This window comes from Helicoverpa armigera, chromosome 20 (genome assembly GCF_030705265.1).
Source record: "Helicoverpa armigera isolate CAAS_96S chromosome 20, ASM3070526v1, whole genome shotgun sequence".
In the NCBI taxonomy this organism is placed as follows: Eukaryota; Metazoa; Arthropoda; class Insecta; order Lepidoptera; family Noctuidae; genus Helicoverpa; species Helicoverpa armigera.
In genome coordinates this window covers 281,292-403,187 of record NC_087139.1, presented here as the reverse complement: position 1 = coordinate 403,187, position 121,896 = coordinate 281,292, and the positions used below count along the sequence as shown (strand labels likewise).

General features: G+C 35.4%; 1 protein-coding gene across 1 annotated transcript; it reads right to left on the bottom strand.

Moving 5' to 3' along the window:
• Positions 1 to 585: 585 nt before the first annotated feature.
• On the bottom strand, positions 586 to 84,157 carry LOC110372525 (sialoadhesin). The gene is made up of 11 exons (XM_064039716.1): positions 84,055 to 84,157; positions 34,882 to 35,014; positions 32,158 to 32,366; positions 20,033 to 20,143; positions 14,794 to 15,003; positions 12,879 to 13,030; positions 6,237 to 6,378; positions 4,438 to 4,568; positions 2,771 to 2,930; positions 1,234 to 1,390; positions 586 to 628 (listed from the first exon to the last, which is right to left on the bottom strand). Exons 1-11 carry the CDS (start codon positions 84,155 to 84,157, stop codon positions 586 to 588), a joined length of 1,551 nt encoding a protein of 516 aa, XP_063895786.1.
• Between the last annotated feature and the right edge of the window lie 37,739 nt (positions 84,158 to 121,896).

The window sequence follows — 121,896 nt, the reverse complement described above, 5'->3', positions numbered from 1 at the left end:
ACGGATTTTGACGAAACTTGGCAGTAATCATTTACAATAAAGTGGTCTATATCTGTGTCAGAATAATAGGTACATAAGCTACTTTCTATACATGTGCGTGAAGAAGTTCTTCGAAATGCGGGTGCAGCCACGTGCGGTTCGTAGTTAGGTATAATACATAGATATAGCAAAGACTAATTTATAGTTTGTAACTCTGAAACGTGGCCTCAATTTTCGGAATAAACTAAGAGGATTCCATAGTTCTAAGAAATCAATATTTTCAGTACTTACTCGGTTTCAACTTTTGCAGAACTTTCATTACGTAGGATCTCTTTGAGACTTAATAGTAGTTAATAATTTCCAATGAAATTCCTTTAGTTCTGAATTTACAGTAACATAGCTCAAAATTACTGAAATGAATTCCACTCAGTGTTAATTTATTTTAACTAATAGTATGTTTTATAATTTTTATTTTTAGTCTACATAGTAGAATATGATCAACATGGAAATTTTGGCAGTTTTACGGATAGCCAGAAGCCTGAAAGTCTGATAACCAGTCTACCAAGGGGTATCGTGTTGCCCGGGTTGAGGAGGTCAGATAGGCAGTTACTCGATGTAAGTTACTGGACCCCAAATAGTTGAATCGAAGCTAGGTGGAAAAAACGGTAGTTTAACAATGTTTTAGAAATCGCCTTTATTTATTGCAAACGTGAAAATTGCAGCCATGCAATAAAATTGATATATCGGTAGAATATTCAAACAAAAAAAATTGAACCACTCGATCAAACTGTTGGTCGTCAAACTCAGTTATTTGTTTGAAAATTGAATTACACATACCGTAGTTAAGTAATGAAATCTGTCCGCGGCGGGGTCAGTTTTTATCTAAAACTGACATAAATATTATATTTTTATTAACAGGTTTTATATAAAGCACGTGCCATATATTTTTTTTATTTATTTGCATATCATCATACCTTGACTGTGTATTTTTATTTATTTTAATTTTATCTAGTTTGAAATAGCGTAGGGTAAATATGATCAAACAATTTTTATTTAGGTGTCTATTGCACGTGTTTATTTATCTTATTGGCCAATCAACACTAAATAAGAGTCAAGTATTACAGAACTACAGTCTATATATTATCTCTCTGCCTATGCCAATAAAATATATGGAAAACACACTTCGCAAGAGTATTATCAAAGTGAGTGAAATGAAATTCTACAAAACAGCAATTTTATATTTTTTTCTCTCACCTGGGCGATATCTCGGTCTGTTCCCCCGAACTGTTGAAGAACCAGCTGAAGTAAGTCGGAGGTGGTGAGGAGTCCACCACACACTGGAGCACCACCGTCTCCATCTTCAGCGCCCCGTAGACCTCGCCTTCATTTAGTGTCTTGCACATTGGTGCATCTGTTTGGAGGAAAGAGATCAGTCATGAGAAACTTACAGGTTTCCTTTTAAGGCTTTTTGAACAGTATAACAAATCGGTCCACCAGTTTTGGAAGATTAATTCATTCAGCTGTAACGATATTGAAAATTCGAAATTTCTGTTCATTCATTACGTGCTCATACTCCTTAGTTGGACCGTTTTTCTGAGAATTCATTAACCAGAATAGAGTTTATTCTGCATGATTTAAATTATAGTTACTGTCTTCACAATACCTACTTCACATTGTACTCAATAAAGGAACAGGAATCAAAACCATCAAATATGATCTCGCTAAGACAAACCTCGGGCCCTGTCTCAATTTAAATTAGGCGCTGCGTACACAGGCCGACAATTCTGGACTGATTCACTACTCAATCTGGTCGTAATCCCTGTGGATTTGCTCGCAAACTGCCGCAAACAAAGTCCACAAAGACCACATCCATTTCATTTCGAATCTGGATTTCTTCCAGTTTTCCAACAAGTCAAAGCAATAATATAACATCACGTATGTTCCCCTAAGGAGATGATATAGTCCTACTTTCATACACACGGGTTTGGCACTCGATTTTTGGGATTTTCAGTCATCTAAGTTTCTACTCCAATATCACACTTAATAGTACTATCACTCTTTTTATCGATGGCACAAAATGAGCAACGATTATGATTCCAATTTCAGATAAGGTATTAAATACAAACACTGCTCATTTTTAAACAATATCAGTTTTCCAAAAGCTATTTTCAAGAAAAATATAATTTGGCATAAAATACATCTTTCTTTCAATTTATTGAGGCTATTACTAACAATGAAAAGATTAAATAGAAGTATGTGATCCAATAAGTAAAATAATTTATTTCTGAACATAATTTTAAAGTTATATGGAACAGACTGTTATACCGAACGTGACAGTAATACCAGTTTCGTTGATCAAATAATAAAATTTACTGAATCGACTGACCGAGCGAAGAGCTTTGTCATACCGAATTTAAGTTAGTACAAAGTTTGTTCTATGATTTCATTGCTTATACTAGCTTGTTTAAGTGTCATCCTCAATAGTTATTAGAAACCTTTCCTTGATATCACTTTACGTGCTATAAATGGGTTAAAGTTGTTACAATACACAACAAATACTCGGAATAACAGAGTTTTTCGGCTATTATTATTTGCTGGAAAAAGAACAATTATTTTTTAGACTAACTAGGTCCCTAAATATCATCCCAAATAAGTGTATCTTTTTTGCACTGTCTTCTTTCAGTAATCACAGCGCATGGCAGCTAATAAAGCAAGGTCATCAAAAATATCTTCGACAAAAATAATTTATAGACCTTTACCTACGCCCCAAAAAAACTCCCAGTCTACTCACAGTTAATCTGCAAGGACACAGGATTGCTGGTGGCACTGCCTTCATTATTATAAGCGAGGCAGCTGTAGTCTCCGGCAGAAGCCCTGGTGACGCTCTGCAGCACCAGGCTCTGGTCACTCAGGATGATGCCAGAGCTGGCGTTGTGGTGGATCTCTTGTACCTGAGGAAATTGCAACTTTATTAATAGGGCGTTAAGGTCTTAAATTGAGAGGTATTCTCGAATGGAATGGGGAACGATTAAGAAGTGCATTTGAGGAAATAATAATGTCTATCTTTGGCATATGAAAGGCTGTTGGCACTGTTATATTTAAGTTGAAACTGAGAAAGACACTCTTTTTTGTCAGAATCAAAAACCATAGTGTACAGACTTTCTATTAGGTACTTAAACCGAATTATTAAACCGAAAAGGCTTATTATATTCCTGGTGACTAACAACTTAAACGTCGACAAATGTTGGCAACAAATAAAATAACTTGCCAGCGATTAAATATTTTCGCGACTATTATAATATGTAAGGTTCAAAATTAAGGGTGTTATAAAAACTAAAAACTAGCAGCTGCGTTTGGGTAGCAAATAAACTATACCAGTCAATTGAAATATTAGGTGAGGAGCTATTTATAATGACTTGGCGACTAATAATGTTAGTTGGGTGGCAAAGATAATAATGTTACCAACTATTTCGTGCCGACTAAAAACCCAGTTTCAGGCTTCGCTTTGTGGATAGCTCTAAATATTAAAAGGAGTACAATAAAAAGGAATAAGAGTTAATTATTAATATTGTGTATCATAATTTCATGAAAACGGCGGAAGGTGTGGTGGTATTATCTCACTTGGCGCACTATGAAGATGGTAGAATTTAATTTGGATTCATTTTATTTAGCATATTGCCATTTACAACCTTCAATTAAAAAAACATTGTATTAAAAATTGAAGTTAGTGACGAAAACGAATCGCTGCAAAACCGACTCCACGTAGTCTTGTCTGCCCTACCCCTAGAGTGCAATTCAAAACCGCGTAGGCGTGGCCAGCAAGCCGAAGCTGCGATGGTGAGCGTGAAAACCATCTGCGACTATAAGCTCGCATGGGACCGCCGGAGCCCCGCAGCGCCGGAGCCGTGACAGAAGTCATGCTTGCTGCATGTTGCATGCTTACTTCCATGCTATTCACCTATAATTTTGAAAATAACAGCCGCAAAATATTTTTTCTTCATGCCATTTTAGACTTTATTTAAAGCTATTAAAAAGTCGCACAATATATTTATAATATGAGCTAGTTTATATTTATTCTTCATCCAAACAATTTTAAATAGAACCTGATTTGTATTATTTATGAATGCCCATTTTCTATTTTATTGTCATCATTAAGTTTTCGCTTAGATATTAATTCAGTTGCCAAAAGAAAAACTTGATGCCAGTTTAAATTAAAACGGACCTCATAACTGATATATTAATATGCTACCTTTGACTTATTATGATACTCCTTTTTAGCTGCCAACCCATTATAAATGGTACCCACTCTATTATTTTTTAAAACCTATATTCGTTTTACTTAGTCGCCGCGTTAAATACATGCCAACCGAAAAATCTTTGTTGTCTTTCACTATATAGGACTAAGTTTAGTAACCTAATGCAAGTTGGTTTTAAGTGTTGTATCTTCTCATAACTTACCCCTTTATACCATGTAAGTTTCTTAGTCTTGGGGTTAGCTCTGACGCTGCACTCAAAGTACACGCCATCTCCTTCCTTGATGTAGCTGGGGTTCAGGTTGGACCCTAGTTTTAGGGTCACTATTGGCACATCTGATAACAAACAGCATCAATTAATTACCTAAGGAAATCAATGTTTAATTACTGTTATCGCTTAACCTATCACTTCCTTTTATGAAATAAAAATAATTACACTTTTGGGGAAGATAAAGATACGTTATAATTATAATTTAAAATGTACGAGATTTATTCGACACCAATTGTAATGTAACATTTATTCACTCACAATAAAGTTTGACCTAAAACTTTGTCAAACAAACCGACAGACCAACATTCGCAATTCTAAAACAAAATTAGTATCCAAAGCAAGGAACGGAGAGTACTATCTACATAAAATTAAGGATATATTGATATACGTCATGACTGTCAAGTAGCGATCTGCCACGACTTGGCATGCAAAAGAGAACACCCAGGGTTATGGCTACTGAATCATGATATAGGTTTATCATCAAACCACGAATACCAGTTCAGACGTAAATAGATACCAAATTAATATTTAATAATGATGTTAAATTTTGCAGTATTTTAGAATCATCCAAAAGTTTTTTACCTAGTTTTTTTCCTTTCTAAACATATAGGATACCTAACACTGAAAGAGGTTCTCAAAACGGCCTTATGGGATCTGGATTCGCGCATTAACCAAAAAAAAAACCACACTTCAGCTTCCGGGTAAAAGAATATATACTTTCCCTCCTTATATTATTCTTAGCCATAACGCATAAAGAATGGTAAACTTAATTCATGCCAAAATTATACATAGGGATTTGTAAATAATAACTTTTCATTGACATTTGAATAATTTCTGAATGTTTGTTTCAATCAAAAACATCGGTTCACCTCATGTAATTTTGAACTTTTTGTTCATTATTTCAATTATTTTCAGCTCATGGATTATAATCTGAAATACATTAAATGCAGAAATTGTTGATAATCTTTAGTACAAATCTGAAAAAGCGAGATACGGAAAATCTTTGGCTTTAAAAGCCTTTCTTTATATGCCTTTGCTGTTAATAAGGGATTTACATAATATTAAATTGCATTTACAAAAGCTATATTACATCTACCTTCCATTTTGATATGATGATAAAATTTCATTCCTGGAAATCTTAACGTAAAAGCTTTAAAAAATTAAAATAACCTCAAGTTAAAAATTCAAAATACGAGGCGCTTACCGGCGGTACCTTCACTTTGGGGTTTTTTACTCTCCTATAAAACTGTTTACGTATCTGTCTGCATTGCTTGTATAAAACAGATTTTTTTTTCACTTTTTGTTTAAAAATGTTACTGGATGCCAAACCCTATAATGGTTTAACTTTTCAGGAGGAAGAAAGGAACGACTACCGACTGCACTTGCAGCGACTGCATGAAATCAGTATCTAAGCGTAACTGCATGTATTGCTGCTGATCCTTAACGGTTTCATATAAATACAAGCAAGTAAGTCTGACAACAGTCTAACCAAGGGATATCGGGTTGCCCGGGTAACTGGGTTGAGGAGGTCAGATAGGCAGTCGCTTCTTGTAAAGCACTGGTACTCAGCTGAATCCGGTTAGATTGGAAGCCGACCCCAACATGATTGGGAAAAGGCTCGGAGGATGGAGTGCACCTGCGGCCGACATCATCCAGTCGCGGCATGTGCGGTCGGCAGTTAGCATTCAAGACGTACCTTAATACAATGTTATAGTCTTTAACTTCATACTCACACTGCACATTCAAGAACCATCGATCCTCAATCACAGCATTAGGCACCCTGGTGTTCTCGGCGCGGCAGACCAGGTACTTCTCATGGTCTTCAGCCATCGGCACCAGGTTCAGAGTGCTCACTGTCGCGTTGTTGTCAGAGAACTGTGCAAGGGAAATTGAGTTTTATTTTCATATATTTTGGGATGAGTTTTAGTGATCAGGAAAATAGTGGTGGGCCATGGTCTATCACTGACATGCAACTTTCGTCGTCAGGTGAGATAATGTCACAATATTTATGTTATAAAAATACATAGGCTTAACCATTACATGTGAATTACGGAATGTATACTAGCCTTATCATTTCCTTTGGCAGAGTACAGAACAACTGGATTGGGCCGTAAGTAATTTACACCTAATCACAATAAGATCGGCCTGTTGCGAAATTAGAACCCAGAAAGTCGTGTTTAACAATTAACTATTGTGCTTATCAGATCAATCAATTTTAACTAAAGTATTTTGAAAATGCACATATTGAAGCACGCATTTGTATCTAAAAATATTTTAATTCAAACAGTTCAATATCCCCACGCAGGTACAGCCGACAACAAAATAAAATAAAAGCCATATATTAAAAGTAAAATAAATAATTTGGACAATCCATCACAACAGTGTCAAAGCATTAGCCATTAGCCACAAGCCACACAGGCTGAACGCCCGGGTACGCTTGCAACATATGTATTGAAAACAAATGACTGTGTACATTGATCGAACGCAGTTTATACCTACATGTCACTATTGATATCTTAATTAAAACTGTGGGAATAATGATTTGTTTTAGTTTATTTTACTGTCAGTGCTAAGTGTGATTGATTGAGATATTTTTGTTTTTAAAATATGTGTTGGGTTATCGAATAAAACATATTTGAAGCTTAAAACCTGTGGCATGGTAAGCTTTCAGTTCTGAAATACCCCTAAGTTCTTCAATATTAGGGGTATGACTCAGTGACATAGCTTGACGCATGCAAACTCTTTTTTTTAATGGAAAACTTTTTGAATTAACCATGCTGATAAGTCGGATTAAATCATTTATTGAACCAATATATTTGTTTGATCAGATCATCATCATCATCATCATCATCATATTTGTTTGAATATAACTTAATCCTGATTTTTATTTTATGACAAATGCAAAGATTTGTAAGGATGTGGGTATGTTCATAATATGATTTGATTTGAATTTAAGCTGTAATTTATAAACCCCAATATTTATTAAATCCCGAAAATAAACATTAAAATAACATTCAGTGTTAAGATTTATTTGTGAATTCATTGTTTTTTTTTTAATAAAATGTTATCTACGTGTATTTGCGCAGAACTAAAATATTTTATATGATATGCACTAGACACATCGAGTAACAATAATATTTTAAAACTTTTTATTGGAAACAGATTTTCCTGGTACTACTGATAGTGTAGTTGATTAAAATTGTAAAGTGCGCAGTTGAGTAGTTGCTGAATAGTGCACTCAGTGTTTTGTAGCCGACTGTACTCAATTGATTGATGGCCACGTTTTTTTTTAACGTCGCTAGTGGCAAATATTTTAAACACGATTTCAAGAGTAGGTATATGAGGACCGTGATAAAAGACTTTTAAGCCGCTTACAAACTGGCGGATTTTTGTCGCACGTAGCAAAACCTATCGTGTACACTCGATACCGCCCGCACAAACCGAGCGATTTCACGGAAAATCCTCTAGTGAGAAAACGTTCAGGAAAACCGTGTAGGTTGTAGCAGTGTGTTTTTTAAATGTACGTAGGATTTGCCGATTTTTTCGCTGTATATGACAGAAGTAGTAAAAATTATGTTTGGCAAGACATTTTAGTTTCAATAAAACTAAAAACGTACAATTAACAAACACAAATCAGTGTGTTGGGGGTCAGTCGCCTCGAGGTAAGCCAAGATTCGTCAACCTGGTCTAATTTGACGGTCATTCAGATGTACCAACCTTCATTGGTGGTAACATGTCCGTACGGTAAAACTGAGTTTAAAAACAAATCATTTAACACCTTCCCACAAAAGAAATCTACCATAAGCACAGACACCAGCGAGGCGTGGTATAAGACAGCACAGCAACAGTTTGTTCCAGAAAGTTCCGCACGCTCTCCACTTGAGGACGCCTTTGTTGTTACCAGCGCTTGAAGACTCGCTTCCGATCCCTGATAGTTTCAAGCCCGTTGTTTTTTTGAGCATTTGTTTGTCAGGTAAACATTTTACACGTTTCCATAAAATAAGAATATAAGCACAGCCAGTGAAGCGAGGCGTGATTCACACAAACATCAGTATAAGACAGTGCAGCAACAGTTTGTTCCAGAAAGTTCTCGCACGCTCTCCACTTGAGGACGCCTTTGTGTTACCAGCGCTTCAAGTTTCGCTTCCGATCCCTGATAGTTTCGTAACCGTTGTTTTTTTTGAGGAGCATTTGAGTATATATTATTAGTATTTTAAACTGTATTTTAAAAGAGCCCCTTTCAAATAGAAAGGGAAGTTTTATTTAATCTGCCTTCATTTTTACTGTACTCTGCATTGCAAAAATCTTTTACTTAAGTTAAATTTTAATATTTATCATTACAGCTATCCTGAAAATTGTCGAACGAAGTACACTCAGGTGAAAAATATAATGAGTGCAAATATACGTTCAGTGAAACCAACTCCAGTCACATTTGACCCACTTACAGTCATGTTAACTTAACAAATAAATACGTATAAATCCTGCCAGTTAAAAGTTCAACAGTCACGCAATTTTAAAAAACCTTACAAACTAGAATTTATGTGAAAACTTCGGGTCTTCAAACTAAGCTCCGGTTGCAGAAATAAAGTGAGGTAATAACATGTTATGTTGCTATTTTAATTTGAACTTTTTGGTGGTTTGTTTAGCGTAGTTTTTAATTTGTTATGACGTTGGAATAAACTTCGCATGAGGCGATAAGCAGTGAGCGATGTAGGCTTTACTTAGTGCATTTTGAATTTCTACCGAATATTAAATAAGCTCAGTGCCATAAAAGCGTTTAAATACGAGGCATAAGTTTTAATGGAAATAAGCTAATTACAATTTCATAAGGAAGTTACCTCAGAACACAACTTCAATCGAATAAACGGTTACAACTAACCTGAGTTATAATCAACATCGCTTCTCACATTCATTTTTGTGAGTTTGTCACTATTTAGTAACTACGTTCAAATTCAAAGTGTTTGGCTGTTAACGAATGCGTGCTTTACGCTTCACTCAAAAACTGACACCCGTATAGAAAAAGCCACATAAATTCACCAACTTACATAACAGGGTAACAATCTCAAAACTATGTGCAGCGTGATGAAAAGAATTAATTACGGCAGTGATGGGCCATTGTCTACCAACATTTTGACCCACATACAGCCATCAGTTTACACAATGCCGCCACGCTCGGTAAACTTTCATAAAATCATGAGAGAAAATTAGCAATTAACACAGTTTTGTGTAACCAGAAAGTCGATTTTGGTAAAATGTGGCGGCACTTTTTTTAGGATGAAATCAACTGTTTTGTTATTTTTTATACCAATTTTAGTTACAAAAGGTAGGTCCTGTAAAAAATAACTGAAATAAATAACATGATGTTTCAAAATCACTAACTTGACTTACCAATGTGTTTTATTTCTCTATCTTATAATACTAAAACTAACGCTAATTAAAATAAATGTTGAATATTAGTTTAAACATTAATTTCAATATTTGGATCTAAAATCAAACACCAATTAGTAGCAAAACTAAACGTGTCGTAGAAAATTAATTAAAATCACAAACTAATATCGCCGGACATGATATTTGCTCGTTAAACTAATTTGGGGTTAGTAACATAGTGCTAATTCTCCAAATATCAATATTAGAGTAAATATTCTAAAACCAACGAATTCTAATACCTATCTAATTAATTTGTGTAAGACTTTGTAGATCTGCAAGCAAACTATGTACCTAAACAATTTTTTACTGATATCAATAAATGAGTTACTACATATAATATGACATTTAAACTTTCGATTTATAGCTATAAAAACTTATGTAATATTTATTTTAACTAAATTCAATAAATAGGTACATAATTATATTTATTTTGATCACGTAAAATAATAATGAGTATTTGGTAAATCATTATACAAGGATTTAAATCTGATAAACCTTTTTCACATAATTGAAGACCCAATATATACATATTGTTTTTACGTGTTTCAATACTTATTTACATAACAGACTAAAACATTTTGGTGTACGATCTAATGGAATGCATCAATTGTCAAAAAAATACACACAGGTACGCAAATCCCAGCGGCCATGTTTTATTCATTTTTGGGAATCACACCTATTCCCACGCTATGCAGTATTGCTCTGATTTAAATATGGCGCCGGCGTAATTTACAGGCGCAATAATAAAAATCTGAAAAGGGCTGAAAGGGATTCCACATTTCTGTCATCGATAAAAAAGTGGTATACCAACCCCGACCGTTTCTTGGTGCAGTGGACAGCAGCTGCCTGAAAACTTACAGCTGTTAACTGAACAGAACATTCGCTACCCCTCTATTCTTCAAATGACACTTAAAAATCTGTCAATATGGAACTCTTTTTCAAGCTGAATAATATACATTGCTTAATTGCATGTTTCAGCAAAATAAACGTCAAAGCATATGCAACAATGTACATTAACTTGTTTGCTTCAAAGAAAGAATAAAGCGACTGACAAAGTATAGCAATCATCACTTTGCAGTTTCAAATTAACATTTGTAGATATGGCTCAAGTGAGTTGATTAAAAAAAAGCGTGCGTATTTGTTTATTGATTGACTTCCCAGATACATTTCATATGGTTCCCTTAGTACCATTTTCGTAGTTGCTTTGATGAATAAATCAATTATTCTTAATAGAAAGAGTAAATAAATATTAAATAAACATAATTAGTCACGTATTAATTGCAATTTTCCAACGAGTGTCTCCTTAATTAGTGGTTTATTAATTACATATCGTGTCAGTTCATTTCATGTTTTGTGGTTATGTTCACGTTCAAATTGCATAGCGTTACAAATGAATGTGATATTTCAAATACTGATTGTATTTGACTATTTCATAAATAGAAAATTAAAACGCTAAATGGCATAGTATTGGGATGTAAATTTAGTTATAATGTTATTGGGTTTCAATATATTGGTTTAGTATGTGTTGATTTATGAGGTTTTAATCATTTATTCATAACGGTTAGCAGCGTATTCATCAATTTCTGGATAAAACTTCCTTGTGTAGGTATCGAATGATTTTGAATCCATCGTGAAAAAGTCGTGTGATTTAAAGAGGTTCAGAGTTTCGTACCAAAGTATGAGCGAATACCTCAAATCACCCGTGATTTGGACCAAAACCAAGAGCTATAAACGTGAAATTTAAAGGATTCGTACCTAACTTATGTGAGGTATAACTGCCGCGAGTTTCCCAGCGGTTCCCACAGGAGCATAAAGAAATAGTACTCAAGTTCTGACATAAGATCGAGGCGCACACCAATATTATATGATAACTTTGTCGGCGCCCCAAACGACTGTTACCTACATACATTAGTTACAATTCATATTATTCCTTCAAAATCATTAAAATGCTAACCATCACAATTTATACTGTAGTTAAAAGATCAACTGTTCATATAAACTCGAGTGAACACAAACCCAAAACTAGCATCGTGGCCCGATTTAATTAAAAACAGCCACTTGATATTCAAAGTCTGGGATAGGCGTGTATTTACAGTGGCACAGAGCAAATACTAGATTATTGTACGGAGTGGATTATTAATGCTGGGCATATTTGTCGTGTGGTAGTTCAATCAATGTGGGTTTAAACGCGGCTTAGGTTTGTAATCAGTACTTGTAGGGTAACCACGGAGCGAGACGTAATTGGCGCGAACACTGATTACTCACTACTGTAAAGAGGGCTCCGAGAAAATTCTATATTGAACGTTACATGTGTATGAGGCGCTAAGCAGCTTTCCTTCGCAATCTCTCTTTTATATCTATCCAAATGATTTCTATACATCTTGTCGTTATCTTATCTGTTGTTGCTGAATTTGTAGGCTGTTCAAGATAACTGGAACGCCTTTTGAAGACTATTGACAATACTGAATTGTTCGCTTATCATAACAATGGAAGCCATTGCCAGATTAAATAATATAAAACACATTATTATCGCTTGGTAGCAGATATAAAGTCGCGATTGTAACAGAATACCTAAGAATATGAAACCAAACGTAGTAGTGGGTCGGTATTTTCCTTTACGACATAGAAATAATAACAATGTCTAAATGAAGATTGTTATATATTATTCGGTCTGTCGACAAGGCACAAACTGATCCGTCGGGTAGCTAGATTTATTTTGACGTAAGAGATACATGGCGAAAAATATTTCGACACAAATATAAATACACTGGTATCCTTGGGTACCTACCAAATCTGTAAGACATATTATGAGTAGGTTTTCTTTTTTCCCTAACAACAATTTCCTTTCAATGTTTGTGAGGTGGTTTTGAAAATACTCCATCAGACATTAGGAATTCCGTGACCTGCCTTCACGATAAAAAAACCCCATTTGGGAGAATTCCACTCACGTTCTTAGCACTCCTCTTCAACTGCCTCCCGGCCTTCCACCAGGTGACCTGGGCCTCAGGCCTGGAGCCCACAGCCCTGCATTCCACCTCATAACTCCTGTCTGCTGACAGCTGTGCTCGCTTGTTCAGGATCTGCACGCTTAGTGGCCTTACTGCAACAAACTGGATTTATTGGTCCGAGTAGGTGGTGGAAATGAGGACAAGATATTAATAGTTGTTTGATATTGGCTGTGGTATAACAATTATGTGAGTAATGTAATTGAAAATTTGAATAAAAGCTCAAGGGTATACAGACTAAGAATATGTTTGCGCACATCGATGTTTAACGACTTAATTAAGGGGAGGTAAACACATATGTACTAGTTAAACATCTTGATTGAGTCCTCATTGTATTCAAAACTTAAAATACACATAACGTATTTAACTATCTACTCAATTACAGTCATGAAATCTCTTAGTAAGCAACTGACAAGTCTAGAAAATCAAACCTAATGACTCCCAAATTCTTCATCACTTCTCCCTTCAAGTCGATCCTCATAAATATAACATTTAGGTCATACAAAAAACTGACACTAATATAAATCAGGGGTTTTGTCGGAAGCAATCAGCCACGCTTGACTTAATCACTGACCATCCTAATAATACTCCAAGTTGCTGAATATCGAAACTACGTCAGGAATATTTTTCGTCCATTTGACCTCGATAGAGATGGGTAACATGACAAATAAACGTGCGAGGAAAAAATATTACTATATTTTACCCGACGGTACGGGAAAGTTGGTAATGTTTCTCATCGTTTACAATTTTCAAGTAAGATTTTTTCTTTAACTAAAATATCCCTCTCACCTTCTGTTTCTGTAATATAAGTATATGTAAGAATTAGTCTTATTCTGTTTCTGTAATATAAGTATATGTAAGAGTATTCTGTAATATGTAAGAAGTTATAGTTATCGGCACGGATATTGAGCTCTCGGCGGAAGAGTGGGGATCACTTTGCGCACTGTATACATAAGGCAATAAACCAATAAATCGCTTCTGCGCAGGTGAAAGTCAGGGCTCAATATCCGTGCCGATAACTATAACTTCTCATAAAGTCTGCCTTATTATTGTTAATCTGTCAGTGCATCTACAACTAGCCAGTTTACTTAGGTATCATTATACCTTACATCATTAATGTTACGGATGTCACAAAACCATACTTCGTTATCTGCACAAAATCTTCCCATACTCAACCTCAGCTTTCCTGTTTACCACAAGGTAACTTAATGCTCCACTTCTATCTATTATTACCCTATAAAAGATCAGATTAATTCCGCATTGGGAGGCGTATTTCAAGAAAATCAGAGATCTATTTCAATATCGTCGAACGCAATATTATTTGCTCGATTCTAAAGCTTTGCCGTCTGTATCCAGTAATTGAGACCAACTACCGGATTTGCTCAATCGGAACTTCCAATTGAGTGCCTGCTTATAATAGTGCCAAAAATGGTCATTTACCTTGAGTCATGCGGGATGAGAGTGAGTCAAAGGAAATGTACCGCAAAGTATGGCATTGTGCTGATCATAGTGATGACTTATTGTGGTTGAAGGAAATATTCCAGGAAATCGTATGAAGATCTGCGTGTTTACTTCTTCATCTCATGTTATAGGTACTTCCAAAATGTTGTTTAGTGAGGATGTTGTTTTGTTAGCTCTACTTTTTACAGATTAAAGAATGAATAGTCAAGACTACCTTCTTCTCTTCTATTACACTTATTGTAAACCCTATTTACCCTAGCCTTATTTCCTAATCCAGGAATATAAAAAAGTTTTATGTAGAAATTCTGACATTACAAGAGCGACTATAATATAAACACTTAAGAGCTTAGGAACATAATTTTTTTAAATTATCTTCCACAAAAACAAAAAAACTCACAATTGATATCCAGAATGAGCAGCTTAGCCTCCGGAGCCGCTAGGTTGGTATTGGAGGCCTGACAGACGAGCCTGGCGTTCAGATGCTGTCGCCCCACGTTGGGGAAGGTCAGCGTGTTCACCGTCACGCCATCAGGTCGCTGCTCGAAGGAATCATCTATGACTGTGTTCTCGAGGTACCATGTGAGGCGAGGACGAGGGTCACCTAGAAAAAAGATATTTTTTTAAATTCGAAGCAGCCCCAAAAGTCTTAAATACAACATACTGGCCAATGGCCATCATCACTTATGTATTTATTTTTCTTGTTTATGAGGTATTTAAGACACTCTTGACCTTAATATTGTACAGGAATAGTACAAGGATATATTATTTTTATATTTTGTTATACAAATCAAATTTTTATTTATTTAGCACATTCATTTTCCTTCCTTTTCCGAAACGATCTTAATCTCATTTAATACCTGTATTATTTACACGTGTAACTATTTTCGTTATAAATAGTGTTCTTGTAGGTCCTTATCGCTGACTCAAGATCTCCAAACAAGGATAATAAACGACCCTAAAGTTCAGGGGGTATTTGGAGGATATTTATCTAGACTTAAGACTCATATATTACTGAAGGCTCTTTTCTTGTGTTCGATTTTTGCTGATCTGGGTATCGAACAATAGGAGCACATGTCCTGCAGTCATAGTAATCGACTCGGCCAGACCTCAACAAACAGAGGTTGGTAAATGTAACTAAATTCGACTGAATATATTATTGAATATATTCGACGAAACCTGACCTCTACTAAACCAGAGACCACTCGAACATTAGACTAGTATTCTAAGTACCTACTAGATATCTAAGTACTGGTAACAGCTGACTATCGATTTTCGTGTGGAAACCAGGATCAACTGTTTAGTTCTCTCTGGGGCACGAAGCATCGGTGCGTAAAATTTGGCTAGCCAACTATGAACTAAGTGGCAAGGTTCTAGTTTGCAAGTCTATCGTTCGACGCTCTGTTACTTAGCCATGAGCCACTCTTGACTAGACACAAGTAATATTAACGCTAGATTATGCTAACAAATCAATCATCGAACTTTTCGTTCTTTATGTTAAGGTCCTAAGGGGCATAGTGTAGTGCCTATAAGTCGAAAATCAAAGTTATCCAAACTTGAGCTAGTATGTAAAAATAATTCTGGTGGTTATAGTCTGCTTTAAACTTCAGCTTTGTAAAATTATATTAGCATGGATAGTTTGCCATTTACATCATCATCATCATCATCATCATTAACGGCCATATGTATTGTTCAACTAGTCTTCTCACAGAGAGAGGCAAAGGTTTTGGCCAACATAACGCTAACCATTTCTTTTTATTAGATTGTCAGAATAAATAAAACTTACTCAACCCTAAATGAGGGATCTAAACATCTCACTGTAATAAGAAAGCTCCTTAAAACATTTTAAGTAGGCACCGAAAGATCTTAGGAGTGACAAAAATAAAGATAAAATGTTTTAGCATTGCGAATGTCAGACTGTTTGACACCGCTATCTGTGTCAAAGCTTCAGAGGGTTTGTCACTTAGACGATTCAAAAAATCTTTCGCAGAATGCTTTTATTATGAATGGAATTGGTTAGCAACCCTTTAGAAGAGCGTAGCGCTCAAGTGGCAGACATTTTCGAATAAAACGTAATGATAATGTAACTAAATTGGGGCAATTTTCTCTACAATATATTCTAAAATATCATGTGCGATTACGTACTTAGATGTTCTAAATATTAAATAAAATGTACCAACACAAAAAAGATGCCTATTGGCCAAGAATTTTCGTCGGCTTGAAAACCTTTCATATTATATGGACCAACTCAATGAATGCCGGAGAAGCACAACGAAACTACACAAATAAGTTATATCCAGCGGCAATATATCAAATATGCACAATACGAGTACATCGGCGCTGTGATTATTTGGCAAATATACAAAAATACAATACTAGAGAAAGAGGATTAGATTTTTTCCGCCCCCTACAGTAAAATGATTAGTTGACCCACTTCTGGGAATTGAGGAAAATGTCAGAAATAATGTTAGAAAAATAAACTGCGGAACTATCGGGAAATACCTTTGAAGCTCTGACCTTCGGCTTCATGATTAATGGTCAACGCCAAACAAAAAATAATTATTAAATTAAAGAGGACGTTCCGTACTGATTTTTAGCCTAGAATATCCTTTACAATCTATGTCAGGATCTGTTTCCAGCCTATCATTATGCAGTTCTTCACCAATCCATGGAAAGACAGCGTCAAACGTTATTTAACTGTATGATCGATCGAACTGCTTATTAGCAGAAATTGGTATATAAATACGTATTACCATCGTGTTACCATTTTCCTGGAACTTCTCACCGAAATTATAAACATAATTACCGATATTAGTGAAGATATGTTTTCCTGCCCGTGTAAAAGACAAAACAGAGATTAATGTAATAATAATAATAAATCCGGGTATAAATGGGCGCAGTTCGTTTTTGCGAAATGTGTCCATAACAGAGTATTTCTGTCATGGCGTACTATCGCACACAGCTGCAGAATACCGCTCAGTATTATTGCGCAACGAGAGTGACATCATTGCAGATGTTATCTGAATGGATGCTGGAATAACGTCACTGTTTAATTGTGAAGAGTACTAGATCATGCAGATAATGAGCCACTTATTAAGTAGATAGCAAAGAAAACTAATATTATGTCGGTAATTCTGCGTACCTAGTGTTTACTAGAATGAAGTAAAATACACACATACGGAAGTCACAGTCGAAAAAATACCTAGCCTTCACCTCTTAGTACGATTTTATCAACCTGTATGACACAAGTACGTAACATGAAAGACACAAATACGTAACTTGACACAAGTCACAGTATTTTTATGAAAGTACCTACATCAAATATCAATTAGAGAATTAATAAAAAAATACTGAAATTTTAAAATCCCATACTGAATTATTCAGTACCATTTCGACATACTCATAAAAATACATCAATAAAAAAAAACTGCAACATTAAATCGAAAAGCCGTCATCAATCGAGAAGATCAAATCGATGCAAAATACTCGATTGCATCCAAAAATGCTGAACAATAAAAAGGAACAGTATTCACAAATACTCCGAAATAACGAGCGAGGGTATATTGCAGCCTATCAGATGCATAGCTGTGGAAACCCCCGTTATATTGCTATCTTTCAATTGTAACCAATCAATCAGACTAGCTGGGTTATCATTGTTGAAGTTACTGTTTTTAGGGGCCTGTATCTAGAGCCCTGAAATACTAGTAGGTAGTCCAATTTACATCGCCTAATCAACCAATCTATCAGTATATCTAAAGCTTCACTTTAGTCTTCTCTCAGCGTGGTAGGTATCGAATCCTGGTATCATAGTATGTGACTTAACTTATCCATATTTATTTGAATCTAAGGAGCTACCAAAGACGGCATTTGCTGGCATCATTTGTCGAGGCCTACGTACAGCAGTGGACAGCAATGGGCTAATCACCATGAAGATTTTAGTTGAAGAATGAAAAAAAACAAATAATCTAGAGCCTACCTGACTGGCCACAACTTTATTGTTATTCTTCGAAAACGTGGCTCAGTCGGTGACATCGTCAAAAACGATCGATCAAAGTTAAGCCACGCTTGCTGCCGCAGGTCCGAGTATACGTGACCAACCATTTCATGAACCTCGGAAAGTATGTTAAGCTATTGGTCCCGTCTACCAATATTTGTTGATCTTAGATAATCCTTTTTGTATCTAGAGGGGCTAAAATATAATTCAACAGAATTTCTCTGGCTATTTCTTAAATAATAAAAAGTAATTACCTAAGTAGGTATATAATTCCACGCGGCTTCATTCTCTAATGTGATACCTAAAAAGTGGCTCACTTAATTACTTACATCAAACTATATTGGTATGTTTCTATAGCCACGAAGCTGCCAGAATCTCAAATTTTCGGCTGTTACCAAGACATTTTCCCTAATTTGTCTAAAATTATCGTAACATAATCGTCTGTTCAAACAATCCGCCTACGATGCTAGGCAGCCTAATGACGACACAGATTAGGCGAAGAGCGCGCTGTCTAAATTGTGACATTACCTGTCATACCCAGGACCTTTCAATACTGTTTAATTAATCAATCTTAATCAAATCAACAATGATTGTATTTAGATGTTATTAATAATAACTAAGATCACTAAATCCAAAGGTAAGCCTTTCATGTTCAAGAATTTTGATTAATTAGATTAGAAGATCAGGATCGGTATCGAATGAATAATTCAATATTCCGAACACAATTACATTTTGGACTTGGAATCAAGACGTTTATGAAAAGTTTTTTGGCCACAGATTGTGTGGTGCCATAGTTTAATATTATTTGAATCAATAATATCGTCTATGGATTAAATTATAAGACGTGATAATATATCTCTTCTGAGGCTCTGCCAAAAGAAAATCGTGAACTCGTGACGTGACCAGGCATGCAGCCATGTTCAGACAAAGGATAAGCTTCTCTGCCTAGTAAAGTTAAGTTTACATATGCTATTCTATATTATAATATTTTATGCAGTAAAACAGATATAGTAATTCTAATTAACCACGATGAAAAATAGTGAACAAGCATAAATTATTCGAAATAACAAAATAGCAAGAAGACTTAATGCACCGTATATTTCTTTTAGCAAAATTGTTCTCACACAATGAAAATAATACTGTCTTCACGCTGTATGCACTAAAAAACTATGTTTAGACTGCACAAATTGCAACACAAGTGGTGAGCACTAATTTCCGCGCTCTGCACAACACGAAAAAATAAATGCGGAATATCTACGGTAGAAAATGCGGGAATTCTAGCCACAAAACTAGACGTATACACTCGCTATTATATACTGCTTTATGTTTGTGAAAGTGAGATGTGAAAAGAGCTTCAAAAGATAGCTGTTGAGTTTGGAATTTATCCGACAAAGTAACCTTTTTGACGTTGCACATGAAATGGCCCGCTACGTTCTTAAATTACCATTGAACAGTTTTCGGTAAACACAAAATAATATACTCGTAGCTACTACAAGAGACATCGCATTATGCAGAATAAATGGACGGCCTGATCAAGAATTTAAGTTCAATTTATAATAGACCATCTTTAAATATCCTGGCGATGATGTTTACCATAGAAATCAAGTCTGATTTAAAGGCAAAAAATATTAATTGATGGTCTTACCTCCGAAGCACTCGCAAGCCAGTTCCAGGGTGTCTCCCTCGTTGTATGGCTCCAGAAGACGTGTATGGCTTCTAGTCTTCGCATCCATAATAGTCGGCCTGTTTGGTGGTGCTGTGGACAAAAATATATTTATTCACTGTCTTTTAGAACTCGAAGCACCGTCTTTAGATCTCAATTGGTTTTGGCAATTTTTCGTCTAATTATAACGAACAATTTCGCTTTAGCAGTTAAATTATTTTGAAGTATTTAATTAGCTCTTTAATTATTTCCTCGGCGCCATCTTCGTTATATGCAGGTACATAGGTGTTTACTGATAATGAGGCTGAATACACGGAAATTGAAATCTTGGCACAATAATTAAATGCTATTGTCGTGTTAATTTGTACACGAAAGGGTAATGACGATTGACAATCAAGTCTGTTACAAAGATATTCCTCATGAGTAGACCAATGTATTTTAGAAGCAATTTCATGCAAAAAAATCATACAATATTAAAGTTAATGATCTCGATAGACAGTCTAAATTATCTCTCTAACAAATTCAAACTCATTGTGATTCATAGAACCACAAATTTCTACACCTAGTTTATATAATATCGAATAACAAGATCGTTGATAATCCAGAGGTCACAGATAACCAAAACAAAATAACCATTACTTAAAAAACTCGATCGCTAGACTAATAGACATGAAAGTTGATAGACATCAAATTACTGATGGGGTGAATTCATAGGCTTTAGTATAGATTCTCTAGAGCAGATAATACGCTGTCGATCGATAGCTGAGCACATTGCTATTCGGTGTGGCACGCACTGTGAACGTAAATCAAACAGCTCTATATTAATATCGTTTTCAGAATATACTGTCTTGATTTTTTGGGGTGAAGGTATATTTTGGTAAGGGGAAATCCGATTATGCAGGTCGTTTATTTGCAGATTTTATGACTTGTTTTAATAAAATTACAAATTATAGACATATGTAAAGTTTGTGTTAACCATTCTTAATCGTTTTATATGAAATCAATTTCAGAAAAACGAAATAATTTGTTGGGTGTAAATAAGTAAGCTTAATTTTAGTCTCCAATTTTACAACCAAGACACAACATCTCGATTGTTTTGTCTAAAAAGGTCATAACGTGGGTATATACCCAAAATTATACAAAAGCGACTAATGTTATGACTAGACAGTTTCATATGGCGTGTTAGAACCTAAGTACATATGTATTGAAAAAACCTTTAAGATCTGACCATTTTTTTGTCAGTCAGTAAAAAAAATTGGTATGTTTCCTGGAAAATTGAAAACTGCACAAAACATTCGGTACTAGAATAGAATTACCTTTGTCACGATTACCTGACCACAAAACTAAAATAACAATCACAAAATAATATTTTAATGTAATTTAGATTTGTATAAATAATGTAAGCTGTTTGTTTGAGCAAATGAGAACTAGCAGGTACACAAATATTGACACAACGCCACAAAGCGCGATGCTCTAAATAAATAGCATTTTGCGTTATTGCATTACAAACCAATATGTAATGTATGGCTATCCCAAATACAATTGTTAGGCGCTGTGACCTAATCAAGATATAACTAGTCTGATAATTAATTATTAGGTATTGTTTCGTTTTCGGAAGAAACCTTTGAAGGTAATGTAATATAGTATGATGAGCCTTTTCAGATTATCCGATTTTTCAGTAGCAAAATTGAGCGAGTACGGGTGGGTTTGCGTACATACATGTGACGCCGTAATTGTCAAGTGTTTGCAGTCGTAAGTGCTTTAATTGTATGCACTACATTGCCTCGGAAAATCCGCCAATATGAGAATGCTTCAGTAGAAAACTATAGATCGTTACGACCCTTGATCCCACACAACAAACCATAACATTTTGTCATTCATTTATCTCTACAATAAAGCAAACTTAAATCAGATTATCCCTTCAAAGTTGCATAACGGTCGAACAGTTAAACCTCAAACCTCAGTTATAAGTTAAGCCGCCGCAACCGCGACGCAGTAAACTACGCAAAACGTTTAGCTGAAACTTTTATCTGATTCAATTTAACTGGTTCCGTGTGAAAACGTTATGGACGGACAGAAAACTTTGCACTTTGTTAATGTAGATTTATCAGCGGCAAGTCTTAATGGAGGAGTTTTGGTGTCAAAGATGTTGTTCAGTGGGGCTAGGATTTTTGGTCCTTGGTTACGGGAGTCAGAAAGAAACAGTAGTGGAAAATATGAAGAAAAAGATAGATTTTGTAAGAACGGTTTAAACTCAAAAGTTATTATACTTATAAATAGTAAAGATAAAAGGAAAATTTACATGAAAAGAAGTGTGTTGTGCTAAACACTCAACTTCTATTGTAAGTCTCAATTCCAATTCGCTCATATTGCTTTGCTGTAGGCAATTTTTTTTGACACGAATTGAAAATCAAAAGAGAATGACTTTATGGAGCAGATGATCTATGTAGGTTATGAAATTGAATTTAGAATTTCATTGTTTTGCTTTTCTCAATGGTTTTTGCACTGAATGGCCCATTGCTTAGTAACAAATGAAAAAACGTCCGATGACAGCAGAAGCGGCGTACAAGCATTATTTTATATTTATTACGCACGTATCAAATTAAAATTTCCCTTAATTGCACAGGTAATATGTACAGCGTGGCAACTGCGTGGCGTCGGCGTGGCGCGTGCGTGTGAAAATAATCACGTTACGAGATGTTAACGAGTTGTTAAACATTTTAATTTGAACGTCTCATGTGTACTGCCATTAATTGGGGATCCGTTAGACTGAATTATAATTACGCAGTGCGCCACTGTGTCAAGTTTATGTTCGCAATATATTGCTTACGTGATTTTATTTATACGAAGGTCAGCCCGTTTTTCGTCAGGTTTGGTTCCCTGAGGAGGAAACCCAGTATGTTTTGCAATATTTTTGTCCTTAAAATATTATATAAGAACTGACAGATTTTTTCTGTTGTTTTGTTGAAGCAACATCCTTATTGTGTAACACTGCGGTACTTGAGCGCTTGTATCCTCGCTTTATATACATGCATGCATATTATAAGACTCGTTTATGTACAGTAACATACTGCTAAACATCACAAAAAACTTATACTATCAAGACTACACCGAACTTAGCACCGCAGTATGTTTTTGGGAACTCTTCATTTTAGTTCTTATTCATCACTACTAGGTTTTCAACATCGTCAAAAAAAGCCTCAAAAACCCACAAAACTGTAAAGCTAACCAGTCCTAAACAAAAACAGATTAATTTCCCATCTTCACGTACCACGGTACAGGAGCGCCTAATCCCCCGGTTCTGCCTAAGACACGTTCGTTCTTTGTTCGCGCGCTACCGACTCTTTGTCTCACGTAATTACATCGCTCATTGTGAAACTGTATCTATTTAAACGGCGGGTAATAATTTACGCTATTCCCCTTATTGGGGATAATTATGTGAGTTCGGGTGTAGGGTATTGAGGTAATTGCGGTAGATTTTGTGGGTAGAAATCTATTTTTGTTGATGTTAAAAAACTTTTGTCGCGATAGAAGCTAACATCTAGAAACACTGTCTGACGAAATATTGATCATTTTCCCCTCCTCATAGGGAAGTTTTAAAAAAAATATAGAAAAAGTAAGAAGTATTTTTTGATGCAAAATAATTGTAAGTACCATCTTTCAAGACTCAACAAATTCCGGCTCTCAGCAATCGCGAGCAAATCAACCGAAATAAACTCCACATCCGGAAATGATCATTTATAATGCAAGCAAACATTTAATTTATTCAGTCGTCCAAGTCCCACATTGTTTCAGAATTCGGACCCCAATGTCTCACACGTCAGACCCCAAATAAATCCGGATCCCTTAAACCCCAAAGAACGGGACAACAGCTGTAATCGCTCGCATAAATGAATAACGGGTCGTGTCCGGATCGTATCCGGCCCGGAGTCTCGCACTTAGATTTGGACCCAAACAATCCCGAAGGAAGGGGTTCTTAATGATGTAAGGTGATGGACTGCCAGTCCTTTTCATGGCTGTTTTGTCTTTCAAGACGGATCGTCGGCATTCGGAATATTAGATAAATATATAAGGATAATAATTGCATTGTTTATGTACTAACTGTGTTATCGTTATTAGTATGTATTGCCAATTTATCAGTTCTAAATCGAATGGTAAAACTTCAGTTGCAAATAATGCATACAAATTAGTTTTGATATAAATATTCTGCTTTAAAAATGTGAATACGTGACAGAATTTCTTAGAACCTATTTTTTTATACAAAACTTTTAGACTTTGACTTTGAATGATCACTGAATCCTTTGACTATATAAGTGCCTATTAAAACAAAGAAATAGTTACACTTGCAAATAAATAATAACAACAAGCCGATCCAGGTAGGATCGCTAAGTGGCCAAACTTACACCAAGCAGGCCACGTAACTAAACAAGGCAATCGTGTCCCGAATTTTTCCCGTCAACGTGACGACCCAAGACGTCCAAAATAAGAAATTTGTTCACGTATGAGTCCAAAAAACGTCCGCAGAAGTTAAATTTAATCGCGCAACTAGTTAGGGAGAGAGGGCACGTAGACGCGCGTGCAACGGGACGAATGGGAAATTGTCCTTTTGCGAAATAACCTTCATAGTGCCGACCTAATGTGCCGTGAAAACTACTATTATGTACAGATGTATGCGAATTACGTTTATATGTTGCAATATTTTGGGGTTACACGGAACGGCTGGTAATTTGCTCAGGAAAAGGTAAAAGGCATTTCAGAAAAATTGGATGAATTCCGAGTTAATCCGGTGAAGTTGGTAAAAGATTAACCATTATGGCGGGATCATTAAGCTTTTTTGACGAGCCAGAAAATTCTTCTTACGTTTAGAAGAAGGTTTAAATCCATTTTCTTAACAGAGGTTCAATTTATTTCTATTATATTAATGTGCGTCTCAAAGGACCAAAACCTAGTTTGTACTAAAAACTTTTATGTTGAAAGGAAAGTATACAAAACGGCGTTTATTTTTAAAGCTTGATCCATTGTTCGCTTTATTTTTCTTTCCGTATAGCATGATATTGTCGCGTGCAGAGAGCGCCACCACTTTAAGCGTAGCCTTTGCTACCACAAGGCGCGCATTGCAGCCGACAAGCCGTCATTTATACCAGAGCTAAAAATTTAGAATTTCACCACAAAGCTAGCGAAAAAAGGAAAAAATCTTTAGAAAAAAACGGTTCTGAAGTGGCTACCGTTATTGGCATGTTCGACTTGTACAACAAGCTAGGCCTTTGAACGAAAAGGATCGCTTCATACGATGAATACGAGCACCAGTATATAAAATATTTCCAATAAATAGGTATAACACTAACAGTGACCCGCGTTTTCGCCTATTTGTACCACATGTTATACTTTGACTCTACTAAAATGTCACAGTCTTCATCATAAATTGAACCGTGAAATGCAAAAAGAATATCTCAAATCCGACTAGTACTTCAAAAAAGTTGATCCTTCACAAACAAACCAATTCATCAACTTTATATAGTATAATATAACTAACATAAAAGGAAAAATGACGGACGCGACCTCCAGTGCTCTTAGAAATGTGAGTTTCTTTAGTAACGCAACCAGTGTGACGAATCTAGTGAATCCCGCGGGACCGCCGAGAAATGGGATCGTCAACTTTAGACGAGAATCGAGGGCTGACCTCTGATGTGACGATAATTTATAACATAGGTGCCTTTTATGAATACAGATTTATTTGTAGGAAATATTTCCTTTATACAGTTTTGTAGAAATACAAAATTATAGGTATATGAAGTTGAAGCTATACGCAATTACATAAAGGCAAACACAAATAGGTGAAAGCCAACATATTGATGATGATGTCCTCCTAGCCGATTATCGGCTACGGCGGCTGTTCTCATGTAAGGAGATTAGCCAACTACGCAAGACATATTATAGTGCACGAGCATTTGCGCAGACACAGGTGCACTCACTATTCCTTCTCTCTTATAGCCCGATGGGACGGTAATCCGACACGACCGGAGAGAGATCAGGCGCAGGACCGACATTTTACGTGCTCTCCGATGCACGGGTGTATCAATCACCAGCTTCCAGGCTCCGGGCTGCTTTGTGAAAGTCTTCTAAAACCCACAAAGCGATTTCGGCCCGACTCGGGAATCGAACCCGAGACCTCGTGCTCAGCAGCCGCACTTGCGACAGCTAGACCAACGAGGCAGTTAACAAATTTATTAGACCTTTTACGAGCGGTAAGACGAAACAGTATTGAAGTACCTACTCTCCCTTTTTATTTAACATTCGCAGGAGCTCAGTAAAATAATAAGTACCTAAGTAATTGGCTTTCCGAAACCCCTCCAAGTCTGTTTAATAAGGCGTCATTACAAATGTCAGGGAAGTTTCTTTTGTTCCGCTGACAAGTCAAACTTCAATCGTCATAACACGCGTTTTATTGGAGCGAAACTTTTTAAACATACTTCCTCTAAGCGGACAGAGCAACCGTTCCTTATGAATATTTACAATTGTTCCCGAAATACTACTTCAAAAGTTTTCCGTTCCGACTCCAAAGCGCAAACTGAAGATAAATTAAAAATGCAAAAAAAGAAAACGGGCGTGAAGAAATTCCTTTTTTTAATATTCCATTATTCGTCGACAGAACGTCGAATAGAAATGCTCCGGAACTAATTTCGTTTTGGAATTATTGAAAATGTCTGTAATGGTATTTTCGGCGGACGTTTAGAAATTGAAAAGTTCTTTGATCGCACACGTTTAATGAAACACAAAAGGCCTTACGTGTCTCTTTTATGAGGAAAAATATTATATAAAATATTATTACGAGTGATTCAGTTCCATTTCGCACAAAGTTGCCGGATTTAAGCCTCCAAGTTTTCTAATGAATAACTGAATAAGAAAAATTAAGGGAATATTATGTACCGTTTTAAACTTAGGGGTGGGTTAATAACATTTTATTTAAAAGAGTTGAATTCGAGGTCAAACCTACGAAAATGAGACCTCTAGAGGGTTGGAACTAAATTATTTTATCCTGAAACTTGTCTCACTAATTCGATAGTTGGAGGTTAAATTAATCAGTAACCAGTTTATCACTTAAATGTCAAAGGTACTCCTAGCGAAATAAGGTTAATTATAAGTACATGAATCCCTTTCATAATTATTCTTAATGGAGCAAGTATCAGTATTATTTTTCTTTATACTTTCCTTCCTTATTTAAATTTATAAACGAGTTTGAAATGAATAATGAATCTGAAATGTTGATTCATATCAAAATACCGAAAACTATTAGTTCCATGGTTATTATTTCAATGAAAACACGAACTAACTTCGGAAATAATTACTGAAAACTATGTATTCAAATGTTTTCATTAGTTATTCTAGTTAGCTACACTGGTTTGTTGGAATTTAATCGACACATCGACTTGTATTTAAACACGAGATTACGTTTTTTTAACTACAGCAATTACTTCATCTATTTATTAAGTAGTGTAATGATATCTGAAATTGAACACAAAAAAAATGTTGGATGGATATTATAATATATTTTTTAAGAAAACGGACGTTTTCGATTCATTAAAAAATAAAAATCGCCTTAAAAAGAACTCAGACAGTGAATGCTTAAACGTAAAGCAATTTCCTTCGAAGGTCTCAAAGTCTAATCTTTAACTAACATTAATAGTTTTTAGGATACCGGACCTAAAAAGGAACCCTTAGATAAAAAAGGGTGATCCCCTTATTTTTTCTTGTATAAAACACTAGCCGTTTTCCCGCGGTATCACCCGCGTCCCGTGGGATCAACTGCAACTACATATTATGTTACTCGGGAAAAGTGTAGCTTTCCAACAATTAAAAAAACCATTTTACTGTATTAGTATAGATTTCTCAGTGAATATTGTATAGCAAGATCAGCAATTAAAAACATTAACCTGTCCCATTAAACTTTGATACAAAAAAAAATCCATTAACCGAGCTTCAACCAGTCTTCATTGAATAGTAATCGTAAAACAATTGAAATGGGCCAGCCCGGTTGTAAACGCTACCCCACTTAGACCTGTATTGGAATCTTTCCAATTTGTAATTGCCGTACGGCTGCAAACCACTTGGCTTGCTCCCACCTGCTCCATGAATTCCTTCCCATCGGGTCTAAAGCAAAAATCTGTCAAAACTCACCAAATAATACCGTATTTTAAACTAGATGGAGTTAAACACAGGTCGTCGCTTTGGATACTATAGTATCCATGGGCGAATGACGCTACTTTTTCTTGGATACCGTACTATCCACGGACGTTAGAGTGGATAATATACATTAGGTGGAAAATATACAATGATAGCCACAATTATGGACCCTGACAGCAAAATAATTAGAAGAAAGGAAGGCGTTTAACGTAGTAGTAAATAATAAAATCCTTCCCCCGAGATCCAAAAGATTTTAAGTACAGAGACGTTTTTTTGATATTTTAGAATTTTTTAGATCCATGCGGAATGAATTCATTTAATTTTCAAGAAATGTATGAAAACTTTGCTCACAGAAAACAATAGGTTTGTAGTAAAGGGGAACCGGCCAACCACTTCAGCTCTGTTACTGATTGCAGCTATTATCGCAGGTAGGAACGTGACCGATACATACTTGAACCTCTTTTTGGTCCTTCGCTTGCTACGTTTTTGCGGACCGCTCTTTCAGATTGAAAAGCTCTGAAGGTATTTTATTCAGACGGTCTGGATTATGGGTGCAATTAATCTGCTTTTGGGTGGTAGTTATTGTTATTTTTGTGGTAACAAAATATCGGTATTGCTAGGTTAAGAAAAATGCTCAAATCTGTGGAGACTTTGTAACACTATTTGTCATTATAAGCCCTGGTTTCAGATACAATTTTAATACTGATTATCAACTTTTTTTAGACGACAGTGTACAAAAACATACACTTTACATTGAAAACCTTTACGTAAAGTAACCGAGTATTCAGTTTCACTCTACCATTAATTCATTTCCGTGACAAAACCCATACGGAACATTCAAAATCCGTTTTGATTTCTCCATCGGTAAATTCTCAGTGTCATAAATTAGGTGCACCGCTCATGCGCTTGGCAACGTCTGGCATTAGGCCAATTGAACGAATAATGAAGTCGCGTTGTGTGTTTATTACCTAAAAGATGCCATGGATCACTGTCGTGTGTCGCTACGGTATGCAACAATCTGTTTTAGTAATGTTTGCTTGCTGTTTTAGTTCTAGTAAGTTATTGAATCTGTTCAGCTAGGAAAGCTAAATGGTCTGTTTGTTTAAATGTGCAAATCACAAGAAGAGAGAGCATTTAATGAGAAAGGCTATCATAGACTACTTTTATATGGATGCGCAAAGTATTTACCACGAGACGTGGGTAAATCTGCTGACCAGCGGAAGCTAGTAATCTTCATTATGTCGACTTAGGTAAATTCATGTTTTATTATGTAGAAGTATAAGTTATATAGGTCAATTAAAAACCGTTCAAACACAATCCTTCAAAGATTCTCGTTTCCTTGTAAAAAGCTTAGCGCAACAAAAGCGACGTCGAAACAAACCAACATTCTAATCCGATTAAAACAAAACAGAATTGCAATTATTATGAAATTGTTTGGCGAACGACATTACAAACAAATGTGTTTTATTAATTGTATTGAATCTGCCTCGTCAGTGCTCATTGTTTGATAGAATAGATCATGATTAGTCGTCGGGATGACGTCAGCAAACGGACAGACATTACAAATTATATTTATTGTGTTACAATGTGGACTGTTGGATTAGTTTCAAATATGGTCCGCCTATTTTTTGTAAGTTATAATTAATGTTTAGCAAATGAGAAATTGAAATGCTTTCACGGTTTTATTAATTATAGTGGTCTTATATAAGGCTGTTCTGTATTGTGTACAATTTATATCTGAGTGAAAATGAAATAATTATATTCGCGTCTCCAAAAATAGATTTATATAGCTTCAGATTAAAATAAATTTTACCTACAGGTGCTGTAGTAAAATTGATTTCCTTGTACCTTTTGTAATTGAGTTTTGCTGTTTTTTGGTTACTGTTTTAAGTTTGTATATTTATATAGTCAAAAATTATCTGCATTAATAAATCATAGCAGTGACAGTTTTTGAGGTTAAAATAAGTCATTGTTTTCATCGATTACATTTTTTTTTTAATGTTATTTATCACGTTTTTCTGTGACTTAACCTTAACCTAATAAAAATGTTTTCTAGTTTTTACTCCACAGAAGATTCCTTTAATCCTACGAGACAGTATTTTACTTACCCGACCACACATTCCTCTGCGGGTTCCAGCGAGGCTTAAACAACCACTATTTAATTAATCGTGACGTCACGCGCGGAACTCATTAAACAATCTTGCAATCTGCACTGAAATAATACAATGTAGGTGATTTTTTAATTTTAAAATTTATGTTAAAGGCTTTTTCTTAGGTTGAAATTGGTATCATCATGAAGGCAATGGTGTATGGTGTTATGTGTTTGTATGAAGATTTGATTAAATACTTTTGTCCTTAATGACTGGTCAGTGATGAAATGTAATGATTTCTTTTAGTAACTATTATAAACTGTTGATCACCAACTATGAGAACATCAAAGATAATGTTCAAGCGACTCCTGAATAGCCCTGAATTTCAATGCTTGTATAAGAAGCGAGGCACGCCTGGTGTCCGGCCCTCACTCATCGCATATTCAATTTCTTGTGAACCCCTCTCATTTATATACATGAAATTTTTTCTTGGTGTTCCAGTCAAATTCTTCATATTTAATTAAAATTCTGAAACGCGAAGACTTATATATTTCTTGTTATAAAACTAGATTTATCATTTTAAATTTGTGACAGACGCGACCGTGAATAAAACTTTGTACTTACACAAAATTGATATTTTGAAAGTTTAATCGAAAACAATCTGTTTCTTCAAGTATTTGAAGTTGTTATTCATTGTTCATGTAGCTGTATTACGGCGTGAGGACCAATACAATTATCAAATAAATCAAATTTAACTTTAATTGAATTGGAAATTAATCAATTACATTGAAGTCATTTGCAACAGGTTTTCGTAAAAGTGATAATAAATCAGCATTAAAAATAATATCTTCTAGTACTAGGGAAAATAAATGTCTGCCCTAAGGACCAAACATTCTAGACTTCAGGAGCAAAGATTGATGAGAGGTATATATTGCGTAGATACGCCTGTGAAATATATGTAGTAATAGTACTTTATATAAATAAATAGCGTGCGTGTAGTAAATGGGAATATTAGACGCTGATATTAGGTATATTCACTTGTTTTTTTTTATTCATATTTCTATACTTTAATAACATGATATTTTATTGAAATAATCATTTTAGTCAGTATTAAATCTATACTATAAAGTATCATTGATTAACAAAGAAAGGAGGGACCTACTGTTCTAACGTACTCAATTCCTTGCAATTCATGATAATTCAATCGATGATCAACCTTATTAATAAACTCAGACCTTTAAATTTCTTTAAAGAGCAAGATTATTTTTATAATAATGTTGGTGTTCTATTAATCAAACTATAACAGAAAATACCTAGGTTTATCTTTAGGAATAACCTATATCGGCTTATGTCATTATAACACAACATGCCTCATTCTTCGAAATGCGAAGATAATATCCAGACGACAAAATTCGAAGAAAAAAAAAACAGACTAGACATAATGAACATGATCATCCTAATCGAGCTACATCGGATAAGATAGCTTTTTATTCGACAACTAGCCGTTTTCCCGCGGTTTCACCCGCGTCCCGTGGTAACTACTGCCCGCACCGGGATAAAATATAGCCTATGTTACTCGTGGATAATATAGCTTTCGAATGGTGAAAGAATTTTTAAAATCGGTCCAGTAGTTTTTGAGCCTATTCATTACAACCAAACAAACAAACAAAGTTTTCCTCTTTATAATATTAGTATAGATACTGACAACACTGCTTGATGCAAAGTTCTCACCCAACGCAACATTCCTGTTGCTCAACTGTTGCCTAACAAATATTTCCCATGACCAAGAGGCTTGATCCATAATTATCAATAAAAATACCAAAAATCAATACTCACTGATAACAGTAAAGTTAACCCTCAAGTTCCTGGTAGGCGAGTTCTTGAAGTCGACCCTGCACCGGTAGACTCCAGCATCAGAAGACACCACGCTGTCCACGAACAGTACTGCAGGGTTAGCAGCCGCTCTGAAGTAGGCGCGGGTGCCGAAGCCTGATGATGATGACCAGAGCTTCGGCTGTGATGCCAGGCGGCCGCGGACGTCGTAGCTGGAAGGAAGGTTCCTCGATTAGTCACAGAAATTATTAATTTCTAAAGTAGACTGGTAGAAAGGCATAGCGGTCAAACTTATAATACCTTTATTGCGTCGGGGGGTTAAAAGTTCTGTGTATGGTAAGTCTGTCTGCCATAAGTGATCCAATTGTGCTTAAGTGGATAGACTATTGAACCTTGAAATCTGGACGTAACTTTTGTTTGGGAATTAAAGTAGTCCAGTAAAGGAATATACCTTACTTGCAACATGAAGCTGTTTCTTCTGAACAGTGAAACTACCGGATACAGACAGTTTTATAATTGGGTTGAAATCTTATACTCATTATTGGAACACATTACAAAATCCTCAATATTATATATAGGTAACACTACCACTATCAAACCTTAGTCTTAGCCTAACAAGCATACATCCAGCATCGTATTTCCTAACCCTTAATGAATCCAGCTTATTAATATCCGATGGCTACCGAATAATGGGCGAGTTATCTGAACCCTCAACTCGCAGGTAGGGGCGAGATGGTACTTGAAACTATGTTATCCCCTTACTCCGTAACTGGTTAAGAGGATAACAGTGTTCCAAGTCACTCTGTGTCGGATAAATCATACGAAGGTGAAAGGGATATTAATCCTTAGTGTACGTAAGTATAGGAGCGAAGATTGAGTGGGGTGGGGTGGTAGGGAAATTGTTTAGGGAACGTTTACTAGGTTGCGATTTGTGTAGAAATATGTAGACAGTTTATTTGGTTTTTATAAATACACAAGTAAGTTTTATATTAATTTGAAAAAGTTCAAAGACTAAAATTTTTGAAATGAAACGCGCTGCCGTTGCTATAAAATAATAAAGACTAAGAACAAATTGAATTTGTTGCAGTAAACTTCGATAAATACTTTACAAAACCGCATCCAAAGAAATCTAAAGACTCACTCGAACAAAACAAATGTACTCTTAAACCCGATGTTTATCAACATAAAACTAGACGATAAACGTCTAAGCCTTTTAGTCTTCCCGCAGTCTGTAGCCGACCTAAAGCAATCAATCTGACTGCTTTTAGCGTTCAATCGAACTGAGAGCTGCACTGAGTGTCATACATAAGTCTAGCTGTGTCTGACACTTCGAACATCAGTTTAGCTTTGTCCAACAAACACTCGAGTGGCTAAAGCGTCTTTCACTTCGTCGCTACTCCTTCTCAGTTGCCATCAAATATGCATCGTGTTCTACGTAGGTATCGCGACCTTTCCATGCTCGTTTGACATTCCGAGATATTGTTTTTTTCTTTCATTACATAGTGTTTGTTGAAATATTCAGATTGTTGACATTTTTAAGGTTGTTCTGAGTTTGCGACTTGTTTTTGTTTCGCTTGATGTTTTTGCAAAGTCAAGTGACTTTGTGGGAGGGCGATTACTTACGGATTTATTACGCTACAATGAGCCTATCGGAGTTTTATTGTTTAACCTTTACACCTTAAAAAAATATAAAAAGAGGAGTTAGAAAATATAATTTTAGAACCAAAAATAAAACGTGGTAATAAAACCGGAGGCTATAAAATACATATTTTCGTCATAATAACTTTACTAATTCAGTACGTTTCAAAATTCTGCCATTCTATTTTTAGCATCCGTTATACGGCATGCAAAACTGCAATGTCGGTATTTTACGTATCAAAATAAAAACGAGAAATAGGTGTGACTGGGAAATTAACCTCCCGCACTGGACCCGTTGGGAATATTTTATTTAAATTTAGTTTAGGCCATAAAAAGAAACGAGCTTGAAATACGGGTAGTCGAATTTCATGGAAATACGTAAACTCATTTAACACGCTACTAAACGTTTAAACAGATGAAACACTCATTAGGTAATTTTAAAAGCGATAAAAACCATAAGTTATGAACGTCTTCATTTACGCCATAAAAATATTTATGTCCTACAAGATACCGCGACCTGTTGAGCTAAGCGAGGCTTATTTAAGTCCCCAAGACGACAATGCGTTACATTCTTATCCTTAAGCATCTATGTAATGCTTGTGTTATAATTTCAATTAACCTTATAAATATGTACTGAAGACAAAAAAGATTTTAGGTTTGTACAGTATGAAAAAATTTGGGACTGCTAATTCTGGAGTAAAATTTCGCACGTAGGTACTTTTTTAATGAGACGGGAAGCCATTAACTGACCGAAGTGTGTTTTACTGACACTAAACCCACCTCAGTTATTAGTTCTGAAGAATACTAGTTCCCAGTAACTCCTTCCAACATTAAAACAAAATGCTATCAGTACTCGAGGTTTAAATCCTTTTTTTATGGGAAATCATTAAATGAACCCTATCGCTGGGGATGCAGCGTGAGAAAGTGACAGATTTTTACTGACTAAAACCCACCATGTTCCTTCTTAAGCACTTTGTGTTTCTTTGGAAGTACATCCATTGCTCAAAATCTTGTCAATAAATCACTAAGAAATATTAAATCTAGCGCATATGACAATATGCGCAATATAACAAGGAATTCTTCAAATACCTGTACAGCGGTTCTCCATCAGTCTCCTTGAACCAGAGCACCATGGAGACATGATCTTCGGCTGCTAGGGGCTGGATGTCACACGGGAGAGCTGCCTTCTTCCCCAGCACGCCTTGCGCGTGCGCCGTTGGAACTGCAACAAAGAAAACATAGGATTAGGTAGGTCTTGCTTAGTCTAAGATAATCCGAGTCGTTTTTTAATTTTGTATATAAGTAACACTAATATTATAATTGTGAACGTTTTTGAGTGCGTATAATTATGTGTGTGTGTGTGTGTTTTCACTTATTTACGCACAAACGGCTAAAGGAATTTTGATGAATATGGCTCACAAATTAATAAGATTATAATGTTTAATTTATCTGTGTGCAAAAAGTAGTTCACTCAGGAAGCGGGTGAAACCACTGACAGATTTAATACTCTGTGAGAGCTCTGCTTTTCGGTATTACCAACCTACAAATCATTCTGTATTATTTAAACTCTCCGAACTAAAAGTTATAGAATCAATTACGTTGCAGGTGCTCAAACCACCCAGCTTCGAATCCATCAATAAACGTAATTAAAACTGTACTCGTATTTTATTCAATAAATATATCATCTTACAATGACACATAGATTCAAAGTATCTTGCCCTCTAACTGTATGTAAAGTGATATTACCAGAGTTTATTGAACTAAGAGTAACTGATACTGATATATCGAATAATGTCACGACTTTAATTAAAAAATGATTCATTCATTAGAAGCAAATTGTAATTACTACACATTTTAAAGCATGGCACACATAATTAAATTATGAAGTCTCAGAATTGAATAGAAAGTTGTAGAGAAACCTCTAACGCCTACACAGTGAGCTTTTCCAAAATAAGGACGAAGTAACATTGTAAAACTGTATTATATCTTTTAATAATTACATTAATTTAAATATCTGAATTGTGTAAATGTAGAAAATAAATGTAACGATATTCATAATACCCCTTACTGAATATGATTCAATTACTTACAAACAGTATCTAATTATAGTCTTTAGTAACCAAAACTGTCATTTTTGAGCGTGTACGAAACCAAGATGGCATCTCTAGAAAGGGCTTAAAGTTTTTACATCAAAACTTAGAAGACTGTATTCATTTAAGTACTTGAGTTGATGAAGAAAATCTTATTATATCAGATGAAAGTAGTATTTAAGGACTGAGACGAATATCATTGGCTGTCCTTTATATTTTGTTTGATATTATTTTTAATTTTCCTCTAGACGAAGTTCGTTTTATTCTGAAATGTTTTTAAGTGTAGTGTTTTAAATAGTTGAAGTTTGAAGTTTTAAACTTTCGTTCTGAATGAAAATCAGAACTGTCTCAGTGCTCTATATAGTTTTGAAAGTTAGGTTGTAAATCAGAATTCGGGACTGGAACATGACATTATTTTTATCTATTTTTATTAATTGATGCTGTTAGTGTATCTATTCACACTACCATTATTGTGAGAGAAAAAGTGTTTTTTATAATCATTTTTCGAATCTTATTAACCGACATCCAATAACGGAGGGGATAAGAAAACCACAACAAAACAAAAAAAAGTTAAAGACCAAAAAGGTCAACAACATTCCCATTCATTAAAACATAACTGAAAACAAATCAATCATAAAGAATGCGACTAAAAAGTATTGCGTTAAGGTTCAGTAGTCACGCCGGACGGTCACTCTTGCGACAAGTCTCACGGCATATCTCGTGTCGCGTGGTGCATGGGAATCGGAGACACTGGCTAGATCCAGTTACGGACACACCAGTTTTAATTAAATGTTTTTAACCCCTTTGTAGAATTTTCTAGAAGCACGTAATATGTCGTTTTTGTACACGGTTTAGTGGTACATAATGAAAAGTTGCGTTGTTGTAATGAATTCGTTTTTGAAATTTTATTTTATTTTATTTCCCCGCTGTTGTTGGCTTTGTGGAGTTATATTCGATTATTATTGGCTTTGTTCGCTGTCGGTTTTGAAATAAATGGTTTTTATTTAGATAACAGAATAATGGCGTTTGTTGTTCAACTAATGGGTAGAGGACTCTTCTCGAAAAGAAAAGGTACGAACATGTTTCACTAGGTTTCCTCAAGATATACTTGTTTTCTCAGTAGTAATATGTATAATGCAATAAAAAAATAATTAACTCAAACAGTCTTACAAATATTATAAATGCGAAAACAACCCTGTAATAGTTAGTTAAGCTTGCGCCTAAAAAAAGATCAAGACTACTTTTTATCTGGGTGCAGCAGCAGTTCCTTCGGGATTCAGGTGTAGCCGCGGAAACGCAATGCCTGGAAAAGGCCGTTAAGCTGTACTTTAACATTATTATAAACATCTGTAAAATACAAGTGAATAAATATTTTGAGTTTGAAAAGAAACAGCTAAGAGTTTCATATAAATTCACAGCTGCTACACTCTCAAACATATTCAACTCATTCTCAAATCCAATAAGAAAGCTTTTAAACAGTTTAAACTATTAAAACTAAATCAAACTGCCTTCATTTGTCAAGTTAACTCCATTTGATAAACTTCTAAGAGAATAATAGTAAATTACGTTCTGCAAGATACAATCAAGTTTGAGACAAATTACTTGCACTAAGAAAAATTGGATCTAGGTGATTTCACGAAAAAGTTTTAAAGATTTTTTTTCAATATCTCTGCTCATCTATGACTAAAACTTCTTCTAATTTATAAAGTTGAAGGGTTTATTTGAATATAATTATATCGAAAAATGATCGGCGAATTAAAAATGCTTTATCATATCGAGTATTGATAGAGAATAAACTATTCAAGATATAAAGATCGTTGGATGATTAAAAATGAAATAGGTATCAATTAACAAGACAGGAAGTTTCAATACAGATTTAGTATACCTTGCAAAGCAAGTATCTTTCGTTAAATATTTACATATATTTATAATTCAAAAATAATGAATTTTTCCTTGAAATTATGGTACAACAGATGAAATTCCTAGCATTTTATTTTGTTAGTCCAAATAATTGCCTCAGTACAAAGCTACCAGTTATTTCAAACCAACACACGCAGTAGGTACTGTTTTTATTATAGCTTTACATTAATTAAAATCTGCAAAATACTGAAATAAAAAATTGCCCGGAAAAATATTTTTTTAAGTACCTACCAAAAAAGCCTGTGTTTGCAAATATCTTATGAAGTACTAAAACTTTTTTCATTCATCCGTATATCAACACTTATGTACCCTTCTGTACACTAGGTATACTTATGTACAGCATGAATGTAAAACTGACGGTTTTTAACGCTTTTCATATAGACAATTTGCATGGTATGAATTTGCAGAAAATACTAAGTAAATATAACGCTCGTAAATGTAAGAGTAGGTTTCTAGGAAGTTAATTTGAGAAGAGCCTACCATACATCAAAGGCTTTTAATAAAGACATTCGTGATATCCAGGTTTAACAGGAGCTAAAATGCTTCCTAGAACTTCTTAGACAGAAACCACAAGTTTCTGTAATATTTCCATTTATCAATATACAAAAGCTCCTTTCTCAATTACCTATCTGACACGGAATCTATTTCCACAACAAGTCATTACTATTGAGTCCGACTTTTTACCTTTCAAAACATAAATCAGTACTTAACTCTGACTCCAAAAACATCCTTTGATCATCTCAAAATACGACCCTCAATATCCATTAAGTAGCTCATTAATTATTAATCTGATAACAGAAACGGGGTGATAAATCAACTCAATTAACGAGCCTTTGCCTTTTCAGTATTTATTGTAAGAGATATTTTGATTTCAACGGAAGAGCCAATCTCGATGGACGATCCAATTGAAACAAGACGTTTTATAGAGGAGTTTCCTCACTTACCGTTGATAAGTTTCCTAAATGAAACTTTAGATAGCGACGACGAAAAGTCTTTTAGTGACAGTAAAAATAATCTTCCATTAATATGGTAAACAGACTTTTATGTTCCTTTCTCTGTTCAGTCTGCCATAACGGCGACTCGGGAAAATAAAAATATTTATGTTATTCTTCTGAATGAATAAAAGGAAAATATGCATTTCTTGAGTCCCTCTTTACGGTTTTTTATTTCATAAAAAACTAGTTAGGACATTTTTTTATCCAAATTAATTATTCATTTCCTTTCACAACGAATTGGAGGCAAATAAAAATATGACATCTGTAATTTATATGCGAACGGAATTGCGGGTGACAGCCCTCATTTGTATTTGTCATTTTAGTGCTCTATAAAAATATGATTTGGCAAAAAACATTGTGTGCCAAATAAAAAGAGATATTTTAATATCGAAGATGAAGAAGTTAAAGGAGTGTTTGATATATGTAGTTTTGGCAGGCAGCCAACGCCACATAGACGACAAGGCACTTAATATTGTTGCCATACATGGCTTAATTGCTTGCTAACCGGGTTTAAACTTGGTCGTGCAGGATATAAACGAATTAAGACGACGCGACGCTGGATCCTCCGTGACTTGTGAAGTACGGAAAGAAAAAGGAACAGCCAAGTTTTTCAAGTTGCAGCGACTAAATACTTAATTTCTTCTCGGTGAACTAAAATACTTTATTATGAACTAGTTTTTGCGGATTCGAATACTTTTTATAAGAAAAAAACTTCTTTCCAAATGCATCTTGAAGATGAAGAAGAAATAATAATTTGAAACAGACACAAAGTCATAGGATAATAAAATAATTATTAATCCAAACATTTGAGGAATAAAAGAAATGAAAGAAATCCAATTGCTGATCATCACAAAGTACTAAAGATGACACTACCAGCAATTCATCACGAAATAATATAAAAAGCAAATTGGCAGACAGATGAACTCAATAAAGTATAAGTACAAAAGATAACAACTCTTAAAGGGCGTTTGCCGTTGAACCCAATTAAATTCAGACAGAAGCAAAGAATGATAATGCAGACAGCTTTGAAATTTTGAAAAATATCGCAGAACCAAATCATAATGTTCGCACATTGATCTCGGCAGACACTCGTAACAAATGGCTCCCGGGGTCGGCCGCGGCGTGCGGATCTATTGGCTTAATAATCGGACTTGGCACGCGTGTACCCAATCTCAGGATTGTATTAGGGCTACACAGGTGATGGCTTGTAATCAGTTATAATCTGGTGCATGGATGAACTGATTTGTTCCTGCAGTAAATTTTTTGAACTTTATCTTATCAGAAATGAGAAGGGAGAACCACCAGATGCTAGTCACAAGCCAACTTCTTAGACTGTACTTCAGTATGATTGTCCATAAATAATGCACTTAAACAAGCTATTGTTTACTTCGTAAGAAAATATATGAACGTAGGTTTTTTATTTTTTCTCAAGTCTCTTTCTGCGTAGGTGTTGTTAAATTAATTGGCATGCAAATTCAATTAATACTGTCAATAACAACCCACTACTTTATTTATGGAACAGCATAATATTGCAAACGACGCACCGCTGACCCATATTTTCATTTCAACGCTTCTTTATTGGCCTCTCCCAAAAGACTTGGAACGAGACAAAACGGAACAAATCCTGCATCAAAATGTTTTCCATATTTTATAAAGCATAAAGTTGAGTCGGTTTTATTAGACTTGGCCAGCGGGACAAAGATATCTTGGTAGGTATCTCGAAGTGTGCCAAGACCACCGATACCTCCGATACAAAGGCTGGGAGGAAGCCTCCCGAGGGATCCTGAGTTATCCTAGTTCGGCGGACGGAGTGCCGTGAGCACTTGCGTCTCATAACGATGTAAAGCGAGATAACTCGACGGAGATGCTGCATTAACCTTTTGAACGCCAATGTCGGCTATAGCCGACATGAGCAAGCGTGCCCTGTGCGCCAACGACGGCTATACTCGACAAAAAACAGGTCGCAGAAAAATACAAAATAAACCTATTAAATCATTACTTTTATGTATTTTTTAGTAGATATTTAATTAAGATTTTCGGGCTTGGCGTACAGGGCATAGGAATACCGATATGGCGTGGCGGTGAAAAGGTTAACGAAATAAGCCGCGCTTGTATCAGACGTAACAACGCGAGACATGCCAGTAATTACTTGTCTATATTCTGATATAACATGACGGTGAACTTGTTTGTATGTTTGCAGGAAGTAATTTATGGATCTGAGATTAGTTTCTCAAATTATGTTATTAGTAAACATATTGTTTTGGTTATTATTGTTATAAATTGGTCTATTATGAAGCAGTTGATATCATGATTGCTGATTAGATCTGAAACAAAGTCCTGCTCTTCCAAAGAACCGTGTTACATGAATGTGTATGATAACATAACTTTTTGACTAGCAGTATTAACAGAAATATTCTAGCCATAATTTTGCGTTTATTTGTTGACTGATTTGAATTCGATCGATTCTCATTATACAGAAGCTCAGGCTGTCGATAGCAGACATTTTGGAAATCAAACCATTATTTAATTAACATTTCAACCACATAACGATCTCAAGTCAATGTCAAAGATTATCCAGTTCACAAGTCGTTGAAGCGAAACAAAGACGATTACAGATTGCAGATAGTCTGAGTCAATCCGTGCTTTACAGACCACAAGCTGTATTGTTCTAATAATAAGGGAGATTTCAGAACTTTAAACATGCTTCAAACTTGGTTTATTAGGGGGTAGATCGATTTACTGGTTTATTAATTAGTCAAAACACCGGTGAACTGAGATTTAACACCGCGAGCATGACAGCTGCCGATTACATGTACGCGACACACAAACTTACTGGTTGTCTATCTTTTTTGTGTGGTGAATGTAAACGTAAAATTTTAAGCAGAATTTTTTATGAGTAGCAGTATTATTTTTGTGCTTGGATATTTTATTTGGCAGTCAATTTTATACCACTTCGATAAAGTTATATTATTTTTACGATACGATAAAAGCAAAAATATTTACTATAGAACTTTTACTGTTATTTTTAAAGCAAGTCTGTAGAATATTTTTCCATTAATTTAACACTGAAGGACTTGACCCAATTGCAAAGTATTTGTATGTATCGATTTAATATCCAAACATAGTAATTTTAAGTTTATTTCTCCGAAAGGATAATCAAAGGATTTATTTAAGCTCCACAAATACCTACAGAGCGGACTTTCCTACTAAAATACCGTTACAGATTTTTCAACCAACTTTGGACAGATCCGCATGACACATTGCACTTTTAAAACAATGCGAGCACACAAAACGAACGTGACCTCGAAAAAACGCCACAAATGGCTGGCATGCCATACATCTTACTTGGGTCGCTGGCCATCCTTCATGGCCGTGTGTTCCCGTCAGCTGGCCACGTGACTCGTAAATAAACAATAGTAGCGTTCGGAGCTGGTCGTACAATTCCGTGGTCAGATGGGAACTTACAACTACCGTCCGTACGTCTTTACGTAATGATGAACGACGGCTTCTGAATGGGGCTTGCTTTTAGGGGATAACTTCAACTTCGAGTACTTCGACGGCTTGCTAGTCGTAAACATGGTATGATGTTTGGTTCGTTTTGAATATGCTTTTCTGAGGATGTTTAGGATATACTATTTTTGGAGGTTGTTGATTAGTGGTGTGGTGTAAGTTCCTTTTAATGGAATTCCTTTTCAATCAAAGATATCAGGAGTTGTTTAGTTCTACGTAAACTGCAATTCAGATTACATCATGTGCTAAACGGTATAGTTTTCTTGCAAAACTAATTTCTTCTTTCAAACCTCAACAAGACCGAACTTTACGGAAACAACCTACAATTTGCACACAAGTATCGATCGACCAGAAAACTTCGTGCCAGCCATTTCGAAAATCGTAGCAACACTGGTCACGTCAGCGGTGTCAACGTCAGCCTCAAATGGCAATACACTGCAGTTGTACAAAGCTTAACTATACCTACTACTATAGATGCTAGACTATTTAAACAACAGGACCCGCCATTAACACAAAATCTATGCAAAGAGTCTACTAATATACGCGCGAGGGAGAAGACAACGCAACAGTGATAGCTCATTCATCGTTGTGCATATGACAGAATTGACACGCACAAGAATACGACGTAGAGGGAATTGCATGGTAATAACTTATCCAGTTGGTTCAATGATCTAAGCTATACACAGTAATCCGTATGTCTGCGTGTCCGTCGATCCAAGGGGAGTGGTCGGAATTAGATTATGGAAATGAGTTTATCTCGATGGCGTACATCCTCATACACCTGTATCTTGATTAGGTTACAGGGCAATTTATCAATTCGTTCGATAGGTTTATACGTGCCTGTATAGTGAAGCAACATAGTGGCGAAATGTAAATTTATATCAACACTGTTGGTGGTGATTGAAGGCCTGAGTCGTAGGACATAATATACAGAGCTTATTTCATGACGTTGTCTAAATCCCAGTGTGACAGAGATAGTATGTAGGAATATATCTAGGTATGTACATATCTTTTTTCGCAGTGAAATCCGGAAGAATACAATTTGTATATTCGAGCCCAGGTATTGGTTTCATGTCTGGGTATTTTGTTTATGTGAGATATTTTGTAGTTTTAAAGTACAGGTAAGATTTTTTTTGAGTAAAATGTTCTAAAGGCAGGTACAGCTAACATAGCAATCAAACTATCTTCTGCCATGATCCTACCCGCATTTGTGGGAACTGCTAAGAGGACCCGAATATTTATCTTGACCACTTCTTAAGTAAATGGACTATCTAACACTAAAAGTTCCAACTCCTTAGCTTCAAAATATCAAGTATATGAAGATAACAAAGTAAAAGCAGTTAAGGAACCTAAATTAAGATACTATACATATCTTAAGCAAATCACATAGCACCTACATAATACAACTTACAAATGACCTAACGACGTTGAAGCCACGCGACCGAAGAGATTAGGAAATCCTCGGAGCGAGGTGGAGCAAAACCCGAGACAAATCGACTAGCTAGGCGACCCGGATCTACCTGGGGACAGATGTAGTAACTTACTGTGTATGTTGCACTTAAGTAGGGGAGATATGGTACAATGGTCTGTGTAGCTGAAGAATGAAGAAACTTGTTTATCGTTTTGTATTTGGTTGAAAAAAGATAATGTTGCAGAAAATTTTGGACATAAAGAAGTAGGAGAGAAGGTCGTAAAAGGGTTATGTTTTCATGATTTGTGTTTGCAGTCCAACTGATAGACTTATTTGAATGTAGCTTTGATTCATAATAAGAAGCCATTGAACAGTTTTTAGACGAGTTGCGCAGGTAACTAGGAGGAAATGGTAAGACACTTATCGTCAGGTAAAACACTGGTTATCAGTTGCCGATTCGACTAGAAGCTGACCCTAATATATTTGGGAAAAGGCTAGGCAGATGATGAACTAATTCATGTTATCCACTTTCAAGCATGTTTCATTATAAACGCAGGCACATCAAAATCAAATAAGATTTAATGTTTGATCGGTGGACATTTAAACCAGAATAATGTCTATCCATTTAACCTGATCCAATACTCAAAGGATCGTTCAGTTAACGTGAAATAGCTCAGCTTACCAGTTCCCATTGATGTTTGCCATGCGTTTACCAAAACAACCAAGTTCCCAGAATTTCATAGCATAACCACAATTTATCTAATCTGGCTAGTGAGATATTAGATTTGTAACATCATATTGTAGCAAATAATAATATTTGAGTTATGTAACCACACCGAAATTGAATATCGCTAAGATTAGGTAATTGAGTTGAGAATTTTTACCCAAAACTAACAGATAGTGATAACAAATTAATATGTATGTAGGATGATTAGAGAAGAGTTTAATTACTATAAATTAATGAATGGTTAAACAAATTTGGCAAACGCAGCCCAAAATAAACAAATGACAAATGATTACCATAAAACCATGTATCTTTGTAATCTTCTGGTCACATTTCAAAATAAACAGAAACAATAGCCAGTAGCAAAAAGCCTTTGATTTGGCTTAATATCGATTGTGTTCCCACGGGAGATGAAACGCTACTGGCAAACAGTCTAATGCCGATTCGGGCTATTTTTGCTTCTATCGGCACAGATAATGGAAAATAAAAATCAGATTCAATCTAGTTTCTGCATTAGTGAAACATCTGCTCAAGTTATTTAGAAACTGGTGCTACTATTTTTTCTATGAATAATCTAGGATTCACAGAAATAAAGCGTTTGATACTTTTATTCGGGTCAAAATACTTATTATGTTCGCAATTGGTTTTAGGATTTAACTTCATTTTATGAAAAACATCATCCTAATTTAAATACCCGAATCAAGTAGTGAAAACGACATGCGAATGAGTCCGGAGCCACTGACAGATAGAAACATATCTTTCAGATCACATATGCTTTCAGACTTATAACAACACCCCTATTTTTTGAGCGGGAGTTTGATTAACAAAAATTTCTTAAAACTCAGCCTTCAGACTTGACCCAAACATCATTGATTTAAAATAACATTCGTAACCTGTCTCCACTAGATCGTCATTGTGACGAGACGGACAAATTACCCCCCTGCTCCCCCTCACCGAACTTACCTTCGCAAATTCATGTTATCAGCCCGGACAAGTGGTTTCACTGTCATTTGTTACAAACAACCATTCTAACACACTTTCTAATTTATTGTAGGAACGGGACACATTTACCATGAACAGCTCCCCTGGGTCTGTATATGGAGCAAAAATATCTACAATTTAAGAAAAATAAATTGCTTCATGGTATGTCATGTTCGTATCTACAAAACTGTGAATTCGGAATTCATGACCTCGTTTCGGGCTGTATGAGCCATTACAAAACGATTACATGATTGAAGATGGTTTGTTATGTCTGCAATCCCAGTCCAGACGCTGCCCACTTTGTAATTCTAATAATAGTGAGGGCTATTACTGTGAAAGCATTAAGAATTATTTGGTCTGACATATATTCATACAAAACCAACTGCTTCCCACGGTTTCTCCCACATTGTGGGGCAACCATTTACTGCCGGATAAAAAGCTCAGAAAACCTTTTTCAGGCTCTAGAATATGACCTTATAATACGACTCGGTAGTTTTGGTTTGAAAGCACATTTATATTGTTAGTGGGGGATTGCTATTGTGATCCTCACACTACTGGTGTCATCATAAATCGGAGATTTGAACTTTAAAAGTCTTTTGTGACATACTGACAAACTGTCAATCGCAGATCAAATTGGTCCCCAGAAATAATAGCTTCCTTATACGGTTTCTCTTTGTCATACGAAGAGTAATGATCAAAGACATTGCACTAAATAGAGAGCACGTTTAGAACTACCCACGCCTGGATCGAATTGGCGCAACTTCTCTTGAAGGTTAAAGTAATCATTTGAAGTATTTAGGTTATCCTAAACTACGTAGGACCTAATTCTACATTAGTTATAGGACACTTCTGTTCAATTCTTTGTGTACCTAATTCTATGTCAGACTATAAATAAAAAGAGTTACCTTGGCATTTTATAATATTAGTTTATAAGAACAATACATTTTCTTTCTTCTAGTCGGTTAGAATGCGGTTCTGACAGTAATTTCCTCTACTGAATAGAAACTGTTAGCTTTGCCAGCATTTTACTTTATGAGCACCATTTAAGATGAATAATACGTGGGTAATAGGAATTTTCTTAGAATAAAAACGATCTGACCTTATTTCACCGTCCATCTGGGTCACTTCGACTAAAACCATTTTAAACAAATAATTTCTAAGTCGGTAAGTTTTTTAAAACTTGTGTCCCGACTAAATCGATTTATTTTGCTCGTCTGCCCGTAGAAAGTCCGCTTGAAAGGAATTTCTATAATTCAACCCTGCGAGGCTCGCAAACTTGTTTGATTGCTCATGTCTTTGCCAACATTCGGAGGGTTAAGAGCTTGTAGTGTGTATGGCTCCAAACTAATTGAATAGCTCGTGTTTCTCCAAATGCTTTTTAAAGTCTACATTCTCTTCAAACTTTAATTTAGGTTTATAGAATTCCAGTAAATTGCATAACAAACTTTACTCGTTTTATTGAAAAACTTCTCAAAATAGGTCATTACAGATTTCGTAATGAAAATTGTTTAAAATGTTTCATTCCACACGCGGTTTTTATAGAATCAAACAAATTGAATGATTATTTCATTTAAAGGAAATTGAATATGTCCACATATTGTATGTGCAAATATTGCTATTTATTTAATAGTATGTTTACCATTTGGTTAACTTTTACACTCAATACATAGGTCATTGAGTAAAGTAAATATACCTACTATTGTACCCCAATTAAGAAAAATACGAAAGCAATTTTAGAAGGCCAAAAACTTGTACAAAAATCTCCTAATAAGCCACTACAGACTTTTCATAAATTAGGCAACAAACTCAACAGCCATTGAATGTCATATCAAAACATCGTATTAGGCTACCGTTGTAACAAGTTAAAAAAATAAACGTAACAAATGACATTTCTTTGGTCCTCAGCTGTCAGTTTGACAATGTTGACGTCAAAGGGTCGGAGACGGCGGCCATCTTTTGTAAGTCATGTCAACAAATATTACGTTTTGACGACGAGGAATTGAAATGATGATGGGAAAAATATTTATTCGAATACTTTTCGTTCATTTTTGTGAGTAAAGAGCTGTGGTTTGTGGAAATAATTTTCGTAATAGCTCCTCAAGTAAGGTGTGTGGATGTGACTTTCAATTTTGTGAGGTTATATATTTATAAGGGTTTATTTAGTTCGACTTTATGTTATGTTAGTACCTACGCGATGGCGGATTTTATTTCAGTTAACATATTATTTTGTTGCTGGAACCCCTTTTAACCCAATTTAACGACAGTGCAACAACGACAAGCTAGTACCAAATGGCAATTGAAATAAATTTTGCAGTTTTCAAATTCAAACCCAGCTGCAAAAGGAAACTTTTAGAACGTTTGCATAAGACAGCCCCTAAAGCGGTCGCCCTTCACCACGTCTTATTTTTTATGCTAGCAAGAAGAAATTGCGCAGCAAACTCCTTAGCAACACATTATGTGTGGCTATTAGGGTTAAAATAGGTATTTTGCTAAAATTAAATAATATAAAAAAATATCTTTTTGAACAAGACACCCCTATTTAGCAAATAATTCGTAAGCGGTATATTATGTTTTCGGCACATAATGTATCAATGTGATGTAAGCGACAAAGGACATAAATAGGAATTAGTGCGCGACTACAGAGATTGATGGAGGCATGTTATTGAATTTCTATGTTATTCAGTATTCACGCTACCGGCTTCCTTTCCTACAAAATACAATTTTAATTTACTATGATGTATTAGACTTTATTAAAGCTCGCAATATTAAAAGGGCCAACCTGTAAAAAGAAAGTATTTTTCGATGTCTTCACAAAATATCCATTCAAGACAGTTTTAATATCTAAAATATTACCAAGAAAAATGTCTTAAGGTGTACTAAACGACGGAAGACTTCATTAATTTACTTCAAATTACGTCGATATAGAATTATAAAAAGCGACTTTCACGACTTCCACGAACCACGACTTATTATTTTGATTGACTGCTAATAAATTTTATTCGTAACTTTGTGAAGTTGCGAGCTTTTGAAATATGAGACATCCATTTTTAACCGACTTCCCAAAAAGGAGGAGGTTATCAATTCGGCCGGTATGTTTTTTTTTTTTTTTTTTCTATGTATGTACATCGATTACTCCGAGGTTTATAGACCGATTTACGTTATTCTTTTTTTGTTCGACTCGGAATAGCTGCCAGTTGGTCCCATAGTCATCAGATCAGGATCTGATGATGGAAACCCTGAGAAATCGAGGGCAACTTTCGAAAGTTGTAGGCATACATAGGGTAAAAACTTGACACTCAGGTGTACGCCTAAAAGCACTATTCAACAGTGAAGATTTGGAGCTGATCTGATGATGGAAACCAGAGAGGGTCGAGGGAACTCGACAACTGAATATGTAAACTACTTCGTGTTTGGGCTTAAATAATTTGTATTGACAAGACCTTTGCAACAGTGAAGGTTTGGAGCTGACCTGATGATGGAGACCAGAGAAAGTCGAGGGAACTCGACAACTGAATATGTAAAATACCTCGTATTTGGACTTATATTCTTTGTATAGATGAGAACTTCCCACTTGTATGGATAGTGACAACTATTCGTATCACTGAAAAGCTTTAAATAAAAAACTTTTTTACAAAAAAATTAAACCGACTTCCCAAAACACTAAAAAGCAAAAAAAAACTATTTTTAGGTGCATCGGCCTAGAAGTCGGTGGCAAAATTAACTTAGTAACATCCATTAGACACCGACTACTAGGCCGATGCACCTAAAAATAGTTTTTTTTTGCTTTTTAGTGTTTTGGGAAGTCGGTTTAATTATTTTTTATACTTTGTAACATTGACAAAATCACTTATTAACTGGTGCCTGAATACTTGTGTAAAAGTGCTGTTGCTGTTACCGACCGGTAAGGTTGAGGACCCATTGGTGAGCGGCGCGTATCATCAAAACGACTTCTAGGAACTAATCACATGAGGACATACATTTTTACATTACAATCCATGTTACATTCAGAGACCGTCACAACATGTGTTACATTCGTACGAGTCGAGCGAATGTGACTGCCACTTTTCCGATCGCTTCTTCCATTACAGTAATGCACAGCGAAGCAACTATATAGGAAACCAAGGCAATGCACAAAATATACCTAAAACTTACTAAACAATAGTTTGTCTGTTAGTGAAAACCACTTGAAGATCCGTTTAGTGCTTTTTGAGTTAACTGCAAAAAGGCAGACATTGTTTCCTTATAGTATTACTGCATTATTCTTTTCGAATAATTTCTCGCTCCGCTCGTCAATAAGCTATGACCCAACCGCTTGACATTCTGGGTTCGATCTCACAGCAAATATTTGATTAGGTTTTTCTTCTTTATGCCGCTTATACAAACTAATATGACGGGTATCATAAATCGATATAAACCCTACTTTTGGAAAAGGGGTATAGCTTTCTTCTGCCGTAGTTAGAATATGGTAATACGAGAGTTAAGCGAAAGCCAATTTATTGAGTAATGAGATAACGCTTAGATGAGATGTTTACGTTAATTTTGGTGTAAAACCGAGCTCGTTTAACGCGCTTATCCTGCTATGTACTATAACTTGGAGTGAACGTTCCGATGAGGTTTAGAGTGCTATTATGTATGTACTGGGATACTAAAGCGCTTTGAAACTGGTTGCTGCTAGAATATCCATGTTTTTAAACATATTCATTTAAGTAACCCTTTTGAAGTAGAATCGGCAACCCTTATTATTGTGTTTTATTGTTTATTTGGTTGCACACACAACTGTCCATTCGTACTGCCATATAGCTGTGGAAAAAATGCTTCATGAGTGTAATTGTAGTTCCCTATAACTATCACGATTGTCAATATCAACCCTTTTTTTCAATACTACAAATAAAGCATGCTTTCATTCTAATAACCCCCTTTCACCCAACATACCTTTCCAGGCAGTTACCTAACATTCACCCTTACACCTGCATACAGGGTGTTCTAGCAACCGGCACGAACCGCAACCCGTCGCCACAAAGTGCGATTGATTTCCAAAGCAACAGCCTGTATGTTGTGCACGAATATATGCACCGCATCCTAGTTACATGTGTGTGGTAAACTAGTTTAGCATGCGGTTTTGAGTGCTTTTCGTTTTGTGTGAAAGATTACTGAGTACGCAGCTAAGCAAGTGATATGGAATGCTTAAAGTGGACAAAAAGGTGTGTATTTTCAAGTAGAAATGTTTAAGTGTTAGCCAAAAGAAGTACACTTAAAGGATGACCTGTAAACAAGAAAAAAATCTTTATTTTACGAAAACTACTTTGATATTGCCAATAAACAGCCACGTCACTTTCACTTATTTGTAGGTATGTGCAAACCAATAAGCACGAGGTTTACGTGTATCACTGAAGTTTCTAAACTTGATACGTAAACTGTGACTCCGGAGAGGTTTACAGGTAATCTCTATTCTCTGGCTCCGAACTACTACGGTCGACAAAACAACTCTCGCCAATCTAAATATACAAAACTTTTAGCGCGAACTTATCCCACACTATAGTTTTTTGTTGTATAAAAAGTTGGTGAACAAAAATGTTTGATAATGTAAGGTGCGATTTTGTAGCAATTTACTGTAGCACAGAATTTCCATGTGTATGTATATGCTGGGAAGGAGGTAGATGGAAAATAGTTCTTGGAGACATTGGTTCAACTTTTAATGTCTATGACTGTACATTTGAAGCTGTGAGTACTGATTATTCTAAATGCCATACTTGTCGGCAGTCTGTTACCAAAGATACAAACCAAAGTTTGCGATGAGAGATACAGACAAAAGTATAACTAGGTCCAAGATCATCTGCCCAGGTTTCTCGCAACAACGTTGGCGTTGGATCTGACTGAAGACCGGTAGTATTTTTCAAAGAAGTACTGACTATCTGATCTCCTCGATCTAGTTACCTGGGCACCCGAAAACCCGAATGAAAATACATATTTTAATTAATTTAACCTCCGTAAACAAATTGCTTTCCATCAATTTATTACAAGCTGAATTTCCTCGTAAATAAAGACGGACATAATTTGATATTCCGAACTAACGGCTATGTACAAGACATATTGCCTATGTGGCTGACGGCAGTTGATGTGGGGTCGAGCTGCCCGATAAATAACTAGCTCAGGTACTCATTTATCAGATAAAAGGTTACCTACGAGCAACACGTAAACAACTTTGTATCTGAGGGAATATTTTTAATACTAGTCTTTTTCTGTGGGTTCGCTGTTTTATCCTATCTATTTTATCAAAAATTGCATTTAAATTTAAATCTCGTTAAAATGGCTTTGCTTTTATGTTGTTGCTTATGTACAAAGCAAGCCAGTACTTTAACAATAAAGTTTAAAATATTTACAACTTCGTTCCTGTCTAACAAACATAAAGTATGTACATAACCAAAACCACTGTAAAGTTATCTTGAGGTTTAGGATCAGGCAGAATTTTCTGCACTTTCCTCAAATACAATCTATTACAGAATACATAAAAGTAAGCATAGTGTATAAAACACATACAAGATTAAGCAGTATGGTACAAAAATACAGAAAAAGGCCACAGCTATATCATAAAAACCGAAAAAAATCCCAAACGTCCATCAAACGATTTTTGGGCCCACACAGCGGTCCGCAAACCCGAAGTGACTACAATCGATTTCCAATACCATTCACTACATATAATGAAACAGAGAGTGTTGGTTCGTTAACCCCCGTTCTACGTAAACGGCTGTTTAACGTCACCGGCCAAAGTCGCCCCAAAAACAAATAGTCTATGGCAACCAACTGTGGTTATAAGAAACTCGGTACAAAGTTGTTTAAACAAATGTTTTGGGGTGTGTGGTGTGAGCTATGGGAATGTAGCGGGTAAGATGTAAAATCAAGTCAAAAACATATGTTTATAAAAAGGTAATATTAATCGTTTAGTTTATCATGTGTTCTATATTTTTGTCATGATATGCTTCGCTCTCAAATCGCCTACCTTTTATAACTATCATAGCCTATTCTCTCTGCCACTTTTTTTCTGTTCTAGTTTGAATTCCAACAAAATCCAGTCCTTTTAGTTTACTTTAAGTCTAACTTTTGAAAACATTTCAATGGTATAAAAGATTCCCCAAGTCGTATGGTGCAACCAAGTGCCAAAGTCTTATTACTGGTGATGTTATCCCGTATACGTAGAAACACGGTAACGCTGTTTACCAACATACATACATACCCACCTAACTACAGACACCTTCTCTATCTCAACGAACTTTAGCACTAGGTACAGAACTTCTGTAAGTTCCAAGTTTGGCTCTTAAATATCACTTGATTCAAGCCAACGCCGTCTGAACTTACGTTTAAGAGTAACAATGCCGCCGAAAATTAATTTAGTGACGAAATAATGAAAACCCCAATTTTATTTAAGTGTAAGATATTATTATATTTCTCTGAAGCACGAACTAATTAACTAATTTGAATTAATATTAAAACCAGTACTGAAATTCTCTGTAATTTGTTACATTTAATTTAATTACGATTCTGAACAATAACTGTTCTTTTCATCTTGTGAAGCACTAAATTCGAGTGGTTAAAATTTGTAAATAAATCATACTTATGTGCTATGGGTATGTTTTTAAATATACACAGATTCAACAAAAAACTGTTTACGTATCTCTCCGCTACCGCTCATGTCTTGTGTGACGTCACAGCGCTTTGTTTACATGAGTGACCCCCACCGCCGCAGGAATACATTACCGGACTTGTGAATGGACAATTTCAATGTTGATATTGACATTAAAATAATTATGTTTACATATAGCGAGGATTTCTTTCAATTTTCGGCAGTGAGCACGTTTGTTCCGAGTAATATTAGACCGATCGGTTTCACGCACCCATGTATAGCGAGCGAATCATTTATATTGGATTGATTCCCCTTTATCTCTGTTGTTGATTTTTGATTCACAAAATTGTATTTTGCATGCGGTGTTCTGTTCTTTTTTCGTAATTGGTAGCAGGATAAAATAACGGTAATTGCAAACCTCAATGTTTATGGCGGATTTTTTCAATGCAAATATGTTATCTTTTTCTGCTGAAATTAAAGGAGCGTTTAAAAAGATAATTGGTGTAATAAAAACTTCCAAGTCTGAAAGTTTTACAGAGTTAAACATAACAGTATTTGAATCAACACAAATTTCATTGGGAAGTTAAAGAAATCCACGGCGCGGACTCACTGGTGCGCACCTTTAAGTTTCCAACATCGATCCTAACAAAATGTTACGCAAAAACAATTTATTTAACGGAGACGATCCTTCGGAGAGGCTTATCGGGGGTACTTCATTTGTTGCCGAGATTTGAAGTCCGTTATCTGAACGTGGTTGTTAAAACCCCAGACAACTGGGCGAGAAGTACCGCACAGACATCAAGTGATATCTTGTAAATTATAACTTCGTACAGATTAGTCCCTATACTGTGTTCCCGCGCGAGCACGCAGCGCCATTTTACAATTTACATGTCTAATGTAGCTCATTAATTTCTAAAGTGATTTTCAAACGAACGTCTGAATGTCACACAGGTTAATACTGGGTATATTTTATTTTCTTTCATTTCGTTACATAACACTACTTGAGTATTTGTTTCCGAAAAAGAAACGTATATTATTATGGCACATAAACAGAATAAATATGGTTCCCGATTGACATCAGGCGACATCCCCGACACGAAACAAAGAACGTTATCTCCAACATTTTATAGAGCCGCGCAAATAAAACACAATTCCTTATGCTACTACCATAATTACATTCGAGCTGGAGTTTCGAGTTTATTCTACACATAACAACTCATCCAGCGGACATTCTGTACGCCACCGATAAAATTTGAGCACGTCGTTAAGTTAACTATCATGTAACTTGCCAAACTAAGATCAAATGTTACTTAGACACTACTAAGTTTACTATTGCTACTATAAACAGGGGAATTGACGGCAGTTTTGAACCTCTAACCTCTTGCCGGAGGAGCTATTTAGGACCTAATTGTTCAATTAAGCCAATCGACGATTAAACTATTTGGGACGTCTTAATTATCAACCAATTTGTAACTAATTAGGCTTCAATCGTCGGATATGGAATTAGTAAATTAACTTCGGCTCGAAGAACCTTCAAATTATAGTGTAATTATGGACTAATGTGACAATCGATCCGAGAAACTGTGAACGTTAAAAGTTCACGAGAATTTCATAATATATGAGGACAAGACACACAGAACGTCAAAGTTCTAATACAAAGTTAGCGGAAGAACGTTAACTATAAATAGCTTTACTGGATGTTTGTGTTTTTATTATGGAAAGTAATTACACACTGAGTAATTATAATGACAGCTAACTGGGTCACGGTCTTATTGACAACAAAGCTGGAGCAAATTGTCTTAATTCCTGTAATTTTCTTCTTTTCCCGAACTAATTCAAAAGTAGAAGAAAGAAGCAGTAAAAACCCCTCCAACAATTTCATTCATCGCAAAGCAATAAGCAAGCTTAGAATAAGGTTTCCATTCACAGATGTGTAGATTAAAAAAAACTAAAGTAACAGTGTGGTGTCAGCTGGCAAGCCCATACAAACAAAATTAAGTAAGCCATTCCGCTCAGCTGCAGATAAATTACGAACAAACCGACAACTGACGCTAGCGCTTTATTTTTACTTACATAAACGTTTCATTTCATCCAGACATAGAAAAACCAGACATACCCACATTACTTTTAGTTAATTAACTACTGCCAGATTTTTGCAGAATAAGGCTAAGCTAACCATTTTTAAATATAGGAGAGTATAAATTTAAAGTCTGTTAACCAATCCTGTATAAATAAAATCCTGAAGAGTAGGCAAAATAATATTATGTATGTATCAAAGTGGGGAGGGTCATAAATTAGATACTTTGTTTCGGCTATGACCTACCTACCTATGTCATAGTAGGAGCGAGAGCGTCGGAGTGGGAAAGGCTAACTAAACGTGATCTCTACGTGCTTAGCAGCGTTTTTACACTAGCGAATTTTCCGTTTACGTTTCATAAGAAACTGTTATAGATATATATGAAATAAAAACTTTTGATTTTTAATATTTCTGTTAGTTATCCCGCTCCGCTTATTACCAAACTACCACCGTGGCCCGCCTCGGATGACACCTAGTATCCTATTTCATCATGCGCCGTACTCACAAATTTTATGAGTCTACATAACATAATGCCGACTATGAGTTTATTAAGGAAGTAACGTAAAACCCGGTGATCTAGTAAAATGTTACATAATATATTTGTTGTATACCAGCGTTTGTCACACTTTAGGTAAGAAAGATACATGATTACTCGTGCAAGTATCAAAGTCTGGAAGAAAATTCTAAATAACATTTGCGTTGAGTTTTAAAATAAATTCGCCCGAAAATTGCTCAGGGCAAAATGGCTTCTGAAGGAATAAATTATTTCTGATAAAATTCTGAAGCGTGGTATTAATTCCTACAATTTGTCTGGATTGGACTAAAATAAGATTTGGCCAGCAAATAAATATTGCGAATAACAAAATATGGAAGTAACTACTACTACTCTAATTAAATCTAATATCCTGTAAATGAACAAAGACAAAAATATGTGTATATTAGATATTTGCTTTTGTCCAGCAACATACTTTTTTTTAGGCTATGGCAACAAGATATTTAGGTCAAAAATTTCAGTTTAATATAAAACTGAACATCAAATATTTCTCTTACTACCAACAAAAAGAACAATTTTGAAGGAAAATAAGAAAGGTCACCAAATATTCTAAAGATCGAAGAGAAAAGTAAATTAGAATTCTCTTAGATGCTATAAAACCAGATTTTCATTTACCGAATCGCTAACAATAAACCCGGGTCGCCATGTAAATTCTGCTTCCCGATCTCGTACTGAAACCTCACGCTGAGCTAAGTAAATAAAATCTTTTGGATTTGCTCCAAATTTTAATTTTTGGTCCTGATTTTATAATTCGCCGATATTTAAATCTGTGTCATGGGTAAGTTTGTATAGGCGTATTGAAATAGGTATGATCACAATTAGCCATGGAATACTGCATTTTATACAAAACAGTAATAACAATATGGTCTGTTCTATTTTGTTTAAAGACAGAAAAGCATATTCTCCTACAATTTATCAGCACATTTTTCAGCCTCTTCCAGGAACATAGTTGTAAATATCAAAGGAACGAGCCACAATCCCGTCACCACATAAGACTAAGTAACGGTGTAATTTTGCAGCCAAAATAAATAGCATCCACACTTCTGCCATTTAAATATGGACCTTAAACATAAGCTACTTATGTTCACATTTGATCTACGCGACTAGCAGCATACATTGCTGTTTTCTAGACATCCTTTTGCTAAATAATTCTTCAAGAAAGTCGCTTGCATTTCCTGTAGCGTATAAGTCTCAATTAATTGCTCTCTTTTATGTACGTCTTTAATATCCTTTGTTAAAGTGTAATTAGCTTTAGTATTACTTATATCACTATTTAAAACTTGAAGTGCTTACTTAGCAAGAATTTGTGTCTTTTTCTTGTGGGGCGTATAACCTGCTATTGATTAGAAGCAGTCTTAGTATAATACATACAACTTCAGATAAATTCAACGGCCAATAAGTTAACTGCATAATATTATTATTTCAAGTTACTATTGTGTCAGAAAGCAACTAATCTTAGCAAAATTGACAAAGCATTTTGGTTTGTTCAATATTTTGAATAGCTAACCCGCTGCGAGTAGCACCGTAACTTCCTAAGTAATAGTAACGAGATTCTCGCTGACACCTCAACGCGACCTCCCCTCCTCGCAGCTGCTCCCAGAGAGAGGCCAAACTTTTCAGCTGAACTGCACCTTCCTACACATTGTGTACTATGACATGTTTGTTCTGACTACTGCACTCTGCCAGTAAGAAGGGAACTTAAAAATTCAATCACAGTTTGATAACGTTAAATAATCTAATATTCTTGAAAAAGTGACGTCAATATTGTACTTTAAACTCTCACAAAATCACCGCATAAAATACAAGTATAAACAGTTTTTCGTATGATTTCATTTCCAGATCTCGTTAGTGAAAACGAGCCACAAAAACTGCGCAGAATATTAATTAGAGAAACAGAATTAAAAGTACGTACACTGAGGGTACTTTACTAAATTAATAACGTAGAAGGAAAAGTACATCACGCGTAGAACCGTATTATATTCCCAAAGAAATCCCTGAAGGCTCCGCGGTACAAAATGGCGGAGAATACCAATGAATTTCCTTACACCTCGAGATTCAAATTATTAATTACAAGTTGTTAACAGTCTCACCGGTTGAGCAACAGTCACAAGTTCCGACAAGCAAGCGATCCTGTGCGGGCCGCTTCCTATTTTTGAGCACAAAGTCCTAATTAGAGAGCTCAGCAGTTAATTAAGAAGGGTACCGCGGCGCGGGGCGATCAAATTTTAATAAAACTCTAATTGTTTGCTCGGCAAATAAGGCTGCGTTGAGCACTTTTAGTGTAGACGCGCGCACATAAACGACCTTTATTTCTATATTTACTGTAATCGCGAACTGCGGAGACAAAGAGACTCGCAAATAAACAACACAATGTCATGTTATCACGGAAACCAGAATTGTTTTCACTTCAAGCTTTTGTTTAGTTTTCGCTAATGAAGTTTATTGTTACACCTAAATTAAAAAGCAACAGATTAGTTTGCATAAAACTTTTTAAATGAAAGACGGGGAACAAACTGGAAGTACACCCCGCATCGTTAGGAAATCCGCAAGATCAAGACGGAAGAACATCTGAGATGAACTAGCGAACTCGAGAGTACTCTCAAGTTTCAGTCCTGCTGAAGTTGTTCGTTCCGGTCAGAAGGCGCCATCGCAAATAAATGTTACATCTTAGAAATGAAAGCTCGGCTGACGCGCTCGGCAAAACGGCGTAACTGCTTCAATGGCACCTCAAAAGAGCAGCGCAAAACGACTCGAACCATTTCAGGACAGGAAAGTCTCTAGAAACACGGCGTGTTGAAGAAAGATTGCTATCAAAGACCGCTTTAAACAGAGCAATAAAACTATTCAAGAGAACAGCGAAATGAAGCTTCATTCACGTCAGCGTGATGGCGCACGACGGGGCTACACAGAGTTATTGCAGCGCTATTAACAATTCAACATCAAAGAATTCGACTGGCGCAGCGCTTCGTAAAAATTGTACAGAATTGACGCCTCTGCCGCCATATTTGATAAAGCGAATTTTATTATTCGAGATAGAATGCAATAAAAAGTGCCATTCATCCTGTGCGCCGGCAATATTTTGTAAACATCATATACCACGGAAACTATCTGTATTCCCGGTGGCGATGCCCCGCCGGCCAGCCCCGGACGGTCAGCCCCGGCCGCCCAGCTCGGCTGTGACGAGGGTTTACTAACTACATTATTGTTCTACTCTAATTTATTATCTGCTAAGTGGATCACATTCAATCTTCGGAAAAGGGAACATGTGAGCTGAAACGTTTAGTTAAATGATGTCGGACAGCAAACAGTTCTAAAATGTCAGTTATAAGATTATCTCGTTTATCTGCGACAAATCGTGGGACAAAGATTTACGCTCAGAGCAACATTTTATATTCTTTGTCTACAAAACGTTATCTGAAATATGTCTCGTCGGCTGCTGTGGTGAGAATATTTTATGATACACTTTATCGAATCTGAAAAAATAAATTCCGTTGACTTAATCTGAAGAACGTCTGACTGAGACATTTTTCTTGTTAAAATTAGTTTCGTAATAAGTGGTTTCGGGGCACGTACAAAAGATACGTGGGACTAAAAGGATGGTACGTTTTGATGAAAAGTAGATGAGTCGCGTGAATTAATAATTAAGTAGACTACTCCCGAGAGCCGCCTCTTGAAGTCTAACTTATTACTGTGTAGTACTACGGAGCCGGGAAGTGCTGGCGAGAAGTGCCGACAGACGCACTGTTTCATTTATGTCTGGGAGATAGTCATAGCGTGATAGCAATTATACTCGCTATTAGTTTTTATGTTTCATTTTGAATTTAAATTACATGGAAAGATGATACTAGTCGATCGACTGTAAAAATTCTCATAGTAAAATCTGGCATTTCAATATAAAAATAGCAGAAATTTCAACATGTTTTTTTTAAGAACTAATTTACATAGTAATACCTTGACACCCGTTCCGAGAATATTTTTCAGAGTGCAGATTCTTGGTACATGCGGCAAGCAATATATAGTGGATTTTTTAGAGCACGATTTAAAACAAAACGTGCACCCTCATGAGAGTCGTAATTCTCGTGTGGTGACGGATACTCAGTATGTTACTACGGTTTAGGGTGCAGTAAAAATGTACAAAATGCAGCTGAAAATTATGCACCTTTTTTGTTTAAGAGAAACTAATTTTTATGATAATAAAGCGTCATGTGGAACCATGATTTGTGTTACAGTGGGCAGGACTCCAAGAGGAAGTTTGTGATTAAAATTTAGACTACGCGTGCATTTTCGGGTTAGTACCATAGTAGAAAAGTCCCTTGATGGTCGTTATCCTAAAACTATTTAACAAAGAAGTTTCACATTTCCAATCAGCTTTTAAAATAATGTTTTACTCGCTGCTCATTTTGTGTATCTTACTCACTAAAAGGCATTCAAAAAGAGCGTAATTTTTTAAAGGCACACATGGATTGAGTAGGTGTTATTTTTTACAAATTATGAACGCAATACAAAGCTTTTTAATGCGTAAATGAATTAGCTTAACCGACACCCATTTCCCATAAAAGGCAGGTACAATTTACAAACCAGTAATTTCGCCGAGGTCACAGTAGTACAACTTATGTGCTGATTAACATAGTAATAAATGTTATAATGTTGTATATAATAGTTGGTACAGTCTAAATGAGCCGTACCAAATGATTGGGTAGTAAGATTGTAAACGACCGCTTTATTGTACCGAGCGGATATTATTTTTTATGAAAACAGTGTTTGGGTTATTAGTCTTGTTGACATTTAAATATGGTCGTGGTGGCCTAGTGGGTAAAGGACCAACCTCTCATGTATGATTGCGCGGGTTCGATCCCAGGTCAGGCAAGTACCAATGCAACTTTTCTAAGTTTGTATGTACTTTCTAAGTATATCTTAGACACCATTGGCTGTGTTTCGGATGGCACGTTAAACTGTAGGTCCCGGCTGTCATCGAACATCCTTGGCAGTCGTTACGGGTAGTCAGAAGCCAGTAAGTCTGACACCAGTCTAACCAAGGGGTATCGGGTTGCCCGGGTAACTGGGTTGAGGAGGTCAGATAGGCAGTCGCTTCTTGTAAAGCACTGGTACTCAGCTGAATCCGGTTAGACTGGAAGCCGACCCCAACATGATTGGGAAAAGGCTCGGAGGATGGATGACATTTAAATATGGTTACCGTAAGCTAGGAACTTGTTGTATAATAGTATGTTAGGCGATTATCACACTGCCCCGCATGATGCAGCCTAGTGCGTGGATGCGTTTTTTTCCGTTGCTTGTAAATATCTCCGTTTGTATGGAAAACACGCATAGTCCAACACACTGAAAATGCATCCACGCGCGTTCATGCGGATCACGCACATACATGCGGAGAAACACGCACCCCCGCGCGTAGGTGCGGGGCGAAACGCAAGGTATGGCACACTGAATCCCGCAGTGCCGCGCGTGATTTTGAATGGGCGTGACGTGTATATTTGAAAATGGAAGCCGCCGTGCGTGAATTTACAAAACGCACCTACGCGCGTGAGTGCGCGAAAAACCCGCACGATGATGCAGATCTGCACTCACGCAGGAACGCGCGTAGGTGCGTCGACACGCAAGATGCAGCGTGATGCGGGGCAGTGTGAAGATCACCTTAAGTTATGTATCTATTTCTCACGTGAACTGTAGTTATTGTTTACAATATGGGACAATCTTTTTCAAAACGGATATGAGGAAGAAAATGTTGTGTAAAAATCACCTTACCCATATATTTTAATTATATATTACATGAGAAAGATTGGAGAGAAATATTTATACATAGTGTATCCTTTCAGATATTTTGTTCGGCTATATTTTATATGCTGTGTAATAATGTTCGTTCATTATTTTACTATCTGAATGTTGAAAATGCACTACCTATTTACACAAAGAATTTCATAATCAAACATTTCGTTGTGAGCTAATTCAAATGTTATTCCAAAAGATATTTGTTGTTTTAATTATGAAAAACAAAACACATTTTTTATTACTTTATATGCTAGTCAAACTCATTTTTATTGACTTTATTTAGCATAACATTAAGTTATTGGTTCTAACTACTCGTTATTATAAACCATCTCTTTAAAAATGTATAAAGTTCAACTAACAGTAAAAGGGCACATTTTAATAATTAAACCTTCAAATGAAATATTCCAATTTAGTTACATCAGTAAATCTAGGTACTTATTAGAAAACTTGGTAGACTTAATGAATTTTTAACCAGGCCGTGATTAAACAAAATATCCAGAAATTGTGCTTCATACGAGTTTACTGTATGAATGAATAAATTATTTTCTTCGAACTTAGGCACAGCTCTATAATAATATATAACGTTTATCCAGCTATTTTTAAAAATATTAAAAAATATATTTAAGCCTTACTTCTCGGTCCAGTTCTTTATCTTAGAACCTGATTAACAATTTTATTATATTTCCAAAAAGCAATTCAAGATAATGTTAATGCACATAAAAGCATATTTCATAAAGTACATTTCATGAATCCTTCAATAAATATCTACGGTATAAATATGACAGATATGGACAGTTGTTGATATATGACCCGCAATGGGTGACTGCACGGAATACATTCGAAACATGTACATTATATACACATTTCACTTGAATACTGTAATTAAATATACTTTGGCAACATTGCCATCAGTCGCTTTACCATTTTCAAGTGAAATATTGATACTTTGACATAAGTAATGTTCTTAGTATCAAATCCCTTTTAGAGTAAAGACTGACCAAAGATTAAAGATAAGCTGTGTGCTGTGTGAATAAACTATGTTGAAGTTTGATGATATAATCGCTTTTGCTTCCTCCTGATGATGATGACGATGATGTCCCCCTAGCCGATTATCGGCTATGGCGGCAGGGAACTCTACCTATAACACTAAGACGTGGTGAAATGTGGGTGGTTTATATGATGCTATCCCAATGTAAGTTAAAAGAAATTGGTTATCTAAAAAAAATAATTTCATTAAACATTTCTTAACAAAATTCAAAACAAATACAAGAAATTAAATGAAACCCAGAAACACATACACTAAAGCTATTTTTCCGATACGAAAAGTGCTTGTAAGTAAGTGAAATGCGAGTGAAATCGCTATAAATGACAAGTTTTGTACAAAATGATCTCGGGGGGCGGCACTGCAGTCAATGCAAGCTGCAGCGAGTGACCCAGATCATAAAAATCGGCGTTTGCATTAAACCTTTTTGTTTATTTCTTGAGTTCAAACTAAGCGGGTATAGACTGAGCTGACCTATTTTAGCGTCACGTGAACAATTGATTAGTGCACGGTTTGCAACGATTGATGCAGTTATTGTCGAGATTGAGTCGTTTGCTGTGTTTATTTTAGATGCATTTGTAATGTCACGAAATGTTCAGTCATTAACATACTATATCTACCATTTGTTAATATTAAAGTCTAACTACTGGTTCTCTTTGTTTAACACAAATAGAAAGCTCAGCGTGTACTTTACTTTAAAAGTATTGTCAAAGAAAATGTTACTTTGTCTGTAAGAAAGACAAGCATTAAACTAAAGGAATAAGACATTAATTTGTCAGTGGAGACATAACCACGGACAGAGCAACACAACTAGTTAATAAAATAACATTTTTACGACATGACATGAAGTTTTACAGCGGCAGGGAACTGCTATCGTCCCGCGGAGACTAAGCTAATCAAATAATAACCAAGACATAAGTTTTTATCTCTAAGTTTATCTTCATGATATATTAAAGGAGTCGAGCACCAATTAAAAGTTGCTTTGAATTAGTAATCAATGGAGCTCAGTCTCGGATGAAAACTCGATATTTTGGTGTTTGAAATAGGCCTTTGTAAGTTCTTATGTAATGTCTATGTAAGTCTTATCGTTTGAATATGTTGTAAGAGGTTTTCTTTCATTACAATTAAGCAGAGTTAAGTAATGGTTGAATGTCTGGTGCACATGGATTAAAATATAAGCTAGATTAAAGACGTAAATTACCCCCAAGATCCCATGGTTAGCAAGCTTTTCGCCAATGATATAAGTTCACGAAAAGGTAAAAAGAAAAAATATCAAAAAACTCCTTAAAGACTTTTACAAAACTTGTTAACAATAGTTTAGTAACAATATCGGCTTGAACCCTGGAATATTTTCAGAATGATGGAGTACAGTTAAAAAGTGAGGGCCATTATATATGCGTCGGTTGGCTTCGTATAGCCGCTTTGTGAGGAAAAATATTCAAGCTTAAATCCCAGTTTTAGGTTAGGTGGGACAATTTTCTCTGCGGAATAATTTTTCACATTTTTCTATGTGTGTGTCTCATATAATATAATGGTAACTTTTGTTGGCGGTTCTGCATGGGTTGCCACTGTTATTACCTTGGAGAACAGCTACTCTTTCGTGATTTAGTATTCTCTTAAGTAAGAATTATTTACAATCCATTTAGTTTGAAGGGTGATGGGGCAAAACGGAGCGTAGTCTTGAAACTCATTTCTTTATACTGCCTCTGTATATATAGCAAGATAAGTATATTTAACAGTATTTGAACATAAACGAAAAACTCCGAACTCTTATCATGATTGCTAAGAAACTACAAGTTTATTAAAGTAACAACGCGATTTATATTTGATTTAGCGCTGAGTAAACACTTAGGCATTCTCTTTTAAATATATTACATGAAACATTGTTTTAGCATTATTACGCTTTAGAATTTATTTTGCGTTATATCTTCTTTTAGAAATTGACCTTTTAACTTTCGTCTTTTGACTTTAATATAGTAAAGATAAATATTTAATTAACATATTGATATAACAGAGCATATACCTATTATTATAGTACCTACCTACTCATATGTACCATGTACTTCAATTGTACACTTCATATATAACGAAATACTAGTAGTAAGCTACACAGCCCGTAAAGACTGGAAGCAACATAGCTTTTGGGATAACTAATATGCCAGATAGTAAAACAATAATTTATATTCACATTTATATGAACGACAAGCTTCAAACCTTCAAACCGACGCCCGACGCCACCATCATACGCATCGGTACCAATAAAAAATTGCAAACACAAATCATACTTGACATTCTACCCTCAAAATCAAACTGCGACTGAACAATTCACAATGGCCGACACGATACCGGATTCACGGCTCACAAAATTTATTTCACTATTAATGTTTGGTAACATTGTAGCTCAGTTATTTATACCAGTAATTACCACTTGTTTGTGCCCGGTTAAGTTCTGCCCACCCCTCTCAATGGGCAGACACTCGTAATATTTTATGGACAAACTTAGATGATCTATGCTCCGATAGCTGGGCAGTGGGCAAGGATACAAATATTTGGCCCTGATAAAGTCAAATGGCCGTTAAAACAGAAATTATTTTCGATTGTCTTTGAGATGGTCCAATTATATCAATAAATCTCGAGGGAAACTAACTGTACTATTGTCCTACCTGATAGTGTACCTACCTATCATTTCCACAAACATTACTTCCAACGTTGAGACTGAGAATAGAATATAAACTGGGAAGGGAGTCAAAAATAATTAAGGTCTTATCACAACGAACGATGTTACCAAAGAACTTTATGATGGACAAAATTGAGTTTTTTTTCCTTATTCGTGTTTACAAAATAAGTACTTGTATCGGGTCAGATAGCCAGTTATTTACAATATTGTGCAGCTCAGGTCCTTGAGTTCAAAGCATACATTTTCCGAGATGTTTCCCCGAGTTCACGCGAAGCACGGAGGAACCTACTTAGACGATCCTTCTTTGCAATATTTCCAATAAATGGGGATTCAAACGGTATAAATATTGAACTTTTATAACGGTAACTTTATTGCTTTAGAAGTCATAGTTCAAGCGGCATGAATTTGAATGCGAACGAGCGTGATGTCACTGGTTTGATATCTGACTATTGTAGGAACAGTTAAGGAAGACCGAGCTAATTTTAAGTAAAAGAATTGAAGTAAATAATTTGAATTACTCAGCACCGGAAAAAAGAACTTTAATTAAACCGAAAAACTCAAGCGTTTCAACTTAATTTCTTTGTCATAAAGAAACTTGCCGACATAAACTAGAAAAATGTTCAAATAGTGATAAAATAAATATCACAAGTTTAACCTATTTCCCAAAGAGCCTACGCCTTTCTTTGACCTATTAGTGCTAAAAAGAAACTCTCGCTTATTTTAATTTCGTTAAAATCTGAGGCGTTTGGTAAAGTTTCTATTATAATAATAGATAAAATTAAAAGGCCTTGTTTAATGTTTTACCTATTAGTTTTGTAGTTTAGATTTTGTGCTAAGAGGAAAAATTTTTTTTACTATCATAATTATTGATTGCTTCAAGGTGTTCCTTCATTATGAGGCAGGTGAATATGGATGAACATAGAGAAAGGGGATGACCAAAGAAAACATGGAATGGAATGCGTGAAAGACAACATTGCTGAAAATAATGGAGGAAGACATACTGCTCCAAATAATAATTTGTAACTGACGCATTAGAATGATGATGGTTTTTATTATTACCTATTTCCCCAAATTATTTTATTTAAAAAATGCCAAACATTTTTTTGCCAAACCCAAAAATGTATCTGGAACCACGAGGCACGCTTATCCAAAATTTCCATACACAACACATACCTGTTCGGGACACCTGCGACACATCCACGCGACACACACTCGTATATTCATGATAATACTATATTTGCATGTTTATGGTATCTACATGTGTAGTCGTCGCCCATAAACGGGATGTACCGTATGGGTAGACTCTACTCTGTACCTGTGTACCACTCGCGGTTTGTTCCCACTAGTTCTACTGCTTAGTTCTACCGTAGAACTAATGGGAATTTTTTTTCCCACTAGTTCTACTATTTGAGGTGTAACAAAATAGTAGAACTAGTGGGAATTATGGTTTTTATTGGTATTCCCACTAGTTCCACTGAACATTGGCAGTAGAACTAATGGGACATAATTTTGTTCTACTAGACAGAAGAAGTACAGTTGACGGCCGATAGTTGTGATTTTTTTTAGAGCTCAAAATCGATAGCAGTCAGAATAACTTAGATTTTTTTCATTACTTTCAACAAAAATCTAATGTTTTTCTTTATAAAAGTACTAGGATAGCAGAAATGAAGAGGAGCTAATTAATCTTTTTGTTCTTCTGATTTTTAAACAGGTGGAGGTGTTATAAAATTTTATATTATTATTATGGTGGTATTTGACACATTGATTAAAAAAAAAATATATACTAAAGTTAGTTTAGTTAAAAGGTTCTTCTGACCGACAGACAGACATGTGTTGCTGGGGAGTTTGTTGCGCCACTTTTTCTTCCCAGCAAAAACACATAAGAAGTGGTGAAGGGTAGTAGGGAGTTTTGGGGGCTGTCTATTGTAAATTCCTAGCGTTCAAAAAGTGCTGTCTTGCAGCCAAGTTTGAATAAATGATTTTTGATTTTTTGATTTTGTTAGTTTGATGTGAGTGTTGTGTTTGAAACTAACAGTATTAATTCAAAAAGTTAAACACCTGTTGAACACTTGTCTAACAAACTGTGGCTACAAAAGGGACCTTAGTTCAACGACCTTTGTCATTTTTTAGACAAGTGTTCAACAGACGTTTAACATTTTTTGTGGTACGACGGTAAATGTCCGAATTATTGAGTTTTTTTAAAAAGATTATTTTTATTTGTTATGTTTTTGCCTAAATCATAGGGCTGCAGTTCAAATAGTCAGTCTCTTCAAAGTAATTTTTGCGTTATTGTATACTTACATTCCTATTCAATGTGTATTATTATAAACAATGTCTTTTAATTAGTAGTGTTGTAGATGAATATCAATGTCTGATTTTAAACACCATCTAGCTCCTCTTCATGTCTGCTGTCCTAGTACTTTTATAACGAAAAACATTTAATTTTTGTTAAAATTCATGAAAAAAATCTAAGTTATTCTGTGTTATCGATTTTGAGCTCTGAAAAAAATCACAACTATAGATAACCACCCAGGCCGTCGACTGTACTTCTCCTATCTAGTAGAACAAAATGTCCCATTAGTTCTACTGCAAATGTTCAGTGGAACTAGTGGGAATACCAATAAAAACCATAATTCCCACTAGTTCTACTATTTGAGGTGTAACAAAATAGTAGAACTAGTGGGAAAAAAAGTTCCCATTAGTTCTACGGTAGAACTAAGCAGTAGAACTAGTGGGAACAAACCCCACTCGCACGTCCAATAATCCTTAGAGCTAGGAAAAACCTGGGTTTAGAAATACCTTACCTATATGTTTTGTAGAAACATACGACTCGATATTTGAAACGTGACTTTTGTTTTATGAACAGAGAATACCTATGTGGTGTCTTTTTGTGTCAGAAACAATTTCATATCTATATTCGATATTTAGCAGTTTCATCCACTTCTTAAAGAATCTACTTCACGCAGGGAAAATTTGCCAATATGCTTTTCCTGATGTAAAAGTGTTAGGTAGAAAAAGTACAGTAGTAGCATACACATTTACAAAACTTTCTCTTTAACAATATTAAGTAAGAAAGCTTAAGAACATGCAAACAAAAAAATCAATATGACTTTCCTTTATTGGAGCTCATTAAAGAACTACTCAAGCAAAGTTAAATGGGACCTACTCGAACAATAGTCCTTAAAACAAAAGAAGAATCATTTGAATCGAAGCACGTAAGGCGGAGTTAGCAATGTACATACAAAACAATACACACGGTGGAATCGAGACCCTTTGTATTACAAGTATGTGGAAATTAAGCCTTAATACGTTCCACTGAAAACCTATACAGGCAGAACTTTTCTAAATAAAAACGTACCTACATACTTTTTTAGGAAGGGAGGCTGGATTTTCATAAATCTTAAGAGACATAATAAATCAACCGATTCCTTAGCATTCGATCAGGATATACAACATTTAAAAAAACATTGTATTCCGTATGCGGAAAGTACGTTCTTCAAGATACACGTCAATTTAATTAATCAAACTTACATTTCGAAAGCGCAAAAATTTTCCAAAACGATTATTCAGCTTATCTAATTATGCCAAACTCAGCTGAAATAATAGAAGTCTAAATGGGAACAATTTCAATATAATTGGGATCGCTGGAATGCCGATAGCATGTTACAGCCGGATTAAGTACCCTGATTGAATACCAATCGATGTTTTACACTCGTGTTATATGAACTCATTGAAAAGTACCCAGTTAGAATTAAGGACATTTGTTATTTCATACTCAATTATAGAATTTTGATTAATACTTAGTACGCAAGATTGTTCGATGTGTGTGATATTGAGTTAATCTCATGAACACAAAAACATTACAATATATTCCCGAAACGACAACGTTTTAAATGTACGAAAAAAAGATTGTGGTTAAAATAATTTCCTAACTTGGTACTTTTTGCGCGTCTTCACAAATGCATTAATCTTCTGGAATCTTCTAAATAAGATCTTCTAGTTCAAGAAATTGTCCGTACACAGAAAATTAAGTAGTATGTTACTTAATGCCTTTATAATTCAAACTCGAATACCTATAATCTTTACATCGTTAAAGAGCATTGAACCTCTTCATATATTATTTATCTAAATCTCCATATAACAAAGACACACACTATTATCCTTAGATTACATCAATAAATTAAACTACGCCAACACAACAGACATATTAACACACAAGAAACACATATTATCTACTCAAAATAGTGGAACATTTCGATTCTCGCCATAACTCACGGGGCGAGCCGCATAGTGACGCTCGTGACAAATTGAGGATACGTCATAATTTGCTACTTACGCACCGCGACGGAGAGTCGTGACAAAAGGTTCACTCACTGTACCATCCTTGTGCATGAAAAATTATAGGCGTTTCTGTATTGGGTAGATATTTTTGAAGTTATTGAGGAATTTATGTCTTAATATAGTGCGAAAGTCTCTTGGTTCATTGTAAAAATTAAACAGTCTAACTTTGGGATTAGCTGCATTCTAGAATAAAACACACTTTGATCTATTTACCGATCATTTTATCACTTGCCAATAAGTGGTTAATCTATTCTCGCCATTCATAAAACACTTTAAATAGATACCTAACGACTTTCACAGAAGAAATGAAATCGACGCTCCAAGTAGTAAAGTTCCTCTACCTTCAAACGGTTTTACTAGCCTAATTAGTGAATTAATGAGTTGGATTTAAAATCCCTAATTCTCTGAGAATGTACTCTGAACTGGGATACAGGCCACCTAATTAGGAAAAGCAGAAAAAGAAGACACTACTTTAATTTAATGCGTATTAAGGCTTTGCACACATTAATCTTGCGGTCGGAGTACGTAACTACTGCTCGGTTTAATTTTCAAATCGTAGCTTGCAAGTAGCGAGTAGAATACCGTTTTGAACTGTAAAACCACAAACTTCAGTAAAGGACTTATAAAAATCATGACTTATTGGAAATCAGACCATAAAAGCCTCTTAACGAATTAACCTCGTAATGTGTTGCCACATTTTATACATATATCGTAGAACCAAGGTGCCCACCTTAGGTATTAGGCATTTTAACAAACAATTTCAAAAAAATATCTCAACTGTCAGTCACGCGTTTCAAGTTCCCCGCACAGAAGCAACACCCGTATGTTTCGACACCGACGTGTACATATCACGTATCCACAATAAAATGTTTGCAAAACTTTTGTGAATACAAAACGTTACCGTGATATTTAGCGATAGCAACCCCGACACCTCTGTTTGCACCCCGCAGGGATTACAATAGATATTATGACTACCTTTTTGCTCCTCACTTTTCCCTCCATATTACACCCCCATTTACATATTATTCGGGTGAACAATCATTTATAAAGTTTTCGGTATAAAATGGTCGTGACATTTGAATTATGAAGAGATAGCTATTTGTCACTATGAAAGTTTGTTTTTATCTACAACGGTATTGTGTACAATGTATCTCGTAATTAAGAAAGACGTTTAAATTGTTTGAAGACTGTCCGTGTAAACTTTGCAGATGATGAACAAACAAGAATAGAGAAACTATAGCAATGTTTTTAAATTGTAAATGAGATGTTTTTTTTTTCTTTGTGTGGAGTAAAAATATGTTTTCTCAGAAAGTAGTGAGTGCTCTGTGCTTTTACACGAATCTGAAGTTGATAGTGTCATAACATGTGCATGAACTAAAAGAAACATGAATGCGAAATTAGTTTACCAAAACTGTTCCAGTAAAGAATCTCTCCGATATTATTTCGAATGAAAACAGATAGTATTTATTATCTTTTGAGTACACAAGTACACCAATTGATATCAGTAGAAGGGGCTCGGAAAACAAATATTGCGACATCTTGATAGAAAAACAGAAATTATATGGACGATTTCATAACATGTTAAGGTAAATATTTCAAGAAATAAACCTTCAATATAAATCAATTACAAGTAAGCCAGCCCTGTGCAAGAACACGAAGCAGTATAATACCTGATTCTATTAGCAACTTATACAATCTTTAATCCAAACGCATACAATTGCTTTGTAAGGTTTCCACCGGGACAAGCTTGCCTTGTTAGTGATTTTCCCAAGTTTTTCTTCGCAAAGAAGAAAGTTACAATCCGAACTCGAGGTAAGTACATCTCTTCTTTTTTTAACAACGAGTCCACAAACTGATTCTGAGAGTCGTTTAACAATTGAATTGTGCTTTGAATTTGTTGCAGGAAAACTCTTGATGTAGCTATTTGTTGTACGACATCAAATAGCAATATTTTACTCAGTCGCTTTATCGACGACCTTGACTAGTGCTCAATTGATCGCAACATAAAATGAAGACCCTAAAAAGCTTATGTAGCGAAAAAACTCGTAAAACATCCACTAAACTATCACATGCCATTAAATACGCGCATAATACATCCATAAGCAAGTTACAAACTGAAACAAAAAGCTTGAGATTACAGCAATCCCTAAGCGACGTTCAAAGTATAAGCGCCTAACTCACGGGGAGGGGACAAAAAATCCTGAAGGGTCGCCCTCTATAAGTTAAGCAGGTGTTTGGTTAGTCGCAGCAAAAATTCGCCAAGTTGCCGGACCGACATATTTTTGAGGATAATCTGATAAACGTGCATATACCTATGTAAAGGGTAAGAGGGAATTTGTTAGACTTTTTTAGAAGTCAAGTGTACCTTTCATGGTTTACGGGACAGTTATTGTAGAAACGTTTTTGGGCAATCGATTAACGTGCTCGATGAGGCTTCGGCTTTTTGTTACATGGATCGATTCTTGCGTCGTACAATTATTCTAGTTGTTAGTGAACTGTCCAATCCTCTCAATTGGACGGGTGTACTCTGTTTTTGCATCCACAAGACAGAAGAAATCATTGTACTCGTCGAGATTGTACGAGATTGAATTGTTAGTTTACAGGGAAAATATTCGTGAAACCTGCAACTAGTTTGAAATATCGGCGAAAACTTGCAGATTTCAAATGTCTGGCCGTAAGTTTCAATGTGAAATGTTTGCAAGATTGTTATTTGCGTTCAATTACATAAGGAAATATGTTTGGCAAATAGTTTTATTCACTTTAAAAATACGACTTAAGATAGTATTGGTTAACCTTTCGATTGCGAATCTACTTATTTGATTTATTAATCGTTTGGGTGGGCAAATTCAAGGGTCGAGGGTCGAGCCGTGGACCAATATTTTTGCTTCTCTCCGTTTAGTTACACCGGGCTGACCTTAAATTTACTCCGGGGTCCAACTTTAATAGACTCCAATATTTCACGATCGCTTTTTGCTCGTGTGCGTCTATATCTTCTTTGCATAAATCTATTTTCCTTTTTACTTAACTTTTTGTTTTAATTTTGGCAAATATTATTTTATTTTCAAACAATCATTCAATTGTAACAATCGTTATATGATTATTAATAAAACCTCGTTTTCATAAGTTTAATTTCAAAAATCTATATTTCATCAACTTTTAGTTTAAATAATCTAAAAAAATCTGTACCTATTTTAAAATGTTTTGAAGTTTGCATTACCTTTCATAAATATTCTAGTGTTTTACGTGTAGCACAATTCTGAAATAATTACAAAATATAATTGAACGAAATCCCCACAGAGCGAGCTTATCAAAAATGTCGCGAATTTTTGTTCACAGTCTCTGTATAACTTTCGAATGCAATCTAAAATATTATGGCATAAAGCTGGACTTCAAAAGCAAGCAAAAGTTCCAAAAAATTTTACGGTGAATATTTTTTCGCAATTACAAAATAATCTGGTTGGTTCTATCTGATACAATCTTCCAAACTAAATAAGATCTAAGTTGTGCTTTAAAATAATGGCCACAAAGCATACTGCTAGCAAACAGTATCAAATAAAACTAGATATATAGGGCATCTGTGAAATTATAGAAGTATCACACACACCTTTACAATGACGAAATAGAAACACCAAACCTCAACATTCATCAATTAGATCCATTCCCACACAAACTGGAAGTGCCAACCATTGTGTACACAAGCCATTAAATATATTTTTTCTCCCCATTACGCCCTATCACACATTGAGATCTAATATATAGCCGCACAGGTCCCGACGACGGTAGTTTACGATCCCACTCGATACAGATAGTACGATGCTACTGTTCCGATACCCCATACTTGTGTGCGGTGAGGTTGATACCATCGGTCTCCAACTCACCTGATTTATACGGCTTAACCGCTCTCTATGACCTGTGGACGTTAATAGCTACCTACGTGAACCTAGTTTCTATGTAGATGACTTGTTTTTAGAGACGGTTCAAGTAACGGAACAAAGGAACTGTGTTCGTGAAGCTTGTAAAATAGGGAATGAATGATATCAACCCTTAAATTAATAAATTACTTGCCAAGTAATTGGCTGCGACAGTTATTATCTAAAGTTAAGTTAAATGACATAAATCCAAAGTCACAAATCTCCAAACTTGAACAGTGTATAATGTTAGTGGGATTACGATAGGTTAGCGGTTTCTGATCCTGTGCCGTCGTGAATTCACAAAAAAGCCAGCGGCTTATTGCGACGAAACTATAATATTTATTGGAATTATATACAGATAACGGTTGGAAAAGGTTAAATAAAGAAAATCTTTTTGGAAGGTAGAACATCATTTTCTTTAAGCTTACTGTAGATCAAATATAAGTCACGTTTAAGCCGCTTTAGTAACTTATAAACATACTTTTTGATCTAGATAATCTTTGTAGCATTCTTTACATGAGCATCCAATAGATAGTTTGAAAAACAGCAAAGTCAAAAGCAAGAAGATTAAGGCGGAAAGAAGTTGCACTAATAAAATCTTAAGAAGGAAAAAATGTAATACATTGCAAATCGATTGGCCAATAACCTGGCAAGACTTCGAGAGATCGTATAAACTGGACCTCTAGCCACTCCCCTGAATTCGATGGCGCAACTGGCATGCGTCCAGTATTGCAATGTAGACCACTCGAGGAATGCTTATCTGTCCCAACCTACGTGAAATATATCACGGCTTTGTCCAAACTAATGTTTTAAGCTTAGCGCGGTAAACAGCCTTATGTAAGAAACTCCTAATCTCTACTGAAAACTCCTGAAATAATGTCATTAGGCAGCAAGTTAGGTACGCTTGAAAATTCGCTATACATGTCAAAGAGAAAAGTATTGACTCATGCTCAAATAACGTTAAGTAAACTCACATAACATTCGGAGATCCTTGAAGAAAAACTTGATATTTGCTTCGATAAACTAAGGAGGAGCTCCAAAATTCAAATTCTTAAGTAAGTTAAAAACACTCCGGTACTTTTTGGACCTTTATTTATTCCAATCAGTCATTTTCAAGGTTCATTTGGAAGGCGGACTCCTAAAGATTTAGATAGCGCTGATAGAATGTTTGGATCTACATTCATCTAGTTTTTATCTGGCATTTTCTTTCTTGTGAAGCTTTTAAATTTAGTTTTCTTATGGTTATTCTATTGTCTTGCGTTCATCACGGAGAAGAGTAAAGCGTTAGTCGTTTATTTGATAAATTATAAAAGCAGCTTATAGTTTCGGCTTGATCCACGTCAAAAGGATGAGGCAGAATTTCAACCATTACTATAACTATTAAGATTTCCTCCTTTTCATTTGAAGCAGCTATCGTACTCGGCAATTTCAAGTACAGAAGTAGATACTTTCATTTTATGTTTTTACGAAAACGTGTTTCTTGATCTGTGTTATCTACCCTTGATTGTCCAGTGATACGTCTCGTAAGAACTACCATCCTGGATTTTATGGCACTAATCGTAATGAACTACCACCACTAATAAAAAGTCACGACTACGTTGATGGGCTCATCAAACTAATTTTATCGGAAAATTTCTAGCCAACGTAGGCGGCCTGTCTACTTTTGTAAGTCTTCAAAATTAAGTAATATCAAAAATTCCTCTCGTCAAAAGATATTTTCTTAAAATTTCCTTTGAGTGCTGTGACATTTAAAAAACACGCACGTTTATCCAAGGTCATATAACAACCAGTAAATAACGCCAGCTTGCGATTGTTTACCCGGCGGTCGTTTGAAGGGAATATCGTCGGAATTCCTCGTCGTCGCATCCATCCCCGGGATGTTCACGCACGTGCAGCCAAATGATCTCACTCCCGAATTCCCACCGGGACTGCGACACGATTTAAACAGGCTCCGGATTCGTTCCTAAAGAATTGTTTCCGTACCGAGCTGGGAATTAAACGTATCTTTAAGTCACCGTAAAACTCTGCGATAAGATTCCGAGCACTTTCGAGCAATGAGTCGCCGGCCAGCTTTGCGACAGTATTTTTAGTCCATTTTAGGCTAAACTGGAAATATATTACCGTCATTAGCTCTGCAGAAGTATTTTGGGGCTAGCTCGTATTTTTATCGCTTAAGCCTCTGTTTTGAACACAAAGCGAGCCTGCGGAGCCGGGCTTGTATGTCTCTTTTCATACTTTTTTATTAGGTTTACGGGGGTTTGGAGGTCTAGTCCGATCCGTAGTAAAGCGATTATTGCTGATTTATGGGGCTGGCAGGCTCGTTTTATTGTGGTACGTCGCTGACTCGCGGCTTATAGCTCCTGCAGTAGTTATCTCGCCGGTTATGGGGTATATTAGGGTCTGTTCGGAGAAACTTCACACGGAAAATAGAAGAAGAGAAAATTCGAATCGGTGGCAGCGCGTTATAACAAACCGGGGCTTTTGCAAACTTATGCATTAAACATGAAATAATATGTTTCGAATCACAATGTATATTATTTTATTTTTGTTATCAGAATGCTATATAAAATAGATACTTGTTTATATTTGTCTATATATCTACTCTTAATAGAACCAAAAACATTGTATTTGTAGTTATTAAGTACCCGGATGTCAGGTCAAACACCCGGTAACAAGATAATACAGCTTCCTGGTAATGATCCTCCGAGAGTTTTGCATTCAAACGTAAATACATCATCTTTGCTTTGTTTCACGGTAAACTTCGTAGCTAATAATCCAGGCTATATTTAGTTCCTTATTTATGGTGAAAATCGGTATTTTGAATTCGGACACAAAATTGTTAGAAAATATTTACTATTCATGTTTTCTTCGGGAAACTATCTTCCTCGTTTTTACACGATAGAGAGAAAATAATTCACATTTAAAATCTTTAAATCTAGCATATTACATCAATATGTATCTGCTGTAGGTAAGTCTAATAAATATTTATTGAAAGCACTCGCCACTTTCCTCTCGATATTTTCCTTCCCCTGTTATAAAAGTCTACACTTCTAATTAGCAGCTTTGAAAACGAGAAAAAAGGAACATAGAAGCGCTTGAATGTATCGCTGTAATACCCCGCAGTATATTCGAGCAGAAGTATTAACATTAGTATTCCTCCCGCTGGCGAAATCCATACATTCAGAACCTTGCTTTACCCCACTTTAAATGCTTATTCCAGTCATTATTAATTCTGCAATACTTACTGAGTTTTATTTCAACAAACAAACAGCCATGACGGGGTTTAAACTGATTAACCCCTTTTAACTCTCGATCACGTGATACACTGTCAGCCTTCGCATGTGTGCAAACAACTTTGAATCCTATCTTCAGTAGTTTAAAGACTAGAATCGCGTGAGCTCAATAAATAAATCACTTAAATAGTTAAGGTGACCATTCATCAATGTGGATTGAAAATAGGCTTTAGTTTCATCCAATTAACTAAACTAATGATTGTTGTTGATTCCAAAAGGATTACGTATATCGACTTATCTTCATGTTAATAATTGATCTGGCCGCTGAAAGGTACAACTTAATTGTTTATGTAGAGGCTCTAAACTCAATTATTACCCTGAAATAAATCTCAGGGTATTTGGAAATGGCCTTAATACAAACTGCCAAATTTTAATATTTTTAAATTGGATAACTCTTCCAGATACAAACACTCTCAACTATACTGAACTGTTTTTATACCTGAACACTGAAAACACGTAATCTCACGGTAACAGTGGCTTTCCTCTGCGCACCGTACCGTGCGGCAGTGTGATACACCTTAAGGTCTCAACATACGTAACGGGAAATACTCCGGACGGGATCGAGACGTGATGAGCATGCTTCATAGCTGGACTTTCTTATCCTCTTCGTTTCCGAGTTTCACGTAAACCTCAACAAAAATAATGGGTGCATCTACGAGTATAGGTAGGTACTAATATTATAAAGAACATTTTTTAACTTGTTGTTTAACTCAAAAACTACTGTGTGTTGTATGTATGATATAGTAGGTATAGTTTTAAGAAACATTTCACTGTTTAAGAAGCCACACTATCTCCCCGTGATATATTTTATAAGGGAGCAAGAAGTATGGGGACGTAGGTGAAAACTTGGGAAACAGCAGTATAATGTAATCATAATGTAATAATGACGTGTGATGTGTGTCTGTCTATTCTTTGCCAACATAACCTTCAACAGATGAAGTACAATCTTATTGAAAGCTAATGGTTCTGAGACGCAATTAATAAAACATGTCTACTTGATTTCAAGTTAAACTTTTTTCCCTCGCGAGTACATCTTTCAATTATTCAATTTAACATCCTTCCGTATTCTTAGCAACCATGGTAACAAATCGTTTCGCTCGTGAATTGGAACCACGTTACATACATATAGGCCTATAGAGTTTAGGGATACAAATAATATTGTTGAACTAACCGGTAACCATATAACCTGACCTGATTGACGAACCACAGCACCGCAGTATTGTGCTAATGGTAGTGGGTTCGATCCGGAAATTCAGTAAATGCTTTAATGGCATAGATATTATAGGCTGTCTATACAAGGTGTAGTTAACTTACCTATATGTAGTTCTGTTTGGGTGTTAGTGATTTTGAACTATTACCTAGTTTTTTATTTGGATTTATTTAATGTTTTTTTGGCGTCAATGACAGTAAAATAATACCACAAATATTAATCATATCAATGTAATGATTTATTATTGCAATAATGTATTACTGAAAGCAAACATAAATTATGACTCTTTCATAGGTTTCGTTTAATGAAATAAATTGAAAGTCCGTTTAATTCGGTTCCATACAGAATTTATTATAATCTTTTATGTTTGTGTGTCCAGAATGATACCATCTGTAAATACATTATTACCTACGTGACAAGTTACCAAACCATTTTATTAATGTCAAGAAGAGAATCTCTTACACGTTCCCTACCCTGCTGTTACATCGTTATAAACACATTTAATCAAATTAATTAACATAATAGCTCCGTAATTAAAGTCTAGATAGGCTAACTCGAGAGCTGTATCGATTAAGGCTCTCGTTACCGAAATAATGTGGTCGAGAAGTCGACTAATCGCCGAATAAAAATCGATTAGTTGAAACGATACGAGAATCTTGGCACGGTTGTAACCAGCTCTTATGCATAGTTCATTGGGTAAATATCCTGAATTTCATATGTTAGGCACTGAATATAATCGACTATTATTTGGGCGGGGTTTTGTGTATAGAAAATCTAAATAGGTATGAAGTTAGTTTGAATGGAAATGGAGTATGAAGGTAAATGGTGTTGATAGTATTGTAAATTATTTTATCCCAACACTTTTATTTTGTTTTTAGCATCATAACTTAGGACGTATTAGTGTCAGCTGATGATCAAAAGTTTTTATATAAGGACGAGTATCGTTCACAATTATAAAGGCATACCTCAGTGGTTTGTGAAGGTTTTTCAGATTGACCTCAAACGTTCACGTCTTGTTAGTTTCGTTATATAGTGTATGTCTTTAGAATCATTATTTTTATAACGTATTCTAGCTTTAAGTAGGTTTTGTTCAACTTGACAAATAATGTAATTAAAGAAAATAAGACAAAGCTGTTCAAAGCATTTTTTTTTTTCAAGATTTAGCCAACCATTTCCACATCAAAACAATCATTTTTCTTTATATACATACATTCTATAACTTCAGTTTAATAAGGGTAACAAAAAAAGGCATAATCAAATCTGCCGGTCAATGAACTCAATCTTCAGTAAGCTCGAACAACCAATCGGAATTTATTATTATTGAACAGACTTTTTTTAGATTAAATTACTCGTATATATGGTAAGTTTATTCATCAGTACTCGTTTTGATCATTTGAAAAATGAGGATAAGCAATTATTTTTAAAATCTTACATGATTTATGAGTTCGTTTCCCTATCTAGTCAGTCACTGAATGTCTCATATGGGTAGTCTTTAATCACGTATGTACCCTTATATCAAATTGACATAATATCTCCTAATATAGGCAGCTCAATCTAGATTATCGTCATCCTCTGTCCTCACACATTTTTGCTGTGGTCGCCCCACCACATCTTCTTCTTCTATACTCCAGATCTGACGTTACATCATTCGTAACCTTCTATATATCATTCAGTATACCTTCTGCATAACCAGTCAGGAAAAATAAGTGAAGCCTTAATTCTCGGGGTCAAAGGTCATCTCCATTGTATTCTACATCTTAATACGTGTTGCCCTTTCTAGCTAGTCAATAACCTATGGAACAAAGAACGCTCTCACATTACACATCTTAAAATAAACTAATCGATATTACTTACTTCGATTAATTGACGACTTGATTTTTAATTCTACCTGACTTACCAAGTTCTAAGGTACATTCACATAGCTAATCAATTATTTCGGAAGCTTTTAAAATCACGCATTTTTCATGGAGCAAGGAAAAGTTTCGTTACTCATTGTTCCTTAGTTAATTTTTAAAAACTTCTACGTCCTGCTTTGGTGGTCAAAATCTGTCTATTTGTCACGTTCTATGCGTAAACTACTGAACTGATTAAAGTTCACACAAGGAAGCAGTTTGACCTTTGCAAAAAGACAAGATACTTTATATCCGGAAACATAAAGTCGATACCTAGTTCCCGCAGGACGCGTATAAAACCGCAAGAAAACATAAAATGTAGACTATAAAACATAGCATACATATTTACGAATATTTATTATGTATTAAATCTCGCGTCTTTGTATCGCATGGAACACAGAGTTTGAGATACATAACCGACACGTTCGGGCGCTATGCACCGATGCATTTGTACGTATCGAAGAATTTTCGCCTCAAATGTCTGCAGGAAATGTATGTTATCGGGTTTAAAATCGTGGGTTATGAAATTCTATGAAAATTCACTGAAAGAAGTCAAGAAATGTTATTTCTTCAATTGCTTTTTTTATGAAATTCTGCAATCTAACACTCTACACTATAGTCAATGCAAACCTTGACACAATAAGTGTTGAGTATAATAATTAATGTTTGTACAAAAAACTTTACTTCTGTACTAAAACAGTAATATCTAAAATAAATCAATCAATAACACGACTATAAAAGACCTCAAAACTTTGAACTTTTGAGCCGAAAGAATGACGTTCGAAATACTTCCTTGTAGTCTTAAAATATCAGAACCGAGACCCGAGTTCTTGCAACCAAAGTGCAGCTATTTCACAGCACTGTCGTCAGATAAGGTTTGCCACAGGAAACGATTTGTGGTCGCAGATAAAATTCAGATAATAATATATGCACTCGCTTTCAGTTTGCCTGAAACCCCAGTGCGAAGCTAGCTTGCTATGTAAATACATATAAGCTTTCTACTCAGAGCGGTTCCAGTAAGGAGATTGTTAATCTTGACCTATATTTACAAAAGTTTATGCAAACTGTGTATGCTATACTGCGTTTATATTATTGTATTTTATTGGATTTTCTGTTTGGTGTTGGCAAATATGTTCGACTTTTCTTTGTAAATTTTGCGTGTGTTTTATATATAATGGCTTACGCTTTACCTAGAAAGTGTCGACTAATACCAGCATTTCCTGATTAGCACGCTAAAGCGAACCAACAAACCCTTAGGTTCTTCAACTTTATAATTTTGTACCACTGTACACGGAACTCATAGTGTGCGAATTTTCAAAACCAATCGGACGTAGCTTATATAAAATGCTACAACGTAGTACGTAGTATCGCTACGTAAAACGCGTAGCACTTTGCTACGCCACTCGTAGCAGCAACTGTATATATGTGTGTGTTTAAAATACATATCTACAGTGATTGATACACCCACAGACGTAGTAGCTTCGTGATTGGCTGGTTTAGCACAGGTGTCGATACCATCGCAACACGTTCAGGCGTAAGATTGTATCAACATTCATCAAATTAATATTACTAATACCAAAGTGGTCTAGTACGTGTCTGTCTGTACGTGTTCACTTTCAAGTTCTCTCAGAAAATTAACATCGAACAATTTTTTTTATTTTGACACAATTATTTCATCTACAATAATTATAATGACCCAGTAAACCACTCAACAGAAAAAAAAAAACAACACAAAAATTCTTACCTAGCTTCATTTTAATTTAACATTTTTGAAGATTAATTAAAGAAAATAAAAGGTGAAATACGAACGAAGAAGTCACCAAACGAAGGTTCGTTCATTACCCGTGGGAGTAGGAGCAGGTATTACCACTCTCGCCAATATATCATACTAGAGTAGCTAACACCGAATTAATGTATCATTGCTAAGAGCCTCTCCAGTTAAATTTGCTTGAGCTGCTTAATTAAGTACGTAACATATTGCGAGAATAACGTATTTCTCACTAATTGTGTTATTTAATATTTTAAGGCGTGACGTACAGTTTCCAAGTTGGTAAATAAATCATCTTTTTCTAGGTAAATATTTTCGGAATAATAAGTATCCCAATATCACGTATGCAGAGGCGTCAGTTAACTATTAATTTCGTCAGAACAGTCAATCCTACTTTTGCTAATTTAAATTAGCCTTTTAAGGCAAAAAACTAGTTAATCATCATCATTAGCCTATACAAATATGCTACACTAGCTGTTTCCCACGGTTTCATTTGCATCCCGCGGAAACTGCTTCCCACCCAGCAAAAGCTTTCGAAAAGTGAAATAATTTTGCAAACCTGTTCAGAAGGTTCGGAGCCTTTGAGACACAACTGTATAATACAGAGTACTAACTACCTTACGCGTCTTCGCCCGCGTCAACTTCGGTTATATCGCGTTTTTAAGAGAACCCGTCAAAAGTTCGGAATAAAAACTATCCTATGTTCTTTCTCAAGGCAGCTCTATCTCTTAGGCTTAGACGTGAAAGCTTACAGACAGACAGAGTTACTATCGCATTTATAATATTAGAAGGGATGGTTTTGTTTGTGTCTTTGTATAATATAGATATAATATAGTTGATATTATTAGTTAGGTAGACCAACTTCTAAAATATATCTCTCCTTGCTTCCCTCATCCAACTTCCTACATCTATTCCCGGATCGATACTCCATCTTGATGGAGAGCATCCCACACACTTGTCTGGCTGACAGATGTGACCAACCCACTGCTTTCGCCTTAACTCTATGAGCCTTTAACTTATCGCTTTCCTTCCAATCTTTAGTAGGTAATATTATAAATGTGGAAGTCAGTTTGTTTTGTCACTAGCTTACGCCCGCCGTTGCACCCACGTTTCTAAGGAACTACTTCCTGCTTATGGATATAAAGTAGCCTGTATATCATTCTCATTTAATATTCAATCGAGTAGTTTTAGCGCGAAAGGATATCAAACATAGCATACATACAAATGTACATTATAACAATCGTTCATATTTATCCTATTAGTAGGGTGATCTATATAATTAAACTAACTAGGTACATAAAATTATCTGGAAAATCTCATAAAAACACAATCCTCTGACCTCGTTCCTACTTTAAATAAAGTGCATGCAATGACTTCGGCGCCAAAAAACATTCTGAGTCCACTTTAATCCTGACTGCCTTGAAATTCTATACCGAATTCATACAGGAATTCCCAAACAGAATATTCAACTGCTCACCAAATTTATATTTCATGGTAAAATCTGGATATACAAGAACGAACACCATTTTAAAACTGTAGTCAGAAACCATAAAGCCGGTTAGCAGATTTCATGAAATTGATATAAATAAATTCAAACGTAACGATGGGAATCCATATCGAGTACGAGTAGGTAGCTTCATTCGTTTCCATTTGTACGAATTTTATTTAATTAAACCTTCGCAATAACCGTCCAATAAATACTGTAAATGAATCATATATTAATGAAAAATTATCAATCGTAAGGGCTTTTGTGTATTGAATATTCCGTGTTTACAGGTTTTTGTAAAGGCTTTCAGATTAATCAAATACATCGGTTTTACCAGATAAGTACTTCACTTAATTCTGTCACATTAAAATGATGACACACACACACACATATACAAAACTTTTGACCATATTATTAATTTAATAATGGTCTTATTATTTAAGCAATTATGTGTTTAGAACTGGGTAATAAGCTTACATTAAATTCTATTGTCTAACATATCATTTTATATCAAATTACACCAAACAATTTCCGTGTATTGAAACGTAATTTTCAGCAAATTAATAATTATATCAGACATTTAACAAACAAAAAAATAATTAAATTAAATAATTTTCCACAGTTGTAGAAGTAAGGCAAGAACAATAATAACAAACATAGAATCTAACTGAGCTGGTGCACCTGAAAGCGCTAATTAAGAGCTTAACAAGTACTAATTAGCGCCTTGCTATCACAACAACACAATATTACTCGCCATACCTATTGTACAGCGAATTAGTTGCCTGAAAATTATAAATAAAGGGACGAAATAAAATTGTTCTTTTGTAAAATAAATTACATACAAAGATATAATATATGTGGATGGCAAAGTTTATGATATTTTTTTCAAGATTTTTTCATTATATTATTTAGAAAAAAAACATAAACTTCAGCGACCTTACACAGCTTTGCATGTGATATGGTAAAATAATGCACTTACTTGGCTTGTCCAGGTCACTGATAAACTCCTCAGTCTCCACGTAGCCATGGATCCTGTCTGCCAGCACCATGAGTACCAGCCACAACACTCCACACACTGACATACTAACACAACTCGATCCCATCGTCACTATACCAACACTAAACAAAAACTTATTTAATTCCCAGCAACATTTTCTTCTCAAGTCTGTTTTAATTTAAATTCAAATAAAGTACAGCGTTTAATCCATGGAAAACTTGTTGATCTTCTTTTTAATTAAAACTCACTTTTCTCTTCAAATAAAAATGTGGTAATAACTTTTATGTTAATTTGTTGGATTTAGCATTAGTTATAAGTTAAATTGAAGACACGACACGTGTTGTACGACAGTAAACAAATCGCGCTTTGACAGCGAGCTCGCAACGCGTGGAGCAGCGTGCGTGCGTCTCAGCGCCGCGGGCAACACTGATCGAAAACCGATAGGGCAGCGGGAACAATCGCGGCAAAAAATATTTTCATTCCAATTTTGAAAACTGTATACAATTCTAGTTGACCATGCAAATTTGAAATTCGATCGAGAAAATGGCGGGTAATCGGTCAGCCTGCCAGTGATCTACGAAGAAGGTTGAACGTTTCAAAACGCCGACGCGAGCCATTTTCAACCCTTTGTACATTGAATAAAGTAGCGATGTGTATTTTCGTTGAATATTTTTTATAGCGCTCTGATCGCGGTTGGTAATTATAATAAAATGTGACCTAAGCTATAAATTAACGAGTACCTACGCAGCCACATAAATATTGGTTTTATGGTAATACAATTCGAGAGTAACCATAGCGGACAATAAAGTGTTGAAAGTTTTAGGAATATAATAAAACACTTGGGTCGTAGTTTCGTTAAAATTGGGTCACAAATATCTGAGGTTAGCCAGTGGCGGATTAAGAGTATCCGAGGCCCTAAGCACAGAGCCTGTGTAGACCCCCTATTACTTAAATGGAAATAGAAGGTTGAAGAAATTGACCGAGCGAAGCGAGCGTGATGCACATGTAGTTTCAAATGCGCGAGCGAAGCGAGCGCGAAATTTTTTTCGGACTCGTACGGAGGTAAAATTTATCCCAAACGTACTTAATTTTTTGTTTGTTGACAAATGCAAAAACGAAGGCACATAGTTTCTGAATACGCGAGCGAAGCGAGCGCGAAATTTTAATTATTTTTATTATAGACTCAGAACCAAAATTACGTACAATGTAGCCCAAACGTACTTAACTTTTAATTTGTTGACAAATGTAAAACGAGGACATATAGTTTTGAAAACGCGAGCGAAGCGAGCGGGAAATCTTGATTATGTTTTAAGACTCAGAACTAAAATTTCGTAAAAGGGCTACATTTCAAACCTTAATTTCTTTCTGTTGGACAAGTAAGATGGATAACGTAAGATCGATAACAACGTCCGCGGACTTAACCGGTGGTCCGCGGACCACTTGGAATGCCTCCAGGCACCACCAGCCCACCACCACCAGGACCACTGATCTAAAGCATCCAAAATTTTCGGATATGTTTGTTATATTGCACTCGTAGTTACAGCGTGAGCTTCCCAACGACTGTACGATAGCGACTTCGGAACGCTATCGTTGCCTATTAATTCTTTGCCCAACGATGAGTAGAAGCCGAAAAAAAATTGTATAACAACTGCACAATTGAAAAAAAAAAATCACTGCGATCGTACAACAATCAACAGCACTGCGACCAATCAAATTTAGAGGCGGGGGTGTATGAAGGGTCACTCCCGAACTGCTCGCGCCTTGTGATTTCGGATATATTGTGGATGAATCTCGATAAAATGTAGGTATAAAATGAAACGCCAGCAGAGGATGGAGGCCCCTGGAGAACAGGGGCCCCAAGCACGTGCTTGTTGTGCTTATAGGGTTAATCCGCCACTGAGGTTAGCTGTCGGCAGCAAAACGTCTTTATAAGTTTGTGAGTTGGAAGATTTTAGTTTAGTACCTGAGTCGGCAAGTGGGGGCAGATATATAGCGCGGTATTAACATATCATTACAGTGGCGTTGTTTTGGTTACGTACTTTGTTATGTTACTGAGAATATATTGTGGGAGCTTAAGGTGTGTTTCCACGAATTACACGGATTGGTTAAATCAAAATTGTGTAGAACTGAGCTCATTGTTGAGGTTCCGCAATGAGTACACAATGCTCGTCTACTCGACTAGAAAGACGTAGGTCCTATTCACATGTATACGGCCACATAGAGAGCTTTTACATGGCACGGCCGATGACTTTCTGATCAGCAGCCGTGACCGTGTGAAAACCGCATGCATGTGAAAAGATCCTTAGTGAGACTATAGCATCGAAGGACGAATGTTTATTTTCTTGGACTATTTTTATTCGTAAACAATTTTACAGTCATAAATATTGTCTCGCGGTTTCAACAACAGTTTATTATTTTAAGAAAAAATGCTACGGTAACTCAAGGTTTTTCATAGAAAGAGTTTTGCAAACACAATAAACAAATAAATCCGCGATATTGTAACACAGTCGTCGGCTGTCTATCACGGCCTTAAGATTGTCTTGTAGGGGCACATTCTCAGAATAAAGCCATATGAACACATAATAATATTAACGTTAGTCTCTGTTTCAAGTGCGTGGGTTATTGTGTTTTTTATTTGTGCTACTTTTCTTGGAACCTATTTTTCCATAGTGTCGGTTTTCCGTGGTTTCGCCTGAACCTTGAGAAAAGTCCTTTCCTTACCTCCCAACTCTAAGATTTCTTGTGTCATTGGTTTCGGCCTTTTTTATACTGAAAGAGGATTGAAAGACAAATGGACAGAGTTACTTCTGGATTTATAAGTGAAGATCTTGATAGCAAATATTTAAGACACTGTTGTCATGCTATAAATACAATAGTTAGACATGTGTATCACCAACAATTGTTTTTATGGTACAAAATCAATCAATCCCACTCTCAGTATCCTTAAGCAATAATTGTGTTGTTAAGCAGTAAATATTATATAAAAAACATACGTTTAACAGGTAGGTATGTTTTCTTAAACACGGGTCAAAAGTTTTTTAAACATTTTGAATTAAAAACATAAATGTTTTAATCTAAATAGATTTATTGTAGCACCCTGTCTATCTGAATGGTACTTGGGGCCAACTTACAAGGATATCAGTTGTTTTACGTCAACTTGTGCCCGAATCGTCACTCCGCCGCGGGGGACGGCTGTATGCGAGTTTCTTACTTTTATTCATAACTAGCTGTTTTCCCGCAGTTTCATCAGCGTCCCGTAGGAGCTTCTGTCTGCACCGGGATAAAATATAGCCTATGTTACTCGCAGATAATATAGCTTTCTAATGGTGAAAGAATATTTAAAATCGGTCCAGTAGTTTTTGAGTTTATCTGTAACAACCAAAGAAACAAACAAACAAAGTTTTCCTCTTTAAAATATTAGTATGGAAATATCGCGCTTTTTTGGAGAAAGGGGTCAGCAGCTTTCCTACTATGTGTCAGCAATGTTTATTAGACTTATCTATTGGTGTATCGTGTATAAACTCTCTCTCCTATCGTTATAAACGCCCCTTTCAGAAACGTATCTAAACTAATATGTAAAATAACGAGGAGATATGTTTTGTTTGTTTGTACCCTTAAGGCTTCGAAACTACTGAAGCAAATTGAAAAAATCATTCACAGTTTTCTATACTTATCCGGCTAAGAGCAGAAGTTCCCTCGGGACGCGAATGAAACGGCTAGTTCCTTATAAAGGCTAACATATGGTACTCATTATTGCAATGAGTTGAGTAATTCCGTCAATATGATACTTGGCTAGAAAAAAGTCTTATATGTGAATTGTACTAAAGACATCGCTCTGAGACTACTAGAAAAATAACCCAATGAAGAAAAAAATCTAACAGCGTTAAACCTACTAGAAAATTCCATCCATCTACCCTTCTACCCTTTTTCTAGTTCATCTAGTAAGTTTTTAGCCGTGTCAGTACTTATTCCCAAGAGTCATATCCTTTTACAAGATTCATTCATCTATCCTCCAACACCCAGACATATAAGAAATTGATGAAGATTCACCTAAAATATGTACAAAGCTTTAATTACGTTGCTAAGTGCTAATTAAACAGTTATCCATCATAATTTTAGCTAGAATCTAGTAATTCATTATTAAAGAGCTACATTATTATAAAATAAATGGTGTAACTTGGATCGATTTTTGTGAAAATGTGACTTGAAAGATGAACAATGAACATACAATAACTTAATGATAAATTAATGATTTGGTAAAAGATAGATCATATGCTAAGATAAAACTTTTATCAAAATGCAAAGAGACATATAAATTATTATTTTTACTACCTACATAAGAAACCCTTGGTGAGATCCCGACGCTAGACGCAAAAACTACACTATTGAATTTTACTGTCATAAAAATCTTTCTTTCCTCCTAGATACATCCTCCCAAAATAGTACACTATACCTATGTATCAAAAGTAACAAGAAAGATATCTAGGCTTGCTCCCTTGGGCGCGGAGTCCCGAAAAGTCACCGCACACGTCCTGACGTGACGCGTGACAGACAGACAGACACGTCACGCCGTCAACACCGATGCAATTGGTTCTGTAAGCTATTTACTGTGTTACTGAGGATTTTCTGTCAAGTACGGTAAGTGAAAGAGTTATTGTGTAAATAATATTATATTAAAGGTGAAGAGTTTGGATTATGTGTTAAACTCGGGCATTACTGCTCTATGATCAGAAATATGTACTGCATCAAGGATTAACTTTTTATCCGTGTGCACAAAGTAGCTCTTTTGAGAAGCGAGCAAAGCGAGACAACAGCTACCTACTTTAACAATAAATAGGAGAATTGTGGTTCTCTTAAAAGTACCATGTAAAATGGTAATGCAACTTTTCAATTAAATCGAAAAATGATGAACAAAAATAAATTAATTTTGCCAATCTATTTAACGTCTGTTTTATTGAAATTACAGAGAACTCAAGCAACTCCACAGTTATAAGTTTGCGAACATTTTTGTTGTTCACAGAATTACTTCTCTTTGTCTGCTTACTTTTTGATTATTGTTGTTCAAACAAATTTTAATTATTAAGTATTTATTATTGTTCTTAGTTAGAAAGAAAAACCTCGTTTTTCCTTACCTTGGGGATCGTGAATAGGAGGGGAAATTTCATGATTAAAAGCGGTCTTAGAAAAATCTGAAAATAGTGAACTAATTCAATGGGTACTTTATAATAGTGACGTGAGAACCATGGGATTGAATGGAGCCGTGTGACGTCATGACGCGAGGAATTCCTACACCGTTGGTGTATGATACTCTACACATTGTGGTACAAAGCAAAGCCAAGTGCACACTCAACAAGGCTTTGCGTGCCTACTCAGCTTTATAAGGGGAATTTTGTTTTTCGAGTTCATGTTATCGGTAGGATACTGACGGACATCAAACGTGAGGTACGAGAGCAATGCGTGGGTTAAACTGCAGTAAGTCTAGTTACGGTCAATAACCACAAACGCCAAAGGGTTTTCCTTTTGAAATTCCCGAATTCGTAGCAAAGTCAAACAGAACGTTTTAGTAACGTATTTCGCTATCCTTCCCAGTAGTGTTAGTTTAGAAATGTTGCTCTAGTGGAAATGCTATTATGAATGTGTTTAAAGAAATAAAATTACATTGTATGCAAAAAGGCACGACCCAGAATTGAACTTACAACATGTATTTTTCCCAAACACTTCACCAATAATTTGATTGTAAAAAGGGTGATTTATACAATATTAAAACACAACACAAAAACGCAATATATAAGAAACAAATCCTCAAATGAATCACTCACAAAAATATCGTACGTTTTTTTGCATATCGTACCTCTTGCGAATATTCACTCCATTTCGAGACTTGTCAATTTTTTAAACTCTCAGTGACAGCTGTCAACTGCGGCAGCGAACATATTTTACCGGAACAAGTATGTTTAAAAAAACATCGATAAACAGGGGAAACATGATTTATAACGTTGCCTTCATACCCATAATTAAACATTATAAAGGTACATTAACTTCACACATTTTAAGCATGGGAAGTCTGACGTAAGTTTGAAACATTCGAGAACTTTCGGAATTTGAATACCAATTTTACTTAGGTATACCTATTTTTGGCATCACTGTTCAAAATATGGAGATACCTACCTACGTAATAGTTTTAAAAGTTTTTGAAAGAAATTGTAAGACTTAAATTAAACAGTAACTATTTTTATAATCGCCAAGAAATTAGTGTTAATGAACAGGTCTGTCAATGTGATTAATTTTGGACTTTATAGTCCAGGTTTCCTCGAGATGTTTTCCTTCACAATATAAAATCATCAAAATTACTAACCAAAAAGCGTACGACAAATAAATCCCCAGCCCCTGATTACTCGAAGCCCATCAAACAGCCATCTTTCAATAATGAAATTTTATTTAAGTACATCTAAACACGACTCATTCGCTACCGAGCCGCTCCGAGGATCAATTGAATTGGGCACAAAAGAAAAACACAATTGTGTACTGAAAAATCACGAAGGGATCCGCGGGCCAGGATAATAGCGTTAAATAAATAATTTGAGAGCGTCTCAACTTAATTTCGCAGCCCTGTTATGTATTATATGGGGGAGAGGCCCCGACAACAGCGGGGGTGGATCAAAATAGAAAACCCAACCCTAATTTCAACGAAACTGAGCTCTACCACATTAAGGAATACTTACAGATATCTTTAAGTCCCACATAAGAATTAAATCCATTCTCAGCATTAATTCTTCAAAATTGTACCAAATACTGTTTTGTTATTTTTTTATGAAATACTTTCAGAATAGTAAAGTCTAGTACGTAAGTGACATGGTGCGGACTTTCAAACTCTTTAATAACAATTCGAGAAGCACTTCGCACATTCGATTTCCTGAAAGTACTACAGCTTGTGCGCTGTACCCAGAGTTATCCTAAAACCCATTGCACACATATACACAGATTACGTGTTTCTGCATCGTGCTCCCATTGGTTGGCTTTCCATTTGGTTATATATGTAGAGTGAAAAGTCTCTTACCCAAATATACCCTGACCATACAGTGCGCGGCAAATATCTTTACAATTTTTAAGTTAGCTATTTGACTCCTAGCGCATTTTTTCGAGCAGACCTAGAGCTTTATATTGCTATTATTGTCTTCACATTAGTCAAAGTAGACAAAATTATGAACAAAAGAACACTGAGCATTCTATTAAATGACGTTCATTAAGGAGATGAAAATCAACAACTGTTACAAACTCGATCTTAGTGGCCACTGATTGAAAGAAAGGAAACTTGAAAGCCTTCACTAAGATTAAATATTTTTTCCATGCTATCGCTTGATACCGTATACATAACTGTCTTTGTTCGCATACCACCAATTTTTTCCGACTAAAACCTGCAATGTACGTGAAATAAGAAGAGATTTTCTTCGTACATATTTTTATCGATTACTTGTTTTGGTAGCAGCGCATGGTAACATATGAAAGGTTTGAATTATGGGAACAGCAGAGTTGATGGCTACTGAACAGAGCAACAATGATGTTACGAGATTAAAATTCCGCACAAGATGGATCGAATTTGATAAGATCCTTTGCAAACAGCGTTTCCCTTTTACCATGTTTATTAGGGCTTAGACAGAATCGGCGCCATCACGCCTCCGTCGAATATTATGATAACCGTAATGTCTGAAATAAGCTTTGAGCTCTTATGTGTCTGTCAAATTGCTTTTACTTTCCATTTAGATGCCTTTGAGGCATATTGAATGAAGATGTACCTATAAACGAAGATTTATCACACACAATGAAATATTTTTAGAAAGAAAAACGTGCAACCTTTAATTAAATTAAATCATAAAAATTAAGCAGATAATGATGTTTGGTGGTATGAGTAAGACAATATCCAGAATTAGGTTTTTCTTAATCCAAACAATAGAATTAAAATTATTAGTTTGAAATCTAGCCAAGTTTACAGGTCTGTATAATCTAGAGAACAGAGAAACAGCACATTAGGCAGAAATTAAAATGGCCTAGCCTTATCCTGCGGAGTGCCAGACGCCTTAAGTGGGACTTAGGCATTATTTTCATTGTTATTGTCTATATAGTACTAGTACATCTCCACTAAGTTTCGTTAGATAAGGAAAGACGTTATTTTCGTTGATAATTAAATACATAAATAGAAATGGCTGGTGTTTAATTTAAGCAGTAATGTATTATTTTGGTGTAATTATTCATAGTGCATTTTGGATATTAGTTTCTTTTAATGATACAACCTTATTTTTATTATCATAATCTGTTTCGACTTTCCAACTATGTTGGAGTCGGCTATTTAAATGACGGTGCTGCATGCTACGTAGTATTCATGCCCCTCTCCCTTTTAAAATAAAAGTACTAAAAATTTCAGGTAAAACTCAACAAGACTGGCATAAACTGTCGTTTAATGCATTTCTAAATCTATACACCCTTTACACCTTAGAGGAAAGATATTAGAATACTCCTTTTTCAAAGACATTTGATTCTGGTATTGCGGTTGTCCATAGACGGTGATTGTTTATAGTTTATTTACAAAGAGCATGTACTTAAAAAAAACCGTGTAAGCTGTTTTTTTAAACAACTTGTGAAGTGGCAATCTATCATGCAATTAATATCGGAAACACGTTACGATGTAAAACAGCCGTTCAGCCGTACATGAGTGTGTTACGACAATAAAATTTGCTTCGTTACCAATAATTTGCCGCCAGCTACGTTACTAGTAATTTGTCACGCAAAATTGCAACAATGTGTTAAACGTGTGTTTTTATAAATTTTTATCACGCTTTATGAATTTACACCTATTAAGATTTTGCGAAGTAGGTACTTGTTTGACAACTGTACCAGATCTTTGTGCCTATTAATTATATTCTTGGAGAAACATCAGCGCTGTCAAGCTTGTGGATTTTTGTCGTACGTGTAAAAAAACCCGGAGTGTACAAAAAGTAAGTTGTAGCAACAATACAATTGTAACTACAAGTTTTATGAATTTTAATCTTTGCTGGCTGACACATGACTGCTTGATGATTGATTTAAACAATTTGGTAAAAGTTGGTCACCACAATACATTTATTATTATAAAACAAGTACCAAATATTGAAATCAGATAACTGATATTATCTACTTAATGCGAATTTCCAGGATAAAATAATTATATTCGGTTGCAATAACAAAGTTAACAGAAACAATTGGAATTTATTAATTAATGACATTTAATACACGAACCAGTGAACTTTGAATCTTACTGATTCGCATTCAGTGTACTTTTGAAAACCAGTGATTTTCGGTAATCGGTTTTGTCATGGTTTTGTCGTAATCAGTTTAACAGGAATACTTATTGTCGCGTCACACAATACTTTGGAGTGTTATTGTAATATATTTTATAAAATTAACACAAAATTCAATACGTAGCAGAGCGTTCGGCAAATATCCTTGCAATATCAACAGCTTGTACTATCTATGCTACTTTTTATCCGGATGCACGGAGTAGTTCCGACGGCACTTGGCTAAAACCGTCGGCTGGGGGAAGCTCGCGATTATTTTTCCACATGACCTACATTTATTTCACTTCTTAACTGCATTTTAACTCCAAAACAAAAACATCAGAGACTACCTAAAAATCATTTGCTTCACTCATGTATAATTCATAACCGTTCAGCTCCGTATATCCGGAGATAACTTAAATATGATAAAAAAACAACAGACAAGAAAACAAATTAGGGTTCACTCCATCACTTGTTACTTAACATGGTTAGCTGGAACATAATATATCAGCCCCTTAGCCCCCTAAAGGCTCTTCGGGGAGTGCGTGGCTAAGGGGTTAGGGAGGGGGGGATCTAATAACAACGTGTTCCTTTAAGCATTCAATTCTATTGGTTATGCGGAGGATGGTGTGTTATTTTGATGGAATATTGTAAAAAATATTTTGGGTTTATTTTCGTGTTTTTTTTTACTCCAGACAATATACATAGTACAATAATTAATAGTAGATCTTCCTGAAATATGTGTTTGTTACAATACACAGTTGCACTTTATATTAACCGTACGACTACCAAGAATTCCCTAAAAAGCCAGATTGAAAACTGCAGTTCCTTGGAACAGGCGCCGTTTACCTCAATTGTATACCACTTTGATATAATAATTTCAGAAAACCACTGTGTATTTTTGCTCAAGTGAAAACTATCCATCCCAAAGTTCCGCCGTATCTTTGTACCCAGTATAATCATAAAGAGTAAGTGAGCCTATTCTTTAAGTCCAAGAAATATCAGAGGTCAGGTAAGTAAATAAAAAAACTTGGGTTAAAACATAATAAATGGTCCGCGCTCAACCTTTGGCCAATTTTCTGAACCATTAAATATAATCTGGGCTCTTAGGTCTATCTCACAAATTGCTCAATAAGATAAACTGGTGATAATATCCTGTATTCCTTTTAGTATTGACTGTCCCTTATTGTGCTATTTGGATAGCAACACGCCAAATAATATGTACTACATTTGCTACTGCATCAAGAGGTCTCGGTTTCGATTCCCCGTCAGGTCGAAATCGTTTAAGCAAGTTTCACATAGCAGCTGAAAGTTAATTTATACACCCGTGATCTCTCTGCGTTCGTGTCGAATTGCCATTCCATCGGGTTATGAGAGTAAAGGAATAGATAGTATAGTACACCTGTGTCTACGCAAATGCTTGTCAACAATCTGTCCTAATGTCATTATTATTGTTATATTTATCTAAACCCTTGACAGTGCTCATTAATATAGGTACATACGAAAAAAAACCCTAGGTCATAAATAATTTTATAAGTCACAGAATTTCTAACTCCTTTTCACTTAACTTGAACAGTAATAACATATAGCAATTGCAGAATATCTCAGTTATTACCGACAAACGAGGGTTGCATTTCCTCCCTCTATAGAAAACCGATCAGTTCTTTGAGGCTAGAACAAAAGATCATGAAAATGCAATTTATTTCAACCATTGATATGAAACGAGTTTTCATTTCTTAATTGAACTTCTTTATTAAGTTTTGCTATTGTATAGTGTATTGGTAAGAAAATGTTCAAGTGTGTCTTATTGGTGAACTGCTGAGCTGGTACCGGGGTTCGGTTTCCATGTATGACATAATTTGTTTAGGTTTATAATCAAATGCATCATCTGCCTAGCCTTTGCCCAGACTATCTTGTAGTCGGCTTTCTGTCAAACTAAATGCAACCAAACACCAGTGTTACTTAGACAAACATGGAAATTATGCTCAAAATCTTAAATTCGTTACGTTTTAAGTTTTATTTCAATGTGACCAAGTACTATTTTAAAATATAACTAACCCTCTTATAATTAAATACTAACAAACTAAGCCCTGTGATCAGGTACACTTAAAGTTTGTAAGTCCTAAATAATTTACAGTGAACTAAAAACTTTGGAACTGGGTCAACGAAGTACCTAAACATAGTTAAGTACTTACCTACTGAGATCCAATGTTGATGGATAACAAACGGTGTAACGTAGACTTTCATTACAAAGCCTAGCATCCTAAATTGAAGGAGTTATATTAAACTTTGATTGAGAAGTTGTAAGTGTAATAAAGATCTAGAGATTTTAAGGAAATAATATTGCAAGAGTCTGTAAAAACTAACCAAGAATGCAACGAAAAATATACACAATAAAGTCACATGTCATATTATCATTAAAACATTATCTCCTTTATAAATAGGGTAAACTATAGACGATTACATTGACATGCATCGTCTCGCCAAAAGTCATCCTCTGCTGGACTAGGGCCACCAAGGTTCGCCACTTTGCTTGCCTTTCAACCTTCAGCAATCCCCTCCAATGATTCCCGGTATCCAACATTAATATGCAGTACACAGAACCAGAAATCCCTATTTATTGCATTCTACATACAAACTACGAACACAACAGACAATTTCCCCAATTAATGCGTTCTGTCATAAGATATCTCAAGGAATGTGGTATAGACGTACTTAGTTAACTTAATTTTATGACGCGTCGAACCCTTAGCCGCATATATGAGCCAAAATTATTGGGCCGTAATAAAAGAATTGGCCCCAAAGACATATTTCTGCGGGGTGAGAGGTCAGCACTAAAATGAATCGATAAAGTACGAAGACAGATTCGGATGCTCTCAGAAAGAAATAAGGAATTCAATTTGGGAAAAGGTTTGAAAAATATTCCGTGGCTTTTTATTGTTATTAGATGATCAGTTTCAGTGTAAAGGTTTTTGTAAAATAAGGTTGGTTTCAAAACATGGGGATTGTGCCAGGCGTGCTTTTTATTTAATTGACCAAAATATCGTTTTGAATCATCCCCGTATATTCTACGAAATGTTTTACTGCGTTTGACACGTGATTTAATCCCAACGTTTGTAAGAGTCTACCTACAAAACTACAAATAGTCTATTCACTGGCTCACCATAGGAACAGCAAATTAATTCACATAGAAAAGTTTTCACGAAAAAAACGCTTTGAAAAGCGAGCAGCGCTAGATCAATTTGTTTCGGTGTTTCCCGCCATTTTGCGATGGCCGCAGGTGGCCATGGATAGTGCAAATTCGAGATCATATTCCATACAGCCGACGAATATCGGTTAACTGAATATTGGCCATATTATATGCACGCGAGTGTACGCCTGACCAAAATGATGGATGTATTTTTAACGAAGACTATTAATATTTTTACGTAGAACCAGTTTTTGAGAAAAAATGGATCGGTTATACGGGTTCAATCTAATATTCAGTTCCGCAGAAAAATCACACAGGTAATCAAAACGCAGTCGGGTACAAACTAGCATATGTTCTTTTCCAGGTTTCGATATAACTCTAAATTGAATTTCGTGCACATTCATTGAACCATATCTTTGTGAAACTATAGTAGCCTTTGTCATATAAGTTCAGTGAGGGCTTTCAAGAATATCTCCAAGCCTTCCTGTAAAATTGATTTCATTTAGTTTTTCCGGGGATCAGCTCCCGTTAGCAAAGGCCGTGTAAGTGTTTACCTATAAGAGAGTAACTTTATGGCCTCCTGAAGCTGTCTTGTGTTTCCACGACCAACTTTAATATTACGAACGTCCGTCAAAAGTAGACGCACCGTCAGCCGGATACATTTCAAAGATACGACTGTTCACACACCAGGTGCCTTTTTGGCATACATTGCTTGTCTCGTTCGCAAGTAACTTGAGACCTTGTGTGGGAAAGGAGCAATGGATTGCGATTTTATGAGGATTATCGTGTTGGGTCTTATAGTAAGGGTGCAGACCCTCGCGAACTTTTAATCATTGTTGAAATATCTGTTCCCGAATTCGTTGGGAGTACTTCACCGGCCGTTTCAGTTTGTTGTAAAAGTTAAAGACATTTGAATTTGTAACAGTTAGCTGTTTTACGACTTGTAATGCTTATCATTGAATTATAGTAAAAGAGATGTAGCTTCTATGCTAATTTGTTTACGGAAAGTCTAGAATTTAGATTAGGTTGGATTTTCGATTGTTTTCCTTCATTATTTTCATTTGTTTTGGTGATTTACGATAATAATGAGAGATTTAAATTAAGTACTAGTGCGTATTTTCAAAGGTTCGACATAAAATAAATACAAGCTATCAAATACATGTTGGAAATATTGTTTCTGATTTGTTAACACAACCTAAACTTGTTATTAAAAAGTTAAAATGTCACTTATCAAAATATCTATGACAGCCGGCTCTCTTCCTTTTTCGATTTTGACTCGCTCGGTTGTGAATTTCTGTGATCGCTAAAGATTAAATAAATCTGTTGAAATCTCCTGCGTATTTTTCATTTACCACGCAAATTTTCCAACAATACAAACTACTTTTACCAGTTACATATTTTAACTTTTTTTTACGTGAATCCTACCTGGAATTTGAAAAGAAGACCTTAAAAAACCTTATCTTTTCTTTCTACAAATACACATCATATTGACACTTGAAACCGTTCCCTCTCGAAACGTGAGCGACATCGGCATCTCTTTAGTAAATAACAAACGTTCAAGTAAAGAGTTCACTTTGAAACTTGACTATGTCAACGATTTTTTGAATGTAAAGGTACCTGTTTAAATATATAAAATTCTTTGTTACACACGTTGTGTATAGAGGCTTGAGTATTTTCAAACCGTCTGTACCTAGTTACGAAAGTGTTGTTTAGGTCACCTTTCTCGAAGTGCAGCCGTGTAAACGATTGGAAATAGGCTACTGATCTCAGAAGACGTTTAAGTTCTCGTGTGTTATTGTATGTAAGTAAACCTGCACATAGTAACTTGTGAATAGGAGTTTATTTTCTGAATTAGTCAACAATAACGTTTGGTTAAGGTTTCGTAAACAATGAGTAAAAAAACGGGACCCTACTTCTAGTTTTCAGTCCTAATATGACTTCGCAATCCGCCTGTCCATCCGTCTGTCATTGGACTGTATCTTATGAACCATGATAGCTAGACAGTTTAAATATTCACAGATGATGTATTTCTGTCGCCGCTATAACAAAAATTCTGAAAACTAGAATGTGATAGTAGTGCAGACTAGCGGTTCCAGTTGGTTTTTCCGAGCCACCGCAAGCTAGCAATTACTCACATCTACCGATTCAAAAGATGACAAGTGAACCGTACGAGAAAAAAAAATTGCGGAAAATCGCATCAAATTAAGTAGTCACACTTCCTATAAATAGCTTCTGATTGTGACTGTATCACCAAAATAGAAAATTGGATTTAGTAACTTTGACGACAGGTTTAGATACCTGGGATTATCTTTCAATTCTAATAAATTCTTTCAGGTCAGATACAAAGGATCTATAATCACTTCCCACCTACGCAGAGTCTACGTAAACATGTAGGTTTTTATAAAACTCTCTAAAAATAGAAAAGCTGATTCCTGAATATTTTTTTGCTAAATTACCAATTTGTCACATTATTGATTTGTCGTTCTTAAAAAAATAAAAATGTGATGATGATGACGGCTTCTATTAGATCAATATTGTTTTTATGGCACCCATTTGACCACCTTTTGGTATTTCCAAAAGGTGGTATACTATACATTTTAAAATTGAAATTAACCATTTTATATCACGAAATACCCATTTTTCAGGTAGTTATACAATAAACTAATATTTACTAAGTTCTATTCTATTCGTTATTTTTTTATTAAAATGTAAATATGATTAAACTAATAAAATAAGGAAACTAAAAAAAAGTTGTATTCACAAACTCTTAGGTCTAACTCACTCAACATGATATACTACCACCGTTTCCTGACGTTATTATAATAAAATAAAAATAAAAAGTACACGCGGTCTGGGGAGAGTGCGTATTACCCGGGCGTTTCGCGTAATGCCGACAGGCGTCAAGGTCTCTCGTATTATGATAATGACAGGCATGTGCTATTATTGCTGTGTGGGAAGACAGACGGCTATTTCGCGAAATACCCGGTAAAAGTGGGAAAGATTCAACGTTTATGTAGATAGATCGTGGGGAGATATCGCCGAGTATTTGTCTAGGGAAATTTCCATGCGATAGAAAAACTCGGCGTGAGTATATCTGAGCCAGGTGAAACAGGCGCTTTCTTCACTTGTCAGATTATAAAGTTTTACTTGACTTTCTTTGTTTGAGAAGAAAAGTAGAATTGCTTATGTTGCGATTGTAATATTCTGAAGTTTGTAAACTATTTCTTTCGTAGTTTTGTTTTCATCAACTGTAGTAGTAATTTCTTGACTGCGGAACTTCTACTGACGGGATAGTTAATTTTATCTTGATTTATTCGAGTATCAATTATTACCTTTTAACTTCTAAAACTTTTTTTTACTGTGATGTACTTGGAAGAGAACAAGCCATTGACTAATAAGTAAGATCCCAGTGACACAGAATATAAAGAAGGTATTTTTAATTTTACTTCGTTGCTCAAAAAAAGAAAATCTAAAACAATTTGCACTTACCTCACACTTCAGCAAACTAAAACCAAATAAAAGTACTTAACGTTTATCCAGGATCGCTCTTCCAATTAACATGTGTCGATAAGTCCCGGCTTCGATCCCGGCTGATACAAAGATAACATTAGATGAGAGATCACCACTTCCGCTGATTGCCTGCACTGTTCTACGTACTTGCTAGTTCATGTCGCGATTATTGAGTCTACGTAAATGTCAATTTCTATTAGCTGAGTAAGGGTTTTTTAGTCTATTTTTCACTTTATTTTGTAGTTGTAGGTGTATTTGTAGCTTTAGGACTGTAGTAGTGGGAAGAAGTACTGTCGTATATGATAAAAAGAATAGTGTACATCGTGTACGTGCCTATGAAAATAGCAGGCCTTTGGGGCTCACATTATTTCCAAAAAGAACAAAACACCAAGTAATTGATGACATTCTTTCTAACGGAAGAATGGTAAATAAGTACTGTAAGGACAGTTTGTTCTATTAACTGTTAAGAAAAGTTTTCGTTCCTATGCCTGATGCTGAAACTACAACAAAAAGGTAGGTAATCAGAAATCTCTTCAATCTATTACACACACGAACCACATCCTACACACATACATATGTACATACATGTATTAATTCATTTACATAGTCTCCACACGTCGTTACTCTCCGGCATAATATTCATATTTATATGCACACATCAGAGCAACTCCGCTCGTCTAGATATATGCGCACATCAGAGCAACTCCGCTCGTCTAGACTACATTCAGACCAGTGTTCGCATCGCCAGTTTACATGCTAATACCGAAACTTTCACTCAACTAAATACTTACTACTATATGTATTTTTATAACGCCGGACAAAGAAAGCATGTAAATCTACATATTTTGTAAATTTTCCACCCTCGTGATTCTAATTTTCGTGAATAATTGAACAAGGACATTTGTCCCAAGTTCCCGGGTAGATAGTGTGAATGGGTAAACTATTCTGTGTACATGAATACCGATGCATATACTAACGAATGGTAAGCAGAACTTCCCCCTACTATAGCAAATTGAAGAGGGCCAGATAATTGAATATTCAATACAAGAATGTGTTTGCCCCAATTTGGCCACACAACGCTGCCGGTCTACCAAACCATTAATTTCTTTGATATAGGTACACCTTTTATCCACAACGTCCACACGAAATCTATGGGTTTTCTTTTAGGGTTTGCCAAGAGAAAATATAAACAGAACATATTTATGGCTATTAGAATTTTTTTTTCTAAAAAAAGGAAAATTGGATAGATGCTTTATACACTTATTGAATTGTTCAAGCTGAAAACCAAAGATAGACGCGCAAAGCGAAACATTTCCAGAATATTCTTAACAGAATCATCGGATTCCCATTCAAAAACAATAACGATATTCAAGAGACTTTCTTGGAACTTATTACAATAATCCAACAAATATGTTTAGTCTGAAATCTAGGCCATTGAACTGCGACAAGATGGGAATATAATAGGGTATTATTGGCGCGTTGACACCCACCTTTGTCCCGTCCATCACCCCATTGTCTTAAGAAGCGCCATTTTTCCAGCACGTAGGTGTTAGTGGCCCCGCGGGTCTGCCCGGGGTCGTTATTCACCACAGATTAAATTAACTGCCTGAGGTTTCCGGGATTCATTGCAGTGTCTACGTGCCAGTTATTCATGAAGTTTGCAAGCTACTTATGATTATGTTTTATGTTTTGAGGCCAGAAGTTTGTACAGGTAAAATGTTTAGTGATGGGCTAAGTTTCGGTAGTCGATACGTTAAAACTTATAGATACTGTGGTTGATAGTTTGCCTGCCGTTAAAGGGCTGCGGTTATTCTTAGTACGAAGTTTATATTTGTTTACCTGTTTATGAAAGGTCAAAGGACGCAGACACGTTAAGCCTGTTTGCAGATGAACGATAAATGAGTGCCAATGAACCTTTACTTTGTTAGGCGGGTTAGGATGTTAAGGATGTTTGTACAACCTACGTAATTCAAGAGAGGTATTTAAAACAAAGGCAGTTCAAAGTACCTAAGTGTAATCAAAATGAAGTATACCAATTGGTGGCAATAAAAATGAGGGATTAAAAGATGGTCTTAATAATAAAAATTTGGGACTCGCAACACAGTTGGGAATAAGCTAGGCAGATGACAAACAGAAAACGACAATACGAGACCCAAAAATAATGCTATCCCAAATACAAACGACGATTTAAACCCAGCGATCCCTCCAGTACAGCTTGCTTTCAAAATATTTTGACACGGATACAAAGCATTTCTATTCCTGGCAGATCACAGTTACCGTCAAATCGTAGTTAAATATTCAGCCAGTATGCGGCTTTACTTCGTCAGGAAACATTTTTGGATGTGCCGAGTTAGTTTGTTATTCTGAAGTTAGAACAACCGGCTCATTTGCAGACATGCAAACTTTGTTCGTCTGATTGTTTGATAATGGAGGTATTTACAGAACTGCTCCTTTAATTGTTTTGTTGATTTAAAAGTGGGTTTCATAACCTTTTGATGACAGGAATGGTGTTTTCGGATTATCGAGTCATCACCTCAGTTCGAAGACGTATCACGTAGCTATGGAATCACCAGAATGTAATTTGACTGCAGCATTTTTTTATATTATGTGCGTAACATTTTGACGTCGCATCCTACGCCAGACATAAATGTAAAAGGAAAACTGAAATATCAAAACGTTGCCAACAATTGACATGAAATGAAGTTGTTCTACTTAATTAGGGTGCGGGTGTTCTTTCCCACCGAAACACAGCTAAAGTAGAAAGTAAATATCTCGCACCCTTCCGACCTTTACAATCTTCGCGAAATAACAACCAACTACATTTTTTCCTTTAGCAAGATAACTTAGTATCTCATCTGGGGGTTCTCACCTTCCCTTTGACCCCTACAACTTACACAAAATAAGCAACTCCATTTTTTGCCCAAACCGACTTGACAGTTCATTTCAGTGGGAGGGAGACAGAGGATTTATGTCAGTTCTACTTTTAAAAGTGTTGATACTAAAGCGGTAATTGCAGATATACAAAGGTTTTAAGGTTTTATTTAACTGACTTCTTGTTGTTCTTGTTTATCGTGTTTTTATTTATCATAAACAAAAGTAGTCATTGTATGCGTATTCGATACTTTATCCATGTATCTTTGTGACGCGCATAACATTATAAAGAAAAATCATGGGCTTTTGATTTCATTATAAAAAATATTACTTTATGACTAATTTATTTACAAACTATTGCATAAAAAGTTAATTTTGCATTTAAGAGAAATATTTCATCAACTTACAAATACACATAGTATATCTCCCCAAAATTGTCTACATCTTCATAATCTACGTCGACAATGAGCCGTGTCACATCTATTCCCTTCGTAGTGCTACATCTAGTGAGTACACAGCCTCTACGGGCGATTTACTAAAGTACATAGAGCACTAAAAGCGGTAGAGTGGCACTCATCATCGTTTGTACTCAATGACGATAGAGACGTCTCTATCCGGTTCAAGACGACTATGCAAATTAATTCCAGTACTGACGCGAACTAAAGTGCATCACTACGAAGTATTTATTTTGAGGAATTTTAAAGCATTGTATAAATAAGTGATCAGTTAGGCATGATTCGCTTGAGTGGTACACTTCACTTTTTAAGAGATACAAATTCATAGCATTAGAAAGTTTTATCATAATTCTGAGCAGTGTAGACTTAAGAATATAATTGTGTAAAGTCTGAAAGTGCCTGTAACCGAGAAGTTACATGGAACTCGTTTGTCATCACACAAGCATGTGATGAGGAGGGGTGAGAGAACTGTCGCGGGGGCGTGTTTGATATGAATTAGCCTTTTAAGTGCAGACGGAAACCTAGAACATGAAGAATGGATATTGTAATAGATGAATAGTGAAGTCTATGGATTGAATGACTGATATTTGAATAAAGGGGTTTGTAGAAAAAGTTCTGTAAACAAAAGGTTCAAAATTCTATACGGAAGTTGGTGGTCGTGCTAGTCATAGAAATGGCACAGCTATAAAATATCCATAAGTATTTTTAAGACGACATGGTAGAATGCATGATTATTGACTGATGACAGCAACAAAAACAATTCATGAATATATTTCATCAGAAGGACGATGAAAAAGCGTTCAAAATTTAAAGCCTTAATTACTTCGTTTAATTCGCTCGCTGTAATGAAACTCTTCGGAATAATTTGAAACATTATGTTAAACATGTATGCTCATATTACTTTCATTGTTAATCAGTCAACATTGTCGATGCGATCGTTTTCAGGCTGCAGCAAATAATGTAAGAGACACCATTGTAGTTTGTATTCCTGATATGACTGAAACTGACTGACTTCATTAATATTTCACGCTTCAATTTTAATGATCTATATTAATATTATAAACCCGAAGAGTTTGTTAATTATAATCCATAATTTCAGGAACGACTGGTCAGATTTCAATATTCTTTTAGTGACAACTTTTCCCGGGAAGTACACAGTCCATGGGACTGGTTTAACCAGCAGAATCAGTTATTAGTATTGGGTATTGAAGTAGCAACGGCATTTTGTTATAGTTTATATTAAACAGCGTAAATGATCGAAACGGCGTAGGTAGTTACTAGCCAAAAATATATCCAGCATTGGAATATTTCCAATTTACCGAAACCAAATAATAATAATACGTCTTAATATTTCCTATACTAACAGTATTCGACAGAACGCAGGAAAATCAACAACAAAAATGGCAATCGCTTATAATTCTGCGCGAGTACCGCGCGGGGTCAAACCGACCCACAGTGGCCCTCGTAACGAGCGCCACTAGCACACGTTTTACAAACGAGTGTGTTATATTTGTACCACTATTGTACCACTACTGTACTTTATACAGCACAAAATACTTGTAAAACTTGTAGAAGTATTGTGTTCTTGATATTGTTACGGTACGTCTTATGTGAGCGATCTGAATGCAGACAGAGAAATAGTAAACTGTTGATACGACTGTAGAACATAGTTGGGAAAAGGCTCGGGAAATGACCTGTAGAAGTGTTGCGTGGCGTACGTGACGTATGGTAACAGCGTGTTGTGATGTGGTTTTAGAGCCTTTACAATTTAGACGTTTGGTGTCAGTCCGCAGCCACATGTTTACCTCCGGTTATAACCGGCAGTAGTGCCGGTAACAACGGTAGCGGTCCGTTGACAAATGCCTAAATTGGAAGCGCATCTGACGGCCATGCGTTAGTATGCTAGCTCTCATAGAACGAAGTTAGCATGCATAAAATTTAGCTTTAGAAGAGCAGATTTAGACTCGTTAACAGACTACGGCTATTTGACCAACTTATAACTTTTATTAAAATACAAAATGAATTTTCGTAACAGCAGAACAAACGGATATAATATTCTTAATTGATAGCGAGCTTATTGTCCTGGGCACAATTCCAAAATAACTTCTGCTTGGAAATTTTCTTTTTACCCGACCGGGGAATTGAATCCCCCGACTGGCTCCCTTTTACAATGTTCGCAAACTCGTAAACCTTACACTTGATAGCTTCAAGTTCTATCAGTGCGACTGTATTTATGTTCAATATTTGCATAATTCATCTGCATATTTTATAGACGTTTACTCATAAAACTGGGACAAAGGAAATATTATGTTCGTGTTTCCTCTCGAATGACGGCTAAGTTAGTTTAATCATAGACTAGTATGCTAATCAAAGACAACGTTATTTTTTGTGTGGTGATTTTTCATAAAATTGCGCTGCAGATATTTTTTTTCTTAGTAATTCTATGAAAATTGTATAAAAACTTAGGTTCAATCTTTAATTTTGAAATTGGGTTTAGTCTGCCAAATTCACAAAATGATCATAAAAGTTATTTTAATAAATGTTTATTTTGTATATGGGAGCAGCCAGTCATGAGGCGAAGGTCTCCAAAACAAAAAGATTTTCTTTTGTTTTAATCTAGCAGAGTCGAGAAGGCCAAAGTAACTTTAACATGGAGATCATGAAATGATTGTGACATCGTACAAAAGACAGATTTGGTTCGATAATTACATCCTTTAGAGACCTAAAGGGCCTAATAATAAATGAAATCCGATTCAATGGTCAAACGAAGTTGTAAAGTCTCTAGGATTCAATAAGGGGACCCTACTCAGGGTCAGAACAAATAGGACCTGTAGTTAACGTCCCCATTCCCCCATATTCTGTGTGGCAAATTTGAAGCGGTTTCCCATCGGCCGGGGAGCATATTCCGTTACGTTTTATGCCGTTCCGGTCGACCGGCGGCCCGGAGGTCATTACCCATCGGCTTTTCCGCTTTACTGTTTCAGTTGTTGTTTTGTTGAAATTTTTCGTCCATCGTCAAGCCGAAGTTGCCATACTTAGCGATTTCCGACTGCTAACCGTTCTTTATGACATACAAGACGACCCGAGGCGTTCCTCACCATTGGGGTTTGTTGTCCTGTATTTATTCTGATTTAATTCCTTTTCGGAATGCCGGTTTTGTCCGGAATCTTTTCGTTACTGCTCATAAAGTCTTTAAGAGTTCGATCCTCAGCCTTTTTAAGATTTAAGGATGAACGTATAAGTTGTTTGATCTTCGCTATTGAATTTCTGGCCCTCGTTTGTGATTACAATACGTTTAATCTGTGGGACCGATCGACTTGTGGGCATTCAGTGTAACGACATTGCTGTCATTTCGTCTTTATTAAAGTCGACAAATCAAATATTCATCTTGAAAGATTTAGACCATAAATATGTTGAAACTTACTATTTTTATTAACTGCACAAACAATGTATCAACATTGTTAAAAGTTATGCAGCTTGATGCTAATAATGAGAACTAATATTATCTTACACACAGTTAATCTGCTGACTAAACTTTATTAAGCGGATTGAGAGCAAAACTTCGTCCAGAAGGAGCTTTAAAACTCAGCGAGCATTAAATCTTACCTCGAGCGAGGTGAAAACTTAATAGTCACCTTCTATTCGAGAATGCTTTATTCAGGTAATAATATGAATACATGGCGAGCACTTGTGCGCCCGAGCGCCCCGCGAACAAGTGCCGGTCGCGTACATTATAATAATCGATGGCGTCACTTACCAGCTTATGAATATTTTACATCCCTCATAAGACTCATATGTACCCCCCCCCCTTCACCCACCATGCCCCCCTCCCTCGCCGCGTAATGTCCGCCAGTAAATTGTGTTAGACGGGCTGTACGTAGCTAACTCTGTTCTATGAGTGGAACCGTTTGGTTGCAGTTAATCAAATTACGCGTGCTTATTACGACTTAATGGGTAACATTATTCTCTCAATCTCGCCCCTTTACGTGCCTGTGTGGGTAGCGAGGATTGGAGAAGCAACTCTGAATACGATTGTGATGGAAATTAATTAATTGTTTTGTATGGGGCCCGTAATGGTGTTCGAGAAGAATAGACTTATACTAAATGGAAATTATTAATGTTGATACTATGTGATGGAAAATTATTGTAATTGTGTTGAATATAATTTAATGCTCGAATTTGGCTGTTATTATCGAATTTAATTTAGAACGCAGAGTATCTGACTTGTATAAAATTTAATTTTGTTGGTTGTTAAAGGCCTTTAGCAGAAAATATAAGTAGACGAGAGCTAACCGCTATTGGTACGCGTCGCCGCGTCGATAGCGGTAATAGACTTGTCAAGTTCCTGAGCGAAGCAAAAATACCACGAAATAAAAAACTAAAGTAATCTAGCAACAAGAAAGGTGAAGATGACATTAATAAGTGCTTGTCAATACCTTCCAAATAGACTCAGCAGCTGAAGAATTTCTTTAAGGAAATAGTTACGATAAATTCTTTGGGAGCACTTTATAAATTTTACATGAGTCTCAATCCGAGGCGCTCCGGAGTTATTACAGAATATTTTTCCACCGTAAACATAAGAAAATATATTTGTAATACGTTACATCAAAGAGAGTGTATTTTTTATGTCAATAATATTATATTGAAGTTCAAATATAAGTCCGGAATAAGCGCGCCGGAGTATTTTATCTGCGGACGGATGGTTGGCGAATACTAAACTGATTCCGAGAAATCGCTACAAATGTAACACCGCCTTGTTTTGGACTGTTTGTGGTGCAAACGAACTGTCATTAGTAATTTGTCGTGTTGGGAGATCAATAGAGTCTCATTTCCTGGTCACTTCAGTCTGTTTTTTATGTGTTTTTGTATGGTGTACGGTACGTGTTGCGTTTGAATTTTGTATTTCGCGGACTGTGTGGTATTCTGTCTTTATCCTATAATCTAGACACACGGCAGTGTGTCCGCCAAGTTCGAGCAAAAAAAGCGACACACCGGCCGTGGGTTATATTACACGAACCATTTCGGGCCAAATTCGACCCCCCTGTAACTCAAAATCTATTTTATTTACCTACGCATATCAAATTTCTAGTATCTGTTGAGACCCCCTCACTTATCTAAAATACAAAATTTCATTAATATACCTATTGTAGTTCTTGAGATATTGACGTCAGAAAATCGCTATTTTTACTATACACTCACTGACTGACTGATTCACTGACTCACTCATCAAAAACCTAGACCACTTCCAATGGTCGTATTGACTTGAAATTTGGCATGGAGGTAGGTCTTTATGTCAAGGTAAAGGGAAAAATCTGAAAATGGCCAAGTGTGAGTCGGTTTCAAAATAATGAAGGTGTTTTATACCCGGTGTAAATTTATACCCCTAAGGAACTAAAACGAACTAAATTTATCTATATTTATATAATATATCTTCGAATGGTACAAAGGTTTGTATTTAGTCAAAGTAGAGTAAAAATCTGAAAACGGCCAAGTGTGAATCACTTTCGAAAATAACGAATGTGTAACTTTGATCCACGAAAATAATATATGATAACATGTCATATCAGTCAGTTGGTAAATCTAGTCCATTTAGTTAATCGTGTTCATTTTTTTGTAAGAAACATAGTGCATATTAAAAAATCTAAAAGATAGTATAAATGAGACATTTTTTTAACTAACTTCATCATAAGAAAAAAATAAACAACCTTACAAAAATAAATGAAATCCCACCCAAAACAAAAATGTGAAAGACTGCCAAGTTCGATAATATGGGAATGCTTCGCCTATAAAAAGTCAAAAGTCAAAGTCAAAGCTCTTTATTCTGTGAACATAGGTAGGTTACAAGGTGTTGGTATATAATGTTTAGTTTCACTATGCCCTGCTCGTAGAGCGTACAGATATAATAGGTAGTTACCTACCTAATACTAGTTAAAATCTATATGGTTACTTACATTAATCTTTATAATGTGCTGAATTATCACTAACAAATCTTACTAAAACTATAATAAAACAAAACAACAAAACTTATAATATCTCTACTAAACTTATAATAAATCATAACAATAAAAACTATTTTAACTAACTATCATCTAAATATTCTGAAATTGAATAATAAGCCTTATCAATTAAAAATGTTTGCAATTTTTTCTTAAAATCATTTAAATCTAAAGTTTTCAAAATTTTTACAGGTAACTTATTATATATTCTGGTAGACATGCTAAAAAAACTTTTATCAAAAAGCGCGGTTTTATGAGGTAATGAACTAATTTTTAGCGCATTTCGCCTGGATTGCGGTTTTGCGAACATGTTATTATTAGTTTTAACAAAAATAGCTACCTCATAAATATATAAACAAGGAAATGTCATTATTTTTAAATTTTGGAAATGAGGCTTACAAGAGTCTGGTACATATATATTTGCTATAGCACGAACACATTTTTTTTGGGCTTTAAATATATAATGTGCACTAGTGGCATTACCCCAAAATATGACACCATATTTAAGAGTAGATGCCACATAGGCATGATATGCTGTTAGTACAACAGATGGATCCACTACCCTAGCTAATTTGAATAATGCATATGAATATTGATTTAACTTTTTACATACTGTATCGATGTGCGTCTGCCATTTCATGTCGTTATCAATCCAAATTCCCAAAAATTTGGTACAGTTCACCTCTTCAATTTGTGTCTCTTTAAATTCTATATTTAGGGAATGTTGCACTTCTTGTGGATAAGTGACAATTTTAGTTTTGTTTAAATTAATAACTAAATTATTTTTCCTTAGCCATTCTATTAATAATTTGAGGGTAGTGTTGATAGCGGCCTCTAACGACTTTAGTTCTTTATCTGTGAAAATGACTGTACTGTCATCAGCAAAAAGAATCATTGGATGTTCAATTGATTTTGGGAAGTCGTTAATGTAGATAAGAAAAAGAAGCGGCCCTAATACGCTTCCTTGAGGTACACCAGAATGCACTTTCCTGTAATCTGAAGAGTAGTTTTTTACTGTTTTGCTAATTGGACATATGCTATCTATTTCTACTCTTTGATATCTGTCGGTCAAGTATGATTTTAATAATGTGTGGACATTGCCTCTAACTCCATAGTTATATAATTTGTCAAGGAGGGTTTGGTGATGGACATAATCGAAGGCTTTAGTCATGTCCATGTATAGTGTAGCTGTAGGTGTTCGATTGTCTATATTGCAATATAATGGTTTTAAAAGATCATGAATAGCCATATTGATTGATTTGTTCCTTCTGAAACCTTTTTGCTCTTGTGTAAATAGATTATGTTTTTCGAAATACGTGTTGATTGCTTTATAAATAATTTTTTCTATAATTTTTGAAAATATTGGGAGTAAAGACACCGGTCTATAGCATGCGACGTTTTGTTTGTCATCTTTTTTAAAAAGCGGTTTGATGACAGATTTTTTAAGTTTACTAGGGAAAACGCCGTGTTCAACGCACAAGTTTATGATATGACAAAGAATTGGACTAATGATGTGCGCTACCGATTTTATTGCTGAAGTTGTAATGTTGTCATAACCAGAACTTTGGGTATTTTTTAGAGATTTAATAAGCAAAAATATATCGTGTGGAATCACAGGGGTCATGAATAAAGAGTGTGATGTATTGTGTCTGCTACTACTGTCAATTTTATCATTTTGTGTTGTTTCAGAAAAAGATTTTATTTTATTGTTATCATCAACATTTACCGCGTTGATAAAGAAGTTATTAAATTCGTTAGCAATGTTACTGGGATCAGTTATTATTTGTTCATTTACTTTAATTTGTGTAATATATTCTTTTGGAAAATTGGCTTTATTTGAATTTATTATTCTCCACGTAGCCTTTGATTTATTGTCTGCGTTTAATATATAATAATTATTCTGGCACTTTTGAGTAAGTTTTATAATCTTTTTTAGGCGTGCACTGTAATTTTTAAGAATTTGCTTTTTACTTTCTGAAGGATTGGCTCGATAATCCCATAGTAGATTTCTCTTATTTTTACAACATTTACCTATTCCTTTGGACAACCACCTTGTTGTCTTAACACATGTATTTTTTATTTTTATGACAGGAAAGCAAAGATCATAGAATAGCTTAAAATATTCAAAAAACGGTTTCAAATGGTTTCTGGAGAAGGATGTGAAAACGCGATAACCGGCAAGTCAAAAAAGTGTCTAATTACCTGTATATTTTTGTGAATGATCTTCAATAGGCATAGCCATTGGGAAGATTTGTCACCTATGTGGTGTTAGGAAATACCCCATTATAAAAGAGCAACAGGTACTCTATGTTTATAAGTTTAAAACACTATTTCAAGGTTAAAATATTTGAGTGTTACGTGCATAAAAAGATGTGTCAAACATTGCCTGTAGGATCATTTCGGTAAAATAAAGTAACGAAATCATATATTCACTCATACTCTTGTGAAAGCTGTCCAAAATCTTTTAGTAATTCAAGTTTCCATTACGCCTCGTAAGATAGAAGTATGTAGGAGTATATTATAAAATAAACACATCTGTAGAGAATATGTACTTACTTCTAGTATAAAGCGAAAGTTCGGTACTTATAATTTATGTAAGGAATGATTTTACACCAGATATTATGTTTTCGCGCGAGTGCTAGGTTCCTCTCGGTTTGGGTAAAGTTTCACACAACTTTGCTTATGTGGACGGTTGAAATCACATCAATGGTTTGATAGAATTTGTTGATTGTAAAATAATATAACAAGTTTACTTTTTTGCAGTAACAATTCTGACAGTTTTATAAAACAAATAGGTACCTATCCGCAGGTGTATTAGAGCGCTTTCACACTAGCGTATTTTCCGCGGGGTTTTTCCACGCGAAAACGCTCGAACGTACAATCAATTGCCAACCAATGACATTTCGAATCGTTCTGTCAACCTAGCACTGGACAAATGAACTGAACTTGATCAACGTAATCATCACCATTAACCTATTTACATTCAAACTACTACAAGGTTTAAGGTAGCCATGACCATTGATCACCATAGACCGCGTGCTCAACACAAATCATCATTTCCCAACAATTTCCTTCATACTAAATCCTCTGGAACATTCCTTTGTTTTGTCCATAATACTGTACAGATAGTACCGTGAGCTATGATCGCTCGTAAACTGTGGCATTAGGCTAAAGATGTCGGTAATGTGAGTGTTCACTGCGCTGAACACGCACCAACTGAGCACATCTCCTGAGTTTTATTGAAAAGCCTCGTCAGATCTATTTGATTTGGAAGAGGAGTTATTCGGTACTTTTTATTACCTATTTTGGTATGTTTATGTTTTCCTTATTTTATTACGTCGTTTGGTTAAACTTAATCTCAAAAAGACTGAGGAAGATGGCACCATTTTTTCTGCAATTTTACAACATTAAAGGGTAGTTAGATGTCTGACTACATCTCTCAATGTAATGATTTTCACTTCTGAAATCTCACATTAGTTCTCAAGTGATCACACTTACTTCGTTTAACGCCCTATTTCTTTAACAACCGTCCAGAACGTTAGCAATAATACAACTAAATCAAATTCACCTTTTCCCGACTGACTGTACACAATACAGTACATTATCAAATCCATAGCACTCAATACCGTCCCTTTCCATGTCGTTACCATTCCGCATAAAAATATTTCGAGTAACCTTCCTTTGACAAATTATGAGATACATATTCACAATTGGATTGGCAGAGTTGTATGGGGCATAAACACGAAGGCACACAGTTATTCAGTTATTCCCCTCACGTAATCTCTTCCCCTAATAAACTGATAAACGCCGCTGAAATTGCAAAATTTTATCGAAAAATACGATTTTTTAAATGAATATTGTTTTATCTAATATTAGCATCGATGACGCGCCGCGCGGAATAAAACGGCTTTGATTTGTAAAAGTGTTTATTTTTGTCATTTTATTATAAAATGGTGGACGTGGCTCACCCGCTTTCCGGACCGACTTCATAATTTATCGATGAGAGTTTTATAGGGTAACAAAGGTGTTTTGTATTTGGAGTGTTTTAGTAATCCTCGAAGCGATGAAAGCGTTGGGATTAATTACCAGTAAACGCGTGATAATGAATATCTATTGTTTCTAATTTCAATTGAATACTGCAAATTCTAAATCATTAACTAAAAACTAAGTTTTTAATACTTATTAAATCAATAAAAAAAAGCTTTTAGCCAAAATGCCTTTCAATTCACAAAATTCCACAACCACTTTTTTAGTTTCAGAGAATTTTATATAAACCACAATTTCTATTCTATCAAACTATCCATAGTTACCTAGACCACGTACCGTCAACCGCAGAACTCGGCAATCTATTTATTAATCTAAACATAACCCAAACACAATCTCGATCGGGAATTGCACTGAACTAAGTTAGAAGCACAACTTGTATGACGAACGTGAGGGAGCAAGTTATGACACCAGTAAGTGATCCCAATTAACTTGAACTGGGAACTGGGAACAAGTGTGACGGCTCAAGTGGGCACGTGAGCTGCGTCTACACTGTACCTCTGATTAGATGGGTTAACGATAATAGTGGTTAGATTACTGTTGTGGTAGTTTTTATTGGAGAAACGGCGATAATAGTAATGTTTTGAAGCGAAATTAGTGAACATAAAACTTGTGCAAAAATGGCAACAATTTAGCTGTCTTGTGTAGTTTTCAAGAATGCGACATGCAACACTGTCATTCCCCAGTTACTAAAGTAAACTATGTTTTTACCCTTATTTTTTTAATTTAAGCACATTTCTTTGCAGTAAAACCTTATCAACAAAAGGTTTACACACCACTTGTATAACTCTTTCAAGCCCCAATTAAGGTATGAGTGCACAGAACGCACGCACGAGCGATTAAGCGATTAACATTACAATTTCATGTTTATAGGCCTAGTGAAACGTTACCTTTGTGTATTTTCTTCAATAAACAAATAAAATTTTAAGTGGAGCGAAATGCAATGGCTTTCGTTGAAGATTATAAATATTGTAATAACGAGACAGCTTACAGATTATATTGCACAGTAATACTTGCACACTTACGCACGTTATAATACGTCATATTACATTAATGACATTACGAAGCAATGATATACTTATTTCTATTGTATTGGAATGAAATTTTGAACTTTTACAAAGGTTTACCATTTCGAAAAATATAGCAATCATACAGCTGCCATAACTAAACATACTTGTCACATAAACCATTACTCAAACATAACGACAAACCAGTGTTTTCGCATAAACGTCAGATTTATAAGTTATAACCCACGGAATCGGCTTGTAAAATATCGTGGACTATTAAAGTTGCCGCTGTATGTTCGGCATTTTCTCACGATCGGGTGAATTGTGTTCCGTGTTGTGAACGCTTGTTCGCGGACGATAACGCGCGATAAATGACAAGCGGCTAATCTGTCACGCCGCGAGTCGCGTGTCGCGCGCTCTCCAGTGTGACAACATACCTTTATTTTTAAGAACTTTGTGTACGCTCTAGTAATCCCTGTGAAGGTTTTTAGGAATTTTCAATCGGGCATTGGAATGAAGGGAATTGTTAAAGGGTTGAATGAAAAATGAAAGTATTTGACCTTAAAACGGCGGTGGCCTTGATTCCAGTTTAGGATAGCTGGTAATCAAATATTTGTATCTAGATTAAGTTTGGACTAAAATTGTCTAGTAGTCTAGTACTCTAGTTTAAGCCCAATTTTTATAACATCCATATGTAATATAAAATGTAAGTTAGTTTTTAAGGTATATAGGTATCTATTGGCCAATGCAGTCTGAGAATAAACATATTTTGATTTGATTTGATAAACGGCAACATGTCATGCGCAATGTAATCATTAAAAATACAAAATATGTCACATAATACAATGTTCCTCAACTGAACCTTCAACAACAATTTTAAAGGAAAAATCTATTATACCTATAAAACATGAAACACCAACAACTTATCCAAATATTTGATAGTAGCTAACTGAAAAACTAAAAAAATCTCCACTTAGACATTCCAAGCACAGAACCGATTGCTGGAAGTGTCGGTCCGCCACTTAGCGGCACAAACACTAGCCCGCTGTATGGGCTGCGCTAGACTGCGCAAACTGCGCTAACTGCGCTAACTACTGCGCAAACATTGGGAAACACCTCGGCTTCTTTGCTATTGTTCTGATACCATGCAAATGTACGATACTTTTGTTTCTTTTGATTAAGAATCTTTTGCATTATCAAAACGGCTAACAATTTTGTGCTTTGTTTTGTAAAGTATTCTTATTTATTTTTACATAGTTAGAAAAGTATATTTATCAATTTTAATAATTTACCAAGATATAGAAGCATTTTGCTTAAAACAGAAACAACAGTGTTTTTATTTTTTCCGTTTCGCTAACAATAAAATAAACGTTTTGCTAAATTCTTTCTGAATTCAGAGGACTACTTTTCGACCGAAATTTTAATTTATAGTCCCCTATATGAGTGCGCCGTGCCAAGCCAATTGTTTTATTCAGTTCTATAGAGAGAAGAAACTTTCACCGAACTTATGATATAAATCTTCCTTCATTTTTTTCTAGACGGAAAAGTTGAATGGTGGACTTGAATTATACGTTTATAAGTAGACTGAAGTTCAATCTAAGAATATTTCATAAGACTTTTGTTAATGGCATACCGAAATATTATATGAATTTATGGGAACAATTACTTAAATTGCTAAATGAAAACAGTAGGAGCGCTAAGTACGCTATAGTATGTAGCGTAGATATCTGCTGGTGGGGCGCTGAACAATACGGCAGAGCTCGGTAATGCCGCGTCGTTACGGCGTGGTCGCACCGCGAGCGGGGAACGGCGAACAAACCCATTAACAGCCACCAATAAATCTAACTACTACTTGTAATGTTTGTGCCTACACGACCAGGAAAACCACTACTTTGCAACTCTAATAAATAACAGACAATAGTAATCCACTTTGGTAGTACTTTTAATTATCACACAAGGACCTAGAAACAAAGGGACTTGACCTTCTTGTATTTTTTTTTAATTTATTTATGAGATTTGGGGTCAATCTTTTCAAATCAATAGTACTTTATTTACAAGTGTAGTGTGTAGTGTAGTTGGGAAATAGTACAGGTTAGTAACTGTCTTTGACACCTTTAACCGGGTTCTATAATCTATCGTAGACCATACATGGATTAATCTTGCTACAGATTGCTACATTCTGATATTATTAATGAGACTCGCATCCAAGATAAGTCATCTCATTCTGCACTCAGCATCATGATATCAGCACAGCAAGTTATTCATCATAATTGCAATCACAACACACGGCTCATTACTCGCACATGGATGCTTAAGAAGCAGCATAGGTACCAACTACAAACAGCTTCAGACTGGCCCAGCTACACAAGCTAGGTCACAGCTCATTAGGCTCCGCCTCTATGCGGGCGGAGAGCGACAGTCCACCTCTTTGAATTAAACATTTAATACTTCTGAGCTAGAGAAAACGACTAGAAAAATGTGGAACTCCTTTATTTTAAAATCTTTTGTGCTTTCTACAATGATCATGTTGGTTCTTATTCTTTGAGCTTTGTTCCTTGTTTGTGTAATTTGATTGTATTGTGCAAGTGGTTTTGTACAACGGTTCACTAATAAAGTTTTAACTATAAAAGTAGGAGCAGAACTAAATTATATGACCTAGATTTTTAATATCATTGTATAAAAATTCAATAATATTTTATTTTATTTTTTCTGCATTGTATTAGATCTGCATTACGTTTATACAATTTTATTCAATCATTTTGTATTTTAAAGTTAATCTTTGATGTAATTAAATATTTTATCATTAATTCCGCTTACCGCCTACACTACCACTGAGGGTCTACGCTAAAAATAATTAAGTTGAATGAGATTGCAATACATAAAACAATAATTATATTTCATCTGCGATAATAATGGGCACTTAATTAATTCTTGAAGATTCCATTACTGTAAAGTGCTCGCGGAAATTTTAGGGGTAGGCAGATATAGTGCTCGGTACTTATAATGTGCCTAATTGCTATACAACGATGTTGTTCATTACTTTTGAGTTAGGATGTAGCCAGGCAAATGAAAAAACATTCTTCGTATGGAACACAAACCATGTGCAATGTAGGGCTTTGATTTTCATTAAAATACTGATATGGGACTTCAATAATGTCACACACTACAGCAAACTTAAGATGATTAGTTCTCAAAAAATGACGAATTTATTTGTAGTAGGTACATACTTTAAGTCTGACGTTCCGAGCAAGTTTCCTCCAGTAAATAATATAAGACAGAGAATATTATTGTTACAGTCATAACTACATTATTTGTATGACCATAAAACATGGCAGATAGAGTTTACATCATAATAAACGTGGTTTGTGCAACAAACAGGTCCCGAAGGAGCCGTACACACTGCGAGACATTCCTGTATTATATGTAGAATATAGTATGTACGTACACTGGTGTGTCATCATTATACTGCAGTTTAAATTGCACGAGTTTGGCTGCAAGAAGTTTGTACTAACTTGTAACTTGTGACCTGTATAGTTCAGGTATTGGGACGTGTATCTAATTAGGTTAGTATAAAACTGATCTGGTAATCCGTGGTGGTTTACCGACAGTGTGTAAAAATAAGTATTAAGTTATTTAAGTTAAGAACATCATGTGAGCTTTGCTTTCCAAAAATATTCCAATTTCAGTAGGTAATATTCAAATATTCTGGCACTTTACAAAAAATAATAATTTGCGAATTAAACATCCTAGAGAAGTAAAACACTAACAAAATGCACAGACACTAAACCAATTATCCTTACAACTAAATAGGTAACTGAAATATAAAATAGCGATATATGAAAAGCATGAATACAAAAGGAGCCGGTTATCCGGGTGCAAATGAGCGGCCAACTCAACGAGGGTCACACTACAAATTAAATCCAAATCCGGATCAACCCCAATCTGATACGTGACTATATTTGAAACTCAATGTTTCGCAATACATAGCTATAACTATCATTTTAACGACTGAAGGCTTATCTTCTTACAATAGTTAATAACCAGTCCTTATATTAGAGGCTTTTAGAAAAGGTTATGATGACCAGAGAGTTTTAGAATCATGCTGACTACAATCTCTGAGTTCGTTGCAAGCAAAATTGGTTAGGTTTAATTCTCAGGTCAGACAAATTGATATCCGCTAAAATTTATATCGATGTCAGTAGATGGCCAGTATATGCCACTTTTCCTCGCTATAAGCCATTATAACACCTCTCTAAACACCGAGGAAAGCAATACAAAGAATATGAATCCTGACTATACTTACCTTGTGACTAAACTACATACCTATATCTAAAGAAATATGCAGCACTAGCAACACTTCTGACTAATATCATAATGTGCTATTACATATTCTTTTTAAAGATTTATAGACCCATTAATATTACCCATTTTAAGAAACGATTGATAAAGAATTAGGCATGAATTGTTACTTAAAACACCTTTACCTATCTCAAGACAGACAGACCGACAGCCAGAGCGTGAACGAAGTAGGTAATTAGGCAGGAATATAATTGTTCCATTAAACATAATTACGATGTCATTATCAAGTTTGGGGCTCTTATAATTAACTTTAATTATAGATTAGCGCCGTCCCCTTCAAACACTCAAGTCGTTTACTTTAATCGACTTATAAAACAAAAATTTTAACGTCATATAAATACTTCAGCGATTTTTCGTACTATGGTATCATTAAAAAAATGCATATGTTCTAGAGGTAAATACCAAGGTATAATTTTTACACAATAGAACTGAAATATTTAAATCTTCTTTAAAATATCCTGATTCCCTTATCATCATCGTCCCGGCGACCTTTTTAAGGTCGTCTGTCCACCTTGTTGGTGGACGTCCTACGATTCCCTTATATTTTCCAATAAATTAATCTGTACATAAGATTTGTTAGTATATCATCAACATGTCTTCTTCTTTCATATTCTATCTATCTAGCTATTGCAGTTACTCATAAAACTAGAACCAACAAGATATTTTCATTCTACAACTACATCAATCTAAAATCACCATCACTCTCAACAGCAAAGAAAAAACTCTCAAGCAACAAGCATCATCAATAACCCTACTTCTGAGGCTAATAAAGCCTACTATACATAAGCTATTAACGAGCCGAATCGCAATAAAGCCAGCTCACAGCGCGAAGGGCGCGATAATCGCCTATAAACAACATAAACGTTACATATGTAAGGCAAGTATGAAATTTAAATGTAAAATACGTCATACAGCTTTGTGCTAACTCACTTTCGAGGCTATGAAGCCAGCGAGTGTATGAATAAGTTTATCGTTGCTCTTCCTTGTCGCTGATATATTGTTGTAGTTTATGAGATTTTTCTATGGGGTACTAGCTCTTTTACATCTTGCTACCCGGACAAAAAGTGGCTTATATTTCTCCTGACTCAGTCCTTTCTCGAAAAAAATTTAATGTCAACCGGTTCAGCCCTTTTACCGCACTTTTTTTAAAAAAATTATAAAATGAAGTCAGGATAATCAGAATTTGCCAAAGCGTGTTTTTAATTTCAATGTCAGAAATTCGAAACCCTATGTGTGAAACCTGAAATATTTTTTACTTAAAATCTTATTTTAGTTACCTACATACTTTAATAGAAAACCGTCCGTCTATACAGGAGTTTCCCAATTATTTGACTCGAACATAATTTACTTCCAAATCACTTTCTCAGAGTCTTAAGACACATCGTCCAGATCTGGTAACGTGCATGTCCATTACCGTCAGCGCCGAGGCTCAGTAATCTAATGCTGAGCATTCCAGCAGGGTTTAGATGTTGTCTAATTGCATCTAACGGAGGCACCTTAAGAGGATTCTGCTGTCAGAGCCATTAACACAATCCCTCAGCCAACGGTTATACGGAGATACGTCGCACCTAGCTTCTCAGGTTATTCTGGAAGTAGGCGTACTAAGGTGTTCCGGCTTAATGAAATGTTATGGGCATGATTCTTTTTTCTTTCTAAGCTAATTTTCGCAGGTATTTGTTTAGTATCAAGGTACGAAAATTTGAAAAAACTACTAAATCGTTTTGGAAGGATTATTGTTTTTTGTCATTTATTGCTATGCCAATGAAATCATATCATATATTATGTGGGAAAAGATTACTGATATCAACCTGATACAAAAAATTATGCCCCTAAATATTTACTTAGAATCCCAAGCAAAAATCAAATATATTTTGCTAGAGAGACCTGGAAAATAAATCCCTAACATCACAGCCAACAGTCGCAGTCGTAGACTAGCAAACTAGTTGTTTGTCGTGTTCATAAATAATGTAATTTATGAGTAAACTGCTCCTGAATGAATAACTTAGTGAAAGGACAGCATTCAATATCGTAATGTTATTGTTGGTTCACCACTGTTCCCATATTTCATGGGATTTCGCCAAGCGTGCTACTATATCCGATTTACGAGTGATATATCGTTCTAATCTTAACATTATCTTTTTAGTTACATTGTTACTTTGACAAAGGTGGGATTTTTTGGGAAAGTTTTTTGGCTATCACCTATTTTTAACCATCTGGCTTTATGGCTAGAAACTGTTATTTTCCTTTCCTAGTAGAGTTGATAACAAGATTATAGCTGATAGAGAATTATTTGAAGAACCGTACAGTAAAAAGTTTAAAAACAAATATAATTAGGTATCTACTAAAAATGCCACATACAAATTGAAAAGCTCCTCATTCACAAAGTAGATTAAAACCACTAACAACACTTTCACAAAAAACAACCTACAATCATACGATTTTCATAATAACTAAATTAGCATGTGCCCAGCTGATTTCATAGCCCCACTCTTTACTCAGTAAAATATAGCACCTGCAGTAGTACTCGCATGGTGAATATTGATGCAGCCTCGCTCCGCCTCGCCTCGCCTCGCCTCGCATCGCCACCGTACGCCGATGACAATATATTGTTGCCTTAAGATGTCCGAGTGTCCCGAGTTATTGCCGTGATAGGTCCAAGTGCAGGTATGTGTAGCTCTGAGGGATTATACAGCCTTTACTCGATCTGGGAGTGGTAGACAGGCTGTCATGGGCTTAAGTGCGTCTCGAAGCAACAGTAGGTGTCGAGATGGTTAGAAGCCACGGAGCAGATGAATTGAATTGATATTGTGTAAAATACAATGCTTATTTAATGAAAATTTTGATAAAATATTTGATAAATAATGTACATTTTTACAGGTCAATCATCACTTAAGGTGTTCGGTGTATTAACAGAATCAAATACTGAATCAGCTGAATCTAGTTTTTTATAAATGTAAGAAGTGAGAGGTTTCTTCAGTATACTGTAAAAGGAAAACCATTTTCAATCGAACTTCTACTTTTAATAAAATATTTGTAATTCTGTCTGTCAAATTTGAAACCCGAGAACACCCATACTTCAATAAA

What these genes read in the sequence shown, in the direction of transcription:
- LOC110372525 (XM_064039716.1), bottom strand. Translation starts at nt 84,157, where the DNA reads ATGTCAGTGTGTGGAGTGTTGTGGCTGGTACTCATGGTGCTGGCAGAC. An exon ending in GATGGAGAACCGCTGTACAG is followed by an intron (nt 32,367 to 34,881) that starts GTATTTGAAGAA and finishes CCTTCCTTCCAG; the next exon opens with CTACGACGTCCGCGGCCGCC. An exon ending in GGCTTGCGAGTGCTTCGGAG is followed by an intron (nt 15,004 to 20,032) that starts GTAAGACCATCA and finishes AAAATATCTTTT; the next exon opens with TTCTAGGTGACCCTCGTCCT.